The 144,179-nt window shown below is 42.3% G+C and overlaps 3 protein-coding genes across 15 annotated transcripts; 2 read left to right on the top strand and 1 right to left on the bottom strand.

Annotated features, from left to right (window-relative positions):
- The first annotated feature begins 1,190 nt into the window (after positions 1-1,190).
- SLN (sarcolipin) lies at positions 1,191-3,294 on the top strand. The gene is made up of 2 exons (XM_037377399.1): positions 1,191-1,542; positions 2,611-3,294. Exon 2 carries the CDS (start codon positions 2,718-2,720, stop codon positions 2,811-2,813), a length of 96 nt encoding a protein of 31 aa, XP_037233296.1. The 5' UTR covers positions 1,191-1,542; positions 2,611-2,717; the 3' UTR covers positions 2,814-3,294.
- A 22,470-nt stretch (positions 3,295-25,764) lies between these two features.
- ELMOD1 (ELMO domain containing 1) lies at positions 25,765-90,704 on the bottom strand. 10 transcript variants are annotated; one of them, XM_037375880.1, is made up of 14 exons: positions 90,623-90,704; positions 88,539-88,586; positions 63,453-63,547; positions 51,882-52,018; positions 48,199-48,344; positions 48,018-48,046; positions 46,726-46,823; positions 42,351-42,480; positions 39,176-39,309; positions 37,310-37,378; positions 37,003-37,026; positions 34,837-34,887; positions 33,204-33,337; positions 25,765-27,611 (listed from the first exon to the last, which is right to left on the bottom strand). In XM_037375880.1, the coding sequence occupies exons 5-14, from the start codon at positions 48,341-48,343 to the stop codon at positions 27,439-27,441; spliced, it is 987 nt and encodes a 328-aa protein (XP_037231777.1). In that variant the 5' UTR covers position 48,344; positions 51,882-52,018; positions 63,453-63,547; positions 88,539-88,586; positions 90,623-90,704; the 3' UTR covers positions 25,765-27,438. The 10 variants fall into 10 exon arrangements, with proteins under 10 accessions (XP_037231777.1, XP_037231772.1, XP_037231779.1 ...); XM_037375875.1 differs by lacking the exon at positions 51,882-52,018; XM_037375882.1 differs by lacking the exons at positions 88,539-88,586; positions 90,623-90,704 and adding an exon at positions 79,496-79,518.
- Positions 90,705-90,965: 261 nt separating this feature from the next.
- On the top strand, positions 90,966-140,885 carry ALKBH8 (alkB homolog 8, tRNA methyltransferase). 4 transcript variants are annotated; one of them, XM_037375870.1, is made up of 12 exons: positions 90,966-91,607; positions 95,856-95,996; positions 98,752-98,992; positions 100,090-100,149; positions 101,564-101,659; positions 103,021-103,125; positions 106,170-106,240; positions 125,497-125,603; positions 129,725-129,879; positions 130,659-130,924; positions 138,811-138,960; positions 140,183-140,885. In XM_037375870.1, the coding sequence occupies exons 1-12, from the start codon at positions 91,062-91,064 to the stop codon at positions 140,750-140,752; spliced, it is 2,508 nt and encodes an 835-aa protein (XP_037231767.1). In that variant the 5' UTR covers positions 90,966-91,061; the 3' UTR covers positions 140,753-140,885. The 4 variants fall into 4 exon arrangements, with proteins under 4 accessions (XP_037231767.1, XP_037231766.1, XP_037231768.1 ...); XM_037375869.1 differs by having other exon boundaries at positions 100,018-100,149; XM_037375871.1 differs by lacking the exon at positions 90,966-91,607 and adding an exon at positions 93,871-94,158 and having other exon boundaries at positions 100,018-100,149.
- The last annotated feature ends 3,294 nt before the right edge of the window (positions 140,886-144,179 follow it).

Below are 144,179 nucleotides of genomic sequence, written 5' to 3'. Positions count from 1 at the left end.
AGACTTTTGTGGTTCTGTAGGTCACCCTCCTACCTCCAGTGATTGCCTGCAAAGACTATTCAGGGAGGTCACCCAGCAAAACCCAAGCAACCCCCCCCTCCACTCCCCTTGGTTACCTACAGCTATTTGTTTTGTTGTGTTTTTTATCAGGTCGGTTGCCAGCCAGCTGGCCTCCCACACCGGGGGCATCGCACTGTGACGTGCTCACACCGGTGCAAAGGGAGAAACCTGGGAGCTGGTGAAGGGGGACTATTACAGCAAGCCTGAATACTCTGAGCTACAGTACCTCCCAGAGTGCCCAAATACAAATATACAAAAAGGCATCAGAATCAGTAAATAATCTGCATGCTACATGCCACGCGGTGTTTGGCAGTGAGAATAAGGCCAGCGTGGTGGATAGCCTTACACACTTAAACCTGATCAGGATCCTCATGCTCATCTGGCAGCACCGTGTTGCAGAAGTCACCCCTCTGACTTCAGTGGAAATACTCGTATCATTCATCTGAGCAAAGGCTCCCAGTGGGAGGAAACCCATGGCAGCGCAGGGCTGGCGGGCTCTGCTCCGGGTCCAGTCCAGCCTGCTCTGCTGAGGCTCTTTCTGTCGATTTAAAGGAAACAAATAGCCATCTGTTTTTGTTCATGTATATAGCGAGTTCTAGCAGTGCCTTGGGCAAAGATAAGGTGATGGGGGGATTACAGCTATCCAGGTCACAGAGCAGCAGTGCCCTTTCTGGGAAGAAGTGCTGCAGGGTGGCAGAAATGCTTCTCGGTGTGCTCAGGCAGCTGGAGCATTAACATCAGCATTGGAAATCAATGAGGGAAGAGATGAGGGAAGAGCATGGAGGTGAGTCAGTGACTTTAACGCAGTGGATGGTGCTTTTCAGACCTCCTAGTCCCAAACTTTTCTATCCAGCAAATGATCCTGGATTTCAGAGGACTGTAATCAAATGTAAAGAATATTTTGCTCCTATTCACTTTCTTTTAAATGCATATGGACTTGAGAAACTGTGGGAACCGTAGGTATATAGGGCAGCAACAGCTGCACTGTACTTAAGAAGGTAAGTATGTAGACAGTGTCCATACCCTGAAAATGATCTTGAGAGATGCTGAATTCTGCACACAGACTTCTGCAAGTGGCTCTTTCTTTCCTTTTCTTTTCCCTGCTTCGTGGAAGACACCAATGGGCCAAAACAAATTCTCTATCTGATCCCATTGACTCCCAAGGGATGCACACAGCTCTGCTCTTAGCACAGCACCACGTCAGAAGAACTAAAAGAGGCAAATCAGCCTACAGAGTCCACTGCATAAACAGCCTCAACCAAATCCTGCAGCCCAGCTTAGCCCTTTTAAAATATTTTGGGGGTGATGTCAGCACCCGGGTTGCCAATGCACTTGTTGCTCTCCTCCCTCAGCCTACTTTAGTTCCCACACAGGGACGAGGCATCCAGACCCAGTGGGAGACAGGCAGAAGTTTGGAGGGAAATAACTGCAGTGACTCGAAGTCTGGAGGCAGAACCACTGGGGTCCATTTACCTGCTCAAGGTAGAAAAACTTGGGTTATTTATTAGGTCAGATTTTCTCTTGTCCAAGGACATAGGAGGCTGGCAAAACAACTTGGGAATGTAGGAATTTGTTAACTGCATGCACTGTGCTTTTAATGTTTAATCTGCAAACTAAAGCAGTTTCTGTTTAAACTCTCTGCCTTCATGCTGGTATGGTCCCAGGGCTTCTCTTGTTTGCACCATAGATGTTACAGCCTAGTCTGGCTTTTCTGCTGGGATTTTGGTTGTGTGGCTGTAATTCTTTGTTTAGAGTTTATATCTTATTTGTTTCAAGGTTTTTATTTTATTTACATGGCATGCATGGGATTAGTGCATGATAGTCATGCTAAAGAATTCTCATTTCTCTATGTGAACTCCAAAAACATACAAAATTCAAAACTTGCTGTGATAAAGTAAATAAAAACAACCAACAGAAAAGTTTCAGAATACAACTTGAGCGGGATTTCTGAAGTAAGAGATCTATAGCAGCTTGAAAGTGCAGGGAAGTGAGAAGGTTCTTGAGAAAGTACTACTTCATCTCTTACATGAGTTCATTAACTCACAAGATTTATTAAATTCTTCAGAAAATAAAATGTCTAACAAGTTCTCCTTGTACTTTTAGTGGTAACATAAATAATTCAGGTCTATTAGTATTTATAAAATAGTAGCTTGCACCTAGTTTCTTTTAAAAAATGAGAGTATGCAAACAAATATAGGAATTTAAGGAAATCTAAACAGTTGTATATTTACAATCTACATCTGTTGAAAGTAATAAATGGGGCTTGTGCCTTGTGTATTTGAAAGTGCTTGTACAAAGCAACACTGATTTCCACAGACTGCTCGCCCCTGCGCAGTGTATTTTGGGGTGACACTGGAAATGCTGCTTGTCAAATGCTGGAAATCAAAGAAGGTGATAAGCTGCCAGAGATAGCTTTTACTTTTTAGCGTCCCAGTGCTCACTAGCTTCTAGCCACTGAAACAACATTTATTTACACCAATATAAATAGTTCTGCTGAACCTGCCACCTTCATGCCTTTGTTCTTCACATATTTTTCTTTTTCCTTGAAAGAGCCTGTACCCTGAAGGTTGAGCTCAAGGACGCTCCCAGGCAAATCCCTGCAGTTTTCCCTTCGCTCTACCTGCTGACCTCTGCTTTCCCCTGATTACTCCTGAAAAATGCAGCGATCCACGCAAGAACTCTTCCTCAATTTCATGATTGTCCTGATCACTGTACTGCTTATGTGGCTCCTTGTGAAGTCTTACCAGCAGTAAAAGACAACCAGAAGCTCTGGGAGGTGATTCCAGCATGCGTCTCTGCAGACATCAGTAACACCCGCAGCGCACCGCTGTGATCAGCTTTCAGTCAATTCAGGATGTTGTGAATCTTTTTTACTCTCTCATATCTGTTGCCTGTGCTAATGTTTGTGACAGGTCTGTGACGGTGTAATTATTTTGTTCTGAAGTGATGCAGCTGTAAAATGTAAAATGCAAGATCCTTAGGAACTGTTTGACATGGCTGTCTCCTCCGGTAGCTACTGTGAATGCCGTGGCCCCCTGCCTGCCGTGCCGGCTTGTTTGGCGTCGGGGTTGGGTTCTCGAGGGTATGAAACTGCAGTGTGCAATGTAACCGTCTGCCTTAACCAGCCTAAAGACGCACAAACTTGCTTAGCCGAAAGGAATGTGAAACCTCTACTTCTGCTTGCTCATTTCACTGAAATAAAGAACATGTAAAATAATTTTTTGTAGCATTCCTTATCCATCTCCTGGCCTGACCGCTATTCACTGAGAGAGCTGCTGATAACTGCGGTATGGTGTGCTGTGTGAGCTTGGTCGTTTGCTTGTTCCTCCCACCTGTATTTTTATTTGTACTTTTTAAAAAACTGCTGTAGAGTGGAAATCCTGCAGCTTAACAGGTGCATAGCTACGTGAATGAGCTGTTCACATCACTTTTCTGTCCAGGGTGGCATACACACGGGTGCCTGTGGACACAGGCTTCAAAGAGAACTTCTGTCCTACTGAGGCATTGTCAAGAATTTTATTTTCTGAAGCTGGATTTTGGGCAGGGATTCCCAGGATGCTACTTTTGGCCAAGCCATGCTTGGAGCAGTGCCTTGAGGGACAAATCCGGGCCAATTGCAGTTGTAGGTGCCCGCTGGCACCCCACGCCTGCTGCGAGCCTTGCCCGGGGCAGCACTCCCTCGGGGTCTGCTGCCACATGCCAGCGCCGCAGCACGGCTGCGCTCAGCCGCCGTAGGATGAGGTGTGAGTGTGTCTGGGTTGCTGTGATGGTGTCATCGCCTGCTAAAAAATCTTGAGCCAGCTTGAAAAAGCCCACAGTCCCTGGGTTTGTGAAATCGCTAATCAGAGTCCTCCTAGGCATTCCCCATCTGTTATTTTAATGGCTTCAGGGAACCGGTATCTTCTACAAAATCCAGCTTTCTGTAGGAAGGCAGTTAGATGTGTGCCATGTTGCCCATACAGGTCTTCTTCCTCTCCAGAAGCCTGCAGGGAGCGGGCAACGCTGCAGGGTTGTGCCAGGTTACCGACGGCCGGTCTCTGGCATGGTTGGGTGGAGCGGTGCTGACAGTGACAGCTGGGACACAGGCCTGGGATTTAAGGAAAGACAGCATACATTGTGGTAGCGCCACTCGTTACGTGTGTGTGTTGCTTAAAGGCTGCTAATAACGACCCATTGCCCTGTGTCATTTGTACTGTCCATCTGGGTTGGCAGTCACCTCCACTGCAAGCTGGTGCCACTCGTCCTCCCAGTCCAGAAATCCCCACAGTGCAAATGATCAAAATCACCTCTTGTTTGCTTTTGGCTGTAACTGAGCAAACCTTCCAGCATTTCTAGGGATGGCAACTGTTCTGCATGAAAACAGAGACATTGAAATGAAGTTCTGCCAGTGGTGGACACAGCCTTTCTCTGCAGCCCACCTTGCACCAGATACTGTTGTATTTTCACTGAATTACACAGTTGATTTTTGTCCATAAGCTTGGCTGAGACACTCAGCAGTGGCTGGAGAAAGACAAGGACAAAACCCCATTTTTAAATACAGTGAATACTTGATAATTTTGCATGAAAGATTCTCATCTTTCACTGGCTGTGACTCCCAGGAGAGAGCAATGTCATGAGAAAACTGATGTGTTTGGGCACATCTCAGGCTAGCAATAGGAAAAATAGAGGTGTAGGCTTCATTCTCGGAACCCAAAGTGGTTCAGCAACAGCTCAAGGTGATCCTAGGAATTTTCAGGTAGGAATAATCATAGAATCATAGAATGGTTTGGGTTGGAAGGGACCTTCAAGATCACCTAGTCCCAAACCCCCTGCCATGGGCAGGGACACCTCCCACTAGACCAGGTTGCTCACAGCCCCATCCAGCCTGGCCTTGAGCACTGCCAGGGATGGGGCAGCCACAGCTGCTCTGGGCAGCCTGTGCCGGTGCCTCACCGCCCTCACAGGGAAGAACTTCTGCCTAATATCTCATCTAAATGTACCCTCTTTCAGTTTAAAGCCATTCCCCCTTGTCCCATCCCTACATGTCCTTGTAAAAAGTCCCTCTCCAGCTCTTGTGTAGGCCCCCTTTAGCTGCTGGTAGGCTGATCTAAGAAGGTCTCCCTGGAGCCTCCTCTTCTCCAGGCTGAACAACCCCAACTCTCTCAGCCTGGCTTCATAGGAGAGGTGCTCCAGCCCTCTGATCATCTTCATGGTCCTCCTCTGGACTCATTCCAGCAGGACCATGTCCTTCTTATGCTGGGGTCCCCAGAGCTGAACACAGTACTCCAGGAGGGGTCTCAGGAGAGCAGAGTAGAGGGGCAGAATCCTCTCCCTTGACCTGCTGGCCATGCTTCTTTTGATACAGCCCAGGACACGGTTGGTTTTCTGGTCTGCAGGTGCACATTGCTGGCTCATCCACCAAGACCCCCAAGTTCTTCTCTTCAGGGCTGCTTTCAATCCATTCTCTCCCTAGCCTGTATTTGTGCTTGGGAAAAATGCTGAGAAAATATTCTGTAGAATTTGAGCCATCCATAACTTTTAGCCATCAGTCTTTTTGAGAGTAGTGGTGCATCTAACTTTGACAACATGATTAAGGTAAAGCATCCCAAACATGTTGCTAGAAGTGAGAATACCAGACTAAGTTCTTTTCTCAGGCTTTTCTAATTTTTAAGCAGATTTTGAATGAGAGAAATTATTTGCCTAGGTCATTTGCCTAAAGCTGAAGAAAAGGCAATTCAGTTGTTAGTGCCAGATGGCGTGAAGAGCCAGCACTGTGCAGGTGCACAGGCACATTAGTGTCAAAGAACATCAGCCAAATACACATACGTAATTTCCCAGTTTGAAGGATCTTAATGTAGATGTTCGGTGTGACCCTTGAGTCTCAAACTCTCTCCATTATCTTCCTGCTTGCCAAAGGGGCCCTGGAGGAGAAGTGGCTCTCCAGTAATGTATGTTACCAGTGTTTTCCAGCCCTTTGCAGTGTGAGGGAGATCAAGAACAGCAGAGGACTTCTGGACTAACAGTGATTTGTCTTTAGTTTATCAGTAAAATTATTTGAGGCAAAAATTGTATTGAAACTATACCTTAGAGTAAATAGCGGCTCTAACTCCTCCAGCCTCCTTCCAGTGCTCGACCACCCTCACAGTGAAAAAGCTTTTTCTTATGTTTCAATGTAATTCCTGCATTTCAGTTTGTGCCTGTTGCCTCTCGTCTCGTTGCTGGGCACCACTGGAAGAGTCTGGCTGTGTTTTCATTCCCTCCCACATACATAGGTACATACATAGATTGATAAGATCCTCCTGAGCTTTCTCTCCTCCAGGCTGAACAGTCCCAGGTCCCTTAGCCTTTTCTCATATGTCACATGCTTATGTCCCTTTATCATCTTCATGGTCCTTTGCTGGAGCCTCTCCAGTATGTCCACATCTCTCTTGTACTGGGGACACCAGCACTGGACACAGCACTCCAGGTGTGTCTCACCAGTGCCAAGCAGAGGGGAAGGATCTCCTCTGTTGATCTACTTGTAATGCTCTGCCTGATGAATCCCAGAAGGTTGTTTGGCTTGCTGCAAGGGGCCCATCGATGGCTCATGGTCAGTTTGGTGTCCACACTGAGCCCCACGTCCTCTGCAGAGCTGCTTTCTGGCTGGTTGGCCCCGGCCTGTCCTGGTGTCTCTCCCCAAGGGCAGAACTTGGCATTTCCTTCTGTTGAACTTCATGAGGTTCCTGTCGGTTCATTTCTCCAGCCTGTTGAGCAGGACAACATTGGTGTATCAGCCACTCCTTTCAGTTCTGTATCTTTACTTCACATCCTTCCTTACATGCATTTACGTACTTTACATTATTTTAATGAACACATAAATGTTTAAAGTTGCAGATGTCTATCCCTTCTTTGTGTCCCCTAACACATTATGAATGATGTACCATGAAAAGCATGTATTATGTAAGCTCTCTTTTTATATCTGCAAGCTTTTTTGGATTTATGTATTTATATGGTTTTTTTTAATAGGTATATATGTATGTTTATCAACATTTGACCTGCTATAAGCTTTATGCATAGTGTGCACAGGACACGAACACAGCACAGTACCTGCTCAGGGAGAGGATCACCCAGGTGACATTATGCTTGCCCTGTTTCCCATCCCACCTACTTTGTTAAAGGCTCTCTGTGTAGCACATCAGGAACTGCCAATGACAAATAAAGCAATGGTTGCTCATCCCTTTGACCTGACCTGAACAAGGTAATTTTCACTTTGGCATTGAAGTATAGATGAATCAGTCTCACCCAGAACCAGATGTTCAGCGGTGGACTTTCCATTCACTTTACTGGGCTTTGGATAAGACCATAGCTACCTAATTTTAGATGTTCAGGTTTCAAAAGTTTGACTCGAGTCCTGGTAATTTGCAATTGCTAAGCACTCAGCACTTCACTCAACAGAAACTAGGGTATTCAACATGCTTTTGGGAAAAATCAGACCACGAGTTTGTGTGTCTGGATACCAACATAGAAACTGAACATTAGGCACAGAGACTTGAAACTGGCTAAACATCAGACATTTTTTCAGTGGGGTTTACCCAAATGATTTTATGAATCAAAAGTGTTTTCAGTTAAAGCCAGTTTCTATATTTTTTTCAAGAAAATTCTTTTTATCAAGGAAAACTAAAACTTGTAAAAGGTGAATGCCATGCTTGAAAACCTGCTGTATCCATTTTGCTTTTGAATGATGTTGTGGCTGCTGTAGCCTGTGTGACTTGTGCCCTCTTTCTCCTTTACTGCCCAGGCTCCAGGCCAGGCAGATTCCCTATGCTGCATGACATAACAAACCTCTCTCGTGATGTGTTACCTCCAAGTCACAGGGTAGGAAACTGCCATGCAATGAGAGAGATGAGAATGGAGAAAAAGTGATTGACACCGAGGAACCGTATGTGCTGTATTTCTGAGTGGGTTGATTATGAACCATTTCTTGCTGACTTTTTTAGTTTGCAAAGATTCACTCAAAATTCAGTTTTCTGTGGAAAAATCTGCATACTGTGTAAGCTGTCTCTCCGTGAGTGCTCAGTAGATTACATAGAAGAAGCAGCCAAGGCAGAAAACAAGGTTCTCAGCCTTATCCAGACAGCATTCCTGTGTATGCATAGAAGTTGTCTCTGGATCAAACCAAGAAAATGTGAAGCATAAATAACTTCCTTGCTACGTAGCAAGTCCAGCACAGTTCTATTTATACAACTGCATTTGGAAGTGTCCCAAAGGCGATAGATGCCCTTGCAATTCAAGAAGAACTTTGCACAGTAATTATCTATATTTTGCTGGTGCAGTGAGCTAGAAGGGATCAAGAAGACTGACATCTGCTGACACCTGGGGTTGCCATCGCGAGGGCTCCTAAATCATTCTTCACCTACACAGCTGAGCTGGTTTGCCCCTTGTGCTCAGGGTCTACCCGCGGATTAGCGTCTTGCAGGTCTGAGCTGGAAAAGCCTTTGGCACCTTTCCCAGGGCCGTATACAGCTGGTGCTCAAGCCAGTCATCTCTGACCTCTTAGCTTAACAGTTCAGCTGTCAGCTTCTAAAGAGGGATGACAGCATTTTCAAGCAGGCTCCGTTATGCTTACAAGCTAATGCTAATCTCTCACACTGGGCTGATATGCGAGGGAGTGTAAAGAAGCATAAATTCGTGCAAAACGAATGGAGATGGTCAGTTTGTGCCGGGGTGTGTGCTGTACTGCACTTGTACTTGCCAGTTCTTCACTGTGGTGGGTGAATGAGGGAGATGTGTTATGATTTGGTTTTGGCAGCAGTTGTTAGCTAAATGTAGACCTGTGCTTCCTTACACGACAGCCTGTACAGCAGGCTCCAGAAGGGCATTTGTATGGTGCATGGATGTGCCTTGATCTATTTGCTTTGTGTACATGCTTCTTTGTGTACCCAGAAGAGCAGCCAGAGCTGTGGCTCTCTTCCAAATGGCCATTTAATTCACGTTTCATCTCTCTTCTCCTGGGGGGCAGGCGGTGGCTTTTATCTCTCAGCCTCATGGCCATTGGTACACGGCCCACCACAACATTGTGCCCTGTTCATGTCTGCTCTGTGCTACTGCCCCTGCCTGTGTGTGTGAAACCCCGGAATGAGTGTGGCTCAGGTGGCCTGAAGATCAAATTGATGGGGTCAGGGTATTCACACTGTATCTAACAGTTTCTTACGTGGGACTTCATCCCTTGTAGAGATGTGCCTTGGGAGAAAGGCTCCTGGAGAAGATCCTACCTTGTGCTCATAGAAACCTGCACATTTCTACATGCACTTGGCGTAACTTTGCCCTTGCCACGTTACTGCGACAGCCTGGCCTAGATGCATCCTCCAAAACATATAGCGGCAGTGACCCAATTCCTCAATCAAAACTATGGAACACAGTAAGCAATAGATAACCCAGAATGGATTTTGCATGTACCTCTTTTTCCTGCAGTATTCAACCATTTTGCTGTTCAGCTTCTTGTCCACAGACATCTGTTGGCATATCTGAAAGCAGGGACATAATTTTGTGAACACCTGCAGTGCGGTTTTACTGATGACTGCTAGTTTCAGTAGGATTAACCTAAGCCTTGTAACTAGGTTAGGAAAGATCTGCTTCTGCGTGCTGCAAACCATTTCCCCAGTGGAATTCAGAGGAGCTGGGCCTGGTTGTATGAGACAGGCATCAGCCCCTTTGTTTCCCTGTCTCTGTTCTGCTGTCTTCAAAAGTCTATTTCAGCATCACCTGGAAAAGATGTGCCCAAAGTAGGTTTAGATCTTTCACTTAAATCCAGTTTTGAATAGAAATATCTCACTATAAGAAATCTTACATCCTGTATTTATTAAGCTTTATTAACTAACACTTTAATGAACATATGATTTGAAACACTAAGTCTCACACTTCAAATCCCTAGCTATATTTTAACCTATACCTTTGAATTGCTAGGGTCTAAAACTTACTGGGTTATGACCAAAATAAGTAATAACAATTAATGGAGTTTAATAGGGTTTTTTGCAACAAATTTATTTTTACAGTCCCAGTAGAACTTTATATCTAGTCCACTTTTTTTGAATGGTTTTGCTGTTTGTTTCTTTTTAATGATTTAAAACTAAGTGAACTCAGAAGCTAATAAACATCGAAAACACTAAGCCTTAGTTGTTTTTTTTCAGCCTATGGTACTTCCCTAGTTAACTATACCTCTGGGTACTTCAGCTGCATTTTTATTTGTGTATCAGCAAAACAAACTGAAACTATTAAATAAGATGCAATCAATTCCATGATGTAATGAGGCTAAATAAAGTGTCCTGTGAGAATAATGTGTGGGAACTCCTACCTGTCACATCAGAGTCACACTCCCTTTGCAGTCTTGGTTTTGAATTTTGGCTCTTTCTCTGCTGAGGCTGTACTTACCTGAGCCCAGAAAGTACTGAAAACTCCTTTACAGGCTTGTGGAAACATGAACATAAACAGCCAGCCCCAAAGCTATAGTGCCCATCTTCTAGATGTCAAATCATATCATACTGCGTCCTCTGAAAAAGAATGAGGTGGAAGTCAATGTAATTCAGATGGGAAACACAACAAACAACAATTTCAACAAATAAAGGCTTATTAAGCCAGAATCAGGCCAAGCCCAAAGTTAAACATAGTTTTACTTTTTTTGTAATACTACTAATTACAAAATGAACTGGGGTAGACTGGAACATCTAGTTGTTAATCAGAATTGGCATATAAGAGAGGTGGTGACTGGGAGACAACCAGTAGGACATGGTGATAATGAAAGTATCAGAGAGACAAAGACAATGATATCAGTAAGGAAGGTACAGCATAAATTACAGAAAGCTTTAAAAAAATAAACTAACTGTTCAAAAAAATAATATAGTACCCCTCTAGTTTTTCATTTTGAAAATAGGAAAAGTGCAATTAGGACTAAACTGTTAATCAAAATATGACATGCTACAGGACACCAGCAAGGTTGTCAGGCAGAAAGCACAGCGGTCATGGAAAATTTCAGTTACACACCATTTCCGTAAAGTGGGGAAGTGTCAGAGTGGGCTCTAATTCATGCTACATTTTTTAACAACATAAATTATTGTTTACTGGGGAGACAAACGCCACAGAAGTAGAAGCCATGCAGCCATTAACAGCTCACAAGATCAGGATTAAATGTTACCCTTGAAAAATGATGGTATGATAGTGACCACGATATGCATGAATATTATCCTTATGGGAATGGAAAGGCCAGAAGAAGAACCAGCAAAGCACAGGAGGTAATTATAAATAAAATACTACTGTTCAAAACCCAGAACATGCATTGAAACTAGAAAAACTGAAAAGAACTCAGAAAACTTAAAAAATCATATAGAGGGCAAGAAAAAAAATGTTGAGTAACACCAGGCCAGATGCATTAAAAGCTAATAATAAGCCACATCAGAAACAGGAAACCTGCCACAGAGATTGCAGGGTCTGCAGATGATAGATGCAGAACAGGAGTGCTCAGAGAATACAAGTTTGGTACAGGAAAGATATATTAATTACCTGCAGCAGTGCTCACAGTAGAAGGGCTTAGGAGGGTTTCCACACTAGAACTTTTATCTGCAGGTGATGAGTTGGAGGAATGGTCCCAGCTAAAGGGCCAGAAGCCAATAGAATGAACAATGATATATCAGCAGGACCAGATGATGTTCACCCAGTGATTTTAAAGGAGCTCAGATATGAAATGCCTACCTAGTTACTGTGGAGTGTAATTTACTGCTCATGTCAGACTGCTACCAGAGGAACAGAAGTGGCAGATGCAGTATCAGTTTTTAAGGGGGCTGCAGAGGACTTCTGGGCAGTTACCGACCAGGAAGTTTCATTTCCATATCAGAAAAAAACACCCAAACTGCAGAAAACCAAGCAGATAGAATTCAAAATCACAGACGTAGAAAACAATCAGCAAAGCTTCTGCAAAGGGTAATCCTGCTTTTGATATCTACTACAACTCTGAAAGAGTCACTGAACATGTCGGTAAAAGTAAGCTGCTCGATACATTTAGAAAACCCTAAACTGTTATGGGATATAAAGAGAAGTTCTCCCTTTAAGTGGTGGAAAGACAGAAAGAAGGTGGTAGTGAAATTGCGTAATAAAAGGATGTCCATGAGAGACTGCATTGTTTAACATATTTACAAGAAAAGCAAGAGGATTTCTAAATTTTCTGGTGGTACAAATGTCACAGATGAAGAATTGCAGAATATCACCTCAATGCCAAATAGTAGGTAATAACATGGTAGATGACATTAAAGGTTGACAGATGTGAACCAAGAGAGAAAAATCACTCCAATACACAAAATAATGAGCACACCAGACACTGGCACACAGGAGAGATGCAGGAATCATTGCAGGGAGTTCGCTGAACACATCAGCTCCATGGTCAGTGTTGGAAAAATTGCAGAGAGAGGCAATAAAATGATAAAAATAATTGTGACAGCTTCAGCTTGAGAAGAAATTATGCAGACTAGATCTCTTTAACTTGAAAAAAAGGTGTCTGAAGAAAGGACATGAGTAGTAGCAAATTAGGGCACACGGACTGGCTATTTATGCTTTCTCACTCCGTCAAATAAATAGCAAACATAATAGGGACATATAGAATGAAGAAAGGCATTTCGCAGAGAAAAACTGAACTGTAAACTCAGAAATACAAGGTGTTCTGAAAGAAAACAGGACAGGTATGTTTGAAAATGTTTAGACAAATATGTGGAAGGAAAAAAATAGACAGCAAGACCTGTTAAATATGAGGATAGACTGCTGGCTTCATAGGAAGCTTAACACACAGATTGCTAAAACTCAGAAGATATTCTGAAGAGTTATTGCTCCTTGTTTTAGCTATTGTCAGGGGCCAGGGGCTGCCCAGGGCCTGTCCCACCACCCCAGTCATGGGGCAGAGCAGGCAGCCCCAGCAGCAGCCACCAGGCACCTCACTGGGAATGAGGGTGGGCCAAATGAGAGAAAGGAGATTGTTAACAGCCTTCAAATACATACAACATAGCAGCAACGAAGAAAGCACTAAACTATTTTCCTTGCACACAAAGTAACGGGCTTGAATGTTAGCAAAAGATATTTCGGAGCAGTTTTCTTAGTCTAACTAATAGAGGGTACAGTCGGGTACTATGCTACATGGTTGAGAGATGTGGGGCTACCAATACCTAGAGATACTGTCAGTGGTTTTTAAGAATGGGTTCACACATCCATTTGAAATAGTTTATAACAGCTGTCCTAGACTGGAGATGGATACTATCTCCTGGGGAGCTTCCAGAAAGCAATTATCAAAGGCCACCCCTCTTTCAGTGCTTGAGAGGTCTCAGCTTCCCCAGCCCAGCTCAATGAAAAGGAAGATATTTTACAATGGAGAAAAATGCTAACAGAAAGGGGCTGCAATTTGCTTACAGAAACTGACAACGAGTATGTGACTAGGCCAATCTGCACTTCTGGTAGAATTTAGAAAGCATTTAGGTGACCTACAGCAGTGTTTTCCAGCATGGAAAATGCTTGCTTTGGGGAAGACAAATTGTACAGAAATTTTATTCCCTCCAGGCTGCTGCAGCCTCTTTGGGATCTCTCAGGCCTTGGAGCACAAGATCCCTGGCAGTCTTTCTCCAAAGTGAGGACATTCACCACAGCTGACTTCTATCTAGGCAACACATCATAGAATAGAATCGCAGAACATCTCAAGTTGGAAGGGGACCCATAAGGATCAATGAGTCCAACTCCCTGCTCCTTGCAGGACTATTGCCTAAATCCAAGGCATATGACTAAGAGCATCCTCCAGACACTCCTTGAACTTTGACAGGCAAACTGCGTGAAAACTTCCCAGTGCAATTCTGACCCCCTGAAGCGGCACATCCTCAAAGTGACCACCAAACTCTGAATTCCACCAGAAGCTCAAGTCAACTGATTTGATTAACAGAGTTTTCTTGGAGGTGGTGAAGAAGCATCCCCTCTACCACTGTTCCAGCAGTCACCTAGCAGCAAGGGGCTGAAGCACGGGGGCAGATGCGGCCATGCCGAGGAGCCAGCAGTGCTGGGGTTTGCCCGACGGACCCGCTGCCCCCCCGCCCGGCCCCCGCCCCGGCCGCCCCCCCGCTGCCGGCGCTCTCCAGGGTGCTGAACGGCGGCGCCTGGCGTGGCGGGGACCCTGGCACGGGGGGAGTGGGGTCCTCCAAAAGCCCTGGTTTTGGTGTGTGTTTTTTTGATTTGTTTTGTTTTGTTGTTTTTTTGTGGTTTTTTTTTTTTTTTAACACAAGATCAGAAAGCTCTTCCTTTTACCCCAGAACTTCCCTTATTTATAACTCAGGTGGGTTAATCGGAAGGCAATTAATGTGAGGCTGTTCTTAAATATATTGGAGCTTATGGCTTTGAAGTTGTCTTTTCGTGGTTTGTTTTTGTTTTTGTTTTTGTTTTTCTCTTATAACCTCAGCATCATTGTATAGACAGACACCAATGCTGAAGACTAGGTTATGGGGGCCTTGCAAGAAGAAAAGTTTTGAAGGGGGACTGAGACTTCGGTTTGAGCAGGTAATGAAACAGAGTAAGGTCTTAAAAAGATTAGTCAGGATGAGTTTGGTACAGTGCTCTGGGTGATGCTCTGTTTGTGTTGAGACAGGAATGTACTCAATTAGAAAAGGTTCCACTGACGATGTTAAAGGAATGTACTCTGAAAAGTACTCTGAATAAGAAAAGGTTCCAGTGACGATGTTAAAGTAAAGGAACGTACTCTGAATAATTAGAAAAGATAAGGTGGGCACCTGAAGGAGATAAGGAAACCATGAGTCAGGAAATCGTTGAACAAAGAAAGTTGAAAGGTTTACTCCACCTAGATCCCACCTGTTATGAATAAAATGATTAGGTGTCAAAATCAAATGAATATGTATGTAAAGATGTTGTAACCTCTCACGAAAAATGTATAAATTACCTGACTTTTCACTTAAAACTTCAGAGCTAGTTTGTCCGGTGCGAACCGGCTAGTTCTCCGCCAAAATAAGAAATAAACACCTTTGCTGCTTAAAGACAAAATTGGTCTCTGAGCAGTTACTCTGTGCCATTTTGGCATCAGTAAGAATGCAGGTGAAAGAAATAGGTGAGGATACAAAATCCAGAGACAATGGCCCAAAGATTAACTCATTAGTGCTAGAAACCAGAAAATGTACTAGGCATTAAATAAAGGAAGATGCTTCCTCAGCCTGGGGAATGTGACTTTCTACTGTTAGATGTAGTCATGGTTTAACCCCAGCTGGCAACTAAGCCCCACACAGCAGCTCTCTCACTCCCCACCGGTGGGATGGAGGAGAGAATCAGAAGGGTAGAAGTGAGAAAACTCGTGGATTGAGACAAAGACAGTTCAATAGGTAAAGCAAAAGTTGTGCATGTGGAGCAAAGCAAAACAAGGAATTCATTCACCACTTCCCATTAGCAAGCAAGTGTTCAGCCATCCCCAGGAAAACAGGGCTCCATCATGCAAAACGGTTACTTGGGAAGACAAACACTGTACCTCCAAACTCCCTTTCCCCTTCCTTCTTCTTCCCCTTGCTTTATATATTGAGCATGACATCATATGGAATATCCCTTTGGTCAGCTGGGGTCAGCTGTTCCAGCTGTGTCCCCTCTCAATGCCTTGTGTGCCTGCAGCCAACTTGCTGGTGGTATGGTGTGAGAAGCAGGAAAGGCCTTGGTTCTGTGCAAGCCCTGCTCAGCAGTATCTAAAACATCCCTGTATTAACATTGTTTTCAGCACAAATCCAAAACATAGCCCCATGCTAGCTACTATGAAAAAAAAATTAACTCTACCCATGCCAAAACCAGCACAGATGTCACTTAAGGGTCAGATGTCAAGTGTTGCAGAATGATGATGGGATAGCTTTAAACAACACAAGATAATGTCTTCTATGCTGAGTATATGTATCAAGTAATACAAACTTCAGACATGACAGAGAAGTGGCTGCTACAGTAGCTAAGTTAAGAGAGTGAGATCCTGCACAAAAGTTTTACTCACCAATTATAAACCAAGATATTTCATTCTCAAAGGGTATCCCACTTGTTTTTTTGGAGAAAGCTTCTTCGTGGCTGAAGCAAGAAAGGAGGGCTTGGCAATTTGGGCCTCTCCCATGCACTAGCATAATGAAAACCTAGATTATTCTCCATTGCACCTCATTTTCCTGAAATGTGAAAAGTAGGTGCTATTTCTCCATGTATAGGGATTTTGTGAAGCTGAATTCATACTGATGTGCAAAGCATTACTTGTCCTGGTTGGACCATGGCTATTGGGAATCGGTCATATAACAGCAGCTTGCTGAGATTCATTGCTATTATGTGGGTTTGTTAACAAAAATTTGCTTTCTGTAAAACACAGTATTTTTTTCCATTGCAGTGTTTGTTACAGACTATTTAATATGAAGAAAATCAATTTATTACAACTGCTTTGATCCTAAGAGCAGTGAGCTGAGGTATCCTGCAATTAACTCCTGGGAGAACACAAGACAGATTTAGAAGTCCCACTGCTCATGCAGGTAATGCATGACTCTGCAGTTCCCAGCTGCCTGGGTATTTCAGGCTCATCTTTTTTTCAGATAAGTACATAGAATCATAGAATGGTTTGGGTTGGAATGGATCCTCAAGATCATCTAGTTCCAAGCCCCCTGCCATGGGCAGGGACACCTCCCACTAGACCAGGTTGCTCACAGCCCCATCCAGCCTGGCCTTGAGCACTGCCAGGGATGGGGCAGCCACAGCTGCTCTGGGCAGCCTGTGCCAGTGCCTCACCGCCCTCACAGGGAAGAACTTCTGCCTAATATCTCATCTAAATGTACCCTCTTTCAGTTTAAAGCCATTCCCCCTTGTCCCATCCCTACATGTCCTTGTAAAAAGTCCCTCTCCAGCTCTTGTGTAGGCCCCCTTTAGCTGCTGGTAGGCTGATCTAAGAAGGTCTCCCTGGAGCCTCCTCTTCTCCAGGCTGAACAACCCCAACTCTCTCAGCCCGGCTTCATAGGAGAGGTGCTCCAGCCCTCTGATCATCTTCATGGTCCTCCTCTGGACTCATTCCGACAGGTCCGTGTCCTTCTTATGCTGGGGTCCCCAGAGCTGAACACAGTACTCCAGGTGGGGTCTCAGGAGAGCAGAGTAGAGGGGCAGAATCCTCTCCCTTGACCTGCTGGCCATGCTTCTTTTGATACAGCCCAGGACACGGTTGGTTTTCTGGTCTGCAGGTGCAGACTGCTGGGTCATGTGTAGTTTCTCATCCACCAAGACCCCCAAGTTCTTCTCTTCAGGGCTGCTTTCAATCCATTCTCTCCCTAGCCTGTATTTGTGCTTGGGATTGCCCCGACCCATGTGCAGGACATTGCACTTGGCCTTATTAAACTCCTTGAGGCCTGCATGGGCCCACTGTGCATGGATTGCATCCCTTCCCTCCAGTATGTCGACTGCACCACAGAGCTTGGTGTTATCGTCAAACTTGCTGAGGGTGCACTCAATCCCACTGTCCATGTCCCCAACAAAGATGTTAAACAGCACCTGTACCAACACTGACCCCTGAGGAATGCCGCTCATCACCAGTTTCCTCTTGGACATTGAGCCATTGACCACAGCTCTTTGAGTTTGACCATCCAGCCAATTCCTTACCCACCAAGTGATCCATCCATCCAATCCATGTGTTTCCAGTTTTGAGACAAGGATGTCATGTGGGACAGTGCCAAATACTTTGCACAAGTCTAAGTAGATGGCATCAGTTGCTCTTTCCTTATCCACCAAAGCTGTAACCCTGTCACAGAAAGCCACCAACTTTGTCAGGCACGATTTGCCCTTAGTGAAGCCATGTTGGCTGTCACTGATCAATCCTTATGTTCCATGTCCCTTAGCACATAGTCTCCGGGAGGATCTGCTCCATGATCTGTCAGGCAAAGAGGTGAGACTGACTGGCCTGTAATTCCACAGGTTTTCCTTCTTTCCCTTTTTAAAAATTTGGGTTATGTTTTTCCTCTTTTCTAGGCAGTGGGAACTTCACCAGACTGGCACGACTTCTCAAATATGATGGACAGTGGCTTAGAAACTTCATCTGCCAACTACCCCAGGACTCATGGATGCATCTTGTCAGGTCCCATGGACTTGTGCACCTTCAGATTCCATAGATGGTCTCAAACCTGATCTTCTACACTGGGTGGTTCTTCATTCTCCCAGTCGCTGCCTTTGCCTTCTGCAGCTTAGGTTGTTGGCTGGAGCACTTGCCAGTGAAGACTGAGGCAAAAAAGTCATTGAGTACCTCAGCCTTCTCCATATCCCAGGTAACCAGGTCTCCCATTTCCTTCCAGTGAGGCCCCACATTTTCCCTAGTCTTTCTTTTATCACTGACATACCTACAGAAGCTTTTCTTCTTGCCATTGATGTCCCTGGCCAGATTTAACTTTACCAGGGCTTTAGCTTTCCTTACCTGATCCCTGGATGCTCAGACAATTTCTCTGTATTCCTCCCAGGCTACCTGTCCTTGCTTCCACCCTCTGTAGGTTTTCTTTTTGTGTGAGTTTCTCCAGGAGCAACTTGTTCATCCATGCAGGCCTCCTGGTGCTTCTGCCTGACTTGCTCTTTGTTGGGACACATCATTCCTGAGGTGTCCTTGAATACTAGCCTCTCTTCCCTCCAGGGCTTTATCCCATGGTACTGTACCAAGCAGGTCCCTGAAGAGGCCAAAGTGTGCTCTCCTGAAGCCAAGGGTAGTGAGCTTGCTGTACATCCTTCTTGCTGCCCTAAGGATCTTGAACTGCACCGTTTCATGGTCACTGCAGCCAAGGCTGCCCTTGAGCTTCACATTCCCCACAAGCCTTGCCTTGGTGATGAGAACAAGGTCCAGCACAGCACCTCTCCTTGTTGGTTCCTTTATCATATGGAGAAGGAAGTTATCATCCACACATTCCAGGAACCTCCTGGATTGCTTGTGCCCTGCTGTGTGGTCCCTCCCACAGATACTGGGGTGGTTGAAGTCCCCCATGAGGACTAGGGCTTGTGAGCATGAGGCTGCTCCTATCTGTCTATAGAGGGCCTCATCTGCTCAGTCTTCCTGGTCACGTGGTATGTAGCAGACCCCCACTATAATGTCACCTGCCCCTGCCCTCCCTTTAATCCTGACCCATCAGCTCCTCATCCATCCCCAGGCAGGGCTCCCCAAACTCCAGCTGGTCACTGACATAGAGAGCGACACCCTCTCATCATCTCCCCTGCCTGTCTTTCCTAAAGAACCCGTACCCTTCCATTCCAACACCCTGTCACAGGAGCCATCCCATCACAACTCTGTGATGCCAATAAGATCACAGCCCTGCAGGCATGCACGTGTCTCTTAACTCCTCTTGTTTATTCCCCATGCTACACACATTTGCATAGCGGCATTTAAGTCACCTGCCCGATGAAGTTGACTTACTGGCTGGAGTGGCTGGAATTCCTTTGTGCTGCTCTTCAGGTGCTCTGTTGCTGATCTGTGATCCCTCTCCAGGCTCCAGACATGTTTTGCTGGCACTGGCATCAAACTGGCAGGAGTGGGATGGATTGAGGCTTCCCTCCCTCCCTTGGCAACTTTAGTTTTAAAGCCCTCTTCACCAGCCTGGCAAACCTATGACTGAAGATGCTCTTCCCCTTCTCCGACAGGTGGACACAGCCTTATAAACATTTTTGCTTGTGCTTATTTTCCTGTCTGAAGTTCAGGCATTTGATATTTGGCTCATATTACTGATTAAATTTTCAGTAGCATCACAGATGACCTAACCCAAATGGCATAGGCTGCACTGGCTCCCACAATGCTCTACCCCAAAGGCATTTCTCTCTCTGGGAGGAAGAGAGTCTCCAACTCCCATCAATCAAATGTTTAGGAGCTGTCATTGCCGTGCCTGAAAAATAACAAAAGAGAGCTCTGGCATAGAAGTTAATTGCCATTATGTATGAGATTCATAGGCAGTGATTATAGACATCCATAATAAATTTAAGAGGATCACAAAAGATACTGATGCTAGACAGCGATGTTTAATTTGCATTTATAGGTCCAAATTAAGAATATAGAATAAAGCATTGAAGTGCCAGCATCTCTCTCTCTGAATTGCAGTTCAGACAGCTCCAGAATTACATGAACTGCTGCAGGTTCCCAAATGCACCACACAACCTCTCTATAGCTTTTGGATCTCTATTGGAATTAGAAATTAGCGTAGTGCTCCAAAAGCACTCATATTTCTACATAACAAGAAAGTCACTGTCTGGCTTTTCAAAGAGTCTCAGAGGACATGATTGCTTAGTCTAGCTTTTAATATCAGGGCACTCGTACCACTGATCAAGGAAGACTTTTTGAACCTCAGTAGACAGTTGATGTTCACATCTCACTCATACCTGCCTTTTTATCCAGAAAATGAAGGAGAGCACTGTGCTGGGATTAGAGCTCCTTCCTGGGGCTTAGGGTCCCCCAGCCTTTGCTGCTGCTGGAGTCATCTCTTCTGGCCAGATTTGAAGCCAGTGTAAATTTGCACAGCTTCCCAGCAGACAGGCATGACTTACACTAACTAAAGCCCATCTCAGGCATGGAAAAAACCCCCAAACTATTCTGTGAGACAGGGAGAAAGCCTGGTGGGAGTTAGGGGGTGCTTTAGGGACAGAACAACCCCATGCTCTAAATTAGCTAGAGAAGCTCTGCGTTCCCCACACAGCCACAATCTCATGTCCCTTTCCCACTGCCCTCAGAAAAGGCACAAAGCACCTGCAGGCAGCAGCCTTGAGATGGCCAAGCTTAGAGCAACCCTCCTACCCCTGGAGTCACAGCGGTCCCCTGCAAGCTGGGCCAGGACAGGGTGGGAGGAGGGGGCTCACCACATCGGCTGGCACCTGCTCTGACCTCTGCTCCCACTGTTATTTTTCTGCTCTTTTTTGGCTGCAGAGCTACGGAGAGGTGACACCCACAATCTCTGCAAAACAGTCCTCTGCCAGCTGTGTGCAACAAAAGCTGAAGAGGCAGTGGTGACAGAGACATGGAAACTCAAGGCAAAGTGTGTGTCAGTTGGCTTAAATTCAAACCAACGTGAATGGAAAACTGGGAGAAAGTGAAGAGGCAGATGACAGCTTAGTCACAACAGCTTAAAGGAACATGTGAGACCATCCGGAGCCAAATCAGCATCACAAATGCCCCTACCAAAGAGAGGTGGTAAGCTGCATCCTCATGTCTTCTGCATCCCGCCCTCTGGCATTCCTCAAACCCCGCACATCAAGCAGGGGCGGCTTCAGCAGGGTGAGCAGGCAGGTTTCCCAGGCTGGATCAGCCTGAGAGCTCTGCGTCTGTGCTCAGTGAGTCTTGCCAGAAGGGTGCCTTGGTTGAACAAGGGCAGATGACAAAAGCTAAGGGGCCGAGCTGACTTACTGCTTTTGAGGGTTTTGGTACTGGTTTTCCTGGGTGTGCACACTGCTGGTTGGCCTGCGGTGAGATGGGCACTGCGCAAGGGCTTTGCTGGGTGGATTAAAAGGAATCTGCTCAGAACAGAGCACATCACCAGGGAAAAGACAGAGCACTCAGCTGTCAAATGCCTTTGACACAGGTGACCATGGCTGTTTTCTCAAATTTGGTCTCCTTTACTTTCTGTGACTTTCCTCTCCTGCCTCCCACCTTTCTGGTCATTACTGCCACAAGTCCTGTGGAGGGTTCTTTCTATCCATGAGCCTGTCCATGGGGTTCTGCCATTGGTCTGTTTTTTATTCCTGTGTCAACATTTTCTCCTTGGTTAATCTGGTTTGCAAGCACAGTCTTGGCTGTTCTCGCCCCACTGACTAGTCACAGGGCTCTCTCTGCTCTAGACTTTTATCCTAATGTCTGCATTACAGTCCCAAGTTGTTCACTAATTCCTAATGACCCTTCCCAGCTTAAGCCTGATGTGCCTACAAAGCTCTTTCCACCTGTGGAGAACACTCCCATCTTGTCTCTGGACCATGACAAAGGGCTCCACTTTTGCCCCTAACCTGTCTTCAGGGCTGTATATCTAGGCTATGTCTGTATCTTGTTGATATTTCCTGACTGGCCTCTCCTGAGGAGCACAGCCTTCCTTATCTGTCCCCAGAAGTAAAATTCGCCCCCAAAGTTGTCCTTATCTTCTCAGGTCCTGAACCATGCCATGTTGCCATCCTCAGACCCATTCAGGGCCCTGGCACGCAGACCCTGCTGAGCTCTCTGTGCCAGCAGCACCAGCCCCACGTTAATCACACCAAGATCTCTGTGAATTCCCCCTTCAGCACGCACTCTTTCGCTTCAAACTATGTTTTGCTTTCAAGGACCTTCTCAGCCACATTGTATCCACCAGGGATTTGTCTGTCCTCATTTCCAGTATGTCACAGTGACATGCCCTGTTGTCGATTGGTTAGGACATCTCCATGTGCCTTCCTTGGTTGCCTTTGTCATTGGGAAAAACTGCCCATGAACTTACAACAAGCTTCTCATGTCCCTTTCTCCAGCTCCTCTAGTGCTGCTCTGCTTTGTTGAGCTGCCGGCTGTGCTGACAGGTGTTGACCTCGTGCTCCCCTGTCTTGCTTACCTCCCCTGTGTCAGGCTGTAAGCTCTTTGGGGAATCCACCACCTCTAGTTCCATGTTTTCACAGTCCTTCAGTACAGTGGAGCCCAGGTGTCGGAGCACGGTAACACAAAGCAACAAACCCTCTGCCCTTCCCCACAGTTCACTTTGATCTAAGTTGCTGTACCCAGTTCTTGCTTGGAGGTTTTAGAGCCACGTCTCCTTTTCTAATTATAGTTCTATATAAAGAAGAACAGTTTGCTTTACGAGAATAAGTAATGACCTCATTTCTGTGTGCTGCTCACAGGGGAAAGCACAAAGCCAGTCCTGCTATATTCCTACATGATCTTGTAGGAAGACTCTTGTCTAATTTTTGGCAAGTCTTACAGAAAACCTGCAGTGCCGCAAACCAAGGAAAACAATGAATAATTAATTTTCTTATCTGTTTCAGGATTGTTTTCTGCAAAACATCTATTTTAATAATTCATGTGATTTTTAGCTGCACCACGCTGCAAGTACAAGAGTACAGAGGAGAGCCATACTGTTCTTCCCAGTGCAGCCTGGAGGATTCATTAGTGCAAAATTCCAGGTCACATTGGACCAAATTGAAGTGAGGAGTGAAAGGTGAAAATCAGGGGGGTTAGCAAGATTTGAAGCAGAACAGTTCTCCAAGTATCAGAGATTATGAGAGCCACCCACAGAGGAGTCTTCCTATGATGCCAGAATGTTCATATGTTGATGATGTCAAGCTTGTCAAAAGCCAGCGGGGGGACAGAGGGAAGCGTATACAGAGTTCCCATATTTCTCAACAGTATATACAAAGTTTCCTTATTTCCCAACAGTACTTGCCAAACACATAAATGTAGCATTTGTAGAATTGCATACAGTTACCATTTCAGGCTGTAACCAATTCCTACCTTGGTCAGTCCCTCCAAGTGGCAGAGCTGCAGGTCCAGGTTTCCTCTAGAGCTCGTGCAAGAATGACTCCAACCTGAAAAATCCCACTAGTGGACAACCCTGCAAAGCTGGTCACCCCTGTGGAAGGGTCAAAAACTTCACGTCACATTATGACAAAAATAGACAGGTCAGCAAATGAAATGTTAAAAGCTCACCACAGCCCATGAAGGGCAGGATTAAGAAGGAAATGGTGATACCAACTGCATAAAGGAAACCAATGTGTGTATGATGCTACCAGTGATTCTCTGATTCAGTAGCAGCATATCTGGGTGCATTAACCTGAGCATCAGCACCGTGTTCACATACATCCTGCTCCACCTAACGGCACTTACTCAGCTGGGAACATGCTGAAAATCTGCTGTTTGCAGTGACGTGCTTCAGCCAGCACCTCTAAGCCATTGTCACCCATCTGTGCCCCACAGGACACACAGCACAGGGCACACAGCGGGTACAGTGCTTTTAAAAATTGCTTTTCCATTAACAATGACAATGGATTAATTCCCTTTACCCTCTACACGACAGGAAATTTTCCAGTCCAGCTTCAGTGCTGCTCCAGGAAACAGCCAGGAGATGCAATTCTCCAAGACAAACCGCATAGATAACATGGACTTTGCTTCTAAAAATAGTGCATAGAAATACCACCAGCACCAGCATTTGAAAAAGTAGCTTCCAAAAGAGCCAGTAAGAACCTCGACAAAAATAATTCTCTCTTCCCCAAAGGAAGAAAAAAGCTTCAAGCCCAAAAGCGATGGGAAGCTGGAGCAGCACTTGCTCTCCTCCCAGCTGTAAGCAACACCCCAGGCGCAGATCCTGCGGATGCTCACAGCGGGTGCGGATGCTGGCGGAGCACCAGGGTTGCTGAAGACAAATCAGTGCCCACTTATGCTGTTGAAGGAGCCATGGCAACAATTTAAATGCACGCTGGCTGAGATAAGGAAGTGCTGTGCTATGGGAAGTGGCTGAATCCGTAACAGAGAGAAATACCTGCCAATATTATACTTTCATCAATTATATTTTCATCTGTCTGCCCAAAGCAAGACATATTCTGTACAACATCAGTATGTTATCTTGTATTTTATGAAGTAAATTAGCAGCTTAGATTTACAACGTGGCTGTGCCTTTTTAAAACACCTGCATTGCATGGCACGCCCATGTAAGTTCATTGCCTGAGAAAAATACCTGTTAAAAAACTAAGGTGCCTAAGAGCTTTACAAGCCGGGCAGGCAGCACTTGCTGCCAGAGCCACACAGGGCCAGGGATGATGTTTTCCCAGCAGCGGGAGTCCAGTGGGCTTCATGGGAGCCTCTGGGAGAGATGTCAGCTAAAGTGCAGCAACCGTAAGGCTGTGGAAAGTTTTTTTGAAAAGATCCAACCTAAATTTTCTCTGCCCTTAAATAAACCAAAATCTGTACCTTGCAGTGAGTGCAAATATTTATTCTACTTTCTTGAAACAACTTTTTATACTTTTTTTTCCTGTTTCTTTCATTTTCTCCTCCCTAGGGAAAGCAGCATCCAGTTCCTCACAGGTCAGTTTGGAGATTTATCAGTAACAGTGTAAATTTTAATTTTTCAAAGAGAAATTTAGGTTTGCATCATGGTAAGAGGCCATTCCTGAAGGGAAGGCAGTGTCAGACACACTGCCTCCCTAAGCAGCACACAGCCACTTTGGCAGTCACCAGGGACATCCTCTGCCCCAGGTTTGACAAGGATTTTGAGGGCAAGGATGTAACAGACCAAAGCTGAAGCACAAGCGGGCAGGATGGTAAGATCCGTAGGCATCGGCATGCAAGGGCTCCACAGGAGGAGGAATTTCACACTTAGCTTCATTAAATCCATCTCCCTGCAAGACAGGAAAAACAATCACCCAAACCAGCTAGATTATAATGACACAATCTGACACGGAGCCAGATGACTTTTTCCAACTTTATTTGAAGTTGACACCTTGAGACAAGGCATAACAACTGAGAGGATCACACCAGTAAGAAGGTAGCAGGGACCCTCATGCCTCCTTCCCCTGCAACTGCAGTGCAGAGTATTAAAAATAAACCAGCGTAGCCTAACAAATTGCAAAAGGTATTTAAGTCAGAGTGGGGCAGGGAAAGGAAGCAATAGTCTAAGGTTTGAAACAATGAAAACTGTTGCTAGAAATTTATTTATTTTAAAGTGTCGTGATGCAAAGAAGTCCTCAATATCTAATGATTATAAATAACCACCTTCCAAAAATTAATGGTAGGAAGTTAAACAGGCAGTTTTTATTCCTTCCATTTCCATGCAAAATATGCAAGAGTTAATATTTCCAGTTCCATACTTCCAAGTTCATTGGAGAAAACTAATTGTCACAACACCCACAGAGCTTTCCTGATTAACTCCACGAGTGTGAATTTTCAGTACTGCAGAGAAGTCCTGATCCCCATATTAGATTTCTGTCCTCTCATTCTTTTTCTTAAATCCAAGGAGGAGTTTCTCCAAGAACTTCAACCACTCCCATTGCTTTATTTTTTAACTTATAAAGCAATAGTCCAAACTGCAACTAGAAAAGATATAAAGAACCTGACCCAAGGAAGTTCAGATCACTCCTCAGACTAGGGAAGTACCACAAAACTGTTACATCCCCTTTTACCTGACCCATTAGAGTAAAATAGCTTTCATCTGTATTCCTGCATATCTCAAAAATAAAACCCACAGTGCTTCAATTTAGAATGACATATAATTTATTCATATAATTCACAAGTAGTTGGACACTACTCAATTTAATCTCCATATGCAAGTGATTTACACAAACATATAATACTAAAATTGATTGCTTAGAAGGTAAAAAATACCATGGGTATGAAATGCCATGGTAGATGCTGTTCAATATACCACACAATCTCAGTGTCAGACACTTATACTCATTTATGTTTTTAGAAAAAAGCCAGTCTGCCATTTTAAATTTTTTTTTATAAGTAGTCTGGGAAACTCACATGGTTTTGCTTTAAACCTTCTAATTAATTATTCCTCCCAGTTCTTAGGAGCTGAATTGACAACCAAAGCAACATTTTCAGTAGTTCAAAAAAATATACAGATTTTTTCCCCCCTGAATTCACTAAGCAGAATGTGACCAAATCATGTTGCCTTCCAACATGCAACAAAATAGTAAACCCTGTATATTCAAAGGAATGTGCAGGAATTTAGACCATGCTTCAGCGTGGTGGTGACAACAGTCTCATGATACAATTTTTGGCCGCTGCCAGGATGCAGTAGTTGTGACTCTGTCTGTAGTTCACTGTGAATGTATTAGCATCACCAGACCATTTGGTATTCATGCAGCTGTGGAGTCTGATTGTAATTCTGCATAAACTCTTCTCACTGAAACTTGTATCTCATAAGCCTCATTAATTCTGCATTAAGCATATAATGGCTGCATGGAGAAAATTGGACTTTAATGTGTTCGCCTGCATCAGATTAAATTACACACATTATCTTCTAGATGAGGTCCAAACATGTATTTCACTTGAAATGCCAGTAGTTATCTTAAAACATACCAAGAAGTTAAAAAGCTTTCACAATACAAGATCCAGCTACTTTTTCCACATATACAAAAACACAGCTAGAGAAATACAATTCAACTGTCAATGCTGAATTATGAGGAAAGTCTAAAAAAAATAGAAAAACCTCCGATAGCTGGACATCGATTCAGAATGTAACACTGCAATAATGAGGCAATATGAGCACCCATTTAAAATGACAAATCCCCAACAAGAGAAGCAGAAGGGGACCTAGTACGTGTGACAAAGATAGATGAATACCGCACCGGAAACATGCATACAATCATCATGGTCATTCAGTATGCTAGCAATGGTCTAAACAGTGATCTAACACAAGAGTGAGACAGTGTTTCCAAATAAAATCCAGTGAGTAACTACATATTGATTAAACTTTCTGATGCAGCAAAATGAGGGCACAGAGCCATCTCTGGGTTCTGGAGCTGTTTCAAGATTCGCTTGTGAAATTTCTCTCTGACACGATTGAACTCCATTATATCCAGCGGATCCTCTTCAATCCAGAATTTGTGGAATTCATGCATTAGGTAGCCTACAAAATAATAAAGGAGAAGTAGAAGAGATAAATACAGCAGATAATGACCACATACAAAAATTGGAGAGAAAACTGCAATTAACAATTATGATTTCCACAAAGAATCCTGGTCACTGAGGTCTGACACCTTACAACACTATACAGGGACAAGACTAAACCCATTTTGGCAGCCTCCAAATCTGACTGTTATACATCGGCAGAATTTTTCACAATAAATACAAGGAGTCACCAGTCTTGGCATATAGGTACATATACTAAAACATTAAACTAATGCGTATAAAAGCAGGGGAAGATGCTGCTGACACTGCTCCACCAGCCTTTTAGTTATATTCAAGTTCTGCCTCACAGGTATTTCCTCATGGGAACATTGCTTACTCTCCATTAAAAAAAAAAAAAAAAAAAAAGGTATTCATTGGTAAAGTTATCACCATGTCTGCCTTTATTAACACTTCCTCCTCATGCACAATTTTACCTTACGTGTGAGTGACCTTGCTGGAAACGTTGTTTAATAGTTATGCCTATGATCCTGAAAAGATGAATGATATGGTGATATACAGAACCACTAGCTTTGGTAAGACATCCCTGTTATAGGAACAAACTTGATTCCAAAGTGATTTTAATATACAGGCTCTGATTCAGTCCTCTACCCTCTCAGTTCTGTGCTGTCCTTGGACTCAAAGACTTTGACGGCGAAAACATTACATTCAGAACTAAGACTTCAGTGAACTGAACCCAATTGCTTAATCCCAACTTCCACAGCAGATGAAGCACTGAAGCAGTATAATTTTTCATCCCAACACAGCAAAATGTGCAAGTACCCCCAAAAGTGAGGGCATTTATTGTAGAAAAGGCTTGATTGCTTTTACACATTTATTTCTATTGTATAACAATTACAACACACATATCTAACTTAAATTTCAAGGTATATTTGCATAGTCTTATTTTTCCTCCATCATCAATTTGATAGATGTCACTTAAGAGGTACTTTAAGTACCTCTTCAAATCTCTTCCATACATTCCAACAGCCACAGGCTGTTTCAATTCAAGAGATTTTACTTTCAAAGAAAAGCACAATAAAACCCCTTTACAAAATAATGTATCACTATATAAAATACGAAATATTTTAGATCTTCACCACCAAAAATCTAGATTTCCAAGATGTATCTTCTGTACTTCAGGAATGACTGTGTTGAGCATGCCATTGAGCAATACAGTTTCACACACTGCTCGTACAATAAGAGAAGGCAACAGAGCCTAAGAGCAGTGAGCCAGCTGCAGTTCTCAGCTTCATGTTATGTCCTCATGGCCAAGAGGGCAGAAGGGTGTAGATGAGGTGACGTGGTGGATCAGTATTTAGGAGGTCCATGTAGTACAACCATTGTGTTCCTCTACCAGTTGGCTAGGCAACATAATTTTGACTTTCCAGTTCAGTCTGGCAGCCTGTAGGCATTTAATGTCACCTAATGATGTCTGGGTTTGAAGGAAATTTGAAGGAAACCTAGGATGTCTGCAGTAGGGAGAGGACAGAAACTGGAAGAGCATAAGAACAGGGATTTGTCAGACTCAAATAAATAATCTCTGGATGAATCATCCTTGTTCCAGGAAAGTTTGTATGTTAATATTTTCTCCACAATAAAGTCCATTTGATTACCAAGTTTTTCCCAGGATAACCTCAATTTTTTCCTAGGATGGCAGGCAGGGTGCGTAGGAACATCCACCACCTTCACTGGCCCATTACTACACCAGAGACCCAGGCAAGTTTTATCCCATTTCATGAAACTCATACATGCATAGGCTGTAGAGGGAAGAGCTGTCAAAATCAGCTGTCCCTCCAGTCATTACGAAGGACTGGCCATACTGGTACACAGACACACAGGTCCTAGGGCACAGTTCAGGCTCAGCCAGCAGAAGAGTCCCTCCTGCAGCCAAGACTTTGGCAGTAGCAACAAGACACAGTCAAGATACTAAAACATGTCTCTTACTCCCCCAAATTTAGTGGTGGGGGATATGAGATATGTCAAGAAACCAGAAACAAGAGGAAGATACAGAATCACAGAATTGTTTAAGCTGGAAAAGACACTTAAGATCTTTGAGTTCAATTGTTAACCCAGCACTGCCAATTTCACCACTAAAGCATGTCCTTAAACACCACCTCTACACATCTTTTAAATATCTCCAGGGATGGTGACTCAACCACTTCCCTGGACCACCTGTTCAAATCCTTTCGTTGAAGAGATTCTTTCCTAATAGGCAACCTAAACCTCCCCTGGCACAACTGGAGGCCATCTCCTCTTGTCCTATCACTTTTTACTTGGGAAAAGAGACCAACCCCCACCTTGCTAAAACTTCCCCTCAGGTAGTTGTAGACAGCGATAAGGTCTCCCCTCAGCCTCCTGTTCTCCAGGCTAAGCAACCCCAGTTTCCTTAGAACACTTGTGCCCCAGCCCCTTCCCCAGCCCCGCTGCCCTTCCCTGGACACGCTCCAGCCCCTCGACGTCCCTCCTGCAGCGAGGGGCCCAACACTGAACCCAGGGTTCGAGGTGCGGCCTCACCAGTGCCCAGTACAGGGGGCGGTCACTGCCCTGGCCCTGCTGGCCACACTGTTTCTGACACCAGCCAGGACGCTGCTGGCCCCTTGGCCACCTGGGCACACTGGGGGCTCATGCCCAGCCGGCTGTCAGCCAGCACCCCCAGGCCCTTTCCCACCGGGCAGTTCCCAGCCCCCTGCCCCAGCCTGTAGCGCTGCCTGGGGCTGGTGTGACCCACGGGCAGGGCCCGGCACTGAGCCTGGTTGAACCTCACACCACTGGCCTCGGCCCATCATCCATCCAGCCTGTCCAGATTCTTCTGCAGAGCCTTTCTACCCTCAAGGAGATCAACACTCCCGCCCAACTTGGGGTCCTCTGCAGACTCAGGGAGGGTGCACTCAAGCCCCTTGTCCAGATCATGGATAAGGATATTAAACAGAACTGGCCCCGGTACTGAGCCCTGGGGAACACCACGTGTGACCAGCCGCCAGCTGCATTGAATCCCGTTCACCACCGCTCTCCGGGCCTGGCCGTCCAACCAGCTGGTTACCCAGAACAGACTGCTCCCACCCAAGCCACAGGCAGCCAGGTTCTCCAGGAGACTGCGTGGGGAAACCTGTCAAAGGCTTTACTAAGGCCCAGGCAGACAACATCCACGGCCCTTCCCTCATCCACAAAGCCCGTTACCTTGCCGTAGAAGGAGATCAGGTCTGTCAAGCAGGACCTGCCTTTCATAACCCCCTGCTGGCTGGGCCTGATCCCCCGGTGGTCCTGTACATGCTGCATAAAGGCACTTGAGATGACCTGCTCCACACCCTTCCTCTGCACCGAGGTCAGGCTGGCAGCCTCTAGCTCCCCAGATCCTCCTTCTGGCCTTTCTTGCAGGTGGATGTCACGTTTGCTGACTTCCAGTCACCTGGTTAGCCAGGACTAATGATAACTGATGGGAAGTGGCGGGTCAGCACTTCTGCCAGCTCTGCCAGCGCCCTTGGGTGGATCCCATCTGGCCCCATAGACTTGTGTGTACCAAAGTGTTGTAGCGGGTGCCTGACCCTTTCCCCTTGGATTCTGGGGGCTTCATTCTGCCCCCTGCCCCTGTCCTTCAGCTCAGGGGGCTGGGTACCCTGAGCACAACTGGTCTTGCTATTAAAGACTGAGACAAAGGTGGCATCGAGTACCTCAGCCTCTTCCTCGCCCTTTGTCACTGTGGTTTCCCCCACATGCCATAGAAGACAGAGATTCTCCTTAGCCCTTCTCAAGTATTTACAGAAACATTTTCTGTTGTCTATTATGGCAGTAGCCAGATTAAGTTCTCACTGGCCTTGGTCCTTCTCATTTTCTCCCTGCATAACCTCACAGCTTCCTTGCAGTCCTCCTGAGTTGCCTGCCCCTCCTTCCCAGGGTCATCAACTCTCCTTTTTTTTCCCCCCTGAGTTCCAGCCAAAGCTCTCTGTTCAGCCCGGCTGGTCTTCTACCCCACGGGCTTGTCTTCCAGCATATGGGGACAGCCAGCTCCGGCGCCTTTAAGATTTCTTTCCTGAAGAAGGACTGGCCTTCCTGGACCCCTTTGCCCTTCAGGGGTGCCTCCCAAGGGACTCTGCCAACCAGGCTCCTAATCAGACCAACATCTGCCCTCCGGAAGTCCAAGGTGGCAGCTCTGCTGATCCCCCTCCTTACTTCTCCGAGAATGAAAAACCCTGTCATTTTGTGATCGCTATGCCCAAGACAGGCTCCAGTCATCACATTCCCCGCCAGTCCTCCTCTGTTCGCAATCAACAGATCCAGCGAGGTGTCTTCCCTAGTTGGCTGGCTCACCAGCTGTGCCCGGAGGTTATCTTCCACACACTCCAGGAACCTCCTAGACTGTTTTTCTCTCTACTGTACTGTATTTCCAGGTAAGGTGAAGTTTCCTGCAGAACAAAGGCTAGGAACTAGGAGATATGGGAGCCAAACCAATCATACTATATACATCAATTCATAAGGCCACAGGCATGTCAGGTACATGGTGAAAAGACAATAAACTTTCCTATCAAAAGATGACCTGAAGACGTGTAAGTGCAGATTTAGGTAGGTACTTACCTGTCTTTTCTTATTTTTCAAGCCAAGCACCACCAATGACAAAAGATTAGCAGCTGAACTGCCCAGAGTTCATACCACCAGCCTACCTAGGGAAGCAACCCAGAAACAACTGCAAAAGTGTGAGCTCTGCTACAGTATGGTATCTGCCCACATAAGATTTTGGGTGAATGAGTCTTATTAATAGCATCCTTATTCTGAAAATTCAGTACTGTTTTAATGGAAGAGATGCACAAGACACTAACATTTGCTATTTATCCAGTTAAGCAATAAGAAAATATTATAGCTGCAAACAAAAATCTGTTATCCAAGTAGCCAGACTTAAAAAAAGAACACCCACACCAAACAAAACCCCAAAAACAACAAAACCTCTGCAGTTGTCGTGTGGAAGAAAGCATGTCTTGACATCTTATTATCAGTTTCTTGCCTATACATTGAAAAATATTAGAAGTTTTGCTCTCAGTTTGCAAGGATACACAGCTAGCCTGTGCTGTAGAAGGGGTACTTAATACAGGGGAAAGGACTAAGAAAGCATTATTTTGAGGAGGGGGCAACTCTACTGAAGGGTGGAGGCTAACTCTTGAATGTAGATACAAATACCTTAAAGACAGTTGAATTCATGGGGAAGCAATGTCCAGAAGCTCTTTAAAGTACATTTAGTTTATTATTATTATTTAAAACCACTCTATGAAGACAGGAAGGTCATTTGTTCAGGCACTTGGTGGGTTTTTTTTTGTTTGCGGGGTTTTTTTGGGTGGTGGCAGTGGTGTTTGGTTGTTTTGTTTCACCCCTTCATTTAGTAGTGGCATCCATCACAACTAAGAACTGAATCCAATTATCATAAATACATGAGAGCAAGACTAGCATGACAGTCTGTGCTGTGTCAGCAGATTATTATTATTTTGTAAAAAGCATGGGTAGTAAAAAAAGTGTTAGCAGGAATAAAAATTACCTATTTTCCACCCCCTGCCCCCCTGCCACTTACAGAATGTCTGCTGAAAGTGAGTTAGTGTTGGTGCTTCTGGAGCAACATTGTAGAAATGGGTCTTCAGAGCTCCACTCACAAGCAGGTTGTATGCCAGGTCTGTTATGTTAATGCCCACAATAGCAAAGGAATAGCTGTAAGAAAAAGAAGCAGCAACATATAAGAAAGAAGTGAACTACAAAATACACTGTTGACACTGACATTGCAGTTTTTGCCTGCTACTAAGGTGTATTAATTCTCTCCTTTGTAGGTTTCCAAGGTGGAGGGTGTGAAAAACAAGAAAAACATCCTGCTAGCTTTGTATGCTCTAATGGCAGTGTTTCCCTTGTGAAACATATGGTTGCAGCGAAAACGGGAGTTTTATCACTATGCCAGGATAGGATTTTCAGTGGAGCCGCACAGATTAATTCCTATGGAATAAGAACAAGCCCAGACATCCCTGTACTCCTACACTTGCCTCTGACACAGGGCAAGCACTCCACACGGTGGCTGTGTCTGCAGGGTGACCCATCATTTGCTATTTTAATCCACCTGCCCCACTGGAATTCATTACCTACAGTTAGGAGCATCAGGTTTCAACGAGTCCTATACAGGCATTCATACAGCTAAAAAGCCTGTGAAAAAGATCCAGCTGAGTCACCTCCAATTTCTTCCTAACAGAGAACTAGACACTCAGGCCAGAAAACAGGCAAAAACCTAAATCAGAGCACACTGGAAACAGAAATAAGAAAACGAGACTCATGAAGCAAACTCCTGCTAAGAGATATCAACAAGAAACGTATATTAAGGCAAATCAGAACTCAGAAATCTGAAGTTATTTCTTAATTTGTGAGCCTGTTGCATAAAGAACTTGACATTTCTGGCAGTGACTATTTCCCAAGAAAACATATAATATCCCACACTGACATTTAGAGATAGAAGCAAACTTGTTTAGTTGTTCAGCATTTTTTCCCCCCTCCTCTAGACACAGCTGTCTAGTTCTATAGATTGTCCTGGATATTTTTTCAACTGTATCTATCACGCAAACCCAAATACTTTCATTTTCTTTAATCTTTCATATATTATAGGAGGAAAAAATAATAAAAGGTCCAGAAGTTAACTGCATCATGAGGCCCACTGGCAAGTTTCACAGAAAAGTGAAAGCTGGGCATTAAAATGTTGTATTACAGATTTTCTGATACACCGAGAAGGAACATGCAGTTCTATACTCATGAATACTGCAACTGTACCAAACCTACTAAAGAATAAAAAAACCCTCACTACAATTTCTTCTGTATTATACCTTCCTGAAAGCAGATCAGAACCTGGCTGTGACAGTAAAAAGTAAGACTCTATCACATTATGTGTTAAGAAGATTAAACAGTTATTCATCACTGCACTATTCATAGCATAGAGAGAAAGCTTCTCCTTGCTACGACTTTTTTGGGTTACTTTTCTCTAATACATACTTCAAACTCTTTTTTCCAGTAATCTTTGATCAAAATCAAGGTGTGGTTAAGACAATACATGTTAGTACATACACTGAAATTTCCTTTAAAAAGTAACCAGGAAATATCTTTCTCCCCCCTCAAATATACAGCATCATTGTTAACTGTTGTGGTTTTGGCAACTTTAAGAAGATTTTTCAACTTACCCAATTGCCTTATCAAACTTTTTCTTCTCCCATTCAGCTTTGCTGTATTGGCTGAGTAGGGAAAAAAAAGAAAAATTAAATCCAGATATTGCCATGCATTACTAAGTGACAAATATTTTCTTTCCATTTCTTTGATATTATGATATTGACTGAACATGGTATTTTAACTCAATTGAGACTGCTAATCAGATTTAACTCTGCTTCTGACTGAATGCATTTTAGTATAAAAAGACTTGAAATTGTTAACTGGCTTTACAATATTGCTGATAAACTTGTCCCATCATCGCAAAGTATGTGCCTACAACAATGCTCTCAGTAGAAGCCAGTTATTTTCTATATTGATCGCAAAGATGATCCACTTCAATTAAGTCTGAGCTATTCAAAAAATTGAAAATACTACATTTCTTTTCACTAACCAAAGATAGGTTCAGTTTGTCTTTTCAAAGATATACATGACACTCATCACTGGAGGCATGATTCACCTGAGGCATCAAAAATTAACAGTGCTCCCTTGTTATGTCCAGCCAAATTAGAAACCATTCAACAGCCAAAAAAATAAGGAACAGTATTTCCTGTTTGGCACAATAATGCAGAATGTTTCAAGGACACAGAAGGTCCCTCCCTTAAAATAAAATTAGTTGGGAACAGATTGATTTCAGACTAAATTTCTGCTGTTCAACAACATTTTTATTTAAAAGAGTTGCTGCAACCAGCCGACATCCCACTAAACAGATTTTAACATGCTCAAATGGAGCAAGTTTAGCAGAAACCACTGCCTGCATTTACCATCAGCTAAAAGCAGGCACAGAACTGACCCTAACCAGTGGGCTACAACTTAAACATTCCTGTGGGAGTTTTGCCTTGGTAAGGCAGATCAGAGTTTGCAAGCTCGAGATCCCAAATTATAGTTATGCGTGAAAGCGCTGTTCTTGGACTATACTGAAACTACAATAAGTATATATTACACTAAAAACAATCCCCTGAGCTTCATCTAAGTATTGTATTTAGAAACAGCTGCCATTAAGTATTTAAAGTGCCAATAGGTTCACACCCATCCTGAGCTGAGTGTTACCAGGTGGCATACGCGAGGACAAAGCTTAGCATACAAGAATACATCAGTCTTCACTCATTCTCTAAAATCTTAACCATCTTTGAAGGCTGTGGCATAACATCAGTTACAAAACCCCAAGCAAACGCTGAATAATAAAGGTGGCACATGTACACATGTAGGATGTGTACAAGTTCAACAAAACAGAAATTACATTGATCATGAACACATCAGAAACCAGCACGGCTGCTAAGCAACCATACCAGGAGGAACACCATGGGCACCACCAGCAACATCTACCTTCTACTGAATGCTCCTTCAAGAGATAGAAATTGCACATGCTCACACTCCAAGACAGTCTGGTAATCAAACATGTTAATGAAGAACACTAACGTGTTCCAAGTGCTTTTTGCCACAGAATTACCATTGTAAACTGAACCACAAAATACTGAGGAGATCAAAAGCTTCACAGGATTCAGATGTGCACCTGCTATATAGATATCCAACATTACTGGCAGAAAAAATGTGTCTTTTAAAGCAACTGATCACTATGTAACTGGCTAAGAGTTATTTCCTCCCCACTCCCCCAACAATTATGGAATAAATCTTCTACCCACAGATCATTCACAACACAAAATTCCTGCTTCTTGAAGGTACCTGATCTCTCAACAGTTAGGACAACGGACTAGCCAGATTAGACCCATCATTAGTCAAGGCATACAGAGTATGTGACTAGAAATAAAGGGGCTCTTCAGCTGTGCTAAGTCCTTGGCCTCAACTACTTTTGATTATCAAATTAGTCACAGCTGTTGTGATCATAGTGGCACTGCTTAGTTTTTTCCTACATGTAAAAGTCACACAAATTTTGTTCGTTAAGCCTGGTACTAAATAGGTCTAAAATACAGTGCTTTAGCTACGTCAAGCAAGCTTGTATACAAGCGTCCTCACAGGCAGCCAGTGCTGCACCATCAGCTACGTTTGAGTTAACTTTAGAGAAAGGAATGTGGATCTCTGTGTTGCGACAGAGACTTTTCAGTTTAACATGCCAAATTGCAGTATGGTTTGAACTTTATTTACATGTATGGTATCATAAAACTAAGAAAAAAGAAAAAAAATACCTTAGTTCCTTCTTAGTGACTTCCCTTCATTATGAAAAGACAAAAGAATTAAAAGAAAGGTAAATAAAAACACAAAATCACTTGAAATTAGAAGACTAAGTGAAAACATTTAACACTTTATTTCTAAGATTTGATATACAAGTTTGCTTCTTGAACTTGATCAGTTTTCTGGATCAGTACTTGAAAACAGAGATCATGTGGCAATACCCAAACATAACCCAACTAGAAGATAAAAACCCCAGCCCCCTTCCCCAAACACCAGCCAGCACACTGCACTCAAGTTATTTTTTCTTGTTGCCAGCATTACCTGTATTTAGGCTGAAGAGAATCACAGAGAACTTCCTGAGCTACCTCAGTGTCCCATTCTGCAAAATACCTGTAGATATATATGGTTAGAATAAATTGTTAAAGAAACAATTTTTAAAAAAATCATTTTAAGTCATACCAAGCTGTCTATGCACACCCTTCTAAATAGTCACTACCTGCGTTATGCAGTATGAGGAGCATTTAACCAGTTAAATTCACTGAGCTACCACTCTGACCCCAAGATGAAAGTTAGAAGCAGCCTCAAATTGCAAGTGCAATCCTGTAAGTGCTTAGTGAATGCGCATTACTGAAGTTCCCTTTCTACCCACCCTACAGAAAATCAGTTGCTTATTACCAGAACATGTTCGCTGCTTATGAGAAAGAGAAAGCTCTTTCTCATCTTGCTCATGAGCTCAAGAGAAAGCAGTTGAGGCTTCTTGACCTGGCAGATTTATTAAGCAAGATAAGAGTTATCACAGGAGACTGAGAATGAAATACATGATAGGGATTCATCTCCAATAGAAGTTCAAAGCCAGAGTCAAGAGTTCAGACCTTCAGCTGAGCTTTACTAGAGAACAACATACGGACAGTAGATGATTTATATCCTTAAAGTCTGTAAAAGCAGAAAAGTATTCTTTTTCCCCCTCATTGGGAGATGTTATTTTACCAAATGATTCTAAGTTATGTAACTACCAGCAGCAGATACAAGGGCTGGAGGAAGTAACAAACATTGACAGATTCCCAAATTACCAACCACAGATACCAACACAGGTACCAACACCTGGCATGCATCAGGCTGAAAAGTGACGTAAACTCAGTGCTTCATTCTGAATGTCAACAGAAACTGAAGTAGTAGTCCAACTACAGAAACCTGCCATCAGTGGCTGATTTTCAAGTGTCTTTCTGTCCTGGTTTCAGCTGGGACAGAGTTAATTTCATTCCCAGTAACTGGTACAGTGCTGTGTTTTGGACTTAGTATGAGAATAGTGTTGGTAAGACACTGATGCTTTGGTTGCTGCTAGGCAGCGCTCACTCCGAATCCAGGACTTTCAGTTCCCCGTGCTCTGCCATGGAGCAGGTGCACAAGAAGCCGGGAGGGAGCACAGTCAGGGCAGCTGACCTGAACTAGCCAAAGGGATATTCCATACCACAGAACGTCATGCTCAGTATATAAACTGGGGGGAGTTGGCCGGGAGGGGCTGATTGCTGCCTGGGGACTGGCTGGGTATTAGTCAGTGGGTGGTGAACACTTGTACTGTGCATCGCTTGGTTTTCTTGGGTACTATTCCTCTTTTCCTCTCTCATGACAATTACTAATATTTTATTTTAATTATTAAACTGTTCTTACCTCTACCCACAGGTTTCACCTTTTTCTGATTCTCCTCCCCATCCCACTGGGGGCATGTGTGTGCGTGTGTGTATGAGTGAGCAGCTGCGTGGTACTTGTTTGCCAGCTGGGGTCAAACCACAACATTTGCTTAAGAATTCAGCATGAAATTCCCAACTGAGCAGTAACATAATCCTCCCACCTACCCAATTCCAGGACATTTTGTTTAATGAGATCTAGATATTGGTGAAAATATACTTTACAGTTTCTTTCTTGTGGGAAAAGTGCCAATTTAACTGTGTCACAGAGAAACTAAAAAAAAAAAGTGCAGTATTTTCAAGTTGAATTAGGAATACTGAAAGAAAAGAGACCCCTTCAAGAAGAGAAACCCTCCAAAAACTGGGCTAGCAAATAATTTTTTTCTATGAAGACCCTAACATTTTTTAAGTTATTCCCACAGACTTGCTAAAAATCTGCAAGTAATGCTGCTTTTCACGACTTCAGACACACATAAACCCATTCACAGAGGAACATACTTACACCAAGTTATATAATCCCAGGAGACCCATCCCTCTAAAGTCTGTTTTAGGATCATCACCTTGGAAACCAATTTCACACCACTGCTTTGAAATCCGAGCTTTCAGTGGGGAATTGGGCTTCAAGCATTTCCACAACTAGGAAGATTACAGGTAAAAACATAATTAAACATCCACATGTTAGTACATCTTTTTCTTCTTTTTAAACCAAGCTAAGATGTTACATCACTGCACTGCTATGCCAGCAACCCAAACAAAATCAAATTAAATTCTTGGGGGTGAGAGGGTGGGGGGAATCCCAGACCACTCTGAAGTATTGCAGATGTTTCAGCCATACAAGGCTCTTCCAACCTTATCAGCAGCTGCTGGAACATCTCACACAAGGACTTGTTTTGCTCATGCTTTGTGCATCAAACTAGCCTCTGCCTCCATAAGCAGAGACAGGAATGGACTGGAATTTGGTTATAAATCACTGACAGAAGCAGGCAATCATCTCTCAGTCCCTGAGGCTCTGCAGCAATCTTTTCTCCAGCATCTTTTGCAAGTCTCTGGAAAGGTTATAAATCGAGAGTGCTGACTTGGCTACCACAGTGCTGAAAAGCAAATCTGAGCATGTAAAAAAAAAAATAAATATCCATACAAGAATAGTATGTGCCACCTTCATATTTAACTAAGGGGTAAATCATTCATTGATCTTGCATTAAAAAAAAGGACAAAAAAAAAAAGGACAAAGTGATTTAATAAGCCAGATGCTCAGCTGGAATAAATCCACTTAGTTGCACCGGTCCAGCAACTTTAGCGCCTAAATATCATGTTGCTAGGCACCTAGAAGCAGCCTAAATTGACACATCTGACAAATCAATACCTTTCTGTACATCTCATGTGCCATATCACACACTCATCCTTTCCAAAGTGTGTTAAGAAATCAGGTGTTCTCTGTAAAACATGAGTTGGTGAGTCTCAAGAAATGCACTTCGACAAAACCTACCCAAGGGAAAGAGCTGTATGCCTATTTTCCAAATAAAACCCCCATAAATTTTATTAATTTTAGCAATTCTAACTGCATTTAAAATGAAGTGCCTTAGGAAGGCTAAAATTTTAATGGTTCTCTTTGTAATGACTGCATAAAGCATCGTTGTTTAAATCCTGTTTGCATCTTGTTCATCCATCAATAGTAAATACAGTATTATTCATTAGTTGAAACACATTAAATTAATCTTTCTCTCATTCATAAAGTGCCCTCCTGATAAACATGAATAAATGATAGACACTAGGAACTTGAATTACCCATTGCAGGAATCACTTAGCAGAATGCCTAGAAGGAATGAAAACCAACTGACCTATTCTTCCCCAGCCTGGGTTGAAAACCAAATGAAACCTTTGGACATATTTCTATTTGACATGAGAATTCACAAAAGCAAAATGCCTGCTGTAAAGAAGTGCTAATACACAGGTTACACTGGAGGCAGATGGTGAACTGATACTTTCTTCAACATTATGAATTTTACAGCATAAGCTGCACTGTTTAATCTTCCCTCTTGAGAAATGCTCAGTTTCCATTCTGCTTTTATTCTCACACAGTTATGTTTTTAAAGCACTCACATGACCACACAATTTCTGACATGACTCTCAGGAGCATCTAAGAACCAGGACCTGGCCCTCAGGCTGAGTGGCCAGGAAGGAGACCACAGCCAGCTCCTTGCTTCTCACCTGTGATCCCATCCTCAGGCCCAACTTTTGTTCTCTGGGCAGTCCAGATGCCCAGTGTATTTAGGAATGTTTTCCTGGAGCCAAAGGCGATCATTAAACCTGCAGCCAGGTACCTGGTATTTTCAGGAACCAATATTGTATCCTGGAACCTTGGAGGTCCCACCTCCAAGATACAGGCTTACTGAGTAAATCTGTGTGTCCTTTTAGTTAAAGCCCACTCCACGCCCGGAGGAGTCCATCTGCTCCATCCTACCTGGTGACTAGAGCAGTCCTTCAGGGATAGCTCTGGATTTTGACTCCTCAGCAAGACCCCCACCTCCCAGCAAGGAGTCAACTTTAAAGACAGCTTTCCAGACACCTACAGGAACTCTTTGACCATTTGAAGCATTTTTCAGATATAGTCATTTGCATCCATAAGTGCTTATGTATGATGCCTACTGGGATTTTTTTTAAAGTACCCAAAAGCCCAAGGAACTAAGGTAAATTTCTAGAATCTCCCACTGTAACTTGTGCAAAGAACTACACTGCAAGCCAGAGCGTGGAAGACAGCTTCATCATCATGTGCTCTAAAAATCCCAGCCAAGGTCAGATGGGGACAAAAGATAAGAAGTGTTTGAGTTTTCAATACTTTTTTTGAAAATATTTTAGAAAACCCAAAAAGGTGTTATGTTTTTATTAAAACCTCTGAAAATTCTGCAAGATGAAATTTTACTTGTAGCTAAGCTCATTATCACTATTTTATGTTTCTTGCCATTTCTCTGAAGCATCTTGCACTAGCTATGGTCAGAAACAGGATAAGAAGAAATACTGGGACTTGCTATTAAGACTATTTTCCACCCCCTTTATTCTTTTCTCAGTTCCTTTCCCATATAAGAGCTCTCTAGCTCTCACTCTGCTTATGACTTCAAGATCATCTTCCTGAAAAAAATAATTTTATCATCTGCTCCAGTGCAAGGCTTTCCTGAAAGCATGAGGTAAGTAAAAGCATTAAGTCACCCTTCCATCCCACACAATGAAAGCTAGAGGTTTGCCATTGGGATACATAGACGGTATCTTCAAAAAATAAAAGAGATTGAAAGGGGGGGAGGGAAAAAAAAAAAAAAAAGAAAAAAGACAAGTTTATTCCAGTTAAGAAAGAAAAATACTGTCCTCACACTGAAGAAAGGTGTACTGAAGTAGAACATAGGGCTATTTTTCCAGAGCTTACAGTACAGAGCTATTATCTGCAGTAAGAGCTTGGTATCCAGTGCCTAGATACAGTCAAGACAAGGGACACACATTCATCAACCAGGGAGTAAGCTGCTTGCTTGTCAGGTGTTACACCCAGACCAGATTAATATGCTGTATAGCCTTATCTTAAAACAGGTACGCGATGGAGGAAGGTGACAATACCTCTTGATGTTTTACAGACCTTTATAAACCAGGCTGTTTGGAGCCAACATGAATAAAGGATGCCCTTAAGTGCCTACCTTCACAAGCATTTCCTCATGTTGCGGATTCTCTGAATCATATGGCTCTCTGCGCAGCTTTTCAACCTCTGCAATCAGATTTCTGTACCCCACAATCTGCAGCAGGCATGCCTGAAGAGATACTGCCAACCTCAGGGGGAAAAGCAGCAACACAATCTAACTCAATCACATGTAGCCATGAAACAGCACAACCATGTACATACCTATTTAATATATGTTACATACATTATACATATACATATAATATATGTTACATCAATGAGTTGGTACTCTAACAATTTCATTACAATGGGAGAATCCCCAAAAGATCAATATTAAATTAAACAAGGCCTTGTGAAATGCACAGTGTTATTTAGTGCCTTCCTCAGATGATAAAATTTAGATTTTTTTTTTAAACTTTGAACAGTGAATTTTCACATTGAAGTCTCATTATAACTACACACAGCAGCACTGAATGCCTGCGTCAAGCAAATCACCGAATCCTTTCCCCTATTCAAACGGCAGGTTCTCAAACAATGCCCCAAGACCAGAGACACAAACTTAAAAGCGGGGGAGGGGTGAGGAAACTCTGCAGAAAGCTAAAAAAATTCATTTTCCTAGCATGCCACAAAAGCTAGCATAAAAAAGCCAAAACCCCAAAGTAACATAGTTGAAAGATCTGCCTCTAGGCAGCATTTTTTTCTGGTCTCCTGTTAAGAATCACTATAATGGCTCTCTTTCCATTGTAATGCAGATTTTATGTTTCCTTTTTACGTTTCCTGATGCATCATTAAAAAAATCCACCAAACACACCAAAAAAACCAACTCTGAAAAAACAACACAAAACCCTCATATTTGATGTAGCTCCCAAGGCTCTAAATTACAACAGCTTACTCAGTTTTAGGTTAAGCTTTTATAATATTCAATAGAAGTCATGCAGTACACAGTTGCCACGCTCATAAGAATATTTAATTGTATATGGGAATAAATCCTTTCATTTTTACTAATTTCTGAAATTATATGAATGCCTAATATTAATTTGTAGGGCACAGCTAAATCTATACCCTTGTTGCTCTGTGGAACACAAAGCACTGCACTGATACTAAGCTGCACAAGTTCCTCATCTGTCCTGTTTCATATACAGAAACATTTTGTTTATTCTGTAATACTGTTAGATTTTCTAAGCAGAAGGATTTTCACTACTTATCTTTTTATATTAATCTACAGAATCAGAGATGTCATCATTAGGCCATTTCTCTTGTGGCAATTTTATGCTATTTAGGGTTATAATCCTTTAAGAATAACCTATGCAGTGTCTTCCCTCCCTTTGGTTGTTGGTTCCCCCCCCACGCATCACTCGCTGTACCCTACAGTTTTACAGAAAGGCTGCATTTCAAAGAAGGCTGAAAAGCCTGACAAGACTGCATGTCAATTACTGTAGTGCATCACTAAACCACAGCTTGTAATGTTTTTAACTATTCCATGACCTCAGAGTAGTTTAGAGCACAACACCACAGGCAGTAGCAAAACAGATCAGATTAATATTTAAAAAGTAAGTATAACTAAGTTCCAAGTTGCACAACATATACAAAGCAGGCCATATTTGCACTTTATCTAAAGCCAGTGAAATGCTCCATGCAATGTTATTCATGGGTGGTGGGTGGGTGGTGGGTGTGGAATTAGCTTCCCCACTCTCCTATCAGTTAAGCTTTTACTCTCCTTCCTGCCAAACAGAGGATATGCGTGAGCTGCTGATGCCCCACACCTCCTCATTGACATCCCTGTGCTGGTGGCAGCAGTTCTCGAAGCACAGGAGCAACCTGCTTGGACTTGCACAGCCATCACACTCTGCTCCAGGTGCTCCACCAGATGGAGGAGAGTCCAAAACTGGGAGTATTTCACAGACTGCTTCCATAGTTAGTGCACGTGTCACCACCTGGTTACTCAGCCTACTTGTTCCCACCACTAAATATACACATTTATCTCAGAGGCATTGATAAAGGGAAATAACTGCGGGCTGCCTCCTCTTCAGGTCACAGCAATCCCCAGCCTTTAGGAACAGCTCAGTGCAAACACCCCTGGGATGCTAGTTCAGTGCTGCAAAGATGCTACATTAACAAAAATGACTGCATACAGATTTGCAGAAACACATACAGCATGACATATGTCCCCTTGTCCTTACCCCAGGAGATTTCAGTTCTCTACTATGCAAGGGAAGGCCAGAGCTTCAGAACAAGACAGTGTGGATGCAGGGTTTTTTTATGTTCAAGAGTAGGAAAGCCAATGAATTTCCCTTAATCCTGGCTAAAGAAATAGCTGACCGGCTGAAACTTCTCCAAAAAACTTTAGTAAAAAATAAATGGCTTTTACATGTAAACTTTAAGCATCTGCACTGAAGTTTTAACAGAACTGTAATAAATTTAATACAAGGAGCAATTTAGTGACAGGGTGTGCTTCTCTGTATGCTGCACTACTTTTCACAGGCCCCCATTCCTCACTGTTTTGAGAAAATATTTCACCAGACTGCATGGAGTGTATGAGGGGGAATGGGGATGAAAGCTTCAGTCCTGCAAAATGTTGAATGCAAGGGTTCTAGCCCCAGGGCAATTAGGCATTTGTTCTGAGCTAAGCACATGAACACCACTAGCATTAAACAAAAAAGATAGTTCAGTCGTGGGGTTTTTTTTGTTGTTGTTTTCTAATATTAGGACCAGATCACTCAAAACATAACTTCAGGTTTAAGGGACTGATTCAAGCAAGCATAAATCATTTGCACCCTTGCACTGTCTCTTCTGGAAGACAGCATTTCTTCAGACACCAAAGGCAATGCCATGAGAAGAATCAGGTGGTGATCTCCAGTGTCATACAAAATACCATTTTAATGAATTCCTTGTTTTTCCTTGAATTATTCCACCCAGTTACCCAGGGGTCCAACACTGAGAAGTGAGTACTTGAATCAGCCTGATTGCTAATGCTGCAGTTACTGATATCCACAGGCCAGGCTCTGAACTGTGCACGTTTACATCCTACAGTTTTTCCTTGTATGTCATCTTTGCTAATTTTGCTGTCACTGATTTTTTTTTCTGAATTTCAGCTATCTGCATCCTGTGCAATACAAGAGTACCAGAACTGCGATACCCTCCTCAGATGGCCAGCCTTGCAGCAGGGCCTTGCACCTACTTGAAGCAGTTGCTTTTTCATTGCCCTCCCTTTGAAAGTTGTGTGGGCAAGGTCCTGTGAGGAGACACCCCTGGAAAAGCTCTGCGCCCACTCCCAGGAAAACCTCACAGGGCTTCTCATCTATGAAAATGAGGTGCTTTCTTTGTTTTGTTTCTCTTACTTTCTTCCCTTCTTTAATGGTTGGGCTGCTATTTTTTCCATCCAGGTAGACAGTGGTGATGTCCACAACAGTTGTCTCTCAAGTCAGAGAGACACTCAGTGTACTCTGTTTCCTTTATGATCAGTAAAGCCTCATTTTAGGAATACAGAGTTACTGTCTTTTTCACTGGGGGGCAGTGCTGGGGGGTCATTTCTGTAATGAAACAACAAAAAACTATTATATTTTTCCAACTGAGATTTTGGGTTTTGTTGTTGCCTTAGGACCACCTTAACTGTTGATGCTGCTGACCACTTAAAGAAAAGCAGCTATCAATTTATGGATGCCTATGCTGGATTATGTATATCTATTTCAGGTTTGGGAAGAGGAGTGAACTTCAGACTGATCAGCTGAATAACACAACCCTCAACATTTCTCACACAGATTCCTGACCTAGAAAGTTTTGTGCCTTAAGCTAGGGGCTGAGAGGTAAGGCCACCACAAAAGTGGTATCACCTACTTTTGAAATATATGCTTGTAATTACAAAGGTTTGTGTCAGTTTCTTCTTACCACTAACATCTTGTGCCATTAAAAAAATACCAGCTGTATTGTATTATTAAAACTTGTGTTTGGATAATTAAAGGCAGTTTTCAAACATAAAACAGTATACAGTTTATATCAGTTACAACCAGATGACTTCTTCCCTACTCAAAAAGCCACATACAGCCTTGCCAAGAAGCCACCGTTGCCGCTGCCAGGACCCACCTGCCTTGGAGGTATGGGTGCCCTGGGGAAGTGGCCCCCATAAAAATCAATGCATCAACAATATACTAAGAATGATTCAGGAAACAGCAAAATATAAGAGACTCAGGACTTGCCTATTACAGTCACCATACAAGAGCATTCATTTTTCCATCGGCTTTTCGACAGCAAAGCTTAAGTTGGAGTTTTATGCTGAAAGACAGAGTTCATCTTCAAATTTTGTGCCACAGTAAGTATAGAGCATCAGTACTCCATAGACCTAGGCACTAAGAAAATTAATAATTCCTGTTTGTTATGTAGGGAAACCATGAACTTACTGTGGATTTATATCTGGATTAATCCTTTTCAGTTCCATGATGTCATCTATCGTTTTCTCAATAGCATCAGGGTGAACACTTACTGAAGTTTGCAGCCGCTAAAAAGAGGTTTTAAACACATATTAATTCTTATGGAAGCTATTAACCAATGCAAGTTAAACAACAGTAAATTTGATACCCCAAAGCTTCTAAGATTAAGAGCCCAGAAGACCCAACTCTCTCTCTATATCCCCCCCCTTTCCAGTCTATTCAACCCTACTGACTAGTTTCAGAGTACTAGCCCCATAAGAACTTCAATTGCTTTACCATGCCCTTGTAGTCTGTCTATCACAGTTCTGTAGCAGCTGCCAGTAAAGATGATCCGCACTAAGGTGTTTGATCACGAAGCAGCTTCAGACCATTCACCCAATTACCCTGGAATTGATAGCCTTCATTTGATGTTTCCTCTCGCAGCACAATATCTTTCCTTTCTCTTGTATATCATTGCACTTTGTAGATGTGCCCCGGAAGTTCAGTATTCAAAAATCGACATGTCTTCCAAAAATTAAGAGTTTGAACTTTCTGGTGCTTAATCTCAGAACTACACAATTGCTTAAAGGCAAGCTTTTAAGTAACATTCTGCCTTTCTGTTTGTGCTAGAAGTACTATACTGAGCTAGAGGACATTGTTTTTGCTAATGCCAGGGTAAGCTTTTCAACATCACTGATTCTCATGCCAAAGAGAAATGGATGACTAAATGATGCTATTTAACATATACACAAATGCTTTGTGAGAAGAATTTAGGTTAGCAGAACCAGTGCCACAGTGAAAGGATGAAACTACAGAGGCTCTTCTCCATTAATATATTTAAAAGGAAAGCAGAGAACAAAGTTGTCTTGGCTATCTAGGTACTGTTGCCTTCAGCCTCTTTTATCCCTGCTTTCCAGACAAAAAAACCCACTGATGTGTAAAATGGGTAAAGCGACTGACTGCAGATTACAGAAAATTTAAGACAGGATGAGGAATCAAGCCAAGAAACCCCTAATTACAACACATCACCCTCATCTCCACCGTGTCCTGTTGCCCCCTTGACTCTATCAGTGCCATGGCATGCCTGTCCCTGGAGCACAGGACACTCTCTGACATTGCTAGATCACCTGCTATTGTGAAAACACTTCTCTTCAGTAGAAGATAATTTTAATGTAAAATCATATCAAATCTTGAAGTGATTTTGGGGGGTGAGAAAATAGCAAACTGAACAAACCAACTGCACAGGACAACAGAAAAGGTAAACGATTAAATCTTTCACTCACCTTACTTTTTGAACCTTTCAGTGACGCCTCTGAAAGAGAACAGTGTTTGAAAGCACCGTATCAGACAAGCTAAATTTATATTGGATTCATTGAACAATTTATTTATAAGAATGAAGTCATACTATTTTTAGCACATGCAGAAAGGTACAAAGGCATGCAGAACTAACTATTTTGCGGTTACCTATTTTCATAGTTCGGGCAGCTCCAGGTTTGGTATTGTAACAGATCCTTTGCAATTCACATTGACCTGTTAGTTTCCTGACCACAAATTTCAGGCAGCGCCACAAGCATTTGCAGTAGAAGTACAGGCATACCTGGAGAAACATCCTGGCAAAAGAAGAAGCCTGAAAATAAGCATCTTGAGCGGAGTTCACTTCAACAAGGTCAGTACCCAAATAGAAGGCACTTCCTCACCCGAAATTCCCATTGCCTAAGGGCACCTTTAAAGCAAAGCAGCATTCACACTGCAACTCTTACTCTGGTAAGTGTTAAATCATGCTTTTTAGTCTTAGCCAACATGAAAAACCACACACAAAGCACCAGAACTGAAAGCACAGAGTAAGTCAACTCCCGAGTTCTTAAAAGATTATTTCTAAAAAAATTTTGTTCCCTTGAAATAAAAGACCATATAGTTTCCACTAATGCTTTGGGGAAACAGGACCACATGAAAAGGGAGCATAGTCCACGCTGTTACCTTGGCTGCTGAGGATCCAGGGAGCCACTACACCAGGGGTCCTCAAACTTTTTAAACAGGGGGCCAGCACGCGGATGAAGTGGCAGGCAGTCATCTGCGGCTGCTTGGTTTCCCCCCCCAACCCCGGGGGGTGGCAGGGGGGGGTGGCAGGTGGGTTCTGTAAATACCAGGGGCCGGATCGAGGACCCTGGGGGGCCATATCCAGCCCGCAGGCCGTAGTTTGAGGACCCCTGCACTACACCCTGGCTTAGCTTGGCCTCTGCATCCAGCTGCTGCAAGCAGAGCGGCTGGTTATCCCAACAAACATGAATCGGCAATCATGCCAGGTCCCCCGAGTGAAGAGTGACAACTAAGGAAACCAGAGCTTCCCCTCTTTCAAGAAGGAAGGTGTTTGAGAACTGTCCTGAGGACTGCCAGTTCTCCCAAGATCAGCTGTTATACAGCACTGATGCTGCGCAATTTCTCAGAGTACAGAGCTGACAGTAAGCCAAGCCAGCCCTTATTTAGATACTGTATCTAGTTCTGAGCCCCAGCAATACAAGACAGACTTTGACAAACTGGATGGATTTCAGTGGAAGGTCCCCAAGACTGTGGAGCACAGACCCTGTGAGGACAGGCTGGGAAAGCTGGGCTGTTAAGCCTAGAGCAGAGATAACTTCAGGGGGACCTAACGGCAGCCCCCAGTGCCTGTGTTAAGACCGTGCAGGACACAGAGCTGGGCTCTTCACAGTGGTGCAGGGCAGGAAGGCAAGGGGCAACAGTCATAAACTGAAACATAAGAAGTTCAGCCTAGACATAAGGTGAAACCCTTATGTTCAGAAGCCCTGAACAGCCCAGTCTGACCTCAGAGTTGACCTGCTGTGAGCAGAAGTTTGGATCAGAGACCTGCTGAGATCCCTCCCAGTCTGAACTATCCTGTGGTCCTATGAAAGCCTGAAAAAGGCTGCATACATTAGAAATGCTCTATTTTAAAGTCTGTTAGCATTGCAGCTGCTACCAAAGCCCACATACTGCTACCACAATTACATAACACACCCCAAAAACAGATTTCACGGGCTATAATTTATTTGGACACAATTTAGCTTTCTTGTTTTTACAGCTATAAAGGCACAAATCCTGCCATGTTACTCAATTGCCAACCTCCACAGGGTGCACCAGGTCTTCAGGTGGGGAAGAGGATCCACCAAGGGTCCTTGGATTCAGAAGCACATCTCAGAAAAGGCAAATTGCAAAGACCTGACAATGGGAACATTGACACCTGGGTATGATCCTAGGCAACTGGCTTTAGGTGGCCATGCTAGAGCAGGGAGAGGGGACTAGACGACCTCCAGAGCTCCCTTTCAACTTCAGCCTCTCTAGGATTATATTATGGGAGAACATCAACACAGCTTCGATATGTTAGCTTGCCATCAAATGGTCAAAAATAATTTGGTCCATTATGTTCTAAGCCTCTGTGTATGCATATATCATTAGCTCGTTACTTCCTCCACGTGCTGTTGTTGCTTTCAAAAGCAAGTCATTTGTTAGGAGGCTCTGTATTATCTTTTTCAATGGAGTGCAGTGGTTATTCTGAAATACTGAATTCCAGATACTCAGTTCAGTTACAGCTTTAATAAAGCTTGAAGAGCTCCTTCACTTCCTAAGAACATTCTGAAGGGCATGGTGTAGAAGGACATTCAAGGAAGGGAAGATAAGTTAACTCATGTTAATATGTCCACACGGGAGTTTAATCTGCTTTATGTTCACTTTAGTCTAATCGCCTTTGAAGGGAGATTAAGCTAAGGGAACTAAAGCCATTTTATGTTTAAGTGGAGAGCATCCACACAACTATTTAACGTGCTTTAAAAGCATCCACTTTATCTTCACACTTTCAGTTAATTCACTTAACACTCTAAAACGCCTGCATGCAGGCAACCCCCCTTGTCTTTATGCAACAGGAAGCCTCTATTTTAGACAAAGTGAAACCTAAAGAATGAGGAATCACTCCCACGCTGGAACCAAGTTTTAGACAAGCAAAAGTTTCAGCTACTGACACTAAAATATTTGGCCATTATTGTCATCATCTGTCTGTCCTGTGTTCCCACCCCCATCCCAAGGTGGGCCAGAACACACTACTGTGAGGAGTTCTTATGTGCTTCAAAGCAGGTTATCATCTTCAGCACTAAGAACAAGACCAGTTACCAAGAGGCAAGTCCGTCCTCAACCAAGCTGCTATTCTTTTAAGTTCTTAACAGTCAGAAGTGTAAGTCAGTCTCATATAAAGTCAACTAATGCCTGCAACTGCAACCTTTAGTAGCAGCTTGAAAAACCCACAGGCTAACATCAGGCATCTTGGCTTTCCAGTAAACATTTGATATCAGCCTTCACAGATTTTACTAGTCCATCATCCCTGAAGAATCCAAACACAGCCTATTCCTCAGCCTCCTCAGAACATCCCAACTCTGTAGTCAGGCTGAAGGCCCAGAGAAATTAATACAAGAGGTTAATGACAAACAGGCAGGTAGAGTGCAGTAAAACAAAATTCTGGGTTTTCACCATACATTTATAGTAGAAATGTATGGTGCTTTCTTTTGGCTTCCTTTGTTTTCCAAAGGTTAGGTCTCTATTAGAGCAACTCACTACCCAAAGAGCTCATTTATATGAAAGAAGGGAGGAAATACTCAACTTCGTGTTAACAGCCTATGTAAGAAGATTTTCTTCTTATGAGCAAGATAGCTCCCATAAAAACCACAAGCCCTTTGAGAAAGTTCATGCCTACACTAAATTGCCTCCAGGGCTGAAGCATCACAACCCATTTCATTACTTAAAGCCTTGTTTCTTACTGCATTGTGTGATGTGGGTAAAGTTGCAGAGTGGGGCGAAGAAGCTGGGTACCTTTGAATTATATGTTGCCTTTAGGCTCAATGGCAGATTTGCAAATGAAAGGAAAAACTCTAAATGGAATAGAGCTGTGACCACATGGTTGCAACCACTTTCCCCACTAAAGTTTTGCTTTGGCTGCGGTTTCACAAAGATTAATAAAAATGCATCTACTAATAACGCATCACTACAGCACACAAACACTACATCTGTGATACACTAAAATATACTTAGCAGCTATTACTAATAAAGCAAACACACACTAGTTTTGACTAAGTAACTGATAGAAGAAAATTAGCCTTAGTGGATACCTTCAGTTTTCTACTACTCATCCATCTCAAGCTTACAGTTGAAATCTTCCATTAGTAACATGAATGACAAAAAGTAACACAAGTTTGGTTTTCAAAGGGTTGTTCTTTATAAAAAGGAATACTTGCTTGCAGAAGTCCTGTAATAAAAGCATACTAGTGATTATGTAAGTCAAGTTCTATGTTAGCCACTACACACTTCAGTTCATGTAAGCAAAGTGGAGACAGTGGCAGCTATAAAATAAAGCATAGCTTATTGTCAACAAGAGCCCACATGAAGCATAGCTTGAGCCATGTGTCTGACCACAACACTGTGGCATTCATTTCTGGTTTGGTTTAGAAGACAGTTCCAAACCTTCTCTCTGCTCAACCTCTTCTGTGTTTTTGGGTTGTTTTTTTTCTGCTTGCCTTCACAGGTTTTCTCAGTACAGAAAATAGTGTGCTTCACCAGCAGTTTGTGTAATCACGTACAGCGATACTTAAGATCCCAAGGTGACCTTTAAGAACTGAAGTATTACAGAAATGAAGGTGTTCCTCAGAGACTTGCACTTTCCTCTTCCTCGTCCTGATACAAGCTCCTTCTCCTGTATTACATGCTGCTGTACAGACCTATAGATTTCTGCCTATACAGGCAAAGTGCATTACAAGAATTCATACAAACACCTATTCAGGTAAACCAAAGAAAAAACCTGTATAATAAGATGTTCAGAATAGGTGCACCCCTATGAGTAAAAAAAAAAAAATAAAATCTATGAAAGGGGGCAGGAGGCCTGCATGGATGAACAAGGAGCTTCTGGTAAAACTCAAACAGAATGAAGTTTACGGGATGTGGAAAAAAGGACAGGACACTTGGGAGGAACATAGGGATGTTGTCAGAGCACACAGGAAGGCAACAAGGAAGGCTACGGTCCATTTGGAATTAAATCTGGTGGGGGAGGTCAAGGACAACAAGAGCAGCATCTTCAAGTACATCATCAGGAAAAGGATGACTAGGGAAAACGTGGGCCCATTGCTGAATGAGGGGGGTGCCCTGGTGACGAAGGACACAGAGAAGGCAGAGCTACTGCATGTCTTCTTTGCTTCAGTCTTCACTGAATGTAGCCAGCCCCAGGGGTCAGTGCTGGGTCCAGCCCTGTTCAACTTACTCATCAATGACCTGGATGAGGGGACAGAGTGTGCCCCCAGCAAAGTTGCTGCTGATGAAACACTGGGAAGAGTGGCTGATGCACCAGAAGGCTGTGCTGCCATTCAGCGAGACCTGGACAGGCTGGAGAGCTGGGCAGGGAGGGACCTCATGGAGTTCAACAAAGGCAAGTGTAGGGTCCTGCACCTCAGGAGGAACAACTCCGTGCAACAGGGCAGGTGAGAGGATGACCTGCTGGAGGGCAGCTCTGCAGAGAAGGACCTGGGAGTTCTGGTGGGCAGCAAGTTGCCCATGAGCCAGCAGTGTGCCCTGGTGGCCAAGGTGGCCAATGGGACCCTGGGGTGCATCAGGAGAAGAGTGGCCAGCAGGTGGAGGGAGGTGATCCTCCCCTCTGCTCTGCCCTGGTGAGGCCACATCTGGAGTGCTGTGCCCAGCGCTGGGCTCCCCAGTTCAAGAGAGACAGGGAACTACTGGAGAGGGCCCAGCAGAGGGCTGCAAAGCTGATGAGGGGACCGGAGCATCTCCCTTATGGGGAAAGTCTGAGAGAGCTGGGCCTGGTTAGCCTGGGGAAGAGAAGAATGAGAGGGATCTTATCCATGTCTACAAATATCTTAAGAGCAAGTGTCAAGAAAATGGGTCCAGGCTCTTCTCAGTAGTGCCCAGCAACAGGTCAAGGGGCAACAGGCACAAACTGCAACACAGGCAGTTCCACCTGAATATGAGGAAGAGCTGCTTCACCTTGAAGGTTACAGAGCACTGGGACAGGCTGCCCAGAGAGGTTGTGGAGTCTCCTTCTCTGGAGGCATTCAAAATCTGCCTGGATGTGATTCTGTGAAACCTGATCCAGATGAACCTGCTTTAGCAGGGGGGCGGACTAGATGATCTCTAGACATCCCCTCCAACCCTGAACATTCTGTGATGCACACAGGCCCAATCAACAAGCAGTTCAATTGCCAAGGATGCTGTATGAGTAGAAACACATGCAGCCATCCTCCCATAAGTCAAGGTTACACATTCCCAGTCATTGATGCCAGCAGTCACTTAGACATCAGAAGCTGCCTATTAGCTCCTGAGCAGTAACCAATGCAACTCAGTATAGTTCTCCCAACTGTGGCTCACAGAAAGTCACTGAGCTCTGAGAAAAATATACTTGTTACTTGGGTTCCAAGAAGAAAAAAGCAGAAAAAATGATCAGAAATGCAAAATATTCTGTAGAATTCACTTGCATGTCTTGAAGAGACTTATAGAATACCACCCAGCACTTAAAGCTACCACAACAATAGCCTGAAGTGCCAGGAAATGTAAAGGTTTCTTCTGTGTATTAGAAAACATCACTTTAGGGCTGGGATATGCACTTATTTCACCTCTCCTTCTTCCCTGCTCTTCTACCTTTAACTCCTTCATATCTTCCCTGCTGTGTGTCACACTGTTTCTGAGCTCTAATTTTTTGCTAAGAACAGCTTTAACAAATAAAAAGAAATGAAACAAAAAAAACCCCAACAACAACAGAAAAATTAGGTAGTCAGTACCCTGGCAAGGACTGTCAGGAATGCTGCAAAACCAAAGAAGCAATTGATCTTTATCAGCAATAACGGGGCACAGCAGAGGTTCTGGAGTGTTGGTTTCCATGAGGGAGCGGATGAACAAAGGTGGTTCTACAATTGCTGGGATCCTTGCAAGACACAGAGAAATTTAGAGCCAAATAGAAAACAAATTAAGAGTATCACTGCTGCAGTCACACCACTTCTATTCTCCACAGCACGTGTTGCTTTGCCTGGGGTAAAAAGCACACTGCAACAAGAAGCAGAGAGAACTGAGCATGTTGTTTCACACCCTGACATTGCAAATGGAAGGACAGAAGTGGTTCTCAGCATGGAGTCTCATGGTTTGCCCTTGTCTAACCCAACTGATGTTGGGCCAGTGTGATGGGAATGGCATACATGATGGTTATTAGAATTTACAACTCTTCCCAGTGACAGTATGACATCACGTTTTCATGAAAGCTGGCTTTTTATTTAAAGGTCACTGGCTCTAGACAGCCTTTTCCATGATAAACAGGCAGAAGCAAAACTGAGCAAAAGGTTTCCAAAGTTGTGAAGCTCATTCCTGATGTGAAAAAAATTAAAGATTGATTACTGTGCAACATTTTTGAAACTAATAAAAGTGTTTCATCCCCTCACTAATTTCAGAACCTTAGTATTTTCAAAGCTAGTAAAAAACAGAACAAATACTTTGGGTAAAATGAAAACTTCAACTAAATACTCAGTGCTAGTGACTACACCTACAATTGGGGTGGGGTGGGGCATGAAAGAAGCAAAGCCCAACAAAAAATTTTAAATACTTTAAAATAATGAAATAAAAGTCACAATCTACTTACACATTGTTTTCTTTCCTGTATGTACTCTTTTAGGTCCTATGGATAGGAAAGATTCTTACACAACTATCTTTCCTGAAGGACAGACTCAGCTCAGAGAAGGAAGTATTGTACACAAATATTTCCCTCCTTAGAATTCTGATTATAGCTTGAGAAATCAAGGATGCATCAGTTATGGATGACAAGCTATCAACATAGGTGAGTGAGCAAGTGGCACTACCCTGCTAGGAGCTAATTAACCTAGCTATCTTTAGTTTATTTGTATAACTTACAGTGTATATACAAGGTCAAACAAGAAGTAACATACAAACACACCAATCTGCCACAGGCAAATCTGCTGTTAGCTCCTTTACAAAACAAGAAATTTTTTTCATTCTTTGCCTTTGCAGACTTGACAACTGAAATCCATCTTATCTCTTCATTTAGACATGAAAGCAAGTCACCGTGGCAACGAAGGAAGACATAAGAGTAGTTTTTAACAGCAGCTTTCCACACATTCCCTACTCTCGCTTTTTGCTTGCTTGATTTTCATTTCATCTGATGTGACTCCAGTAAGACAAATCTTATGCTTAAAATCTGCTAGTGCTTACAGACTGTTTTGCAGTCGATCAAGAGAAGGTGTCAGGTTTCTAGAATGAATGGAAAAAACCTAGGTGTCTGCTACAGTTGGTTCTCCAAGTTGTTATTATTTCAGATGTTTAAGATAAGTTATAGTCAAAATGAAAGTGTCACTAACAGACTCCTCAAAACCCCCATACAAAGATGAAAGCACTGAAAGATTAAATATTTTACTGAGAAACAGTTTTTATGAAATAAGATTTATTTCAGACTTTAGTTATAATTCATATCAGAGCAAGCTGAGAAAGAAAAGAAACCTAGAACAGCTGATTTTATTTAGACATTGCCTTGGAACAAAGAGTCCTGCAGTTCACTGGCCAACAGCACTCCCCTGAATTTAGCAGTTTAGAGTTATTCCAAGTACTGGACTGTTTTAAAAAAAAAAAAAAAAAGCTTCTCATTCCACTGGAAAGCAGCAGCTGTTTAAAACAAGTAGATGAAAACCCGTAGATGAACTTCTGTTAATTAAGGATCCTCCAGTCTAGAATTATATTCTTATAAAAGATCTAGATATCAAAGTAGCTGCTGTTTGTGGAAGCACAGCCCCTTTCTTCACTATTCAGATGTGTAGTACAATCCTGGGAAAGGCAGGAATAAAGAAAGCAATTGAGACTGAGAAATGAGATTGCACAAGCAACTGATTCAATTTAGGACTTATTCTGAAGTTTTGAAATGGTTCAGATACTGTAGGACTTCAGTTTATTAAAAGCAGTCTTACTGCATGGCACCGCAACATGTACCTTCTCTTATCTTTTTAATTGTCTCATTCAATGGCTGAACTTTGTGTTAGAAATGTATTGAGACACATTTTAAATTACTTTTACAACAACAATTTCACTTCCCAGTTAAAGTAGAGACGGTGACTGTCAGCAAAGGTAGGTAACTTCAGAGCTGAGCCATTTTGCAAGAGATAAAGGGTGCCTTTCAGAGTAAGCCTTAAAGAGAAAACACACATACAAACACATCCCCAGCGCCAAAACTAAGCCACCTGCCCCATGGGTCAAGTAAATACACATCAAAAGCAATAAAACACTACGTCATAAGTTTTTAAAGGGATATTAAATACTTGTCTATTGTCCTAAATATCAGTAGGAACAAATTTATCACCTTCATGTAAAACATAGTTAGCCAGTATTGTCAATAGCATGAAGCAAATATTTTTACTTCCTTTAAATATGAGGATGTACAAGTGTTACTTTGATAAAACTAAGCAATTGCTTCAATTGCAGAAGACTAGTCAATGCTCAAAGTTTTACCTTTCCCATTGCTTTTTATGTAAGGCCCTTAAAGCTCCATATGTTTGTGGATGATAATACAGATTGTAGTCTATACTCAGCCTCAGTGAGACACATCTGGAGTACTGTGTTCAGAGCTCCCCAGTACTAGAGACATAGGTATACAGAAGAGGTCCAACAAAGGGCCACAAAGGTGATAAAGGGACTGGGAGCATTTGTTGGAGGACATACTGAGAGCTAGGGGCTCAGGGGGATCTTACCTATGTGCATAAATACCTGTTGGGAGTAGCAAAGACAACAAACTCCTCCCTGTGGTGCCCACTGACAGGACAAGCAGCCATGGGCACAGACAAATGCAGGAATTACATCTAAACATAAAGGTGTTCTTTTAATTTTTCTTGTTACTGGTTTTAAATTGTAAGAGTCACTACCTAAACTCCAGGTTTGATGTTTTGATTGTCTAGAGCTTAAGAGTGGTGACAACAAGGCTGAGTGTTTATCGGTAAGAATCAGGGGGATGACGAACAGGGCAGATATGGTGGGAGTCTGTTACAGACTGCCCAACCATGATGAAGAGGTAGAAGAAATATTCTTTAGAGCAGCTGGTAGATCTCACAATCGTTAGCCCTTATTCCTGTGGGGAACTTCACCTTACCAGGTGTCTACTGGAAACACAGTCTAGGAGGTTCCTGGAGTGTGTGGAAGATAACCTCCGAGCACAGCTGGTGAGCCAGCCAACTAGGGAAGACACCTCGCTGGATCTGTTGATTGTGAACAGAGGAGGACTGGCAGGGAATGTGATGACTGGAGCCTGTCTTGGGCATAGCGATCACAAAATGACAGGGTTTTTCATTCTCGGAGAAGTAAGGAGGGGGATCAGCAGAGCTGCCACCTTGGACTTCCGGAGGGCAGATGTTGGTCTGATTAGGAGCCTGGTTGGCAGAGTCCCTTGGGAGGCACCCCTGAAGGGCAAAGGGGTCCAGGAAGGCCAGTCCTTCTTCAGGAAAGAAATCTTAAAGGCGCCGGAGCTGGCTGTCCCCATATGCTGGAAGACAAGCCCGTGGGGTAGAAGACCAGCCGGGCTGAACAGAGAGCTTTGGCTGGAACTCAGGGGGGAAAAAAAAAGGAGAGTTGATGACCCTGGGAAGGAGGGGCAGGCAACTCAGGAGGACTGCAAGGAAGCTGTGAGGTTATGCAGGGAGAAAATGAGAAGGACCAAGGCCAGTGAGAACTTAATCTGGCTACTGCCATAATAGACAACAGAAAATGTTTCTGTAAATACTTGAGAAGGGCTAAGGAGAATCTCTGTCTTCTATGGCATGTGGGGGAAACCACAGTGACAAAGGGCGAGGAAGAGGCTGAGGTACTCGATGCCACCTTTGTCTCAGTCTTCAATAGCAAGACCAGTTGTGCTCAGGGTACCCAGCCCCCTGAGCTGAAGGACAGGGGCAGGGGGCAGAATGAAGCCCCCAGAATCCAAGGGGAAAGGGTCAGGCACCCGCTACAACACTTTGGTACACACAAGTCTATGGGGCCAGATGGGATCCACCCAAGGGCGCTGGCAGAGCTGGCAGAAGTGCTGACCCGCCACTTCCCATCAGTTATCATTAGTCCTGGCTAACCAGGTGACTGGAAGTCAGCAAACGTGACATCCACCTGCAAGAAAGGCCAGAAGGAGGATCTGGGGAGCTAGAGGCTGCCAGCCTGACCTCGGTGCAGAGGAAGGGTGTGGAGCAGGTCATCTCAAGTGCCTTTACGCAGCACGTACAGGACCACCGGGGGTCGGGCCCAGCCAGCAGGGGGTTATGAAAGGCAGGTCCTGCTTGACAGACCTGATCTCCTTCTACGGCAAGGTAACGGGCTTTGTGGATGAGGGAAGGGCCGTGGATGTTGTCTGCCTGGGCCTTAGTAAAGCCTTTGACACGGTTTCCCCACGCAGTCTCCTGGAGAACCTGGCTGCCTGTGGCTTGGGTGGGAGCAGTCTGTTCTGGGTAACCAGCTGGTTGGACGGCCAGGCCCGGAGAGCGGTGGTGAACGGGGTTCAATGCAGCTGGCGGCTGGTCACACGTGGTGTTCCCCAGGGCTCAGTACCGGGGCCAGTTCTGTTTAATATCCTTATCCATGATCTGGACAAGGGGCTTGAGTGCACCCTCCCTGAGTCTGCAGAGGACCCCAAGTTGGGCGGGAGTGTTGATCTCCTTGAGGGTAGAAAGGCTCTGCAGAAGAATCTGGACAGGCTGGATGGATGATGGGCCGAGGCCAGTGGTGTGAGGTTCAACCAGGCTCAGTGCCGGGCCCTGCCCGTGGGTCACACCAGCCCCAGGCAGCGCTACTGGCTGGGGCAGGGGGCTGGGAACTGCCCGGTGGGAAAGGGCCTGGGGGTGCTGGCTGACAGCCGGCTGGGCATGAGCCCCCAGTGTGCCCAGGTGGCCAAGGGGCCAGCAGCGTCCTGGCTGGTGTCAGAAACAGTGTGGCCAGCAGGGCCAGGGCAGTGACCGTCCCCTGTACCGGGCACTGGTGAGGCCGCACCTCGAACCCTGGGTTCAGTGTTGGGCCCCTCGCTGCAGGAGGGACGTCGAGGGGCTGGAGCGTGTCCAGGGAAGGGCAGCGGGGCTGGGGAAGGGGCTGGGGCACAAGTCTTCTAAGGAAACTGGGGTTGCTTAGCCTGGAGAACAGGAGGCTGAGGGGAGACCTTATCGCTGTCTACAACTACCTGAGGGGAAGTTTTAGCAAGGTGGGGGTTGGTCTCTTTTCCCAAGTAAAAAGTGATAGGACAAGAGGAGATGGCCTCCAGTTGTGCCAGGGGAGGTTTAGGTTGGCTATTAGGAAAGAATCTCTTCAACGAAAGGATTTGAACAGGTGGTCCAGGGAAGTGGTTGAGTCACCATCCCTGGAGATATTTAAAAGATGTGTAGAGGTGGTGTTTAAGGACATGCTTTAGTGGTGAAATTGGCAGTGCTAGGCTCATGGTTGGATTCGATGATCTTAAAGCTCTTTCCCAACCTAAATGATTCTATGATTCTAAACAATCATAACAGGTTATTCAGAGAAGCTGCAGAGTCTCAATCCCTGGCGATTCTTAAAACATGACTGGACACAGCCCTGAGCAATCTGTTGTGGCTGATCCTGTTTTGAGCAAGGGGATTGGACTTGATGATTTCCATAGCTGCCTTTCAGCCTCACTAACCACAGGATCACAGAATGGTTGAAGGATAAACATACTCTCAAATGGAAAGGTCTGGATGAAAAAAGAGAATTCAGCGATATTAAATACAAAACAGACTTTTTAAAAAGTTGGACAGGAGATATCAAGCTGGTAAAAAGTCATGTTAATGGTCCAACAGATAAATAGTAAGCACAGCAGAAGTAGCACACAAGTTACACCAATTCCTCATTACCTGCACTCACATCTGCAGTATTTTGTTTAGAAGACAAATTGTAGTAGCAGAGCTCCCTAATGCAGCATGCACTTTGATAGTAGCAGCAGAGACTGCAGCATGCCTCCAATGCACAAACCTGACTCACAGCTGAGTGGCAAGTCTGCCTACATGTGAGAGTCTTCCCTTACAACCTGGATTTTAAAGCTGTTGAAAGTCCTTCTTGAGTCTCCAAGTGAATACCTGTTGTGTGAAGTTACTGCAGGTAAACTACCATCATAACTCAGAGAGCAGTTAAGGTTATCTTAACTTTACAGATGAAAACCCTGCTCCTCTCTATATACATTTTATGGCATTTTCTATGACACAGTCAACAAGATGACTTGCAGTTTGTGTAGACTTAACTCATTGGTTTTAAACACAGAGATATCTATGCCATTAGCATCTGCTGCTCCAGCGTCTCCTCCATGTTGTGCAACAGCAAAAACACTGTGCCACTGACCAGTCCTTGCCATCAGTACAGCATGTTCAGCCCTGCATCTGATCTTCACAAACAGTTAATCATGCTTTTAGTAAGCTCTGGGGCGGCTGCTGCTACTAGTAATGGACAAATGCTAGCGGACACAGCATACATTAACTTGTTTCCAGCTATTTCCAAGTTGGAAGGCTTAATATCTTTGTCTCACATGTATTATCTCCACGCAGCTCCAAACTTCACTGCCTTATTTCCTATCATATAAACCTGCAACCACAACACATACAACAGAACTCAGTATCCCCAGTGAAGTGCTTTTCTTGGAGGATGACCCCAGTTTATTTCATCTCCCCACGTCTTCTATACTCACAAAATATGAGCAGTACAGTACTCATATTAATTCATGTCAAAGGACTGACGTAAAATAAAATGCCTCTAAGTAACACAACAGCTTTACTGTTTCAACAGTGCTTTCCCATTTGAGGTGCTCTGTATTCCCCACCTCCCAGCCATCTGACTTTCTGTTCAGCATTTAGAATACTGGATTTACCATGACAAAGTTTTAGATTGTACTATTTAGATAAGCAATTGCTTATTGATAAATTGATCTACCTTGGCTACTTAAAAGAAGCTACTACCATCAAGATCTCTCAAATCTTTTAGGATTCACTGACTTTAGAAATACTATGGCAAAAAAAGTAGGAGATAGTTCCTTCAAGACAGCCTCAGGAATCCAACTATTCAGAACAGCACTCTTTCTCCAACATGGAAAAACACCAAGGACAGCTAAAGGAGGGCAGAAACAAGCAGTTTCAAGGTAAAAGCAAAATGTTTACTGTAGTCTGGAAAAGCTGGCAGCTTAGAATTGTCAGCAGCTCAGTTTCTCCATCATGAGGAAACAAAATTTCATTAGGCTCAAAAGATACCAGGTCATTATGGGAGCAAGCTGTAACACACTCCGTGACCCCACCTGGAGGCTCTCACCCCACCCACAGTATGCTAAAGTCCCATTTGTGCAGGATTCATGACCCACATCCCTTATGGCACCAATCTGTGACCTTGGGTCAGGCTGCTGAGCAAGTCTGCACAAAGAAACGAAGGTAAAAATTGTAGGAGGCAAGACTGTTGAGATGGCAATTACTAGCAGGATCCAAGAAGGAAGGCTCCAAAATGGGGATGTTATAAAATTGTGAAAGGAAAAAGCACTGCAGGGATTAGCCTGGCTAGTTGCAAACCATAAGGTCACCAGACCAGTATCGATAGAGTTTGTGGAAGACTGGGGCCCATCCAGGATCTACAGAGCTGCAGGGGCCAATCCTTTCCCTCCTGACTGGTGCCTATCATGGTGGTGAGCATACTAATGCTTTGCCTAATGGCTCATTAAATCTCAGCTGTCTTTTGTGGGTGTTAGCAAATAAGTAATTGCTTTATGCTTTTAACCTGCATATGTTCTGCTTACAGTGTCCTTTTGCAGCTGGCTCAAGATACCTGAGGAAACTGACCCAAACACTCCACAGAAATGCTTAAGCCAAGGCTAGCTTGGCAGCAAAATCATTACAGATGATCAGCCTAGAGATAATGATCCTGATAACCATAATGTATAAGATTTTTTGCTATAAACAGTCTAAAAAGAAAAATATAGTGACAGATGCTCTATACAGAAACATATGTTTCATCCCTCTTGAAAGGTTTTTCCCATCCAGACAGAATATGATTTCTTTGGTTTATAGACAAATTAAGCTCTTGATCTGTATTGTTATTCTAGGAGTGCTCAACTCTCTCCACTGACTATAGAACCAAGACAACATGAGCTCTCTGCACCTACAGCTGTTGTCTGCAAATCCCTCATTCTATCCCTAGTTTATACAGAAAGAGCTGCAAGTCATACATAGGAGCAAGGAATAGGCTTTTCTCCCCAAACTGAGTACGATCAGCTTCAAAAACATTTTCACATTTTCACCAAGCATGTCCCCTTTTGCACTTTCACAAATAACACTCCAAAAATCCAGACAGCAGACAAGAATGGGGAAAAAAACCACCCAACATTTTTCAAGTGCTATTGTATGTTACTATTTCTGCTATTTTTCCCCTGATTTATCAGGCACAAGTGATTTGATACATCACTACTCCAATCCCACAAGACAATTCCCACATTCTCTACTTCTATAAAGAACTGGAAAGGAAATGTTAAAATAAAAGTTTTAATTAAATAGCAAAATCTAGGTGAACAGAAAGCAAACTAGTTTACACCACGTTCTGTACTACCGGTAACCACTGAATCACTTAACTGACTGCCGCACAGAAGTAATTAGAATAATGTAACACTTCTGAAAAAAATACAGAACAGTTACCTCAGGAAGTGTTTCATGGTGATGGTTTGGTTTATGTTGCTGGAGTCGTACCCTGTTGATCACCGATGACGTCTTCTTTCCAGGTGATATCAGTGCTGTAAAAATAGAATTGAGATGTATTTACTAACAGGGGAAAAAAGAAAAGTTACTTCAGTTTTCTAAATTATTTTTGAAACAAACATCTATGGAAATTCATAGCAAAGATGTTAAGGAATCTTATGTCAATAAAAACAGACTGAAAAAAACCAACATAATTTGTCCGCACTCCTCAGCCTGAGCATATACTTTGACCAGACTGTACTACCCTTGTCTCTTTTCTGAGAAGTAAAAATTTGAATAAGAGTACAGAAATAAGTGAGAAAACTTGAAGAAAAATCTAGACAGTTTCAAATACTTCTTGTGTTCTTCAAACACATGTCTGGTTCACAGCAGCTTCCAAGCAGCAGTTTGAAGAGACACTAGGCTCACTACTGTTAGAAGCCCTCTGTCCCCCAGAATTTGCAACAGTGCTTAGAGACCTTGGGTAAAAGTAGTACTTAAGCAAAGAGCTACTAGTGGGTTCTGATTTAATTCACTACAGTAGATGTCAGGTAATCAATTTTCCTGGTGACCAGCTTTATTAAATGACACGTGAGGTCCTAAAATAGATACAGTTGACCAGGTTGCCCATCTGTCCTGACATCTGGTGTCCTACAGTTAATATTCATTATGATTACCATCTAGCTCCAGTAGAGGAGAGGAACAGGAAGAAACATCATAAATATAACCCTGCCCAGGCACTGCAGACTCTCCCCAGTCACCACCCCCTTACTTCAGGTTTCTAAGATGGAGTATTCACAAACAAGTGATATTTGACTAAGAGATGTAGACTTCTCAGATTACTGTACTTCATTTCCTGCAAAAGGCAACAAAACATCTTTACTTGCTGCCAGAAAACAGGATACCACTACACACCTGCTAGTGGGACAGCTTAATCCAAGACAAAGGCAACAAGATCACACTTTCAAGCTCTATACTAGTACAAACACACACAGGCCTGAGTGAAAGCTATGCTGTTAAGAGACCATTTAAGAGCCCGGGTTGTTTTTTTTTTTTTATTATTAGCATTGCATGCAGCATGCTGAAAAGCACCTGAAGGCCTTAAATAACTAGCCTCTTTGGTCACAAAGTTATAGATCTAGAGAACCTCAAATCTATTTTCTTTCACAGGGCCTATCAACACTGAAGAGATAAAAACCTTCTCACCCTACCGTGTTCTCATATTCTTTCCCTTTTGTAACTTGTGAGTTTTATATCATGCTGTTGCCTGCTGACAGGAACAGAACAAGTTTAGAAAAATGCAGCTATCTTGTTGGATTACATCACATACATCTTGCTAAAAATACATAATCCCCGAACAGTGGAAGCTTCATTCATTTATATTGTTTTTGACTGGCTGAATCATGTTACTGTCCCCTGAATACAGCTGTAATTGGTGCTGACTGCAGTGACGCCTGCTTGCAAGGGCAGAGAGATGCTAATATCCAACTCCGGTTCATTAATGAACTGGAGTAGGCAGGCTCCTAACGCTTCCTGCTGCAGCCTTTGATAGGTCTTCAGTGACAGCAAACATAGGAGATGGGCAAAAACTGGAGGGGATGTAACCTGCTCCCATTTCTCCAGTCTAATAATTTGCTGTTCTAAAGATACAGTTTGTGAAAGATTCTCACAGCCGAGTCTCAGCTTTTTAGCATCAATTTGAGCAAAGGAAGCTTCACCACAGTATTTGACCTGTAAGGGCAACAGTGTAAAGAATACACCAGAAGTGCCAGGAGCTGTCAAATCAACCTCCTCTGAAAGTATGTGCCAGCCCCAGCCTCTGAGGTCAGCTCCTTGATTCTGATCAAGGCTTTTGCTGAAAATGATGCTGCTTTTTTACTACTGCTTTAAAGAGAAGAGAAATTCCACTTGCCTGAACTCCAGAACTGGCTTACCCAAATGTGGCATGGTAGGAGCTTCAAGATACTTGCCCTTCAAGAACAGCTACCAGCTATAGCCAATTATAAATTTGTTTTGAATACTCATTAAAAATTAGACTGTTTAAACCCCTGTATTTTAAGAAGTCAACATTGCTGTTCATAAACCCTTGCCTTCTACCCAGAAAGATAAACTCAAAGGAACGTCATTGGTTACACAGAAAAAAACATAACTAAGTGACACCACAAGCATGACAAGTGGTTAAAAGTGCCAATTTTGAATCTCTTTATGAGCACACCCTTGGAATTACAAGAATAATTCTCCTTGCTTTCTCCCTTTTAATTGAAAGGGGGCAGGGTGGGGAAGTCACCAAAGAAACTTTACAGCTGAAGTCCTGATGCCACAGAAGGCAACATCAAAGTTCTCCAGCTTAGAGAGGAACAGTTCACCCTGCAGGCTTCAACAGCGAGTCCCAAAGCACAGGCCCAGACAATAACCAGGTCCACAGAAAGTCTATGGCCTCAAAAGCAGTTTCCTCCACTGGAACACAAAACAATCAAATTCCACCTGACTCTACCAAGAAGATTTCAAGGCCTAGAGGCAAGACTTCCAGCACAAACAAAAGCACAGAAAGCCTATGCTGCTGTCTTCGTTCGTAAGGTAAAAAGTTTAATGTCTGGCAGACAGGCTTTGTAAACGCTGTCATCTGCTAAGTACAGGGATAGAAACTGATGCCATGCTCTGCAATTCTTGCAATAATTCACTTACGAGGACACACACACGACAAAGTTATTGACATCTAGGCTAGATTGGGAAGCCAAATCAGAAGGTGAGAGTTTACGGTCATCTTCAAACAAGTAGGACTGGCAGGCAGCATTCCCCCATTTCCATATACCTCTACTGAATTCCTCCAGGGGAAATCAGTAAAGATTTTCTGTGAAGAAAACAGCCTTTAAACTCTTCAAAAAGACTGTTACCACAATTCACAGCTAAATTCAACTATGCATAAACCTGTAGAGCCACAAGACCTAATTTCTGCCAATCTCTTTTGCTCTCAAAATAGATTTAAATGAAAAAAAGAAATAAAATTCCATACAAAATAAATGAGTACTCTATCTTCCAGTAAAGTTGTTACAGCATCTCAGTGAACAAGAGCAGCTATATAGCTTTGGATTGCATGAACACCACTTCAGAGTTTGCCCAAAACGTTTCAGTCAATTGCCATTACATGTGCTGAGAAAAAGAAAAAAAAAAAAGCATTTGTGGCTAGGGAGAGGGACTTGACCGCTTGTCTTCTTAAGGAAAGAGTTTCCTTAGCAAGTTGGACATCTGCAGATCAGGAAGGCTTTAAGGTCCACTTGCAGGAAAAGAACACACATATGTGAGTTTTCTACAAGTGATAGATAATCAGGGTAACGAATGTTTGTAAGCTTTTTGAAAGAGCAAGCACAACAAGTACACAATTTAGCTGAGAAGCTGACAGCAGTTATGGACTTGGGGAGACTGAAATACAAGTTTCTGAAGACTCAACTTCCTGCGCTTCTGTCGGAAAATACTAGACTCTTAGCAGGACACTCAGAGCCAGCAGGTATCCAGTGGGGACCAGCCTGTTGGCCACAGCACCCACCCACCACTGAGGAGCCCGAGTTTGTGCTTTTACATAGTTTCACTAATGTGAACTTGCAGCTGTGTTTTTCTGCAGACTAAGAAAATGCTTCAGCTTTAAGCTATACACATTCACGTTTTCTCAACAAGAAACCTGCAAGAAAACTTCCCCTCTTCTCCTTTTGTCAGCAGCTTTTCAGCCCTTTCTGATTTTAAGTCATGCAGTTGGAGCAAGCCTAAAGACAAGTAGGTTTGACCTTGTTAGCCATCCTTCATTAATTCCCTAGAAGTAGCTTAAGCCAACAACACAGTTCCACTACTGAAAACCCCTTGGCCTTATGTAAAAAGTTTGCTCTTTGGCATGAAACAACTCATGTTCTAAGGCTCCAAGACTGAGGGTGACAGAGCAAGGATGAGATTTGGATCTCCCATACACTCAAGTTTCTCAGCTTGCAGGATTTTATCCTACACCACACCACTTCCACAAATCAACCTCCTCCTCCCTCCAACACCACACCCACATACCCATTCACTGCCAATTGTTTCATCCAGTTTATCTTCAACTAGACAGGAGTTTCCCTTCCTAAAACTAGCTCCAGCTTTTCTTGGAAGAGAAGCAGTACTACTATTATCACATAGAACAGCAAAACCATGCAAGATCTGTCTCAAAACAGAAATGAAGCTTTCCCTAAATAAACAAATGTTAACTATTTCAATTCCTGTGACTCTATGATCCTTTACATAGTATAGCAAAACATGCATCAATGTGAAAGGTGAACAATTGCTGGAGGCTAAAAGAAGTCAAGAGTAAGCCTTAAAAGTCGCCTCTATCTGAAACAGAGGGTTTGCTTTGTTTGTCTTCAAGAGACCTGCAGATACACCTGAGTGAAAAAGTTGTGTTATTTAATAGAAATCACGATATTTGCAGAGTAAAATATAAAACCAAACTAGTTTTCTTCCCAATGTTTGTCTTGTAAGCTAATGGCTCACCTGGCATGTTGTAAACATTTTAGAAGGTTTGTATTCTAATTATAAAGAAAAAGTAGCTATGCTGAAGAGGCAAAATCAGAACCATTAAGATGAGCAGGCTGAATATAAGACTTTGTTTAGGTGGATCATTAGATGACAGTTCATCCAAACTTTCCTCCTCACAAAAAAATAAAAAAAGGACGTATGTTTGAAATAGCAGGCAGTAATTGCAACAGTCATCATGAGTGCGGGGGGGGATAATTCATTTATTTTTAGGTTTAGTTGTTTTACTTTCAGAGTAGGTGCTTTTGAGCTGAATGCCACTACCACGATAAAATTGATTTCAGATTGCAACTTTTCAGTAGCATCCTGGGTTGCCACTTCTTATCCCTCATTCACCTCAAAAGCCTACGTGTACTTATTTGTGAGGGACAAAAATCTGAGCCTTATATCATCAGAAGTGTTTTGCTACCCTACGTTCTTTTATTTTTTTTTTTTTTTTTTGCTGATGGGAATATTGATGCTTCTCTATCCTGAACACTAATCTGCAATAACTAGAATTAGAAGGGGGAAGAATAGCTGATACACATTATGAAATGTCCCTTGAGGTCCTGGTGGATAGCAAGCTGGCTGCAAGCTGGTGGTATGCAAAGACAGACAACAGCACCCCAGGCTGTGTGAACACAAGCAGAGCCAATAAGTAGATTGAAGGAAGGGATTATCTTCCTCTGCCCAGCACTCTTTGGACCACATTTACACACTCTTTAGTTTGGGCCCAAGCAATACACAAAAGACACCAATAAACCGTAGAGAGTTAATCAAAGGCCACAGGTGATGAGGGAGAGGCTAGGGGAGACAGGCTTGTTCAGCTCAGGGCAGAGACAGCTTTGGGAGACCTAGCAGCACTTCCAGAGCCTAGAGGGAGGACATTGAGAAGTCTTTGATGGACTCTTCATAGCGGTACAGGGCAGGAAGGTGAAAAACAACATGCATAAACTTAAACAGAAGAGGTTCAGCCTAGATGGGGAAAAATTTTTCCCCCCCAAGAGGAAAGTCAGGCAGTGGCACAGGTTGTCCAGACAGATTATGCAGACTCCATCCTTTGAGGTTTCAAGCCCCAAATGAATGAAGCCCTGAGAAACCTGACCTCAGATCTGACCCTGCTGTGAGGTTGGGGTGAAGACCTTCTGAGGTCCCTTCCAGCCTTTGATTCTCTTCCCCATAAGAGTGACTGTGGGGGAAGCAATCTCAGATACCCCGAGTTATACTCAGACTACTCTATATAACATACAGGGAGCTCAAGTCCTTGCTATTTTATTAGTTTAAGAGCTACCAACCTCTCACTATGATCCTCTCTAATTTGTAATATTTTCCATGAAACAAGCTTAGCCTGAGGATGGAACAAGATTACTCCCTCCACCTCATCTCTCCTGACCACTCCATTTGACCATAAACAAGTCATTTTAAGCGACCTAAAAATCAAGAATAAGAGTGCACAAGAGTCCTGCCAGTATCAATATAACACACAAAACCCCCAAATACACATAAAACCCCAACAACTCCAGGACCTCAGTTTGGTGAAGCCACACATTCTCAGCAAGTCTTGTTTATCAAGCTATCCCACAGAACAGACATATACTTACTTGCACCTTCCAACTTGCATTCATGCCCAAAGCTGGAATAAAAGTAACTTCAAAACATATTGAAAAACACAGTAAAAACAGAGAATCTTTGACCATCTCAATTACAACATAGTTGCTTAAGTTCTTTGAATGTTATAGGAAGAACAGTGCATAGACCTCTCCAACTCAGAACACATCCTTGGGAAAAGGCTCTCAGGAACAGATTGCTTCAAACCTCAGTTCCATGGAGTTCAAAAGCACTCTGCATGGCTCAGAAGCAGTTGTGCCTGACACCAACAGGTACAGCCCCTGGAAGGACCCACCTCAAAGATCAACAGCGGGTGCTTGTTTTTGTGAGCTCAGTTTCCTGTCTCAGTACAGAAAGGTATTTTCGTTTCCATGTGCCCAAGACAAGGCTATATTAAATTTTAAGCATTCTTTAGAAGAAAGTCTTGGAACAAAATGTCACACTTGATTGATGAAGCTAATAAGCAAGACCTGACTTCAGTCACACTGTCACAGGTAATAAGATTTTTCTCCCCTCTCCTAATCTCCATCACATTGACATTTTAGGTTTCTCTGTCTCACTAGGGGAGTGAGGGAAAGGCTAGGTATGAAGTCAAAAATCATCGAATTTTAGTCCTGTCTAAAAAAGCCTGTGAGCATGAGCACATACAACACAATTAAGCAATACAGAGAAAGAGCCCTGAATAAAAGTTTAAAATCACAACAGAGCTGGGGGAGTGGGAAAGCACAAAAAAACCCTTTCTTCCAAGCCACAGAACAGTGCTTTGAAAGTGTCTAATTCTGTAGTCCTAACTTAGCGCTTCACTTCAGTCCATTACTGCCCCTTTAAAGTGGTAAACAGCATCACAGACAAGACAGAAACAAGCAAGCATCAAGAGGATCTTACAAAACCTGTAAGACAGTCACATAGGACTGCATTTTGGTTTAAGAGACCTTAACTCATTAAGTCTCACATGCCAAATTACCTCTAACACCATCCAGTTCAGCCTACACGCTGCAACTCCTCAGTAGATTTTTGTTGAGCCGTAACCCAGTTTGATGAAGAAAACATCAAACCAAAACTCAGCATTGTAGAAACATTTCCACGGTTTATTCCTGATCTCTGCCCTTTAAAAGAAAAAGGCTATGGTTATGTACCTGTTTGAAGCAAGATAAATCCCAGAAATTCAACAAAGGAAATGTATACGTACGTAACACATACAGGCATATTTTGCATGTAGAACTGTAGCTATAATCTACTTTTACCAATTTCTATCAGCTCTGCTCTACTACAATGTTGAAAGATGTTGAGGACAAAATTATATGAAGTCACGTCAGGTCACTGGTGAAGACTTCACTGGGTACATTCTATTTCTAATACTAAATACAAAGTTAAAAAGAAGAGGAAGCTCTCCACACCCCAGAGTACTGTGAACTTCTAGAAATGTAATCAGATGCTTAACTTGAACAGGAATTAAACTATTCAAGTACTGTCTCTGTCTATGTTTCCATCCTTAATAAGCTTACTTTTCTTATTGAGGAAAGTGTATTTTATCCAGAAAAGACCCAAGTAGATGATACCTCAGCTGAAACTGAAGTCTCATTTTTGAAAAAAGCCTTCAACCCACAGCAGCTTCCCTCCAACCACTTGATGCATTATAAAAAAGCGTAATTTTTAGCCACTTCTCATGAACTTTCGCTTGACCACTGATGAATACACCCAAGAGAACAGCATCACCATCTGGGCAGCTCATGTGTTCTACATGGTTTGTGGTGCAATGTTTCTGGCCTACTTGACCTGTTTCCAGATACACTACACAACAGCTTGTAGCGCAAGGAAGTCTGTTCTAAATGAAACATCACACTTGGTAGCAACATTCCTTCAGGTTTAGAATAAATCCTATAAGACTGGATGCATAAAATCCAAAGATACTGCCTGGTTAGCTCCCAGACTTAATGCTCCACAGAAGCTCCATAGAAAAAAACCCAAAATTACTCTTTCCAAAAGTGAACGACTGAAACTGTTTGTTTTGTCTTCCCTTCTTAGTTTCCATCTCATCACCTAGATGATAGGAGGTTATAAGAGAAAAGGCAAAGATGAAGTATTAACTTGTCACCAAAATTAACTGAAGTCTAGATTTGCTTTAGAGCCCTACCAATTCCTGACATGCAGCAGTTTGCAAGGGAGGAACATCATCCTAACAATGGGTCACAGAGACCTGCAGTCTCAATAGAATTACAACAGAGATGCTTGCTCTTTCTTTTCCACTGCCTTTCCAACATCTTTTATATTTGCTTGGACCACACAGAGTTAATTCAGCTGTCAGATCAATACAACCTCACGCTGAGCAACAGCCTGAAAGCATGTAGAACTAAAGACTTTCATATTTTTTTTGTTAACTGACAAAAAAAAATAATTAAGGACACTAGAGGTGTCAAGACAAAGGCCAAACAAAGCTTTCAAGCTAGAGGAGCATAAAACAATTTATTTACCCAGGAACTTGGTGAAGATTAGACACCATTCATACTGATCTAACAGAAAATTGCTCCATGTGTTGCCTAGTTTTCCTGTCACTGCATCCAGATTACTTTGGCATGCAATCAACAACTTTTCCACAGAGCTCTCTGAGCTAGACAAGCAAGAGTGGGATACATGAGAGCTTCTGTATGTCCTTCTGTAATTTTACAGACATGCTCTTCCCCTAAGACAGGACTCAAGGACAAGGGCCTCCCATGCAGTAAGCCAGTCAGATAGTGTCGTGAAGTTCCACATTTGAGAAACTGTAAGCATCCTATAGAAAGCGTTATGCACCAGCTGTTAGCTGCCTGCAGTCCTGCAGTCTGCTGAGGGACCACAATAAATGAGCAACATACTTAATCTGCAGAGAAGAGGACTAAAAATCCCACTGCAGATTTTTTGCAAACCTCATGGCCTACTATTTTATCTCCTGCTTGCTGCTCAGCGAGATGCTCTGCATCCCAAGAGGCAGGAAACCAGGACAGCTCCAAGTACATGACCTTGCTGGAAGCTCTGGTTATGCACTTGCTTCCCAGAAGAATCTGCACAGGGTAGGTTGCTCTGATTTTACCAATGTCTGGGGTGAGGAGAAGTGGAAGAAATAATCTATTTGCTCATGGAAGCAAAAGTTTCCTTAAGTTTCTGCAATAAATATTGCAAACTCCATGCTTTGGTTGAAACAGGTTTAAGCCCTTCTTTAGGGAAATGTTTTGAACAGCAAGATGGTTAAAAAAATAAATATCGCTTTAGGGGTATCTTCCCAAAGCTGTTGTTCAGACAGGCCTATACACCAGCAGCTACCAGTAGACTCTTCAACTTGGAAGTCACAGGCATCTTATCAAATTTTAGCTTCCATTAAGAAGAGTTGTGAACAACTGTAAAAGTGACTGTATTAAGATTCACTTCACACTTTTGTAGCTTAAGCTAACTCCAAGCAGCACCAAAATCTAGCACTGCTTCTGTAAGTAGTGGAGAAAGCAAGCTAGGATAGAGCTTGGTGACAGGGACATCCATAGCAAGGAGGGATGCAGCAACACAAACACCCCTCTAACAGGATGAAGCGAAAGGAGAAGGTGATGAAGATCTACAAAAGGTAAAAAAGGAAAGAATGTTTTGAAGGGCAAACAAGTTATACCAGCTAGTAAGCAAGACTTATGAAATACACTTTCAGGCATGGTCCAGGAACCATCCTTATGGGGTGATTGCACAAGATGCCCTTTCTCAACCAAGTAGGAGAAGTCAGTGGCAAGGGAAATGTGAGGTGCCATGGTGCTCTCCTTCCCTCTGCCACTTCCTGCTCAGTCCTACCAGGTGTTTGCTTTCTTTTAGGTGCCCAGTTTCAGACAAAAAAAGCATGCTGGCAAAGATTTGATAGCAGAAAACTGGAAAGAGGGGAAAAGACAATATGGGAAGAGATGAGAAAGAAGAGACATGAAGACCATTAGAAACTGTTCCTGACACACCATTACCAAGCAGGGAGAAGAACAAAGCAAAGCAAGAAAGAATACAAACTAGGACAGGATGATTGACAGCATTGCCGTAACACACTTATTCCTAATGTAATGCAACACTGAAAGTCTTCCTTCAGCTTCTCTTTCTGCTTAGAATAGTGGGGCATACATTTTTTATGGTCCTACCCTTTACCTCATAAGTGTAAAGTGATAGTTAAAAAAAATATTTATAAAAGAAGATAAATAAAACAAGTTTCCAGAACACTTGCATCAGATACACCCATAATAAATCACTAATATGAACTGTTCTCATCCTTGAGATAGTAACCTGATGTGCAGACCAAAACTTTCTCCAGGTTCAGTGGGCTGGCTGTTTTCAGTGGTGGATTTTTGGCTTTGGTTTTTTTTGGCGATTTTTTTTTTTTATTTGGTTGGTTGGTTGTTTCTTGAACTGAATGGTGACCACAATCTTTCTCCCATCTTTCACACTTTAGATCTAGTCCTGAATTGCTTGGTTTGTGTATGATGTTAGCTGATGCTCAAGATGCACAAGAGCACTCCCTTGCTCATGCTGCACCACTCAATTTCCACCGCTGGAAGAAAAAGTACCCCCCAGAATTTCAAATAATCCCTACAACAGAATAAATAAAGGAGAGTTAGGAATAAAAGCCACTCCAGCTAAAACAGTCTATAGTATTAAAAAAACAAACAACACTGCTGAAACACTTTTCCCTTCCAAAAGGAAACCTCAATCCAGCAGTTCTAGGGCATCTTGTTCACATAGGTGCCTAAAGACTCCAAAGATTATGTATAAAACCAACAAGCCCTGACCCAAAACACCATAGGTTGTCAGATCAGACAAGACTCAAGGAAGAACAAGACTATCTCAGATCCTTGGAGATATTGTTGTGGTCCCCCACCAAATAGTTGTGGTAGATTGCACGGCCTTTTCTTAATTTGTGCATAGGGTATCTCCTGTTTTCCGTATCTTCTTCTGGGAGCTTCCTTTCTCTGCTCCCTTCCTCAAATGGTTCAGCAAGAACTCCTCTTTTCCTCCTTCAATCCATCTGTTCTCCTCACGCTGCCTTAACACTGACAGCATGAAGGCCTAGCAAGCCCAAATTTAACAAACCCCACATTGATCTTAGTGTTTCAGAGGTACAACCTGTTTGCTGGCACACAACCAAGCCAATGTTGATATGGATGTGGCTTTGTGAAAGCAGAGTGGGAGAGGGAGTATGAGACTTGCTCTTATAACTGCCTACCAGAGTTATGGAAGAGAACTACATTTTCCAGGACCACAGGACTGCTTTATAGTAAGGTGCCCAATTCCTACCACCTGCACGCCACCTGATCATGCAAATCTTATGAGTGCAGTAACAAATTGTTGCTACACCATAGACAAGTCTCAATACCTGAAGCATCCTGGAGGACAATGAAAGGTAGGGGTTTATTTTTGGTTTTAAATATACAAATAAGACTACTGAAAAAAGGAAAAAAAAAAAAGTCAGTGACAAAAACTCTGTTTGTCTTCAGTACAAACCGGAACTGGCCACAGGAGCTCTTGCTGATCCCAGCAGCATCAAAATTTTGGGGTTCTAGGAAACTTCTCAGTTCACTTTTGGCAGACTCAGACGCAAGTACACAATATGGGCTTATGTGACAGATGGTGTATACACTAAGGAATAACGCCTATGTTTGTGAAATTGATAGCCAGTTGTACACAGTCCTAAATAACCATTTGTTACAGAAACAGCCTTTCTTCCTTATGCACCTTCTGAAGACATCAGTTAACTGTGAGTGGGTTAGCAACGTGATATAGGGAGCTGGGAGACAGTACCTTGTATAACTGCTTTTCTTGGTTTTGGTCCTGTCCGTTAATCTCTCTGCCTGAGCATTCTTCCATGGAGAAGCAAAATACATCCCTACCATAGGAGCCACAGCTACATCAATGCATAGCACAGACCACTAGAAGTGGTTTTGCCGAGGAAAAAAACCCCAACAAAATAGTGCCAAGCATCTGAAATTGAAACTACATAGATGGGAGAAAGGTGTTTTTAAACAAAACACCCAATAAGGATGCTGGAGTGGCTCCAACGTGATCCCTGGGACTGAATGTCAGGCCACAGTTGGTATGCTCCCAAAACAGTTCCTCCTTTTTATTGTCAGGTACTCCAAGACTAGCCCACAAGTGAGGCAAAAAACAAAAAGGCAGGGACAACTGGGGGATTTACTTTGAAAACACACGATCTCAGTTAAAACATTAGCGCAGGCATGTATATTAAGACTATGAATGCCTGCGAAGTCATTCTAGGTACAATACCACCAGAGAGGGGAGAGCTCCCAAGTACACACAGTTTCCTACAGACACAGTCATGAGGACCACAGCAACCTGTGCCTCCTAACTCTGCTCTAACAAGTCACAATTTTACCTGCTTGATCTGCCAATTGTTTTCAATTCCAGTCTTAGTACCTCCTGTATTTCTCCTGATCTCCAGGCTCCTTTGTACATCTGTGACTGTAAGCTGGCTGAACCAGAAAGCAGTGCTCAGCCTGAGGATGCGCAGACAGATTAGGACACGTTAAAAACACCACAGCCAACCACTTGGTTCTGCTCAGGTACTACACCTACTATAGGTGCTGGAAACTATCTTCTTGAAGAGCCTCTCAGCTGTAGCAGAAAGCTAAGACGTGTTTGCTCACATTTTGCAGCAGAGTAGGACCTGGCACTCCAGAGCAAACTGCCAGAAATGTTTGAAGCTAACAAACTTTATATAGGGCTCTTCATTGGTTTGATGCTAAAGCGGATGAGAACTGCTCACTCAATTACACCTCAGAGGTACTTCTAAGAAACCCGTATCTTTCATACAAGACTTAGCAATTGACTGGGAGTGCTCCCAGAGCACTCCTGGTTTAATTTCATCAAGAGAGTTCAGGTCTGTTGTAGCAAGACTGGTCTGAGACCTGACCACTGCAAAGCAGCTAGAGAAGGTCTCCAGAGGATGTGTCAGATACTTAAGCTGGATGTGAGCCAAATCGCTTGTGTAAACATATCCATAATTTGTTTCAAGGCAAAGTCAAACAGGTCAGTTTAGCACTAAAATGCTTTCTTTGCCTTGAAAAGGGGAGCTCATGCAGTCCCATATACCACTGACACTTGACTCAGGAAGCTATTCCCGCAGTCTCTGCTGTCAGGCAACTCTTCCCACTACCTGGCAGGTACAAGCAGCATTTCCACCTCTGGCTCAGGCTTGGCAAATTCTGTGGTGCCACACAGCTCAGCACTCAAACTCAGTTATGTGGCTGAGCTCACATCATGTTACATGGATGCTGAGCATGCTAAGCCCGAACCATAGCCTCAGTCCTGCACTACCACAACCACTCTTCACTTTCTTTAGATCAGTCTAAGTTTTAATTTTATTTTTCCTTACTTTGTGCTTCTTTCTTGATTGGCATCTCACCACCTGGCTTCCTTTGCAGTATTCCAGCAAACCACACCCTGGAGGTTACTCTTCTTGCCTCCTTCCCAAAGCTTGCATTCAAGAAGGGTAACACATTTCATGTTGTCTTTTGGCCTACATCACTGAGCAAAAGATTTCAAAGGAACGTCAAATAAAACAAGCTTTCCAATCAAGAAGGCTGAGCAGATGTTCACAAAAAAAAAAAAAAAGTAGTCTTATGAGCCAGAGGGCATTAAGCCCAACAAGATTTGATCTCCAGGCAGCCCAGGCTCGCTCTTCATGCAATTTTCTACTAACACTTCAAATGACCCCTTGGGAAAAATAAAGCTTGCCTGGCTCTGTATATCACTTATGCCCTGTCTGTACAACTAAACAGAATTTTTGTTAACATTGGTTACAGCTGATCACAGCTTAAAAGCCCAAGTTCTCTGGACAGTTTTAAATATAAGATGATTTAAATACTATCGTCAGTCTGGAGCCATACACACGGTAGCATTTTTGCAACAGCATTTTCTCTGCTTCCATCACAGCAAACAGCAGCAAAGCTCAGTTTGTGCATGGGAGATGATGGATAACAAAATAACCACCTAATGCAACATAGCCCCAAAGTTTCTCTGCTTAAGTATAACTTGGCTCAAGGAGCTGTAATTCCCCAGAAAGAGTAACAGAAAGATGTTTGACCAGAGGAAGTTCTTGGGTTCAAGTGTCACTGCAGCTAATGTGATCCTGTCCCACGGCTAATAAAGCCCTGTCTCAAGAGCCGAGCAGGCAAAAGATTCGTAGACACTGGTTACACACTTAGTCCTACCAGGTTTTTACAGTAGCAGAACATTTTTTATTGTATATCAGCGAACCAGCAGGAAAGTTCACAAATGTATTCTGTTACATTATTTTTCTATTGTTTAGGGCTTTCCTGGAAGTATTTTCTGCCAGTTTTCTCTCTAGAGTGATCCATACAGCATCTGATAATGTCACATGATTTCACTCCTGAATTCATAGATGCTCAGAGACAGGAAGCCTATTAGGCTTGGCAATAGATCAATTGCTACAGCAATGTGGGTTTGCATTAGTTTTAGTTGAAATACTGCTTAAAATGATATACATATTATAGGAACTTAACAAGTCAAAAGGTATTTCTAACTCCACCTGTTCAGTTTGGAAAATGCAATGGTCCACTTTAAGAAAGTCAGAGAAAAGCAGGCTCTCTTAAGAATCAGTAAGTCTCCTCTGTGCTTCCACTTTGCTAAATAGGTTAAATAGACTTAAGTACGAAACACCTACCAAATTACTGCACATAAGTCTTTTGCTGTTCTCATCTTAGGGAGATGAGCTGTTCTTAAAAACAGGCACACTCAACTGCTTCAACTATTCATGGATCTACCAGTAAAAAATAATGTTCTTTAAAAATGCATAATGAAATGTTTAAAACAGAAGACAACCAGTAAGCTTGCTGTAGTGCATAGAGATGATGCAGGGTTTAAGAGATGCTATTTCTTCTATTCTACCTCATTTCAGGATAAAATAGGATGGGGGTGTGTGCAGCAGGTAGGAGAGAGAAAAATGAGAATTTACCGGATTTACTAAAGCATGCAAGCCACAAAATACATTTATTTCAGTTTCTAAAATGGCTCCTTTGTTTCAAACGCCTTTGTCACAAAAACCAGCTTCTTGTGATCTGACTGGTGAGTTGACTGAATTGGGACAAAGGTGTTGTTCTCCCCACCCACCCACACACTCTGACATACACTTTAGCTACTCTCTTTTGGCCATTTTCATGGGAATGGTAAGAAAAGCAGAAACAGTGAGGACAGGGAGAAACATAAAAGACTACACACACCAGTCCTAGAGTTAACTGAGGAATAAGTGCAACTTCAATACACAATGACCATGCGGGGTATGAAGGGGAGGTAGGGAAGAGAGTACCATAGAAGAAAAAAAAAAAAACACCAACCCCCCCAGAAACCATCATTATCACGTCCATACGCCGGTGTACGCGAGGTGCAGACCTGCGGGCAGCTGCGCGCCGCGGCGGCGGGGCAGGCGGCGGCCCCCAGCGCAGGGCGGGCTGCCGGGGCAGGGCGCGGAGCCCACTGCGGAGCCGCAGAACCGTGCCCCTGGCTGCCGCCCAGCGCCAGCCTCCTCCAGCCACCCCCTCGAGAATTACAAAAGGTGGGGGCGTTAAAAAAAAAAAACCAACACAAACCCACAAACATTAAAGACCAGCAAAAAAACCCAACCCAAATGCGCAAACCACCCACCGACCCCGCAGTTTCCTTACGCCGCAAGGTCTTCCCAGGGAGAGCCCCTCATTCAAGGGGGCAAAACTTCGCACCCGCGGCCGGGCGGGGGGGGCTGCGGCGGGCAGCGCAGGGGGCTGCGGTGCGACTCCCGGAGCCGCCTCCCGTCGCTAGGCGACCCGCGGGGCCACCGGCAGGGCCCGCCGCCGCGCACTCACCGCTCCGCGCCGCTACATCCCCGTGGCGCGGCGCAGCCGCCGTCCCGGGCCGTCCTTCCTCGGGGGCGGGTGCGGCGCTGCCGCCGCGATGTGGGTCACCCGGCGCGGCACCCGGCGAAGGTGAGGAGGCGGCGGAGGCAGGCGGGCGGCGGTGCCGCCTACCGGCGAGCGCGGGGGGAGGCTGCGGCGGGGCCCGAGCCCGCCCCGCGGGGAGGGGAAGGGGCCGGGGAGCGCTGGCTCCCTGCGCGCCGGCTGCCAGCGGTCCCCGCCGCAGCAGCACCTCTCCCCGCTCTCCGACCTTCCCCCGTCCCAGAGCGAAGCCGGGCGGGCTCCCGAGGCATAACGGCCCGTCCTCCCCACCTGCCGCGGAAAGGCGATACCCGCCTGCGCCGAGCGGAGCCCGGCCACAGCGGTACGGTTCAGGTCCTACAGGAGAGCGGGGCACGTCTCCGAGGTGTTAAGGTCCCGCTTAGCTAGGGTAGCGTTCTGCCTCTGTATCCATCCCACCAACCCGTCAAGGAGATCAGCGTCCTTCCTACCCCAGCGGTATATCCCGAAGGCTTTTGATCTCCAAAGTTTAAAATTTGCTGATCAGGATCGCAGGCACGCCAGTCTATTTATATGGCTCTCCCCTCCAGGAGGATAATAACCTGTCTGAAGCAGCTACAGAATCATTTACAGTTGCCCAGTGCTAGTACTGCCTGTAGGCAGTCTGCACTTCTGCTCTTCCTTACTGCTGCACGCATCTGTCCAGATGTTCCTCTGAAGCTGTAAGCCAGCTGTCAGGCTGCACTGGCATCCTCACATTGTCCCCTAGTCTTGGGGTTTCAGACATCCTTTGAAAAAGCCAATTAACCTCTTTTCCAAAGTGAATTCTACGTCTAACCTGAAAATAGCTTTCTGCATGCCCGTTACAGGGACATGGTTTAATTTCTCCTAAATCTCCTTTTGCTGTCATTTTGATCGCATAACTAAGTGTCACATTCAAGAAGTATGGTGAAAACACTAGGGTCACCAAGTTAAACATTTAATGACTAGGAAATGCTATTCCTGTTTTACACCCAAGGCAAAGCAGACCAGTACTTGACCCTCCCCCTAGCTAGAGCTATGTAGCTCCTCATCCACTTTTTGACATCACTATGCCCAACACACCTGGCTGGCAGATGCTGTGATCCGCAGAGCTGACTGAGCGGCAGGGACGGGTCTCAGCAGCCTCCACTACGGCTGTGCTGTCCATCAGCAAACAAGGTCCAATGCTCAAAAGAACCCACTAAATGATGGGTATCAGACTACAGCTTTACTACTTCATGTCTTACTATTTGTGCCATGTTTTGCACATTGCAGTAAGCTTTCAAGCTTAATTCCTTGCATCAATGCAACTAGAAAAGCAGTTTTCTCCTGCATTACAGCAGTGTTTCTTAATACTATATCCCAATGATTTATACTCCAAAACACTGATCTATGCTCAATTCCTGAGCCTGTCAGGAACTGCTCTAGCACAAGGCTGGAGGAGCCACCACAAGTCGCTACAACTCTGAACAGAGTAAATCCAGTATTGGGGAACTTTTCAGGGGCTTTGGGAGCATAGTTCAGTTATGCTTCCCAAAATAAGTTTGGGAACAGAACTTTATGAGACAGTTCATTTATAATTATATAACATGCATCACGAGCAAGAAAAGCCAAATCCATGCTACAGAAGCAGCCTTACCTTCCCAGATGCCATACTCTCGTCCATGAATGTGGAGGAATTTAAAACATAAGCTGGAAAGACTCTGTGACTCTAGTCCCTTACTGTTACAGCAAATTCAGACCAATGGGGTAGGAGTTTCCAGATGGCCTCCTGCCCGTTCTTTAGCATCATGTAGCAGTATACAGCTATACTGTAGTCATGCAGTGCCATTTCAGACTCGACTGATTTTCACAAGACGTTTGTTATCAGATTGCAGTTTGATGTACCCATTCACTCAATATCTTGGGATGGAAGTTATCTGGATTACTATGCCTCCAATGTTCAGCATCATTGTTCTCATGGAAAGTTGAGGCAAAACAGCATTTTAAAACTAACAGGAGCCTGGTTTAAAAAGCCCCCAGCACTTTTGATTATAAGCAGTTGCTAAACATTTTACTATGCTGTACTTTCCTTCTAACAGCATAATTATTTTTAATTTATGGCAAATGAAAGAAACTGTGTATGACAGCAGAAATATAGCCTGTACTTAGAAGTGGCAGTGAAAAACACATTAGAAAAAATAGGTACAAGACCCCACTAGTTGAGCAATGTCACACTTTTCCAGCAATAGCTCATAAAGCCTGCTGTGCGTAATAAAAACCAGCAAGGTCACCTGCATGATTAATTTAGCATTGGAAAGAAGGTGACAGAAGCAGCCAAAAAACAGATAGCAACACACCTAGCTCAGATATTGGTGAAAAAATCAAAAGCTCAAGCCCCTCATTATTTTGGATAGAAGCTCTTGTTGTTGCATAATTTACTGATGAAGACAAGATTGATGAAGAGTACACATGCTATGTCCTTGTAAAGAACCTAATGTGCTTTGACACCACCCAGTACTTTCCTCAGAAGACATGCCACCCAAGCATTATTAATTGAATCACAAGGAGTTACATTTTAGTTAATGCTTTTATAGTGGTTTTGTTTTATTTTTAACAAACAACATCTTTCATTTTGTGACAATACAGATGGTAGCAGAAATACTTTACCTATGCTTGTATTCCTTTACTTAAAACAAACATCAGAAAGAATATATTTTACCTAACAATCCTAGGACTCCTAGAACAGTCTTAAAAGCTGTAATAAGGAATGATAAGGAAGGAATAAAAACAATCCCCCCTATTTACATACAGAACTTTCTTACCTGAGTTTTCAAAATCTATGTTCTACATTATCAACCTGCTTAGGTTTTACTCAAGATGAGGCAAGCTACTCTCAGCATAAATTAAAACCTTCTCAGGCTGCTATCAATCTTCTTCACCTGCCCTGGGTATCCGGGGACCCTTTTGCCAGCTGGACATTATCAGGGTGTGACAAACCACACCCTTGCCTTAATTCAACTAGCAGTTTTCCTGAAACCTGTGGATTGGCTAAAATTTTTTATGTTTTATTTCTTAGTGTTCGATCTTCTGGCTCTATTAGTCCAAGTGTGATTGAAGAGACCATAATACATTAAGCAATGAGTGACAGTGCCATGCATTTAAAAGAAAATTGCTGTAATGGAAGCATACTACTAAGTATAATGATACTTGTGATATCAAAGGAACAATAGTGGATTAAGTACTGCAAGACCAGCTGCTATGTTTCTTTATTACTTTGACCAAGCTGATCAAACATCTTTGCTTGTGGGGACAAGTTTTGCATAAAAAATGCTATACCTTTCTCCTGGTACTCTCTCCTACTGGAACACATGAAGTCTGATTTCATTTTAAACAGCTATTTGCACTCACTCCACAGGAAATGGCATCTCACCTCCTGTCATTTGGAAACCCATATGTTTATATGAAACTGTATGGGATCTTGGTGTTAGACCTCTGTAAGAAATGACCAAACACTGGTATGTGGTGAAATAGAGCCTTTCCAAAGCCAGTAGCAAGCAGATGACAAAAGAATGCTGTGATTAGTGAGTCTGATGGTAACTACAGCTTTTGTTCACAGAAGAATCAAGCTCAGATTACCATAGGTGTAGGATGTCACCAAGCAAACATCCAGCTATGTCTTTTGGGAGGTGTTACACAGTCCAGGTGAATGGGATGCTCAGGTAAAGGTGCAGATGTGAGGACCATGTTTGTCAGAGCACAGCTTGTCACCATTCTGCACACATGGAGCACCTCCCATATGAGGGAGGCTGAAAGAGTTGGGGTTGTTCAGCCTGGAGAACAGACGGTCTCTGGGGAGACCTTGTAGGAACCTCCCAGTACCTAAAGGGGGCCTACAAAAAAGCTGGAGAGGGACTTTTTACAAGGGCAAGTAGTGATAGGACAAGGGGGAATGACTTTGAACTAAAAGAGGGTACATTTTGATGAGATATTAGGAAGCAATTCTTTACTGTGAGGGCGGTGAGGCACTGGCACAGGCTGCCCAGAGCAGCTGTGGCTGCCCCATCCCTGGCAGTGCTCAAGGCCAGGCTGGATGGGGCTGTGAGCAACCTGGTCTAGTGGGAGGTGTCCCTGCCCATGGCAGGGGGGTTGGAACTAGATGATCTTGAAGGTCCCTTCCAACCCAAATTATTCTATGATTCTGTGCATTTAGGGTGTAAGTTACTTGCTGAAAAAAAAAAAAATCAGTAAGGATCATTGCAGGGGAGGAATCCAGTCTTAGAGGCTGCCAGTGGGAGCAGGAATCACATGAGAGGTATACTAACAATAGCAAGCTCTGTAGTGAAAGGTGTATATAGTAAACTGATTCACAGTTCTTGGACAGTACTATGTATGCAGCTAGACAGGTGCTCCCAATATAGTTCTTAGTTCTATGTCAGCACAGCCACAAACTTTTATGTATATGCCTGGAGCTTTATAGTTTACTTCTAATAGATAAAAAAAGACATAAAAGATTCAGAAACAGGCCCTTTTGGGGATCCACGATAATCCAGAAAAAGAGTAATAAACATCTACAGATTTGCTTATATGTAAGAATTATTGCACTTTTGGAGTCATTCGTCTGAGGATACTCATGCACTAGCATGAGTTAATACCTCTGTTTCATGTTTGATACTGCACAACACGTGTAGGAGCCATTTGTTTTTACTCTATACCATCATGCACATCCACACTGGAATTCAATGCGTGGGATCTAGGGTTTATAGTTCATTCCTCCCCATTCCAAGCAGAGCTCAGGAAGTGAGCATGATCCTCAATTATGTGATTCAGTCATGGATTCCTCTATTTGGTCTCCATACTTATTCAAGTAGGTGCTGATTCCATTCCTAGGACAGAGTCCTGACTAACTGACAGGTGTATGGGGACTTCCCTGCAGCTATCCTTCCCCCCAAATGCATTCATTCCTACAATTGAGCTGCTGAACACTATAGAAGTGTGGTGGAGAGAAGGATCAGGCCTTCCATTTCCAGCCTCTAACTTCTATAATTTGTTTGCTTAAGAAATCTGGTTCCCCAAATTAAAACCTACTTTCTTGCTATGTCTGAGTATCCCTTTCAAGCAGCACAATGATTTCATAACCATTGTGATGCTTCAAATCTGTGTCAACAGTCTACTTCAAAACATTGAACAGCTGGCAGTTCCTTATGCCTAGCTCAGGACAAGCATCGAATACAGAATTGTCCTGAGATGATGTATTACATGGCTCTCATGCACTGATATTAGAACAACTAAAGCAGTCTGCACACAAGCTGTATGATCATTTCTTAAACCTCTCTCCTGGTTATTTTGTTCATTTACAGTGCCACACTTCATTTCACTCGTATTCCTTTGACTGAAGATGCTGTAAAGTTTAACATGGGAGACCATAACAAAAGCATGTAGATGATGGCAACGCAAGAGATGAAGGATGTCAGGCTTACTCATATAGCCTTGGAGAAATGAAAGCTAAGTGAAGCAGCCAGTATGCTCACTTAGTTTACCTGTCTCTTGAAGCAAAGAATTTTGCCAGAAAGGACTTTGTCTGGGTATGAATTAAGAGCATTTTATGTTACAATGTTTTAATTTACAATGTTCTGTTTGATATTTCTATATAAAAAGTAAAATAAAGTGATGTAGACATGAATTTCAAATATTGTATGTTAACAATGCCTGCTTTTTAATCTTAATAAGTGAAAAAAATTGAATATGCTGATTAACATCAGGCTGTGTCCTAATCTTCTTCACTAAGATGTGTACCAACCATATCATGTCTGCATGAAAAAAAAAAGATTTGCATTTTTAATAATTTCTTTGAAACTGATTTTGAACAAGGGGAAAAAAAAGTGATGCGATCACTTTTTATCTAGTCTTCATTTATCCTCTGCCATTAATCAGATCCATACTCTGAATGCATATGCTACATGTCATTCAAAGATTACAAAAGTGTTACACAAACAATGATTCACAAAGATTCACAACCCTTGGTGAGTTGGGTAAATATTTATGTAAATGTCATACAGATTGGCAAACTGAGTCACAGAGAAATGGTGTTTGTATAAAAAAATCCACTAAGTTTGGATGCTTTTTTTTTTTTTTTTTTTTTTGCCTATTCAGTTGAAAAACTTACCACTTCCATTTTTCAGATGTATTGAGGGTACATACAGGTCTAAAGAAGTCAATGAAAACTGAATTGCAAGAGAAGCAAGTGAGGTGACCCATGCTTTTGTGTGGAAAATTTTACGGTTACACAGCTATTCTTCTTTCAAAGAAGGTGAATCTATTGCATGAGCAACAACTAATGAGACATCCTGAAGATGATGCCTGAAAGGGGTAAAAGGATAGAGTCCCAGTCTAAGGAATACATAGCAATATTCTCTCCAGCCTCACTGGAGGCATGGAGGATCTCATTTACAATGGAAATGTAATCTTTAGTTCTCTGTATGTAAAGAATACTGTGCCTTTAAAAATTAACTTCGCAGATTGTGTCTGGACTGCAAGGCCTGTATTCTTAAAAATGTATTGATCGATGAAGTAGACAAATTCACGGTCTGATATTCCATGATTGTCCTTATATTTATGCCCTGAAATTGTAACTGTGAGAAATTATGGTTTCTGAGAATTTGCAGGAAAGCAGACTGCCTGCCTGGTGTAGATATCAGGGAGGATCCCTGTGTAGGTGTGCATTGCTTTCTGAATGCCTACCAAACTCTTAATTGCTTGTGACAGAACTCAAGTTTTTCCAAGTTAAAGATTTTGACTTGTAGGGCCAGAATAAAATAAGTCCATCAGTAATTCAAAAAAAAAATAATATTGAAGAAGAGATGATAATTTTCCACCTTTGTGCCAGAGAAAACAGAAATATTTTGTCTGAATCTTTCTAACAATGTTGCTTTCAAGGCTAAACTAAACCATGTGTTGATGGGTTCAGTGATTTGGAGGGAAATCAACAATTTGCATGGTTCTTTCAGCACTTCATACTACTTTCTGACACCCTGGAAAGTGTACTAGACTGGGACAAGAAGATCTTCCCTACACTCTGCCTGAATTGCACAGAAAGAGTCACTTGGGCAGTGAAAGCAGCAGTTCCTCTTCAGCAGAGAATTATCTCCTTTTTAAAGCCTGCATGGTTTTGGAAAGATTTAAAGTCCTACGTCTCAAAGATTGCTTACGGCCAGAGAAAACTTAGAAAATTAAAACTGAGGGCAAAACAACCGCCGGCAGCGTATGGTTTGTTTAGTATTGGTGCATGTGGGACATTGAAGGCTGGGGACCATTCACTGACAGGTTTTATGCGAGCAGAAAACACTGTCAGAAACTGCACTGGGAGCTTTTAGTTGATCTTCATGGAGATTATACATTCCAGTAATTGCTCCTAGGGAATTTACATCCCTTCTTCCTTCATCAAAGTAGGAAATTCTCTGTTGACATCTGTGTGCACATGTTGCAGGAACCTCACAAGAGCTGGAGATTTGGACTGGCAGTACTGATAATGAAAGGTCTTCAGAGTCGCAGCATGCACATCATAATTACAGTAATTTCTGTCTTGTGCCTGAAAGCTCACAGGAATTTTCTGAGGACTCTCCAGGAAGGGATCAAAGATTTTCTGTTTATTGAAGCCTACAGAACTGTGCTCCTAGTTCTAGTGTGATATTAATGGTGAACCAGCAATGTAGGCACACTTTTGCAGCATCTCTGACAACAGAAGTTAAAGCTGTTCCTCGCTGCGCTGACAACACAGGCTTGTACTTCATCAATACAATCTCACAGCATAGCAGAAGTGCTCAATTTAGCTAACCTCTGCCCAGTCCTAAACATTCACGGACTGGGTTGTACTCTGGATGACAAGATCTGTAGCTGCCCCTATAGAGAACTGAAATCTCCCTGCTCAGAAAAAGTTGTGTCATCATGCTAAAGAAACTTGCTCCGCAAGAGGATCGTACCTTGTAATGATGGAAGTGAACCTGCCAATAATTGTGCCTTTGTGCCACAAACCACTGCTGCCAAATCTTACAATTTTATCATAAGATTTACGCTACTTAATGTATTTCTTAAAGTTCCAGTACCCTGAGTCTAGAATTTTCAGGAATTTCAGCTTTTATTAAAGGAAAGTGGATAAATATGTACTCCAAAGTCCTGTGTTTGTGGGAAAGAGCTCGGTGGTATGAATGGAGTGTAGCCTAAAGCTCAGGAATCAGAAAGCATACCAATATTACTTGATGTTTTAAGACTCTTGAGAATAAAAGATTTTTGTTTGCTAGTGTTTGAAAATCCCACTGATTTTACCAGGGCCTAGATTTCTCATATCCCTTTTTGATCTAATGCTGTTGCTAAAAATTTCTTAAGTGTTTTTTTTTTTTTTTTTTTGGCTGGTTTTCTTTTTTAGGCAGAAATATGAAATCTTGCATTGAACAGCACAAATGCAGAATCAAAATGACATGCAGCACAGAGCCATCCTTGCTATCTTCCTGAAAAATATAAGCCTTTGGCATTGCAGAGGTTTGTTATGGAGAATTTTTCTATCGCTAGCAGCAGCAGCAGCACAGTTTTGAATTTAGGTCATCAGATATTTGTCAAAGTCCTTAACTACTACACAAATGCTATCCTAAAACAATTCATCTTGTGTCTCATCATTTACTATGGTACTCCTCTACAGTACTAGTCATGGGTGATTTTGAGGTGGATTTTGTGCTATGAGCTTTCTTATTTCTGTAACAAATTGCCATCCTGAAACATATCCAATTTGTCATGATTCTTAAACTGCAGTTTCTTAAGTCAAGAGATTTGATACAGCAAATCCTACTGTCTTCCTGCAATTTTCTTTTAATTGGGTTTGAAAGTGGTGGAAAACCAGAGTATCACATTAGGCTAAAGCATAGCTTGGCTTGCTTTGGTATAAAAGGAAGTAAAAGGACCAGTAACCTCTAGTTTGTTGAAGGAAATGCAAGTGTTTACTTACTATCATATGAAGTTGATTCCCAGGGATTGACGAATGCCTTGACTCTCCCTGAAAATGTGGCAGACAGAAAGGTAGCAGCATAGTGATTATTGTAAATTGCTCCTGGGAGAAGTCAGCAGCATTTTATTTCTCACCCATGAGTAAATGGGAGCATGACAGTCTGCTTTAGAAGGCGTTTCCTGGTTATCAATTAAAAAAAAAATAGAGCCAGAACCAAGATTTTCTTATATAAACATTTTTTTTGCTTAAGAAAACTATGAAAACTTAATTTCAGAGTAGAATATTTTCTGACTTTCAAACCCAAAATATTATCATTACAAAAATGGGATTTTTTAAAAAAGAAATATTGAGATTTCTGCCAAAGCACTTTTAATCAGGGAATATACTAGCATCAAATGCAAATGTATTTGAATCCCTACTTCTGTGAAATATTTTGTGGGTTAGTCAGTGATATTGTTGTTAACCATATGGAGATTTATTTTCACTTGTGGTTGATAATCACTGTGGTATCTGTAGGAGCCTCTACCTGTGTTATCTAGCATGAGAATGGATTGTGCAGTGCTTCAGGGCTTAAATTATAATGGGAATAACTGTTCTAGTTTGACCAAAATAAATTTGTATTAACCCCCCTATAACCAGCCTTTAAATGTTTTCCTTTTAATTGGTGGAATTTTCCCAGGTGAGGATGCTGTTTATTGAAGTAAAATCTTGATGCATTTACAGAGGAAATGTTACTACAATATGCATCACAAATTCTTTACCAATGCCAATCATACAGAGATATTTCAAGGAGCAAATGCATGGTGAGTCTCTTCTCCCCCAGAAAGCAATTTTCAAAATAATAAACCAGAATAAACCCAAAAGATGACTGGTGAACACAGGGTCAGACAGCTGCCAGAACCTTGTGGTTTGTGCTCCGAGAAGTAATGTTCCAGTAGGCCTATGTTTTACTTGTTACCTACCAACAATTGCATCCCAGTGAAATAAATCAACCATGGACAGCCAAGTCAAAGAATGGAGAGTCCAAGGAATCGGGGCTTTGAACTGCAACACGTGCAGAACACAGACACCTTTGGGCAGGTATTTTCCACTTGTCAGAAAAAAAATGGTAATGAATTACAAACTGGTTTCATTAGGATCATCCTTTCAGTAGCTTTCAGGTTTTGTGGTTTCCAGGGTTGCAGTCCTCAGATAACATTTTAATAGAGACAGCAGCTGTTGATATTGCCTGTTTGTTCTTTTCCTCCATTCATTCTGGCTTACAGAAAGACCAGATGATATTAAAGCTTTGCATTGCAGAGGTTAACAAGCTCCATGCTATACTCCTACTAAGTAGGCAGTTAATATTCACACTTTACATATAAGAAAACTTAAGCAAAAGATCTGTGCTATCACAATACCTTGCTACCCATTGCATGGATCAAAGATGAAGAGTGATAAAATGCCACAGCCTGTGGTGGAAGGACAGAAGTAGGATCACCCTTCTGACCAAACACTGCCTTCACAGGCTGGTAGATGTGCCCCATCAGCTGTTGTAATGAGTTGTGTGCCCAGAGCTCACGATTCTTAGTGTGTTTGTACCTCCTGCACATGAGGCAGCTACGTCCCTGGCACAGGGTATTGTATATGCTTCAAGGGAAAGATTTCTTTTTTTTTTTTCTCTCCTCTGGGTAAGCACAGCCCTACCTAACAGCATCAGTAGATGGGTAGACTCCTCCGGAGTGTGGATCTGGGACAAAGTTGAGGAGCTGACTTCAGACTATAGGTTTACAGGCTCATCAGTCACCTTACATATCTACCAACTGGGAGTCCCACACCTAACTGATCTTAAGAAATGTTAACTACCCACAAGAGTCTGAAGGAGAAGAGGGAAAAAAATCAGCTCAGTATTTAAATAGGGGGGGAAGTCTTTATGTAATAAGCTACAGTGAGAAGTAAAATATTTGTCAGGTTAAAGCCAGTAAAAGGTAGATAATAATGAACTTCAGTATTTTGGATAAAAAAGGGGGAAAGGACTATTTTAGGGGCATAATATGAAGCTTGGTTAGTCTATGATGACAGAGAAAAACAAAGGGAAGACTTACATGCTCCATCTCTGATTTAAGGGATCCCTTTCTTGCACAGGGAACCAGTGAACTGTAGAGATGTTTCAGTGAGGCAGGTCGCTCAGTAGCCTGGGTTTACTAGGCAGCCTTAGTGGGGTTGCTAGCGTGCTGAAGAGTGGCATAGGGAAATATGCACCTACAACCAGGGACTCGGTCTTCACACGGCCTTGGCTGAATTGGCATGGTTTGTCCTCCTCTGCCCCTAGTGTGGGGCATGCCAAAGGTGGCCTGGTCAGCGATGGCTGCGATGGCAGCCTGTCTAGGCGATAGCCTTGTCAGGTGAGGCCTGGACAGTGCTGTCCTTAATCCACGGTGTGGACATGGCTCCCACCGGCTGGTTTTGGATTCCCCGTGCTGGAGGAGGCTCTGCTGCAAATCGCTCTCAGTGAAGCAGCAGAGCCCGGTGTGGGTCCGAGGGATGGCGCCCCACGTTCCAGCATTGCTTTTTTTCCTGTTGCTGACTCGGAGGAAGGCGGCATTGATGGGCTGGAGGATGGCAGGGAGCTGGCTCTACTTGGAGAGAAAAGGCGGCAAGTGGAGGAGCCCAGAGGAAGCTGGGCAGCATAGGGTGAGCAGAAACAGAGATGGCACCGTTACAGTAAGCGTGTGCCGAGGCAGAAGAGGGCCGGGGGCACCCACCGCCTTCCTCTCGTCGCACCGGCGGTTTCCCTCGGCGCCGGGAGCAGAGGCCCCGCACCCACCCGGGCACGGCCGTCCCTCCTCCGTGCAGCTCCGGGAAAACCCCGCCCTGGTCATCAGGAAAACTTGGCCCAGAGCACAAGCTGGTGCCGGGCTTCCTTCGCCGTGTGATAACGGCGCACGGGCTCTGTCCCGGCAGGGCCCCTCCGGGCCATGCCGCCCACTCCGCAGCGCGGCCCCCCCCGCGGAGGCGGGGCGCCGCCATGACGGCGCGGCAGAGGCGGGCGGGCTGCGCGCCTGCCCCAACATGGCTGCCCCCAGCCAGGTAACGTGCCGCGCCGCCCGGAGCGGGGCTGCAGCGCCCGCGGCTCCCGGCTGGGCCAGGGGGAGCGGGCGGGGGCGGCGGGAGCGCGGGCTGCTCTGCCCGCGGGGCCGGGGCCTGTCGGGGCAGGGTGCTGTGAGGGGGGGACAAGGCCGGGTCGGCCCCCGCCCCACTGCCTTTATTGTACCCCGCGGCTGCTCGGGGCAGGAAGGTGAGCGCACGGTCCTGTTGTTACTCCCGTTGTCCGTGTTTGTAACGAGTGCCCGAAGCTCATGAATTTGAGGTGTCAAGAGCTGGAAGGCACTGGCAGAGATGGGCTGGGGGTAGCCGCAGGACGTGTTTGGCCAGTTCCGGATCTCTTAAATCGCCCCATCAGGGCTCCTGAATTTTGGGGTTTTTGCTACGAGTTTCGGTGTCTGTGTATACGGCGTCAGCACGTTTATGTTTACGTGCCTGCGGCACACAGCCAAGGCAAAACTGAGGAGCAGGCTGCGAGCCTCCATCGCTGAGCGTGGTGCTCCCTCTGCTGGCAGCTGCCGGTTAGCGCTGCTCCGGGAACCACGCGCTTCCATTTTCTCAAGTGGCTTCTACTGCAAATAAGGTTCAACCGTGACATCAAAGCTTTACGTTAACCTTTGCAGTAATTTCAGCGCAGGCAGTGCTGTTCGAGAGGCCTTCAGGGGCTGGAGCTGGGAGGCACAGCACGTGGGGAGGGGCTGCAGCTTCTTGAGCAGCCAGCGAAAGGCCAGACAGGCGTCTCTGCCGGTTTTAAATGTCGTTGTTTAGGCAGTAGTCTCGCACCTCATCTGTCCTGTGTTCTGTTGTTTAGTTCAGGGGTTTTAAAAGGATGGAAGTAGTCTTTGGTCTTCAGTTTCTGTGCTAGCTGGCCAAATACTGGGCCACAACTTCTTGGCTTTTGCATGGAGGGTGTGGGAGTTTGTGAGGACCTGCCTAAAGGCCTAACTAAACTTGGAGCTGCTTTCCCCTGAGATCAGATGGAGTCTTTGAGGGTGCAGAGGTGTAGATGTTATGGGATGCCTGAGCCTTTCAGTTTGATATCCTTTTTTTATGGCTGGGTTTGTTCTGCAGAGGTTGTGTGCCAGTGGTCTGACTGGTATGGGTGATGTCTACATAGTCTCCGTGCTTCTCCATCTGAACCAGATTTTTATGTTTTCAAACACCCCAGCGTGTGTTTTTACTCTTTCTGTAACCCCATCTCATTAAATCAAGGGTGGGTCTTTCTGGTACTTTCCTGTGAAGTAGTTTGAGACTGTTTGTGCCCCTCCCCAGAAGATAAGAACCTGCGTGTGGGCCATCGGTAAAGCTATTGGTCTCTCTTCACCTGTATATGGTAAATAAAGTTGGGCATGCCAAGCTTTTTAGATCACATTTGTTAATTGGACAGCTTGGTCGTGGTAAGCTTGCTGAGCAAGTCTGCAAACAGGATGAATCCTAGTAAGGGTAACCTATTAGATGCACTTGGGGGAATGTACTTAATGTACCTTTTTGTGCCTCTTGTGAGGCTTCCTCCTCCGCTGCCCTGGTACCTTTTGCTTCCATTTATCTTGTGTTGTTGTTTTGTGTCTCGCTGTATGTTTTTTTGTCTAGGCAAGTTTGAGATTTCTTGATCATTATTTAACTAATGAAGGTTAAGAGGACTGTTGCTCACTGTGTGTTTAACCATATTTGGAGATTAAATGAAGAATCCTCAATAAGAAAACTATTTTGAACTATTTGTCTTTAGATGCAAATGAGATTTTGTCAGAGAATGAACCATGGCCTGTATGCAAGTCTGCCATCAAGAAGTGAGAACGGGAAAATGATTTTTTAAGAAAGTGCCAAGAGATTCAGGGAGGGAAGGGAGAAAATTAGAATATAAGATATGCAAAAAGACCTTAGTGAGCACTGTTGCTTTGAAGGAAAATGGGAGACAGTTGCTAACAAATCTGTAATAAAAATAATTTTACAGAAATGAAGATTGGCTGTATAACTCATTGACCTTTTCAGCCTCTACACTTTGTTTCTAAAGTCATGTGAAATAATTATTTCAGTAGTCTCCTTTTTCCGAAACTGTGCCCTGTCAGGGTTTTGCCACTTGCAAGATTTCCTTCTCATACATTTTGCCTCCATTGCATGTTATCATGGTTATGATTGAATTAGCTCAGAGTAAGAGATGCTAGGAACTTGCAAGAGTCTGATGGCAGTAAACTGGATCTTAGTGCTTAGTCGTTTATTACTTTTTTTTTGGTCAGGCTCAGATGTAAATGTGATCTTTTATATGGCCAGGATATGTATAAAAACCTGAATAAGGCTGTTTGGCTGGGGGTCAGGGTTCAAACTTACAGCTATGTGTGTGCCATCTCCAACTTGATAGCAGGCATCTGAAACTGTTTCAGGATAGAATTGTTGGAGTCTGCCATGCTAATAACTTGGTGGGATTGCTTGAAATTGTTGTTGCCAATTCATTTTCTTTGACAAGTGCTCTAATTCGAGACTGCTTTGAAATTGGGTTTGGGAGTGGAAGAGTAAGGGTAGGATGAAGAACCAACACATGGTAAGTAGTGGCAAAAGACTGAGTTGTCTTTGGCAGTATTTATTCTGCTCCTTTTTTGAGGGTTAGAATCTGTTATTTCCACAGAGTGCTTTTGCCATTCTGATTTCCTTAAAAGATTTTTCTCTTTTGGTGCAGTTCGTAGTTTTTCATGTTGATGATAGTAATGCTGCAGCTGTCACAGGGAATACATATTTATAGCTCCTATGCAACTCTCTTAATACTACTTAAACAATTTTACTAGCATATTTACATTTGTTTAAAAGAAAATATTTGCTAAGTCATTCAGTACAAAGTTGCATCAAATACTAATATTAACTTTTTTTTTTACTTTTACAATTTTCCTGTTGTTCATTGTCATCTTACTGTTATTGTGTCTGCAGTAGGTATTGGGAAGCAGCTATGCAGTCTTTGCAAGCCAGAAGGAATGAAAGTGGATGGCTGACTATTAGAGCAGTTGACACTTTTAAATAAGTACATATAGTGGTGATTGTCATTGGTTTTGTTGTGTGTTTTGTTTTGTTTTTTTTTTAAACAAAAACATTTTTTGAGGTGAAGAGAACATGAGGTGGGAGGATTGTTATCAGACCAATAATAAAAGAATGGAAAAGGACAGACAGCTGCAGTTGGATTGTCCAGCTGTACTGTTAGGAGGATTTTTGGAAAAGAAGAGAAGAAGCCCCCAAAATATGGGTAAGGGCTTATGTTATAGAGAGAGAAAAAGAGAAGAGCAAAGCTAGCCATATCAATATCTGCTTTGTTATAGTCCTACATGAGGTCTGAACTCTTCCCTTGGGTTTGAAGGGAGGAAAATAAAGTAGGCTCAGAGGCATGTAGGAAGGTACTGGATGGTTGCAATGTAGCAGTAGACCAGAAGTGGCAAAAGATGAAAAGAAAACCTGGAGGAAGCCAGTGACTCAATTAACTCACTGGTAGGTAAATGCTGTGTTGCCGCTAAATTCAATAGTTAATGTACGTACACAGTTTTCTGTTTGTTGCATGACAGGAATGTGATTTTTCTGAAGTTGGCCTTGGGAGATGTGCTAAGTGAGATGTGGAGCATCCTGATTACTAGTGCTTGGATATCCAAATGTTCAACACATTTTTCTACTCTCAAAAAAGCAATTTTTGCCAAATGTCATATTCAATTGGAAGTGGCAATTAGGAAAAAGGAGCGAAATAAGCACGGTTGATCTCCAACTCAAGTATTTGGTGAGGCATGAATAACTTAGAAGCTAAGATGATACAAATCTCATGGCAGTTTCACATACGTTTTTTTGTTGTTCTGCTCTAGAGAGACTGCAGAGAGAAGGAAATTAATTGCAACTGCTATGTGAAAATCGGAGGGGCAGGCAGGTTAAAAACTGGAAGCTAGTGTAATGATATTGTGGATAAGAGTGAAGAACAAGAAAAAAACCCTGGAAAATTAAATCTTTATAAAGCTCTATTTTTGGGAGGATAAAAGAGAGTTGAATAACAACTTCAGAGATGGGGAAAGCCATGCTACCGAGTGAGGAAGAATGTACTTTGCAGGCTCTGTTTTGTCATCCTCAGATAATTCATAAAATCTGGTATTATCTGATGGCCTATCACTATCATAGAGATGATGTAGGAGATGGGGAGGCTATCTCTAGGGCAGACTGAAGTATCTAATTTTTCAAGGAGGATAGTTACTATGTGTTATTACTTCTGCTTCCCAGATCACCGGCATGGAAGTTAAAACCAGTGAAGATCATTTGAAAGTCCGTAAAATGAAGAAGAAGGTATTGAGGAAGCAGATCAGAGCTCAGCATACATTGATGAGACATGAAGGCATTGAGTGCATCTCCCATGCCACACAGGTGACTGGTAGTTCTGATTTTGATGGTAGTGTGAAAATCTTTCTTATCTGTGTTCTATTCTCACTTCTGTTTTGTCTAAAATGCAGTTCTCCAAAATACACTTCCTGAGATGGAGTGTTTTCTGTGCCCGTTTGGTTTTGAAGAACTGTACTTCAACAGTTTAATGTCTGTGGAGAGACTTCTATGGCCTTTGGATAAGGTTGTTTGGTTTTTGTTTTTTTAATATCTGAAACAGTAGTTCTTTGGGATGGGGAGGTGGAGGTAGTAAGGAAGCATGGGAAATGTTACCTTGTTTAAGTAGATAAACTTTTCTTCTCTTTTTCTATGTGATTTCCTTTCTTCTCTGGCTTTTAGCTTTTGTATCTTTCTTTCCTCTGTACTGCTTTATCAAATTAATTTGTCTCATCTAAACTCCCAGTTAAAAACATGTTTATCTTAGAAGTCTTTTCCACATTGTTTTCTTCACCTAAATTGATTTAAGCTGTGTTTCTTGGGGAGTTGAACTGATTGACTGACTTGCAGCTGTTGAAAAGGTGGCTACTTTCCTGTCCCTTGCACAAAAGGGGACAAGATAGGAGGGAGTTCTGCTTTCTTGTGATGCTCAATGAACTTTACCATAAACCACTTTATTCGTAACCTAACAGAAAACTACTCGGCTTTTTAATTTGCATTTTTTTGCTGTCCTAGAGTTACAGCAGATCAGAGAATGACCTCGCAGATACTGGTATAGCAAAAAGTGAGTGACAGGAACTTGCAGACAGGGAAGAACTAGTTTATCATTTCCCCCCATCAGTTGTGGGGAGATGCTAATGCCTTGAAACACTGTAGAGCAGTATCATTTACTCTAGCCTTATTCATTTTGATCCTGCAAATTCTTCCTGCTCGGATATGGAAGCATCAGTTAGACCTTTCTGCCTTTTTGTAACAAAATTGGGCTTAGTCTTCACTCACATCTCACTCCACGTGGACATACACTAAAATGACCCAGGAGTCTTGTATATCTTGTAAGCTTCCTGGAGCAGGCACTGTGTCTATCTAGTGTTGCTTGAAAATGGGTCCATAATCTGGGACTTGTTCCTCTCGATACTGCCCCAGATACCAAATTGTCCATCTGATCCACCCAGAGAGTAGTTTTGGCGTCCAGCCAGATCCTCATCAATGACAGAACATTTGAATAAGTGATGCATGAAACAAAATCATAGTACTGGTGAGAAACTAGTGTCAAGAATACAGAAAATGCTTTCAGGCTTTCTGTGAGAGTCTGGTTATATTGAAATTGCTCAGGAGAACGTGGTCAATTGCTGTACCTGCTGCTGTTATGTAGTGATTGTCTTTGTTGATGAAGTGCGTATAACCAGTGAAAGTGCTGGTTTGAGTCTCTGCATTTCCTCCACACATATGGGCCTCTCCATTAATAACATTCTAGAAAATAACAGTAATTAATAATACGGTCACCTTTGAAAAATGGGATCAGTAATAAGACAGCCTGATGCAGTGCTAAGAACAAGCGTTAAGAGCTGTCGCAATAGGCGTAGTCACAGCAGTACTCACTATATAATTTATTTTCTTTTCATAATCTTTCCCTTCAGCTTTAAACCTAACTTTCTGTTTTTTTGAGGAGTGACATGCTGTCATTTGAAACAATTGAACGCTTTCCCAACTGCCTTCAGAAAAGGTCATAGAACAGTTACAGACTTCTAAGAGAAAGACTGTCTGAAAGCTTTCTGGAAAGGTATTACATGGAGTCAGTCTGAGTAAATTGTTGCTAGCTTTTTGGATTCACTGGAGCTCAATCAAAATTTCAAGATTGCATGCTCATTTGGCCTTAAAAAGGGACTTAAACTTCTTTTGACCACCATGATTAGATTTAACATCTTGTTAAGGCATATAGCTATTTAGATGTCAAAAGAACTTATTTTGAAAAGGCCTGTGTTTTTCAAAGGATATTTCTTGAATAATAGTAATTTGAAAAGTTCTATTTTGTTGGTTTTTTCTAATATTTGGCAAACCAGCAACAGTCCTCACAAACTGCATACTTAATAATTTTGGACATAAATCAGTATGAAAGTATAGAGTTAAGCAATTAGGCATTGTGCATGAAGTAGTCTGTGTTAACTAAGGATGGGACATAAATCCCTTTTGTTTATAAAAGCAAGAGGGAGACTTTTCAGATAAGAGTGCTGGAGCAGAACTAGATGTTCTTGTTTCTAGATTATGCTACTTTTTTTTTGGTGAATCTGATATGTAGGGGACATGAGGTGGAACTGGGAATATTAATCTCTCTGCTTGGAGAGACTTCTTGGCAAAGATGAGAAAACCTTTCTTGGAAAAAAATCACTGTCTTGAAAGGTTTTTCTCTTTTTTTTTTGTTAGTCTGCAGAAAAAATCCATTTTAGAAGCCTTCAAAATTATGTGTGTCAGTGTCACTGTTTGCTTGCAGTACACTTGATGCACACATGCTGGTTTGAAGATTAAGTGCTCTTGTAATAGTAACTACATGCATTAATTGAGGAGGTACCTCTGACAGAGGATGCAGGCCCTTCTGCCAGAATAGGTGCTGGGCAAACAAAGGTTGCCTTAGCCTCATATATATACCAAGCTCATTGAAATGTAAATATCTTGTGTGGAATACACAAAAGTGTACTCATGGGCTTACTTTTTTTCTTTATAGAGCTGCTCTCTTAGTAGAGTGTTGGTTTTAAAGTAACCAGCGGTAATCACTAATTCTCAATTTTTGTAATTCCTCTTTGATTAGAGCCTGGTTATTGCCAATGCTGGTCTTGGTAATGGGATGAGTAGACACCAACTGCTCAGGATAGTAGAAGAATATGGATTGGTGGAAACGCTCTTAATGCCACCAAATAAACCATATTCATTTGTGAAATATGGGACAACAGAAGAAGCCAAGAAAGCTTTTGATGCCCTTAATGGAAAAGAAGTAACACTGGAAGACTTTGACCAAAATATCATTCTATACGTTAATTTTGTGGAAAAAGGTATGATTTTTCTGCTCTCCTAGATATCAAACTTCCTGCATCCTGTTTTGCTTTGCTTTCACTTCCTAGTTTGTAAATATAGCTAAAAGCACACTAGTCTTTGTAAGTAGATACAGAGAATGAAAGCCAGAATCTGAGATTCAGGACATAAACCAATCTTTGCTCCTTCTATTACATGATAGGATACTCTAATTTTAACTCCTTTACTTGGAGGCAAAAGGGAAAAGGGTTTGGGTAGTTTCCAGACCTTTCTGTACTTCTCATGAAGGTTTTGTGATTAAGGAGCTAAACTGGGACCCAGGAGATCTCTGGACAGGTCATTGGATTACTTGCGTGACCTTAGTCTTGCAGTCTTTATCTCAATTCCAAGAAGGAAAACAGTCACAATAAGATTTCTGGCTTTTCCTCCTCTTCTCTCCAGGCTTTTTTATGGCTGACTATAAGCTGTTTAGCACAGTAACTGTTGCTCTTTCTATGAGCTTTTATATTGTCTGCTGAAAAGTGTTCCTGGTGTTGGTCTGTACATTCTGCTTATAAACTGTTAGGATAGCAAACTGAATGTCTCTACATCACCAACATTTTGTGTTCACCTAGCTATTGCATTATATTCCTTCATATTTGATTACAGGTTGCTTCTCTGGACAGAGAGTAGTCTGGTGATTTACCAAATCACCAAAATTCTAGAAAACTAAAATGATATGCAGGTAGAATCCTGACATGATTGGGAAATTCTCTTTACCATTGTTTTGACAGGAAAATGAAAAGTAGTTTTGCCTTTGAATAGTGTGTAATCTTGCTGGTCTTATGCAGTAGAATGTTTAAAGAGTGCTTTGCATCATGAAAAACTTGGGCCTTGCCTTGTTTTGTCATGCCAAAACCAAATAAGATCACAATGAGGGTTCTGTTGTATCATTAAATATCTGCAGCTATATTATATTCTCATATATAGTTGGTATTCCTGTAGGGAACACATGGTTTTATTTTCTCTAAACAGTGATAATATTCTCTTTTTCCATACACCCTAGTTTTGTGGCAGAATGTTGTTCCTACAAGCTTGCCTCCAGGCCTAATGATCATTGAAAAGATTATTTCTCCAGAGGAAGAAAGGAGGATGTTGGAAAGTATTGACTGGACAGGAGATGAAGATACTCGAAATGGTGGGCAAAATGATAGAAATCCAGACCTTCCATACTTCTGTGCTGTTTTTTCCTACGGTTTCAGTTTACAAGATGTCTACATCTTGGTAAATGTATTGTTTGAAATCATTGTGTATTCGGTTTTAGTATTTTAGGAATTGGTCTTATATTGCAAGTGGTGGCAAGTGGTCTGAATTGATATTCTGGTATGGGTTTGCTTGAATAATATTCCTGCATCCAAAACCAACTAAAGTCTTCTTTAGGTGTCTTACGCCAAGCATAAAAATGTTCAGTGAAGGTTACCCTTCCCATCTGATGTACAGCTGAGGAGCTGTGTCTTCTTTTAAATCAAAAAGAAGTCACTGAGACATTCTGGATGCTTTTGTGCTTTCACTTGAGCTCTGTGGATTTAGATCTTTTAATAAATGAATTGTTCTTGTGTGGTGGGTTGACCTTGGTTGGGTGTCAGGTGCTCACCTAGCTGCTCTATCATTCCCCTTCTCAGCAGAATGAGGTTGGGCGGGAGAAGATAAGATGCAAAAAATATATAATTGTGGGTTAAGGTAAAGGCAGTTTAATGAAGCAATAGCAGAAGTTGTGTGTGTGGAAGCATAGTAAAACAAAAGATGTTATCACCTGCTGATGGGAAGTAGAGAATGTTTGGCTGCTTCAGAGGAATAAGGGCTTCAGTACATGTAGTGGTTGCTCTGGAAGACAAACATAAATAATGAATGCCCTCCCTTCCTTCTCTTTTCTCTTAGCTTTTATATCTCAACAGACATCATATGATAAGGAATATCCTGTTGGTCAGTGTGGGTCAGCTGTCCTGGCTATGTCCCCTCCCAGAATGTTGCTCACCCCCAGCCTACTGGTGAGAGGAGGGAATGTTCGAGAGGCAGCCGTGATGCTGTGCGAGCTCTGCTCAGCAGCAGTCAAAAAAAAGCCAATACAAAGCACAGCACTGTGAGGGCTGCTATGGGGCTCAGCCAGACCCAGTACATCTTGGAATTAATTTCAAAGTTTCTGTGTAAATTTTATTCCTTGGAACAGCATAAAGGGTTATTGACCTTAGCTAATGTGAACTTGGTGATTGGTGAAAGTGAAGGATCCTGCTGTATCAATTGCAATTTCAGAGATTGATCAAGAATAAAGATGCATTAAGTATAGCGAAAGAAAATTGGTACTCTCTACTTTTTGCATATACAAAACCACCATCAGTTTGACTTCAGACAGCAGTGAATGTGATGCTTGATGAAATACAAAAGGTGATAAGGCAGAAGTGTGAGCCATGAAGGACAAGGGTCACATAAATTGTTTTAACTGTTAATTAAAAAATGTTTTAGGTTTAATAGGTCAGATGAAAAGGGAAGCATAGCAAATTGTTTGGGTTGTTTTATGTAGTCTAATCTTACTTTAAAATTGTGTGGTTTTACAGCCCAGAAGACTTTAAAGTATAGAAGAGTGAAACATTTTGGATATGAGTTTTGCTATGATAACAACAATGTTGATAAAGACAAACCTTTACCTGGAGGTGAGAACTTCCCTATTAAATCATACTTATTTTGTACTGATGTTTGAATCATTATATAAAGCCTTTAAGTCTTACTGAGATATGGATGTGAGATTCTAATAAAAGAAGATCCTTAACTGTATCTTAAACACATACATTTGTAATCTGTAATTTGAATGAAATTGTTCTTTTGAATGAGATCCATTCCAAATTACTGTGAGTGCTCAAAGCTTGTTTTCCAGTCACTTGCAGGCAGGCATTGATGCCCATTGAGGTGCAGTCAAATAAGGTTTTTGGGATTGTAGTTACCATTCTTTTTTAGTTTTTGTTTCATAAAGCAATTATGTGTTACAAATTACATATTCATTTGTTTGGGGGTTGTGATGTCTATTGCTGGGTATATTTATCTTGACTAGCTTGAAACTTGTTGGATGCACACCAAAATAAAAATTCCTTTGGACTGAAAGCAATTTTGAAAAGGTTTGTGTAACTCTTATTTGGAGTTGAGACCTGTGACTCAGAGGAAAGCAAGTGAGTCATCTTATAGTCTTAGGTTTAAAAATAGTAAAATAGGGGAGCTAAATTCCTGTAAAACTTGAAGGTGTTTAAGGTGACGCATGTGTCACGGGGTAGATGTAGCTTGCAATGGAAGGATTCTGGTTACATTGAGGTTTTAACAGTGAAGCTATGTAATCATAAAAGCATTGACATTTCAGCTGTTTTCTAGTCTCACAGATAGACTATTTTTTGTGAGAAAAGCATAAACACTTCATTGGGGGAGAACAACTGAAAAATAAAAATCAATATTATCATGGAAGAGCTATTACTACCATGTTTCTGGGTGTTACCTCCAACAGAATTTTACCTGAGAAGTCCTCTGGTAAAATAACAAACCAAAAATTCAGTGAAGCACTGAAACTTTCAGTCCTGTTTCAAGAACAATTTAACTTCCGCAGATATTTTTGGTGATACTTAACCTCTGCACAACTTCTGAATTTCTGCATAATAATTTTGCTTCTTAACTGCAGCATTTTTAATGTAGTTGGTGGAAGCATTGCCTGTGATTTGATATGCTTTTATTTATGTGTAGAGATGATGCAGTTTGCATTTGTAAAGAGTGATCTGCTTCTGAATGTCGAGGTCTTGGGGAAATGGCCTTTTGAATGGCAGGATGTTGTAAATATATTGGACTTGCAGATCAGGCCGCCAGTTCTGATGTATGTGTTACAGAAAATGCAGTGTGTTCATTATTGAAGATGGGCTTATGTTTCTGTGAAGTTGTTTCTATGTATTTTGACCGGTTACTATATTTGTTGTAAAAAGAAAGGATAAAAATGCAAAAATCTATCCCGTTTTGCTTACTCTTTTGTTTCTGTAACTAGGTCTTCCTGAAATTTGCAACCTATTGTTGGATAAATGGTTGAAGCAGGGATATATCAAACATAAACCTGATCAACTGACTGTAAATCAGTATGAACCTGGACAAGGTAAGTTTATTTGTCCTTCAACAATGTTGAGCTCTTTACACCTTACATTGTGGTTTAACACTGGTAGACAGCTAAGCACCACACAGCCGCTCGATCACTCTACCTCAATGAGATAGGGGAGAGAATTGGAGAGAGAGAAGTGAGAATACCCATGGGTTAAGATAAAGACAGTTTAATAAGTTTTTTTTAAAAAAAACACCAAAGGAAAAACCAAAGCAACTCCCACCATCAAAATAAAAAATGAAAAAAAAAGTGAGGCAAAAAAAGTCCCCAAGCAATTGCTCACTACCAGCCAACCAATGCCCAGATAGTCTGAGTAATGGCATCCCTTGTAAACTTCACCCCTAGTTTTGTTTCTGAGCACAATGTGATATGGTATGGAATATCGCTTTAGTCAGGTGTCCTAGCTGTGTCCCCTCCCAACTCCGTGTGCATCCCCAGCTGACTTGCTGGCAGGGAAACATGAGAAACCAGAAAGGACCTTGATGCAGTGTAAGCACTGCTCAGCAATACCCAAAACATCCTTGTATTACCAATACTGTTTTCATCACAAATGCAAAACCTAGCACTATATGAGCTACTAGGAAAAAAAATTAATTCTATCCCAGCCAAACCAGTACAACATTACTGAAAATCAGAAGAGTAGCATCTTAAGTGTGACGTGTAGGGACAGGATTTCAGCGCCTGCTTAGTGTATTTCCTCTGTGACCAGAGATGCTTTGAATCAGAACTAAAGTCTTGATACTGGTTTCTGAGTCCAGGAAGCTTGTGTTTACAAGTACAGTTTTTGATACTACCGTTATGGAAATTGATTGTGTTTCAGAGTCTGAGGATGTAAGATGGAAACTAACCATAAAAAGATATAGGAATGAATAGTCATATTTGGTTTTGTAGTAGAGTGCATTTTTTCACTCCAGATTCTTCTTTCTTCCTGTACTATGCATACAGTCTCCAGGAAATGGCGCTTGCTGTTAGTCCATAGGATATAACATTAGTATATGTGACTCTTAAGTATGATGCAAGTAGTGTTCCCTTATCTGAGGAATAAGAAATTACTCTGTTACTGTAATCTTTCCCAAACTGGAGACATTTGAAGAAAAAATTGTTTCTAATCACACTTCTAGGGAATAAATCATGTGCTGCGCTTTCATCAAGGCTAAGAATCTGGCTTGCTTTCTAGAGTGGGTATCTCATGCGTCCTTGGGAAGAGAAGGACAACAGCTTTTCTTTCAGAATTAATGTCTGACAGTGTCTGCCAAACAAAGGTCTGAAAAGCTGATCCTATTAGTTTATGTATCTGACAATCTGTTAAATTGGTACAGTTTTGTACTTCTGGCTGGATCATCAGAGGATATTAGTTAGAATTCTAGATTTCTATCAAGAATAGAAGCAGTTTGTTTTAAAAAAAAAACCACCAACCCAAATATAAACAAAATACCCTTTCTTAAGAGCAAATTGTTAGGATATTAACAAGCACAGAGTGCAGTCCAATTAATACCTTTAGTATCTGTGTTCCAAGCCAGATTGTCATTGGAAATTACACTTGAGATTTTAGAAAGTGACTGATGACTTGGGGTATCTAAGCTGTAGAAGCCACATTTAAGACACATTAAATAAATTCCTTTTTGAGGGTGCTTTTTTCATTCAGGGTCCTAATAATGTTTAAAGTTGTATATTTATACTTGAAAGTTAGCATCCACTTTTGAATGCTTAGATGACTCTTACTATGTGCTGCATATATGGAGTATAAACAGCAGGTAAGCAGGTCATTGTGGTCTTGACTGAAATGTCTGAGTGATGCTGAAGGGAGTAGTTGATGTTACCCTGTTATACAGGGAATTGAATTGCACTGATTTCAGTGCATATCTGAAGGCGGAGCTTCAGTGCTTTATACGGAGGCAAAAAGTTACAAGCGAGCACAAACAGATGCATGTCCTTGGTTTTCAAGTCTAATGGATTTTTCTATCTGGTTAAATGCTGACCTCATAAAACACTTGTAATGCTTTCACTGAAACTAATGGTATTCAGAATACTTGCATCTGAAAGTAAAATCTGGCATATAATAAGGATGCTTTATAGGGCTGACTGACTGTTAAGAAAAAATGTTTTTGGCTTAGGAATTTGATAGTGTCCAAAATGAACTTGGGTAGAGTTTTGTAAATGGTTTGGTTTGGTTCACATAGGATTTACTGTATCTGTCTGGGCCTGTTGTGGTGTCAAAGGAAGGCATGGTTGCATTCTCCAAAGTGGTCTGCTGGCTTTGCTTCACTGTTGACTGCAGTTCCCCACATGAAGTGAGATCTTGCTGGGATATGCACACTGCTGTTTCAGCACTTGATGATAAAATATGTGGCACGAGCTGTGGGGAATGGCAGTTTCTTTCCAATTAGCAGATCTAAAAGAAAAAATAAATTTGCTGTCCCTTTGGCAATTCTCAACTCCTTGTGTTTACTCATACATGCACCAACAGATGTACTACCCAGGGGTTAGCCTAGCAATGGTGTGTGGAGTTCTGCTGGGAACATTTGTGCTAGTAGGTCCTAATTCTGAAGCAGAGACCTTTAGCAGTCATCTGCTTAGCAGTAGAGGGAGTATTTGGGATGACTACTCTCTGAAGAGTGAGTGATAAATACGTGATCATGGATGAACTAAGGCTCAAATCGCCTAATGCAGCACAACTGTTTGCATGAAGTGCTAAACTGCCTAGGAGGAGAACATAGTGATTTCTACTGCTCTCTGCGGCAAAGAGGCATTTGGAGTTTTCATAGGGTGAGGCCTTTGGGTGCCCTGAACTATCTTCTAGATATTTCCACTCATTATAAAGGACGCTTGTGTTACATGCCCAGATTAGAGGCATAGTTAAATCAGACAACTGTCCTGAATTCTTTTGGACAGCAACTCCCTTGTTTATGATGTTTTGTTTGTTCAACCGTACATCCCAGTTTTCTATATGGACATCCATGGAAACAGGGCTTGCTAACAGAGATAGCACTCTATTATTACTATACTGATCTCTTTTGTTGTTTTTTTTTTTTTTTATGCAGGAATTCCTCCTCATATTGATACACATTCCGCTTTTGAGGATGAAATAATCTCTCTCAGTTTAGGAGCCAAGGTAAACTTGTTTGTATGTGTTTTGATGTGCTTTACTGAGAAGTTTCAGTTTTGTATTGTTTAATACAAGTTAATTTGATTTTCCATGGTGTCTGTTCATACTTACCTGAGTTTAGTATCAAGCAAGTCAGGTAATGTGATATGCTGATTAAATAAGTAACTGCATTGAGATGTTGTCGCTGGAAGATTTCAGTGACAGTGATATCCTATTTTTAAATCTTAGCATCCAGTTCTCCCATCGACCTTCCTTCATTTTCTATTAGTCTTAGAAAGTGTATCACTCCTGTTTGTGTTTCTACTTCCATTTTTCACTGTCATTCCCTGTTCCCTCTGGTCTGCATAAGCCTCCCGTTATTTTTATATTCAGTACTTTTACAGTAGACTAATGTGTATATATTACCTGCAGAAGGTTCAATCAGTGTTTGAACCTTACTGAGCTAGTCAGGCAAGCAGAGGTAGACGTTGATCTCATGAGCTTCCAACATACGCAGATGATGTAGACAAAGAGTGGGAAGAGAAATGGAAGAACAGTGGACTAGCACAAAGTCATGCAACATATCAAGAAAACAGTCCATATTATCTAGTCTCGGTGCTCTGATTAGTGTGTTTACTTTTACTCTATTTGGATTCATCTGGTCCATCTGTGCTCATCCATGTTCTACAAATTTAGTGTTATCTTCTCTGCCTGAAGCACTACTGTGGCAAGTCTTTGCGATTTGACCTTATGTATTGGATTTGCGTGGCAAGGTTTTGGTAGAGGGAAGGCAACAGGGGTCCTTCTGTGAGAAGCTCCTAGAAGCTTCTCCTATGTCTGACAGAGCCAATGCTCTGGGCTTTGGCATCAGCTTCCTCTTTTGCAAGTTGTGTAGTGGAAGTGGAGCTCCTGGGACTAGGAGTGAGTCTAAGGAAGGTTAGATTTTTCCATCAACATGTGTGGCAGTGGCGCATCTGTGTTCTTGGTCACTTGAAAATGGGGTGCTGGTATTGCCAGTCCTCTCAGCCTTACCATGGATATATTTGTTCACCATTTGCAAAGGCATCCACTCTAGGGTAGGAACATCTGGCATTAGTTGTTTGTGTGGTATGCACAGTGGCAGTTGGATTCCTACTATTCTTTTGGAATCTCCCAGTCTAGAGGCTACTTTCTCATGTGGCTTTTATGCTTAGCCTTGTCTCAGAGATAGCATGTTCTCCCCTGTTCAACTGTGGTGTTGTCTTTAAAAGTGCCAACACCTCCATGCTAAGTAGCACATGGGAACGTCTGTTTCTTCCATGTCTTTTCTCTAGCAAAAGGGCTGTAATTGATCTGTGCAGTTTACCTGTCCTAAGTTTAATTTTTCTGATAGATGCTAGGCATTCAGAGCAGTACAGCATCAGTAGATAGCCCCACTTATAGCTCTTCCTATTTTGATCTTGTAAAAAAAAAGAAGGTTATTTTAGTTTACTTTGTAAAAACTGTATTGGTGATATAATTTTACATATTCTGCCTCAGTCTGCAGCCCCAGGCTTTCTTACCCTTTCCATTTCAATTAAAAGTCTGACTCTAGCACAGATGCTCTGTTGCTTCGTTGATGAGGCACCATAGGCAGTGCATTTCTAGAAGATTATATTACAGCACACCTCTGTGATGGTCTCAGAGATGGCCAAAAGCAGAGTGATTTTAATCACCTGAGAAATACAAACCTTTCTGGGAAGTGGACTGCCTGGAGCATTATGATGCTGTTAAAAATTGGAATGTGTACATTTCAATCAGGGAAACAGCCAAATTTGGGCCATTTCTAGATATTTCAGGCATAGGCATTGGATGCAGTCTGTTAGGATGGCTCCCAGGTTTCAGTGCATTTTCCTAGTGGGCCATTAATGCACTTTCCAGGTGCAGACAATCAAAGCACATGTAGTAAAACAAGCCATTGGCCCATGAAATGCTGCATTATATAATGGCTTTTCTTTCTGGTACTTCTACAACTTTTGACGATTTCTTTAATGTGTTTTTGTGCGCTTAGCTCTTCATCTGATTTTAAAATACAAGTATCAGTTGCAGTAATATGCAAGTTAGCTATTTTAGGAGTGAAGCCCCCCACTCTATTTCCAGTAAAGCTTACCATGTACAAAATTTACACACTCTGATAATAAATAATTGGAGTTGCATATACAGTGGCAAACTTTGGTATCTGTCTCTTTTCTCTGTAGTGTGACTTTTTTTCCCCCACCTAAATAAATTAGGCTGCAACATAATGGAAGTACATAAACCTAGTCGTATGTCTTGTCCTTTCTTTATTCTCTCAGCATTAAATGCATACGTTTAAATAACAAGTGCCATAAAGAGATGTTGCAACCCAACTGTTTCTGTTATCCTATTTTGGAAGTTGGCTACCTAGATGCTTCAGAGGAGGAAAAGAAGCAGGATGCCTCATGTAGTTTATTCTTATACTAACTCATGCAAACAGCTTTTCTTTCAGTTGTTTGTATGCTTGTCTTTCCAGAACCTGTTAGGCATATTCTAGTAACTAAAATGCTTTGCCATATGAAAGAGAAACCTGTGGCAGAGCAGGGGACTTAAACATAAATGCCATCCTAGTGTGTAGTGCCTTAGCTATCAGTGCAGGTTCTCAAAGTTACTGCATTCACAGAATTGTTTAGATTGGAAGGGACCTCGAGGTCATCTAGTTCAATGCCCCTGCTTAAGCAGGGTCAGCTGAAGCAGGTTGTCCAAGACTGTCCAGTTGTGTTTTGATTACCTCTGCAGATAGAGACTGTAGAACCTCTCTGGGCAACCTGTTCCAGCATTTGACCTCTGTCACAGTACAAATATCTGTTTTCTTGTGTTCAGGTGGAATCACATGGGTTTTAAATTGTGCCTGTTGTCTCTTGTCCTGTTGGTGGACACTACTAGGAAGGGTCTGGCTCCTTCTTCTTCAGTCCCTCCCATCAGGTATTTATACACATTGGTAAGAGCCATCTTATCTGAGCCTGAGCTATTTTTTCTCCAAGCTGATCTGTCCCAGCTCTCTCAGCATCTCTTCATATGAAGATACTCCTTAATCATCTTCACAGCCCTGTGCTGGACTTGCTCCAGTAAGTACATACATTTTTTGTAGTGGGAAGCCCAGTCTCAGTACTGGACACAGTACTCTAGATGCATCCTCACCAATGCTGAGTAGAGAGGAAGGATCACCTCCCTTGACCTGCTGGCAGTGCTCTTCCTAATGTAACCTAAGAGGCTGTTGGCATTTTTTTCTGCAAGAGTGCCTTGGTGGCTCACATTCCACTTCTTGTCTACCAGGACCCCAAGGTCCTTTTGGGCAAAGCTGCTTTCTAGCTGATTAGCCCCTAGTGTATAGCGATGCATGTGGTTATTCCTGACCAGGTGCAGGACTTTGCACTTCCCTTTGAATTTCATGAGGTTCCTGTTGCACCAGTTCTCCAGTCTGTCCAGGAGGTCCCTCTGAATGTTGGCACAACCATCTGGTATGTCACCTGCTCCTCCTGGTTTTGTATTGTCTCTAAACTTGCTGAGGATGCACTCTGCCCCATTGTCCGGATCATTAACGAGATGGTAAACAGTGTTGGCCTCAGTATCTTCAGTACCCTGGGGTACTCCACTAATAACACATCTGCAACGGCACTGTGTGTCACTGCCATCTTCAGTGATGCCTTGCAACTTAGATCGCATTTTTGAGAATCAGTCTTTTCCTCAGCAGTGAATGAATTTATCCAGTAACAAAACACTTTGTACTGTTTTGTTAAGAGGAATCATTATGAGTCTAATTTGTTTTTGTAAACTTGATTTCTGTTGAAAAGGGAATACTTACTGGCATGTGTCATTTAAATATCAATAAACTTGAGAAGAAAATAAGGGCATGATTCTTCACAACGCTGCGTTTATCTTGCATCAGATAATCTACAGCAATCCAAGTTCTTGCACCTCTGTGAAATGAGGCAGAAATGTAGGTGTGAGATTCTCTTTCCTATTTCAGTCACATGAAACAGCTTTGTCAAGAAGCACAGGGAAGCCAAGTGGCTCAATTTTGTTCTAGTTGGTGCAATATGTTGTGTTTTGGGGAGTTTACAAGACAGATTAAACTTCATTTGAAGGAGAAAAATCTCACTATTACTCTGTACTACCTATTTTGTAAAAACCACTGAACAGTATGTAGGCAGAGCAGTGAGACATTTGATGTATTTTGTCCCATGATACTCCAGGAAAAGCGAGGGTCTCGGACTAATCACTTTTGGTTTTGACCCATTTCTTTGACATCTCTTGGGAAACGGCAGAATAAAGTGAGACTTTTAGAATGTCCTGTAGGCTTGTAATGGCATTTTATAAATCACCATGTTCACCCTTTCTTTATAGGAGCTGATACACTGAAAATATTAATAAATATGAGTTCCAGTGTTGTGTTATTGAATACAACTTTATTTAATTCAGAAGTTGTCATAGCAGGAGAAGAAAGGCAATGGAGTAAATTTAGTTCAGAGTGATTTTTATTAAGCTTAATGGCAAACCATATTTCCTGTGTCCATGAATTTGAACAAAGTACTGCAAAACAGGGAACAGTCCTTTCCATTGAGAATTTTCTGTTTTGAGTTAGGTGTTATTTTCAGTGCCTCCATTTGGTGTCTCTAAAGATATGTAATTTTACAGTATTTCATCTTAGGAGCCTGGACAAGTTTGCAGCTGTCTCAGAAATCTTAGTTAAAGCCTGCGTCAAATTTCCTTTTGCAGGTTTGCAGTGGGAGCTTGATCAATATTGAGATTGCTGGTTTTCTGCTTTTCCTAATTTGCCATTTTAGATGCCGTCATGTAAGCCTTGATTAATTAGAATTTTAGAAATATAGAGGTATCGTTTCTATAATGAGCTAAGTAGTGCTATGAGTATATCCAGCCTATAGCTCAAAATGGCCTGACAATGTGCACTTACAGCCCAGAAAGCCAACTGTATCCTGGGCCACATCAAAAAGAAGTGTGACCAGCAGGTCAAGGGAGGTGATTCTCCTCCTCTACTCTGCTCTAATGAGACCCACCTGGAGAGCTGCATCCAGCTCAGCACAGGAAGGACATGGACCTTTTGGAGCGAGTCCAGAGGAGGGCCTCAAAAACGATCAAGAGGGCTGAATCACCTCTGATCCACTTGTCCTGTGAAGCCAGGCTGAGAGACTTGGGGGTTGTTCAGCCTAAAGAAAAGGCTCCAGGGAGACTTAATAGCAGCCTCCCATTATCTAAAGGGGACTTACAAGAAAGGTAGGGACAGACTCTTTAGTAGGGCCTGTAGCGATAGGACAAGGGGGAATGGCTTTAAACTAAAAGAGGGTACGTTTAGATGAGATATTAGGAAGAAATTCTTTACCGTGAGGGCGGTGAGGCCCTGGCACAGGCTGCCCAGAGAAGCTGTGGCTGCCCCATCCCTGGCAGTGCTCAAGGCCAGGCTGGATGGGGCTGTGAGCAACCTGGTCTAGTGGGAGGTGTCCCTGCCCATGGCAGGGGGCTTGGAACTAGATGATCTTGAAGGTCCCTTCCAACCCAAACCATTCTCTCATAAAAGAATTTCTCCTTCCTTGCTGCAGATCTTGCCCCAGTAAACAGTTAGTGACACCCTGTCATCCTCATCATCAGTGGTCTCCTCATCAGCTCTGCCCTGTTCTGTCCAAGACTGCTGTGGGATACCCATTGCCCCATGCCAGAGGGCATAATTTTCCTAAAGGGTGTGTTGTGTTGGCACTGTGCTATGATTTATATTGTTCTGTCCCGTTTTCTTAAAATCCAGCCCTGTTGTGGAAGCCCCAGGCTTGTCACTCTCTTCTCCTTAGCTTCTGCTTTTCTTGGAATTCCTTACTCTGCCTCCTGTCCCCGTGCCTTGGCCTGGCAAAGGCTGGTATAAACACTGAACTGCTGTGATGCTTTGGCTAGGCCCCTGACCTAATGTCTGCGAAAGGGAAGCTTTGAGGTTTTGAGTCAGATTTGTGGCTCAGGGTTTAACAGCAGGACCCTGTGTGGGTCATCCTTGACCTCTGCCTAACTTCTGTTCGTCTGAACACGTATTCATCATCTCTTAGCCTGCAGATATTGAGTGCCTTCATCTATAAAGAAAAACGTGACTCACTGAAGCCTTGAAAGCAGAGCAATGTTACAAAGAAAAACTCTACCAGTCCTTTTGATATATATATGACTGATGGTTGTCCTAGAACTGATAGAATGAGGTATACTGCTAGTACTCATTTTTTAGGCTGATAATTGACCATTTTCCTGGCACTTTTGCTTCTTATTTGTTGATCTATTTCTAATCTGTCTTGGTTAACAAACAGAGATCTGTAGCTGCTATAGGCAGCAGCTTTTTCTGTAATAGCTGCTTGGGAGATTTTATCAGAAGCCTTTAGGAAGTCTAGATTGTACCTAGCCTTTGACAGCTAGCGCCTATTTCATGTTTTGTATGAGCTCTAACAAGGTAGGCAGGCACTTGATACTGTTGTGTCAGCTTTATGGAGCTTTGTGGTCCTGCTCTTATTTTTATTATATTGGTTAGGTGCTGTTTCAGTTTAATTTACTGTTTACACTTATATTGCTTTTTCTTTTAAGGAAAGGCAGCAAGTGTCTTTATCTATTTAAGGAATTACTCTGGTAGTGGCTATACCAAAGTGTGGGGGTTTTTTTCTCTGTCCATACTAGTAGCATGGTTGTGGTAGGTGAAATAGTAGTAATAGTGGTCAATATTTAAAAAGAGATTGGATAGTAGAACCAAAATGTCTCTTAAACCAAGTGGAAGGCATTAAAATTTTAATCACTACAACCTAATGCTGAGTTCAGATTTTTGTTCAAGTGAGCCTTCTGGGTTTGCTGAAGCTCCACAGTGTGCTTTTCAGGTACGTAAGACATGTTTCTTGAGCTGTACCCTTTATATAGTTGTGGTTTAACCCTGGCTGGCAACCAAGCGCTACGCAGCTGCTTGCTCACTCCTCGCCACCCAGAGGGGTGGGGAGGAGGATTGGAAAGGAATGTAAAACTCGAGGGTTGAGATAAGAACAATTTCATAGGTAAAGCAAAAGCCGCGCACACAAGCAAAGCAAAGCAAGGAATTCATTCCCCACTTCCCTGGGCGGGCAGGTGCTCAGCCATCCCCAGGAGAGCAGGGCTCCGTCATGGGTAACGGTTACTCGGGAAGACAAACGCCATAATGCCAGATGTCCCCCCCTTCCTTCTTCTTCCCCCAGTTTATATACTCAACATGATGTCATATGGTATGGAATACCTCTTTGGCCAGCTTGGGTCAGCTGTCCTGGCTGTGTCCCCTCCCAATGTCCCGTGCCCCTCCAGCCCTCTGGCTGGCAGGGCCCAAGGAACTGAAAAGTCCTTGATTTAGTATAAACATCACTCAGCAACAACTAAAAACATCAGTGTGCTATCAACATGTACTCACATCACAGCCAAAACACAGCACTGTGCTAACTACTAAGAAGAAAATTAACTCTGTCCCAGCTGAAACCAGGACAATAGTCATGGATTTTATCAATTCTTGAAGAATAATGATTTGCAGTGGTTTCTGTATCATTTAAATGGAACCCTAAGGGACTATATTTATAGCTGTATACCAGATTTAGTTGGTTTGTGCCATTTGAAGTGGTATTTCATTTTTGAAAACTACTGAAGAGCTTCTCCATGTAAAAGGCATCCTGAGCACTGCAAGTTAAATGCATGAGTTGTCATAAATCTGTCGCTCCTCTTTGAATTTACTCTGTATAAATGTCCTAAGTGTTTCTGTCTTTGTCATACCATAATGTACTGTCATTGAGCTTGGATCAGATACAAGACCCATCTGAATCAAGGGAGAACTTTCTGTTGGTGTGATTGAACATTGAATTGCGCCCTCTGAGATAAACATCAAAGCCTGCAGCCCTTCATGGGAATATTTATAATAGTCTTACCGTCTTTTCTGGGAAAGGTAAACATACTGTTCTGAGCTTTTATTTCTGTGCTGTGTGTCTCTTCTCCATTTGCATACAGGATTCTGTTCACAATTTCAGTGTGTCCTGCTGATGATTCCACCTGATCAGTTTTTTTAACCTTTGTAAGGATCTTGAAAGCTCAGATTTCATGTAAATTGTTCAGAGAGAGCCTGTCCTGCAATACCTAATTGCCTCCTTCCACAGCCTTGGTTGTTTATAGGCTAACTCCTATTTTAGCCAAAGGTAATAACAGCAAGTCACTCAGTGTGTGCAACTAATGCAGGCAAGCATTTGTTTCTCAAGTGCTGTAGGAATTTGCTAATGAATCTTGATTTGCAGTGAGATGCTAGAACAAGAGCTTTGGACAGAATTGCCCTCAGAACAAAGATACTTTATTTCTCTAGAAGCTGTGTGGCAGTAATTTGTTGAGAAACAAGACAGCAGCGTGGAGAACTTACCTTCTTCCCTACCTCCTCAGCTACTTGGGAGGAACAAAATCAAAGCTAAGCTATGACAGAGTCTACATTTTAAAGTTCTGTATGTAAAAATACTTCTTTTTTTTTCCCTTCTCCCCCTTTGTGTTGGTGAGACGTTATAGTTTCCAGGTGCCTCTTTGCATAAGTTGTCCCTGTGGTGAGTCTCAGAGGTCTGGCATTTACTACCAGTGGGCCAGTACTGGGAAAATAGCTCTGGAAATCTTTTATCTCCTGTCTCCTTTTTGTTGGATTCATACCAGCCTGCCTTCTTTTCCACAGAGGAAAGAAACTTGCTATCTTCTGTGCCTTTCCATAAAGCTGTTCCCCACTATGCAAGGGCTAATAAGTCTTAAATTGGCTAGAATCCTACTTCAGTGCAGAGGAAGGAAGGGCAGCCTGTAGTTTAATTGCTGTGGGATCTCTGATCTGCAGAATATGCTGTGACTTGTTGAGACGTTTCTCCTGGGTCTGCTACGGTGGGAAGTTGCCTTATTCCATTCTGTGTAGCACTTTTATGTTTCTGGCATGTGGTCCACTATTTTGGCTGCTGAGGGGGAAGCAGAGCTGCAGCTCGTCCTGGTTTGTACCACTTTGCTTTCTGCTTTCTTCCTAGTCAGTTGGTTGCTCTTTTTAGCATCCTGTGTTTTCTTTGAGTTGTTGGTGTTGAGAAAGGGACGTGGGAAGAATGTTCTTATCTCCTGAACTCCGCTGGGCAGTTGCATCACCAGTGCGTCTGAGGTGAATGTGGAAAGGGGGAGAAAAGAAATAGCAATTAGGAAGAATTTGAAAATTAAGTCTACTCAATATCACATGGAGAAATGCTATGAAAAATGTCATATAGTTCCAATTAGTTTTCTCACAAACACACCAAAATCCTATGGTGAGTGAAGCACTTTCTGAAGTGTTTTTAGTTTAGAAGTTTAATTTTAGAATTTAGAAGTTTAGTTTCGTTTAGAAGTCTGCAGCAGGCGATTACAATTTTCTGACTCTGGTCATGGCTGTTAAATAATGAAGGAAAACTTCTGCATAATTCCTTTACCAAATTGATTTAGTTTTAACAGGACCTGTTGTCTCCAGGCTATTTGCTGTTTCTGTAATGTGCTTATTTTGTATGCTGAGGCAGCATCGTTCCATTTCCAATTCTCAGACGTCTGGCTGTTACAGCTTTACTGTGACAGACAAATACAGATATTAAATTTTTCAGTGGAAGCAAACGTACGCTCTAAAAAGTGTCTTGCTATTGCTAGAGATTTCTAACGGGTTTTCATGTGGTAGAAAATATGTAGATAGATACAAATCTTGGGAAGAAGTTAGATTATGATTTATGATAATTGCTCTTTTTAAAACTAAATTTTTTTTTTCCTCTTGTTCCACTTCACTTCCCCCTGCCCAATTGTACCCTTCACTGTGATACACTTTTCAGTGGTGGTGAGATGAATGAACTGTTAAATATGAAGTTGTTGCTGTTTATTCCTGTGAAAAATGTGATCATTGTAATAGAATAAAACTGACAAGAGTGTTTAAATTTACTTTTCAATTAATACTTTTACAGCTGAAATGATTTTTAGGTCATATTTTAGATTGTCGCTTTTGAAACACAGTTCAGCTGGTTTTTCAAGTTGTATTGTTGTTTGCGTAGTTACTTTCATTATTTTTTTTTAAAGAATTGTTAATTTTTTCAAGATGCTTATCAGTGGAAGTTATTTCTGTTCCCCATATTATTTTTAGAAGATCAATACTTGATACATGAAATAGAATCCTGGTGTCTGTCACAAATTAACAGCAAACAGACTGAACTCTGGCGCATTAAAAAATAGTTATCTTTAGCTGTTGTATTTCAGCTGTACTTTGGTTCTGGAATTCAATAAAGAAATCTAATTTCATTAGCCAGTGATGTCATCTCTATTGTTGTAGGGGCCTATTTTAAGACTGTGGAAAATTTCATGTAGAACTGAGTAGTTGTCAGTCAATAATAATAACCACAAGTAGCCTATAAGCAAAGAAACAAACTTAACTTGTTTAGTTCCTGCTGTGATGTGTTGTCTCTCTCAGCTTTGAAACTGGGCTTTTATATTACCACTAAGTGTAGCAGATGGGGTTTGAAGTCTGTCTGCTTTTATAATACCTTTACAAATGTGAGCATTTTGCATGCTGCAATGTTCTGTTTCTGTTTTTCTTTCCAGTTATGTTGAGTGTTTCAGGAGGAGTTTCTCCACAGAGCTCTTCCAGTAGAGTTGACTCTGGAAATTTTCACTGAGGAACTGGCAATTTAGAGTGGTTAAAAGCATGCTGGAGCCAGAGCTGTCAAACTTGTGATGCTGATACACTTGACAGGAAGATTCTGATTCAGGGCTAGGGGGAGAGGTGTGGTGCTTCTTAGTGGAGAAGCAAGTAGGCAGGCAGCCTCTTGGTACAGTGCAGGGGCACTGCAGGTGAAGCTCTGGTCTGTTTGCTGGGGCAACAGAAGAGTGGTTGGAACAAACCAGGGTTGATGGTGCAGCTGAAAGCAGTGGAAACTGGACACTTAATTCCTTGTAAGGTGTTCTTGTTCCTTTTCCTCTGTTATCGCGTATGTCTCTGCACTGCACGTTCATGTAAGGCATTGTAAATTCAGGGCCAGATGCTGAGGCCCTGGTAGAGCCCTTTCATATAAATTTTGGCTGCATTATGTGAAGACACTTATTGGGCTAATGAAGCAGATTGAGGGAGTGAGAGAAGAAAAAGATGAGGTTGCTTGTGGTGAAGATAAGCATTGTTGGAGTACCACCTATTTAAACTTCAAAATGTGTTTTTCCTATTTGATTGTTTTACCTTCTTTAAAATAATACATATACATCAGATGTGTGATGCTCCTGTGGGGTGAAGCATAGCAATTGCATGGGTTGATAAAGTGGTTTTCTTCAAATGATTACAAAGGGATCTTTGTGTCATGCTGTATTTTGAATTACACTTCATGGCTCTAGGAGATGTCATTAACCAAGAAGATGGCTTTTGTTCCTTCTTTGTTTGGTTGGTTTTTTTGTGTTCCTTTTTTTTCCTTCTTTTTTTTTTTGAGAGCGAGATATATGCTTTTATCTGCTAAGGAATGACTTTTTCTTATGTATTTAAGGCATTTCTGTGAATTCATGCACAGATCTTTGTTCCTCAGTAGATTTTCCTTTTACAGTGAAGATGTAGAGAATTAAGAAACAGGCCATGTGGTAGTTTCTGTAGTAATAGATTTATGAACTGTGTCTTGTCAGCTCTTGTGAGGTATGATGCAAGAATGTTTGGGCAGGCACAATTTGCATGTCTTACAGTCTGGCAATTCTCTGGTACTGTAATGGTCTCTGAGATGGTTGTTACAGGGAGTTGTGAGAAGGGCTGGTTGACGTTTGTTTCAAACTCAAACTGAGTAAAATCAACATTTCATCCTTTTGAATTACAGATACTTGGCACTGGACTGTTTCCGTACTCCTCTCTCAGTACATAGAGGGCAAGATTATAGTGATGATGATGCAGGAAGAGGTTTTAATTAAGGCAGGACTGTTTTAAACAGAGTTGATGCATCTGCTGAATCCATACTTGGGGTGCCTTATTAAATAACTTGGTGTCAGTGGCATTCAGTTCAGGATTAAGATACTGAAATTTTAGTGTTTACAAGTCTGTGTGCCCTGCATGCCTGAGCTTTTTTATAATCAATGGGGGTTGAGTCAGTCCAGCCTAGGGGGTGATTCAGCTCACACTGAACTAGTCATCTAGTGTCTGGTTTCACAGGTTTCAGTTCCCTAATAGGAGTCTTAAAAATCCATGCCCAAATGTAGATGTCTTAATCTTGAACTGAATTGACTATTCCCACCCTATGACTTAGAGTTAGCTTGGATTTCTGTACAGCGTTATAAGCATTATAAGCAGAAAGCCGAGACTCGCAGAGGAGATTAAGGTCTGACGAACAACCCCAGTGTTTGTAGAGGGTGAGGGCAGACAGTTTTCCACCATACAGGATAATGAACGTGCAGCATATTTTACCTATGTCTTGAAATACCCAGAACGTGTAAGGACTTGGGCTGTTATACAACAGCTGGTGGGTCTGTGCCCCACTAGTACATGGTGTGAGTATATACCCTGAGTGTCAGCGTTCCAGGTTGTCTTTCCTGTAAACGAATGTGGTGACCATAGGTGTTTTATTCCATGTTTGGCGGTGTTACTCAACAAAGGCCTGGTTTGTCCTGTATCAATTATTGTTTGTGTTATGTGGAGGCCTTATTCACAGTCCCTTACACCACTTCTGTTGTAGAAAACTTGCAATTAAAGCTTACAGTCGTCAATGACAGGATGATAAATATACAGGTAGGATGGCACGGAAATAAAATTATGGCTGAAGAGAGTCCTGGTGCAGGTGTCTGCAATCTTGGTAACATGGAAATAACTGATAAACATGTGTGTTTCCACAGATATTTGTAAATGATAAATGATTTAAAGAGGTGATACACTTTTTTTGAACCCTGAAGTGTTTCCTTTTCTACTTAAATATTGCAAATTTCTTGAACTTGCAAGTTGTTAATGTGTGAAAGAATTACAGATACGCCACAACACCATGTACGTAGATGTGCGTGCCAGATTCCTGTAAATGTCAGATCATGTTTGATACAGCATTAGACATCTAAACATGGATTATTTGCTTTCAGGACATAGACTAATATATTAAGTGCAAGTCAGAAGAGATGTGTTTGAGGATGCAGAAGTGCTTTCTTGTGATGTCTGGGGTTCATATCTTGAATAGATTGAGCCCTCTGGAGGCCACTAGGATCAGGATGTGTAAGAGTCTTCTTGTGTTCTTCCACTGAACTGTACTCTGTTAGAGAGCAAGTTCTGCAAAATTTTGGAAGTTTCCTTTCCTTTGGAAAGGAAAATGAATGATTTCATGGATTTAGGGCATGTTCTGCCCTGGTGTAGGTGGATGCAGTTCCCTGTATGTCAGTGTAGCAGTACACACAGATGTGAGGGAAGAAATATGACTGAAAGAATGGAAAATATTGCAGAGGAAGCTAAGTCAATAAAAAAAAAATTAAATGAAGACTAACAGCATTAGCCTCTTGCATTCTGTGTCCGAAAAGATTTTAAGCTAAGAGTTAGGGAGGCAATTTATTAAAGGATGAAAATGGAATGTTAGCAAAATTGAATAAACTGGATGTTGTTGAGAACTTGACTGAGTCTTTGTCTCTGGATTCACAAAAGAACATCAAGGTCATATGCTGGGATTGGATAGCCTTTTCTGGAAAAGAAAAATTCATACCTGTGGTGACAAGAGGAGGAAGCAGTGGTAATGTGACTATTGCTTTTTACTGCAGGGTTCGAAAGTCTGATATTCAACATTGAGTTTTTACACAGGTTTTTACATCTGGGAAGGTACAAAGGCCACAGGTAATGTCCTGACGTACAAAAGAAACTTGATACTTTTAGAATTAGCAGAAACTTGAATATTTGATAGGTAGTCTTTAATTGATTAGGTTTGTTCTGTTCTTCCTTTTAGTCTGGCCGTTCAATCAGCAAGATTAAACAGTAACCCTGGATTTACAAAGAGGCTTTTGAAACAAAGGAGGGTCAGTCAGCTTGAGAAGATGTATAAGTGAACCATAAAATTTTGTAGCAACAGGAAGAGCCCTTGGAGTGGGAACAGCGGCAGTCAGAAGTTGGTGTGATGCTTCCAGAAGCGTCACCAGCATCCCAACCTCTGCTGAAGCTGGGTAGAGCAGCTGCCTTGTTGGATACTGTAAGGAGCCGGCATCCAGATAGTGGAGTGACTGATAACTTAGCATTGGTGAACCTCAAGAGATGCATCCCCAGGTACAAAAGGGGAATGGTGTATATTGCAGCTAGCTGTATATTCCAGCCAGCTACAAGGCCTGCAAAGGATTGGAAGCTCCTTCACCCAAGAGGACTTAGCTTGGTAATTGCAGTAGTTTTCTTCTTCTTGTGAACAGAGTACACACAACATGAGAATTTGTATAATTGAGTCATTAGCATACATAATAGCTAGAGAGATACTGGTGTGGTGTTCAGTGGATGCACTCTCCTCTTCGGAGTTACCAAGAAAATCACAACAAGGTGAGACCTCAGAGAGAAAAGATGGAAGTATTGTCCATATACTGAAATAGGTTTTAAGCTTTCATATGCTAGACTGCAATTAAGAGGAAGAAATATATAGATACTTAAAAATGACACAGAAAATTTAGGAAGATAATAGTGCATTGCATGGATAGAAAACGGAATACAATTTTTGAAGAAAGAAAACCTAGTAAGTATATTAAGCATTTGACTAGCCATCACGATATTGTGTAAGCAGATAAACAGGCTTAGCAAGAGGTGATATATGCTTTGGAGTAAATCTGATATAGGGCAGGCCTATGCATGTACTGAAAGGTTTTTGAGGTAGGCAGTGCTGAAATATTTCATCATCATGATTGTCAGCATTGCACTCACTTTCTGAAGTATGGCTAGAGACCGTGATACAGGATGTAAATATCAGCATAGGTTACATAAGATAGATTTCCTATGACTTGGATTATTCGGAGAAGATAATCCCATTCTCTTTCCCGTTAAAATCCAGCATTTTTCTGAGGTCCAAATTTTGGAATGTAGAATGTTTTTTGCAGTGAAAGGCACTGTGTATTATTAATTGATTGCCTCAGTCCTGTGATGGAGCCCCACTGTTGTTCAAGCTCTGCGTGTGGGCTTTAAACCTCTCCGCTGCCTTTGAAGTAGGCATTCTTTTTCATCTGTTTCACATGTGGTAAACTGTAGGTTGATAATGTGTATTTTCTCTCTGTAAATTCAGTAAATAATGTCAGAGACGTTGCACACTGTGGGTTTTTTTAGCTTTAGAGTATGTTTTGTCTAAGGTGGTCTATTAACATCAAATACAAATTGCATCAGAGACAAAGCTTAGAAAGGTGGTGTTTCATACTGTAGCAGTGAAATCCTTATTGACATTGGCCTTATAGCCCTGTTGCATTATTTCTGTTTTGCTTTTGGATCATTACTTATTTGATAGACTGGTCGTTCACCTTGATCCTCCTGCTCTTTCATGAAGTGCAGTACCATTGCATTGACAGGTGGTGCAGACTTCTCATTCCTGAGGAGTTAAAAACCCCATACTGTCTTCCCTTTTTCTTTTCTTTGGATTCTCTTCTGGGTTTTGCATCTAGCTGTGTTTTATGCCACAGGAGCAATATTTGTCATGTGGGTGTCCCTTTGCTTTGATGTTTACCCATCCTTGAAAGCTGTTTACTGCTTCATATGCTCCTTCATTATGAATGCTCTCAAATAACCTGGCATCACAAGTTATTTAAAACCACAAGTAGGTATTACTAGATGCTTGTTTCTTTTAAGTTTTTTTGGTATAGAGACACTTTTTCCATAGTACAAATAAAGAAGGTGGAAGCTGTAGAAGATGAAAGCATCTGCTATCTTTATTTTTTGAATGTAATCCCTGAATGATGTGCTGTGGGCTAGCTGGAAATTTGATCTTTATTGACTGCCATCTAAAAGAAAAAGGGTAAAAACGAAAATAGTAATTGGAAATAGCTTCTGTGGAGCAAAGCTGTCATGAAGCAGATAGATTCAGCAGTGGCAGAGTTGCTTTATTGATTGTGAATCCTTAGTAAATTAAAAAGAGGACCAAATGCGTTAATCTTGTGTGTGTGTGTGTGTGTGACAGTGACAATTTAGAATGTTCTCCCAGAATAAAGACACATATAGGAGTGTGGGAATGTTATCTACTTCAGTCAGAAATAGGCTTGTCAGAGATAAGAGCCGAGTTCTTCAAAAACCTTTCTGGGTTAAATGTTCTTACTGTACTGTAAACAAGGGATAGAAGTATTCTTGCTTGCTTTTTTTTTTTTAAGCAATCAAGTGCAGTTATTATAGATAAAGGAATAAAATGTGGGAATTGTGCTAATTTTCTTAAGGTGTTCGCAGTGGGTTCTTCACATTTGATTGTCTGAATTGCAATGTCAGATTTGTTGTTAATAGATAAACAGATAAACTGCAAAATGTTAATATATTCTAGCTGGGGTTCCCTGCTTCATAAGCAGAAGTCACTTTTGGATTTGGATTTTTGACTCTTCTCATTATTGCTAATTACTTAATGACATTGCCCATTGCAAGTAAATTAATCCTTTATTTATATTTTCCTCCCTAAATTATCACGGCTTGTCATAAGGATGAAATGTATTTAGAAGGGAAGCAACCACACAGTGTGAGATCATAGTACAGAAGCTTTTCCTCCCCAGGAAAGCAGGGAGCAGGGATAGGGCTGGGATCCTGTGCTGGTGAGGACTAGACTTGACAGATGTTACATAGATAATGTCCTGCTTTTCAGTCTCAAATTCTGCACCATCAGAAATTATTTCACATATTGCTTGTTGGCCTAGCGTAGCTGAAATTCAGCCAGGGAGGACACGCTCTTCTCTTTTACTGTCTATTTTCCTGCTAGTTTTGCCTGAAAATCCAGCTACCAGGATAGTTTCATGGCCTGTCATTCCCAGTGTGCTATCTGTTATAGATCGCTCTGAACCGCTGCTGGTTTGGATGCACAGTTGTTAACAGTACAGCATTTGAAGAGCATCTTCTGTGAGGAGACTTTGGAGCCATACAGTTGGTGGGGGAAAAGGAACTGGAGATGCATGAAGTAAAGCAACAGAGAAGGCAGAGAGCTGGAGGAACTGTTTCCTGCTGCTTCATATAGAATCCCCAGCCTGCTGCACAGAAATAAAAGGGAGCAAGGTCCTCTTTCAGGCCCTGGAGGGAGATGGGAACTGGAAGCGTAGGGAACACCGTAGATGCCTCCTCATTGACTCTTGGAGAAAGTGCAGCTCTTGAACATCATCTCCGATAGACCCAGAAAGAGGGCAGTGGGGTAACTGAGCCTCTAGGAAGGAATCTGCGTAGTCTCATGTTGAGTTTTTTCTGCCATACTTCTGAAGATCCCAGACTTTATCTTGTCCTCTCACACCTGTCCCCCAACAGCAGTAGGCCAGAGGTGCAAATGACAGGCTGAGATATTCCACACGTCACCCAACCACTTCTCACACACACTGCACACCCCCACCTCCCCCCCAACTTCTTTACATGCTTTTCCTTTCCTTACTTGCTGGTCCTGATTAGTTATCCCCTGGTATCTTTGCCTTGCCAGATAGCTACAACTTTTTACAGAGGCTTGCACCTAGTCATGCTTTATGGGACAGCTTCCCCATCAGATCTATAAAGCCTCTGTGTTTTCTCCTTCTTCACCCCATGCTTCTTGGAAGATACCTAAAAGAAATTGCGAAGTGCAAGGGAAGGAGTACATTAGCTGCCATTCCTCTATTTGTGTAGCAGTTTAAATGTTTCATAATCATTAATCAGGCTTTATTCCTGTTCCCTCATCTCTCTCTTCCCCTTTCAGCCCTACTGTTTCACCCATCATTTCTTGCCTTAAATTTAATTAGTTCAACAGGAAAAGCTGTGTCACTCTTTGTGGGTGGTACTACCGCGTAAATAAATTTTCCTAAAAACGTAAATGCCATTTTAGTTTGCTCTGCTGTGCACAACATTAAATAGTAAATGTTGTAAGTGGTAACTTTTAGTGTTTAAAAGTCTTACTTACTCAGTCTCTGTCTTGCTGGTTTTTTTGTGCTGAATGACTGATCATTGCACCACTGTTTTCTCTGTTAAATGCATCTGTATGCAGAAGCAAAACTGCTTAATTTGTTTCAATCTGGCATACTGTAGTAAGTATGCTTTTAAATTGCGTACTTAGTAGATTACAAATCAAGTGGCAGCACTTCCATCGTGCTAATTCTGCAGTGTAGCTGGAACCACCGACTTAGATAGTTTTTGACCACTTCTCTTTTTTGGTAAGCCTGCTGTAACTCATTTGGCTTGTTTAAATGACCTGCTCCTTATTTTCCACAGCAGGAGTTTCTCTCGCTTGGGAAATGTAAAAGGATAACATTCCTAGCCCAAGCAGAAGCAAAATGTAGCACTGCCATCTGGGCTGTGAAATTGGAATAAAGCTGAAAGCTTTACCTCTATATATTGCCATGGCTAGAAGCCAGGTGGCAAATAATAAAAAGGATGGTCTGGGAGTTGGCATGTTAGTTAGGATCTTGGGAGACCGCATGTGCTTGTGCTGCAAACCTCCAAGAATGTAGGCAGGTTGGAAATTATTTCTCTCACCTGATGCTGGTTATGTAAATGTTATGTATCTAACTCTGACTTAACTGCTCTGCTCAATCTGCTGTGAATGGATAGACATTTCTAGAGGGCATAGGGTCATTCCACATCACCTAGTTCTTTTTTTTTAGACTAGGATGAATCACTCTGTGGAGATACTTGTCTCTCTCTGCATAGACTTCACAAAAAGGCAGTAGCTGACTGCCATAGCCCAGATACCTAACTTTCGGATGCCTGAATTACAGCAGGTGAGCCCTCTTCTACTCTTGTGCAGTTGCCTTTAGTTGAGGGATAGTAATTCTTTTCTACCTCACAGGTACACACAGAGGTTAAATGGTGCTACTGTGTTCTCACGAAGAAAGTTATTATTGTAAAAAGAAAAAAAATATTTTTAGTAATTTAATTATATATACACATATATGTGTGACTGCCTCAGACTTTCGAATACAGTGCTGAAAAGGAGAGATCTTAAGGACAGAGACTTAGAGGCTTTTGCATCCCTAGGAAATAATGTATGTGTTTCATGACAATGTTCTGATGAACACATTGAAAAGGCAAATAAAGCTATGACTTGAGAATGCCTGGCATGTATATGAAGCTCTGTAAGTCATGCTCTTTCATGGTGGCTGGTTTTGTTTCTTTTTAGATTGTAATGGATTTCAAACACCCTGATGGCCATACAGTGGCAGTTATGCTGCCCCGATGCAGTTTATTGGTGATGGCTGGAGAATCCAGATACCTGTGGACACATGGGTATGTGTAAGAGTCCCTGAACTGCTGATAACAGAAGAATAATATATGTTGTTTTTTTGCTTTGTTAATGACATTCTGTGTTTAAAATTAGTCTGAGAGAAACCAAGTTCTATAATTGATATACAAATTCGCTCCTCTGGTCAGATACTGCTCAGGTTAAAACTGAAGAAACTGGGAATTTTAGGAAGCTAATTGCCAGTGCCTGAGCTGCAGTTTCCTACTGCTGTCACAAGTGAAGCTTAGCTTGGAAATTGTTCTTGCTTACATCTGTGGTGTGAAAATCCTCAATGATTCTGAGGTGGTGAAGAATTGATTGTAGTACAATTAGCTTCACCATTTTCTTTCTCTTTTTAACTCGCCGCTTTTCCCTTTGGATCACATATGCGAAGGGCTGGTTTAAGAGACTGAATTCCCCTTCACAGAGGGCATGAGGGTGGCAAAGGGGAGTCTTCCTGAGCTCTTCCCAGCTGCTTTAGGGACACTGTAACTAGTGATAAGGCTGTATTGTACTGAGCAGGTTTGGGATCCTGGAAAAGAGATATCTTGAAATATGTCTTTTGAGGCTTTGCTTATTGCAGAGTTTAAATATGTGCTTTTTAAGTCATGCACTGCTGGGAGATACTTACAATAGGAGCGCTGAAATTGGTAAGAAGGCTAAAATCTTGGCAAGCTCTGAGAGTGACAGTAGTGCACTTCCGCAGAATATGGAAACCCTCATATTGGACAGAAATGCCCATGGTAAACATTTCTTGCTTTGACCCAAGCCGTCACTGGTTACAATAGTCAATTGGAGACAGTAATTACATTCTGTATAAATTAAACATCAAATCCTTTTCTTGCCACAAGATTTTTTGCCTTTTAATTTTACTGGTTAATTTGTATTATGAAGAAGGGTGAATATACACTCCCCAATGACCTTTACATTGTTCATTGTTACGGAATGCTTACACCACCTGTATATTCCCTCATTAAATTAAATAGTTATAAAAAGCAGCTGGTACTTCTGATGTGCATTGTTTATAGAAGCCCAGGGCAGCTAAGTCCTTTGGTATACAAGACTGAACACAGATACCAGTGTTACAAGCTTCTTATTCTGTCCCGTCAAACACTGTCAGTTATTATTTGGAAAGAATATCTGCAACACTGAGAACATAGTGCAGTTTCCATGTCAGTGACGTTGCTGGCCAGGGGAGCTGGGGGGCAGTCGCCAGTGCTGGGATCAGGCAGCTCCATGGGGCTGGGCTGAGGCCAGGTTGGGGTGCATTCACCCGCATCAGCGGGGCAGTGGCTGTGCAGACAGAGCTGGGGATGCATGTGGGGCTGTAGCTGGGGCAAGGCCCTGTGAGACAGCCTCTGTTTAAAAGTAGCTCCCAGGGGACGAGAGGTGGCCCTTGCTGAGGCTTTTGGCTGTCTTTATGACAGCTTTTTCTGAGGCCATCAGCTCTGCTTTTCCCAAGCTGGCCCTGGGTAGTCAAACTCCCAGGAGGGGGCAGGTTGCATGCAGGGCACTTGCAGTAATTGCTAGCAGACATCCAAACTGGGGTAGTGTACCTGCCTACTAAGAAATGGAATGTAATTATTACTTAACTCACTTGTGTCTTCAAATGGTGGTTGTCTTTCAAGAACTGATGACAAACTACATCTAAAATGAAGATTCTAGATGTTTCTACTCATGTGTAAGTTATTCCTGTCCTGGTGCTTGTCCACTTTTCCTAAAAATAGTTTTCCTGTATATTTTTAAAGGCACTAGCGGGTCAAGATACTCAGCTGCAGTAAGCTTTCCATCATGTTAGTGGAGCATAGTATTGTAGTCAAGATTAATCATCCAGTGAGCAAGTGTAGTTAATTCACTTGCATACATAATGTCAGGATGTATTTAAGATCATCTGTGATGCCTTTTATCTATTCCTAAGTTAAATTAGAGAGCAAAAGGTTCAGCTTTGGAATTATTCAGGAAGTGTTTTCATTGTGTATATTTGGATGCCAAGGGAATTAAGAGACTTCATTTTGACCCTGTCAAGAAAGTGCACAGGAAAAGGCTTTTTGTTCTGTTCACTCTGAAAGAGAAACATATGGTTAAGAAATAAACTGTACAGTGTCATCAAAGATAGTAAAAGATACGTGCTCTTCTTGTCTCATAGGTGAAAGTAAAATTACAGCTTTTCTGATGAGGTTTGGTTTTGGTTGTGTAATCTGGCAAAACACCATTCCTGACACTACAGTAGTAAATAACTCTGTGTCAAGCAAGAGAATGTGCAGCATTTTATTTTTTACATTGGGAACACTGTTTTTAGCCCAGCCTTTATCTAGAGTTTTGCTTGTAATGTCAGCAAAAGGAAATTATGTAGGTTGAAACTAGAACTTGAAAAAGAAGACTTATTTCTGAACATATTAGCTGATACGCTTAGCTTATTGCTACAGATACAAAAGATAATCAAATAGAAAATCTGCAGACTTGGAATTTGAAGCTCTCCTGTCCAGGGAGTCTTCGGAATCATCAGCTGATGATTTCATCATAGCCATCTGCTGTGAATAAGGCAGTTCTTTATTAGATTCCCTCCTTTCCATGGCTGCCCTAAGGAGATGTCTCCTTTTTGCAGTATCTGGGTGGAGTGTCAATGTGCTGCTTCCTGATTTCTAGGCAGAAGAGACCTGGACTCTTTTTCCCTGTGACTGGGTTAGAGATCAACTTCCCTGTGGTAGGAAAGATGCCGTATAGCAAAGTACAGAAATATTAGGCAGCAAGCTGCCTTCTTGGCATCTGGATCATTCGTTGTGGTTAAGTACAGGCACTAGTCAGAAGTTTGATGTGACCTACAAAAAAGTCCCAGAGCAAACTTAAGGTGAAACCGAATGCTCTGCTTTATTAAAAAATGTAAGACACTTTTTTTCCCCCCACTTTTGGCTCAACCTACAATGATTAAGCTCAGCTAACCAGTATGGAAGTCAGTTTTATCCTGAGACTTTGTCCTGCTGGGAGTCAAGTACTTTGAAGTCAGCAGCTCTGAAGGGGCTTCACTTGAGTGGCCAATTCCTTAGAGATTTTTTGATTTTGGTTGGTTCTATGTTAGGTTGGTGGTTTTTATTATTTTATTTTAATTTTTTATTCTTGTGGAAACATTTGCATTAATCTCCTTGATGACTTTAGTTCAGGAACCATTTCAGTGTGACAGTAACAGCTTTGAAGTGCTAAGCGATTTCCCTGAAGAGTTTCCAGTTTGTTCCAAGAGTATCCACTTTTTCCCATGTGCAAGTGATGGGAAACGACATGTGGGTGCAGCTGTTTCTCTTATGTTGTTTCACATTTTACTTTCTCATTTTCCTCTTCTCAGCTTTGAGAGAGATCCATTTGTAGAGCTTTTAAAAATTCTTGGTTGTCGTACTTTTTTGTAATGTGAACTGCTTCATAAAATTATTTGAAACTTTTGTCACCCCAATTAAGTTCCACATCACTCTAATTTTATGAAGTTTTCTCCTTGCAAAATGTTTTTGTGTTCAATTAAAATCCTTGCAAAATCCAGAATTATCTTAAGCTCTGTTCCCAGTTACCTTACTTGATAGATCTTTGTCAAGAAAAGATGTGCAGCAGTTTCTCCCTTCAGGCACTTCAGCAATTTTCTCAATGCTACATAGTTACATATTCTGTTGTCAATAAAGAGAAGAGCAATTATGTTGCAAAGCAGAATTCATTGGACAGGCCCCTTTGTAACCGGAAACTTCAACTTGCTAATGTAAAGCTCAGCCAATTCTATGCTTTTATACCTATAGCCACCATTTTTAGTAGTGTATTTTATCTTTAAGAAATGTATTTATTTATATAAAATAAATATATTTTAAAATATAAGTCCTAGAAAAATAAACAATCAAACTTTATGGAAGGGAAATATAATTCCTTGCAATTAAATAACACTTTAATTAACATCATTAGTTTGTGTCAGCTCTGGTTTTTTTTTTCTCTGAAATTGAATAAGTTGAGAACTGAGAAGCTGCAGTACATTAAATAGCATGTTGTAATCATGTTTGTCACAGTATGGAAGAATTGCTTTCTTATAAAGATGGATTTCTGCTTTTTTTCTGATGCAAATTGAATTATTCTTCTATTTTGTGTTACTTTGTTTTAGGATTACACCCCGGAAATATGATGTCATTCAAGCATCTGAGCTTGGGCAAAAAGTTAGAAAAATCACTGCTGATGTTGGAGATTTAACACTAAACCGAAGGGAAACAAGGACCTCATTTACATTCAGGAAAGTGAGGAGGAGCCCTTGCAACTGCAGTAAGTTCCTTGAGGTGATGTATAAGTTAAAGTTGCTATTTATTGTCAATACATAAGTGGTTTTTTTGAGCAAACTGGTTTATTCTTTTGGGTAGTCTTGGCAGTCCTGCTAACTGTCCCTGAATGACTCTGGGTCAGGCATGCTATATGGCTTGAATTGGCTGCATCCATGTGGTTGCTAGAGCTTCTCGGTACAGGAAGGCATTTGGCTTGCTCCAGAGCCAGGCAAGTAATCTAGAACCTTGGATTTCATTGGGACCACAAGTGCTGAAGTAATAGAATAGAATAGAAATAGCTACTGTTTGTCAGGTTCCTGTCAGTTTTGGTTGTTTTTTTATTTGAAGGGGATGTAACATTGTGGAAAAAAAGTGCATTAGAGAAGCAGAAGCAGTCAGATCTGCAGTGATAGAGCCGTGTAAGTGCCTTAGGGCAGTACGGATAGTAATAATAGGTGGCTCAATGTTTACATGTAATTGAAGTCCATTTATGTCCTCAGAACAGAATTTCAGAGGTTGAATTGCTGTGATGTCATGATCTTTGATATTAGGGGTACTGTCTCAGTTTTAAAAACATAAACCTCTTTAACACAGCAGGATGAATGATCACTGTGAACAGCCTCTGGTACACATGGGCAGGTTGCTTGTTTTAAGGTCATAGCAGGAGGAATGAAGCAGTTTCTGCATGTTAATATTCCGGGTTTTATTTTATTTGGCTAAATTTAACCAACAAGGAATTACTTTAAACATATTTAATTTTTGTGTATCTGTTGCTATATCTAGTTTACCCATCTGTCTGTGACAGCCAGAAAGGACAGCAAAGGCAGGAACAACCTTCATTTCCCCACAGTCAGATGGAGGCCTTGAAGCTGGAGCAAGAATATGTACACAAGGTGTATGAAGAGATTGCCACCCACTTCAGCAGTACCAGGCACAGCCCATGGCCCCGAATTGTTGAGTTTCTCAGGTCCCTACCAAAAGGGTCGATAGTGGCTGATGTTGGTTGTGGCAATGGGAAATACCTAGGCATCAACAAGGATTTGTACATGGTAAGTAGTAGCTACTGTCATTTGTTTTCATTGGCACTAGTGTTTATTCCATTGTGAAGTTGTAGCATGTTAGAGCTTCAGCTGTGGGAAGAGAGCAAAGAACAGAAAGCTGCTTCCTGATCCAAGATCAATTACCAATTGTGTTAGGTTTCCACCTCTGTTCACTATGTGTATTACCTTTTACTTTTCCAAAGCCACTTGTGTTTTGCAAGTCAAAATAATGGTAATAAAAAAATAGTAATGGGTGCAGTGGATTGAAAAATTGTAATGGATGCTTTTGCCGTTGTTGTTGTTGAATAAGTTTATTAAAAGGAAAAATGGTGGGCAGTTTGAATACTTCCAACAAGTTTTTCATTTGGCTGGTGGGTGGGGAATGCAATGTACATGTCCTTGAAATCTCCACAGGCACCACTACTTTTCATATATCCTCTTCAGTTCCCTTTGCCCTGGTGGTATGACTTATTTGTGAATGATGTCACGTTTGGCTGTCCCACCCCTGGCTCTGTGCATAGGCTCAGTAAATATGCCAACAAAATTCTTGGGGGAGCCTCAGCTTCAGCACAGATTTCTGGCCTTTCCCTCACTCCCTTTTTCTTTACTTTTAGACAGTTCTGACATCATTCTTGCTGATGTTCTCGTCACTTTTCCTGTCTCACAGTCTGCACTTAGCCCAGCTTTACTTCTTTCCCTTCCTGTCAGGGGGACATGAAGCACATGCAAGTATGAACCAAGAGATAGTTTTTATTGCAGATATTTCAAAGACGTTTTTGAAAGGGTTAAACTTCCTGTTATTTTTACTCAGAAGAAATCTTAGAGGGGTGTGCATTGTGCTATCTGTTCTCCCTGTTCTAGGGTTGTCTGATGTACTTGTATTGTGAAACACTGAAATCCATCCAGCTTGAAAACTTCTAAGGCAAAGCATTCATTATTAATAATAAAAGTCAGACTTGTTTGTCTGTTTCAGGAGTTTCTGTCTTGCTATTTATATTCAGCTATAAAATAAAAGTTATTTACAGCCCTGTCTGTATTAGTAATGGATTTATTTCCATTACTGTTCTTATAAGCTAGAACAGGATCAACTGATTTATAAGTCGACATCTTTATGCCTGACTGCTGTAGCCTGAATACAATTATTAATGTTCTGTATGTTTCAGTCTTTCACTTCTGACTCTGGTAAGAAAAATTGACAAACCTGACTAGAGAGGAGAATAGTTTATCAGGGTACCATGAAGGTCACCTGGTCCTGGAATGAATTTGGTAAATGCCTGTTGTGTATGTTTGTGGTAGACTTCTAAGGCAAAACCTCTGCAAGACACTATTCAGAACTTGCCACCACCAGTCATTTTGCTGGACCCCACAGTTAACTGACTAAGGGAAAGATTTCGTATCTATTGGCAGTCAAATGAAAGCCAGCCCCTCTCCTCTGTTACTTTGGGAGTTATCTCATTTCATATGTACCTGCAGGAGAAATCCAAAATGTGAAAAATAACAGTGAAAGGGAGGAAACTTTTAAAGAAGCAGTTGAAACACTTGAAAAACAGAATCTGGGAGTTGCTTCATTCAGTAGGCCTCCCTTGACATTTTGTTTTCTATTGGTGACAACTAGTTGTTCTTGGTTGGAGAACTCTAGACTTTGAGTTTGCTTATTTTCATCTGCAAGGCAACACAGAGTCTCAGGAGGATGGATGTGACTCCTTCTTTCTACTGTATTTTTTTTTCTGTGTCAGCCGAAGTGTGGTTAAAGAAAAACTGGTGTATATTGTGTTTACAGATTTTTAAAAAACTTTTGACAAGGTATCTCAAAAAGACTACTGTGTTACTTCCATTTACTGTTGGTTGGGCATGGAGCTGAGGGTGAGGGGTTACAGAATATGCTTCACTTACAAGTACATTGCAGGGCATCAGCTTCATCTCTTATTTACTCCTTTTGACTTGGGGGCATAAAATCCAGGCATAAACTTAATCAGTTGCTGCCCTTCACAGCAATTGCTGTGACTCTGGATAAGTTTTCATGCACAGTGCACTAGAGCTCGTAGCCTAGGTCCCATTGGGAAAGAAGCAATAAAGCATTGCTGTGAAACTGGGAGTTATTTAGGGGCTGGGTAGAGCACTATTAGTACAGCTATGTAGCTTGGAGTGTTTTGACTCAAATACTGAAAACATGAAGCAAGCAATGTGCTGTGAAGGTTACTGTATGTATTTAGGTAGGGTACTTTAACTAGCAGTGCTAATGGTAGATCAAAGCTAAGGCAGCTCTCTTGATGGTTTTAATCTTCAAGCGCTGTCTGAAAATGTTTCCGCTGTGGCCTGTGCTATTGTATTTGTTTCATTTTCTTTGGATTATTACTTATAGTCTTATCTACTCAAATACCATGTGACAAGGAAATGCATGTGTCCAGCTATGCTGAGTGAAAATGACAGTGCAGTAATAGCTGCGTTATTCTGACATGGTGGAAGAGCAGCAATTCCGTGTCAAATTCAGATTAAGAATGTTTGAGTGAAAGGTGGAATCCCTGTCTGATGTAGTTAAGACAAAGATGGGGCAAAGATTGAATTTAATAAAGTTTCAGATTACTTTTTCTGTCTTACACAGCTTTTTTGTTTGAATGAATGCAAATAGATAAATGGTTTTAGGGTTCTTTTAACACAGTCCCCTCCCCATGCAACCTCATTTGGAGGAATTATTTTAATAGTTTAAGTGCTTTCAAGTTTAATATCCATATCTGTAAGCAGGGGTTTTATTATTACAGAATGCTACGTTTCAGCCTTACCCATTCCCCCCATCGCCACAAGGGTTTCATTCCAGAACCAGTTGACATCATAGCAAGGTATCTCATCAATTTTTATGAGCTTTAGCTCTGTCTTCCAGTTTCCAGTGTTCAGGTAGGTGTGGTGATGTGTAAATCCCACAGGAACATTCAGCATTCTCACAGGGCTAGGGTGTGAGGGAAAGATACTGAAGCCTTTGAATTTTGTGGTTTACATTTTTAATTGAACTGATAAACTGGTGGGAAATCCGGTTACAAACAACTGAAAATGCTATTGGGTAGATATATTTTTATTTATTTATCAAGAAATGACTCCTTGCTAGAATACTGATGATAGAAAGAAAAATTATGGCAATGCAGAAGCCCAGATAGTTTACTTTAATACAGATAGGCCTGTTCATGCGGTGTATGTCATTCTAAGGTAATAACATAGCTTGTGTTTCACATGACCTTGTAAGGCGCCCTTTTGGTGCAAGATGTGCATCTGTTTTCTGTATTACTGTGCCAAACTGGGATCCACTGGAACTCTACAAAAGTTTGATTTTGCCAGGGGGTGGAAAAGAGGGAGGATGAATCTTTGCTGTGGTATGGTTGCATAATGGGTAGGTTTTAGTTGCACAGGATCCACGTTGATTGAGAACAGATTCCGATCTGAAGGACTTTGTAGTAGTAGTAGGTAAAAGCAGGAAGGGTAAAACTAATTGGTAAAGGTATACCTGGAGCAACTTCACTGTACCTTGGTGATCAGAGGGTGAGGCAGAGGAAGCTTTCCTGTCCTTTTCTCTCAATGAATAGGAGTCATTAAAATTATGGGAGATCCGGGAAGAGAGCTCAGATGGAACTGGGCAACAGCAGCACAAAACCAGAATGAACACTGAATTACTTAGCTTGGTTCTGATGCTGTGTTACTGAGAAATTAACTTCACATTTTAGACATAGCACTTTGTTTCCACAAACACCCTGGCTGTATGCAGTGGAACACCAAAACACTACGTGAAGGGAATGCTAAAGGCCTGACTAAGACCACATGGAGCCAAGGAGATTTGTCTGTCTTGCTGTGGCTGTGCTGGTGTCTTTTTTTTTTTTTTTTTTTTTGTGTGTGTGTGTGTTTGCTGGAATGTAATTTGGTTCCTTGAGGTTCTCGTGCTATTAGTTATAGCTGAGATGTTTCTCTGGGGAGCCACATAATTCCATTTCGCAGCTGAATTTCAGAGTTAGATGTCGTTTTCTTCATCAGTTGCTAATGTGCTGAATCAATCAGGTTTCCAGATACTTAAATGAACTAATTCTACCAGGTAGAGTTAGTTATAATGAAAACGTAGAAAGAAAATAGATAATGGTGGACAACATTGACCTGTCTTTACCTGTCTTCATTTAAGCTTGCAAGAAGATGTATTTCTTGCAGATTTGCAGCATCATTACGAAGCAAGTTATTTAGTGCCTTTTGGCTGCTAATAATCTGTTACAAACCACTGCATTAACTATATTTTATAAAACTTAGTTCAGCTACTCCTGGCTGAAACAGTGGACATGAAGGTGCCTAGGAATGCAAAGGAGTGGGACAGGATACCTGCTTGTGTTTTCCTGTTCCCAGGAAGCCAGTGCAGAGCTGCTTCAAACTCAGGCAAATCACAGGAGTTACATTTGTTTCTCCCTTCCCTTGTCCTCTTTTAGTCTTTGTTGGTATTTCCGTTAGTCTAAAGGTTTGCGTTACCCAGTGTGCCCTGAAGAGAGGGTGCTGTATGCCAGAATGATGACATGCTTTTGCCTCTTTCTTACGTTTTTGCTGGGGTTCTAGTTCTAGAGTTACAGGCCTCTGTACTAATACAGATTTCCTGACTTAAAACAGGAGTTAGATGTCAGTGTTTACCCAGATAAAATTAGTGCCTGAAATCCCTGTTAAAAATGTCAGTGGATTTTGGGCCCCAGTACATTGTCAGTGGCCACTTTGGACCTCCTGTGAGACATTGCCCACATCACAAAAAACAGTGAGAAGAGGGGCGGGGGTACCTGCCAAAAAGGCAAGGATGTGGGAATGGCTGCCTGGATTAAAATCTGAGAAGCTGACCTTCTTTGGAGAACTACTAAAAGGTGTAGAGCAACTTGCTAAGAGGTGGATTCAGCTGAATAGTCAGCCATGCTATTTGAGAATGTATGAGAAATCGGGGGTGGGGTTGGGGGTCCAGTAAGGAATTTTATTTGGAAAATTGGGAAAACAGGTGTAAGAAATGATTGAGAAGACTCGCAGATTATAAGAAGTAGGGAACCTTAAAAGTGTATACAGCTTGGCTCACCGAGAGATGTGCTAGATTCTGTTTGTGTTGGGCAGTGAACTGGTAGTGATTTATCTGCCTTGCTCCATTCTTCTAGAAGAGATGTCAGTAAGGACAGTAGCCTGTGCTGAGCATCAAAGTTAGAGATACAAACTGGCAAAACTTAAAGCATTACAGTTATATTTTGAGAATGTTTTAAAAATGTTTTGATTACACGTTTAATTCGAGAAAAATAAACCTGTTCTAAATGAAAACATTCCTTTGAAGTGTTTTCTGTAAATGGAGCTTCATCACATCAAAACTTTTATGTGCTTCAGAATGTAGAAATCAGTGAGTAACAGTATTGGGAAAAATTGAGTTTGGGGTCTCTGCCCCTTGCTGTAAATGTTTTCTATGCTTGTAAAAATCATTTATAAGCTCATTTTTCATCTGTAAGCTGGCATTGCACCACTGAAGTTAGCTGCATTTTGCTAGCTTATTGTTTTCTAACTGACTGTAACCAATGTGTTTTTAATGAATGCATGTTTCTTGTAAGCTACAAAATGCAGGAATGTGGTGATTATAATTCTTCTAAAAATATCATGTAGAGGTAGTTCTAGTAAGATGCTGAATTGGCTTAGCTTCAGCACCAACCATATCTATGGTGACTCCCTGTGTTCAGCATTTATGCATAGCACCTACTAGAATGTTTACATTTAAAACCACATATAAGTTTTAGCCTAATACACCTATTTTAGAGCAGCTGTACATTCAAAGTGATCCCTTTCAAAGTCTCCATTTTTACCGTGAAACCATCTTTTTGCCTTGGTTTTAGATTCACCTTATTATGAAGTCAGGCTTACTTATATTGTCATACTTAATTATTTGATATAATTTAGATGCAAATGAGGACTTCACATTCTGGCAGTCATGCCTTTGTTCTCGTTCTCAGTTCATTGGATTTCATCAACATACAGTGCAGTCCTTTTCAAGGTCATTTAGGGAGGGGAGGATTGAGTTCCGTTATCCATTTATCCATCCTGGTTTTACTATAGATGCACAGGGCCAAAGCAATTCTTTTGGGGAAAGCATGTTGTTAGTGGAAGTTGTAAGTATTCTTCTCCCTCCTTCTGCCAGCAGTGAACTTGGTCCTTTGAGTTTTATTAAATACTGCATGCTAATGTCTTAATTGCAACAGTAGTTGAGGGCACTGGTAATGAGGCATGGAATCTCTAACATGCAGGTTGTCAGCTAAATCCATTCCATGATGAGAGTAATTTAAAGACACTTCAGTTGCCTTCCAGCGTGAAGTTTGTTTACTTCCAAGTAAGCAAGAGTTTCCTTTTTTTATTCATAAATAACACTATTCACTCAGTGCTTTAGTAAACACAGAAACAAAGCCAAGGAATAAATGGGAAGACGGCAATGCTAGGATTGGTATTTTCAGGTCTGTTTAGAGCTAATTGGCAGGACAATATGTACATATTCATAATACTGGTTTTGTGGAGGATTATCTGGGGTTGTCAGGTTGGCATTTTCACAACTGTTTTATTTACTTTGGACCAAAAGTCAGGGACCTGACTAGAAAGCAGCTTTCAGAACATACTGCTGGAACATAATCCTTGTTTTCTTCAAAACTGTGATGGCAGACTGAACGCTGAAGTGATTTGAACTGATATAATGAAAAGTTATGATGGAAAATACATTTATTTTCATTAATTGTTGCAAAAGAGATTTTTAATTTTAGCAGTACTGTTGGCTCTGCTGGGTTGATTAACCAGAGCAAGTTATTTGCTATTCTCGCATCAAGGATATTTTAGTATTCTTGCTGTGTCAAATGCAATAAACCATGTCAGCAGTAATTATTAAGGATTCTGGATCAGTCCTCTGGTATCTACTTGTTGCTGATCATTGAAGAAAATAAATTCAATATTCTCATGCAAGCTGAGTTTCATATATGACTTGGTAGCAGGGCTTTGGTTTGAGTAGTCAATGTGTGCAGCAGACATGAAAATGAGGGTGGTGCTTGCCTCGCTTTATTTGTTCTTTCAGAAGGGTCTTCACCAGTTTGTATTTATTGCTTTTATGCAAACGCATAAAACCTCTTTTCTAGATGCTTTTTCTTACCATCTTGGACCTGGATACTGAGCAAGGTTCAAAGTAGAAAACCAGAAACATTTTATGAGTTGTCCTGAAATGGTTTATAGGGGTCACTTAATTTGGACTGTACAGAACCATGGAAAATTATGTTGTGCTTAAATTTGTGGATTGTGATACTGCAGATGAAGGGGACTGTACCTGAGCACTTCCTTACTTACACTGAAATGATGAAACCTGGGTGATTAGTGAAGCTGTGCGACATACTTCAGTGATGCCACCAAAGTCACCAGATTTCTGTTTATACTTGTAGATTCAGCTTTTGTGAGTTCAGTATTTGGCTGCTTCAGATGTTGTCAGGTTACAAATGCCAATTTGAAAGGAAAAGGAAGTACTGAGGTTAGGTCACCTCTGGTTTTGCTGGTTTGAAGTTACATTAGGAGCCAGTTTTGAAGAACAGTTAGGTTGAAACCTGTTCTGTCTTTAGCACCCTGACTTTGAACCAGCTTTAACGAGCTATCTAATGTCTGGTCTGCCATCTTTGTTTTAATTAAGCGTCACAGGTTTTTTCTTTTTATCTATAACTGAGGACCATATATCCCTCTTACTTAAGGCTATTTTCTCACACTTTCTCTTGTTTGTATTTTAAACTAAAATGTGTTACCTCTGTAGGAGACTGATCTATTACTGTAAGCAACAAGTGAAAATAATTTTCCAGTCTTGTAATTATCCTCTCACGAAAAGCTTAATGAAGCACTTTCTGTTGTAGGTTGGCTGTGATCACAGCAAAAACCTGGTGGATATTTGTGGAGAGAAAAATTTCCAGGCTTTTGTCTGTGATGCCCTGTCAGTGCCAATCCTCAGTGGTTCTTGTGATGCCTGCATCTCTATTGCTGTAATCCACCATTTCTCAACAGCAGTAAGTCACTCTTGTTTGTGCTCCACTGTACTGTTGTATTGCTGTGTAGAGTTACTAAAACTACAAAAAAACCCTGCTGGTTTGGGCTTATGAAACAAAAGGGGAAAACAAAATGGGGAGAAATCAAAGGTTTACATTTGCTAAAAGCAGTTGTAGGAGCAGAGTAAAGCTGTCGTGCTGCTGCTGCTTCTTAGACTTTCTCTTCACATTCCCCCTCTGCTTGTCAGGTGCCCTTGCACCTCCTGGCGCTTTGATCTAGGTGTTTGTGTGTTTGTGTTTTATTTTCATCTGCTTACAGTTAATGACACTGGAGAAGGGGCCTCTGCTTTGGGAGTCAAGAGGGATGTTACTTCCTGGCTCAGATCTTGATTGATTGTTTTTTTTTTTGTCTGTGCCTTCATTTTTTGCCTTTTTTTGTCTGCAGACAAAAGGGACATTACTTGCTAGTCTGCCTTATCTCTGGGCTGTGTAAGCTTCTCTTGGCAGGAACTGTGTGATTCTAACAAGCTTCTAGACCACGGAGCCATAATCTTAGGTGAGGCCCATTGGTCTCTCCATACCAGAAATACAGCAAATGTTTCCAAACCCAATATAAAAAAGTAGGAAGAAGTCTGTTTTGGAGAAGGCTGACATATCTTTGTTTGTGTGTCGGAAGACCTGTTTTTAAGCCGTAAATCTGACTCCTTCAGCTCAGACTTAGGGTGTGTATCATCAGGTATGGTAGATTTGAATTTGGGATTATAGATACTGAACAACCTTCTTGAAGAGGCATTTGTCATTTCCAGCTGGGCTCATACCGCACAGCACTGCTTTCAAATGGAAAGAGAATCATTCATGTTAGAAAAGAATTTTATGATTGAGTCTGACCACTAATCTAGCACTGCCAAGTCCACCACTAAACCATGTTCCTAAGCACCACAGCTACGTGTCTTTTAAATATCTTCAGGGGTGGTGGCTTGATCACCTCCCTGGGCAACCTGTTCCAATGCTTGACAACCCTTTTGGTGAAAAAAATCATGTTTCAGTGAGAATTGTGTTTAGGAAAATGTCTTGTCATAGTGATGGTCTATATTATAAATGAAAATGAATAGTGGAAAACAATTCCTCTGATGTTTATTGTATCTTGGGGAGAACAGGAAGAACAGGATGAATTGCTGCCATTCCATTGTCCTGTCTTTTTGGTTATGTATAAGCGCTTCCCACTTTTGCCTTTTCTTTACAGGAGCGGAGACTGGCTACTATCCGTGAACTAGTGCGGCTTCTAAGACCTGGTGGAACAGCACTCATTTATGTCTGGGCAATGGAACAAGAATACAAAAACCAGAAGTCTAAATACCTTAAGGAAAAGAATGGTAGTGAAGACAAAGAGGAGGAAATTGATAGTGGCACAGCCCAGAGACCACTTTGTGATCCAATGCCTGATAGCAGCAGCCAAGTCTTGGCACGTTCTGACCAACCCCTTAATGACTCCAAGGATGAAGGCTGTGATGCAAAGCCAGTAGCGGATTCCAGACTGCCTGTTCACACTAACCGAACCTCCTTTCACTCTCAAGATTTGCTGGTTCCCTGGCACTTGAAAGGTGGCACTAAAAAGAAAGGGGAAGGCGTTGATACAGTGCTGTTACCAGCTGGCTCCAAGGAATCACAAGAACTCAGCCCTGTTTTCCACCGCTATTACCATGTGTTCTGTGAAGGGGAGCTGGAAGCAGTGTGCAGAACCCTGGATTGCGTGAGGGTTCAAAAGAGTTACTATGATCAGGGAAACTGGTGTGTGGTTCTAGAAAAGTTGTAGCTTGTGATGTTTCCTCCACCATCTGTGGTGTTTTGTTTTTTTACAGCGTGAAAGGTATTTTTAATGCAGGCTGCAGCTATTACCTCTTTTAAAATAGCAGAATAAAGATTGTTTATTGAGTTAATAACAGTAATTAGCACTTTGTGTGTATGTTAACAAAATAATGGCCAAACTCAGATACTACCTCTGCAGAATGTTTATTTTAGTTTTGTGAATTACAGTGTAGAGAATTCGGTGGGGAAAATGCTGGCCATGGAAATCTGTAAGGCCATTGTTCATATTTTAAAGACGAAGGGCCTGGTTCTCCCTTCTCTTACACCAGTTCATGCCTCTCTACAGCCAATTGTAGTTGAGCTCTGGGCAGGAAGGATAGAGCTGTAAAGGACAGAGTTTTTCTGTAAAACTGTGGGTCAGGGAGCAGGGACCAATGGTATGTGAAGCAGTTTAGCTGAAGAGTTGAAATGTTGCTAGAAGTATGGTCCTGCCTATTTCAGTGTCTGTCAGCAGTCACAGATATTTCAGTTTGGAATTTACACTCTTGGTTGTGGTAATAATGATTTCCTCAAGGTGAACTGGAAAGCCAGTACAGATATCACAACCTTTTGCTCTTCCTTGACACTCAAGAACCCACAATTCGTGCTGTTACTCCCCAGATTTCTTTAGCTCTTCATTGTAGCGTTGTTAGAAAGCTCCTCTGAGGTGCGAGGTTGCCCAGTTGGAATACCCTGACAAGCTGTGCTAAACGCCTGCCTTACTGTGAGCGCAGGGCTCTGTGCCTGTAGGACCAGCGCTCATGGCACGGGGTAGCAGCTCAGATGCCCTTGGGGAAAAAAGACAGAAAAAAAGACTGAAGTGAAGGCAATAGTGGTGCAAATTTTCTGCAGGGTAGTTTCAACCCCTAGTTGTTGGTGGAACAGGTTCTGTTTATTGTATTACAGAAGAACAAAGAACTGGAGGGGAGGGGTACTGATGCTGGGCTGGCTGACTCACAGCAGCCATTGCTGCTATTGCCTCCAATGACTAGCACAATTTATTTAACACTGCTCTTGTACTATCAAAGGGGCATGCCACCTGCAGTGCGTTTCCAGAATTAAAATATAATGGACTGGCTTTTACAGGGTGAGTGGCTTTTGGTGCCTCTGGAAACAGGTACTGCTAGGCTGTGCCCTCGTTGCCCCTTTTCATTGACTCACTGCCTGTAGCTGTAGCAAGATCTGTGGTATAGGCAGGTGATAGCTGCTGTAACTAATGCCGTCTGAACAGAAGTGCCTGTCCTGAATCATGTGGGGACTTTGAAGACAGCTGTGTGCCCTTGGCCTACTCCTGCCTGCTTCAGATTTGCAGGTTAAAGGCTGCTGTGCCAGCAGCCTGCTCCCAATCACCATTTCTCCTAGGCTCTGCCATTTTCTCCCCAGCATATACTGGAGAAAATCTGAGGGGAATGACAGTGGTAAAGAGAGGAGCTTACTGCCACCACGGTTCACCTGTGCCTTGCTTGCCACTTGCTTCCAAAGAGCCCTGGGGGAAGAAGATCTCATTCCTCAGCTGCACATGTTGTCTGTGTAGGGACAGCCCTGTCCTACCTGATTTATTTTCTTTGGGCCACAAGGAGGCATATCCACGGCAGATGAGCCTTCTGGGGCGTGTTCAGGAGTTGGTTTGCACACACTCAGTAAATACTGTATAGCTGGGAAGTGTTGGACTTGCCATACTTAGGTGGTTTGGCTCTTTGGTTTTGTGGCAGCTGGTGAATTTATGCAGGAGGATCCTTCCCTTCTTGATAACATCTCTGGTCAGGCATGGCTGTCCAGAGCTAGTGATGTGAGCAGGCCCTCGTGTCAGGGGAGACAGTGCTGGAAAGTGAAGTACTGACACTGGTTCTGAATTGTGCAGTTTCTATCAGGAGAGCAGCTCAGTGAACAGTGCTCTGGGTGTGCAGGCACACAGGGGAAGGCAGTTGTCAATCCAAGCCTTGATTTAGGCAAGGAAGTCCAAGATGGGAAGCAGAAACAGAGTCCAAAGAGTGAAGTGCTTGATGCCATAGGCAGAGATGGAAATGTCATCCATTCCCTGGCTGTGTTACAGAACCAGGCTGCCTCCCTAATCTGAAAGCATTTATGTAGAAAACCGGTCATTTTCCACCTCCAGACAACTGCCTTCTCCCTGCCCTTGCCCAGCATGGGGCTTCCCCATGCTGTCAGGGTGAGGGGCTCATCATGGGTCTTGCAGTCAGTATGGAAGTTCCCATAGACTAAAGTGTAGCTCACAGGCAGCGATCGCGTGTTTGATATTCGGTAGGGCTGGTACCTGCTCTCTGGCTCTGCTTTTTGCTCTTCCTTTGCTCGTTGTTTGTCTCTTACTGATAGTTCTTGCTGTTTCCGATTTTCTTCCTCTTCCTTTGGCCTAGACAGCAACTTGCTTGTGCTTGGCCTTGCTTCTGCTCACAGCTGCAGCATGGAGGGTGGCTCTGGGAAGATGTGCTGGAGGGTGTATGCTGATATTTATTATGAGTAAATGGTGACACTGAGTAATATATTTTCAAGATAAGAAAACTCAAGGAAGCAAATCAGCTGTGAGACTTGGGTTGTTATTTTACTTGTTATTATGTACTGCTGAGAAACCTGCCTACCAGTTAAGAGTGCATGGTGTTTTGCAGGGGTACCTCGGCACGTGCGTTCCCCTCTGGGACGCTTCCTAGAAAGTGGCATTTCTTCCTGGGGACTGGTGTTTGGAAGGGCCATGCATGACACTGTTTTGCATCCAGGCCCCCAAGCTGGCTTCAGTACTGGGACGCAGTGTTTGGGTGCAGCAGTGCACCCAGTTCCCAGGTGGGCTGTGGGACCGGAGCTAGCCCAGATGGCTCCCTGGCACTGTGCCACACAGTGTCATCGTGTCACTGGTGACACAGGGCAGGGACAGCTTTTGCTGTGTGTCTGTGCAGTGACTAAACTGGCCTGCCTATTATTTCTGATTACTGTGGATTACATTCATGTAGAAGAAGTTGGGAGGGCTGCATCTCTTAATGCTCTTTATCTGCATGGCCATGTGTGTGTTGGTGCCTGGATTCCTGCTGAGCACCCAGCAGCTGCTGTTACATTTGCCCCTAGGTGCATTTTCTGTAAGGATATGCCATGTGCTGGCAAGAAACACTAGCCCTCTTGAAACACTCTGAAGTGTTGCTATATCTTGATTTTGAGACAAATTAGGAATCAGGTCTGCAGTAGTACTTGATTAGTCGATGTGCTCTTGCTCTAACTGGAGAGAGCTCAGAGGTGCTGTCTTCAAATGAACCACTGGCTTTGAGCTGGGCATGGAGTTAAGCATTGTTCTAACCTAGGGCTCGAATGCACCAAGTAGACTTAAAACCTGAACAGTCAAACGTGGACTTCATTTAACGAAGTGTTCTGTTTTTCTCAGGCCCTGTGGC

This window comes from Falco rusticolus, chromosome 2, assembly GCF_015220075.1.
Source record: "Falco rusticolus isolate bFalRus1 chromosome 2, bFalRus1.pri, whole genome shotgun sequence".
NCBI classification, from domain to species: Eukaryota; Metazoa; Chordata; class Aves; order Falconiformes; family Falconidae; genus Falco; species Falco rusticolus.
Note: the sequence above shows the minus strand (reverse complement) of the source record. Positions and strands in the feature narration are given on the sequence as shown.

Coding starts and splice junctions, on each gene's coding strand:
- ELMOD1 (XM_037375875.1), bottom strand. Junction 46,824..48,017: donor TGAAAGGTTCAAAAAGTAAG/GTGAGTGAAAGA, acceptor ACCTCTTTTTAG/CGGCTGCAAACTTCAGTAAG. Junction 39,310..42,350: donor ATGAGGAAATGCTTGTGAAG/GTAGGCACTTAA, acceptor TAATCTTCCTAG/TTGTGGAAATGCTTGAAGCC.
- ALKBH8 (XM_037375869.1), top strand. CDS start 91,062: ATGGCGCCCCACGTTCCAGCATTGCTTTTTTTCCTGTTGCTGACTCGG. Junction 101,660..103,020: donor AGACAAACCTTTACCTGGAG/GTGAGAACTTCC, acceptor TTCTGTAACTAG/GTCTTCCTGAAATTTGCAAC. Junction 103,126..106,169: donor TCAGTATGAACCTGGACAAG/GTAAGTTTATTT, acceptor TTTTTTATGCAG/GAATTCCTCCTCATATTGAT.
- SLN (XM_037377399.1), top strand. CDS start 2,718: ATGCAGCGATCCACGCAAGAACTCTTCCTCAATTTCATGATTGTCCTG.